At 39.5% G+C, this 139,356-nt stretch overlaps 1 protein-coding gene across 1 annotated transcript; it reads left to right on the top strand.

Moving 5' to 3' along the window:
* Positions 1-12,015: 12,015 nt before the first annotated feature.
* LOC308670446 (V-type proton ATPase subunit S1-like) lies at positions 12,016-88,172 on the top strand (the record flags this gene model as incomplete). Its single annotated transcript, XM_081331948.1, has 10 exons — positions 12,016-12,128; positions 49,865-49,994; positions 50,092-50,160; positions 55,420-55,613; positions 57,383-57,423; positions 59,483-59,568; positions 76,069-76,313; positions 77,410-77,472; positions 83,004-83,253; positions 87,804-88,172. The coding sequence occupies 10 exons, from the start codon at positions 12,016-12,018 to the stop codon at positions 88,011-88,013; spliced, it is 1,401 nt and encodes a 466-aa protein (XP_081188074.1). The 3' UTR covers positions 88,014-88,172.
* Positions 88,173-139,356: the final 51,184 nt, after the last annotated feature.

Genomic DNA, 139,356 nt, shown 5'->3' on the forward strand with positions numbered 1-139,356 from the left:
AAACCAGCTGATAGTGTTTTCCCTTAAAAGCTAAGGTTTTGTCAGATACAAACTGTCTTTAAAATTTCTCTGAGGTGTTTATATTAATGATACCAATAAAGATTCATCAGTGTCAACAATTTAGGCAGGGATAGACCATTGTTTCAAATAATGAGAGCATGTTGATCAATGTTCTCACATAATGACTCTTGATGGCAGGTGAACAATAAAACACTCTGTCGTCAGAGGGAATGTGGTAAAATTTCTTCCCACACTCTTTCCTCAAAACTCTTTTTACCTTCTCTTTTTTTTTTCTGGACAGTCAGACAGACTTGCAAACAAAGCACTGGCTCAAATAATCCATTCCCCTCTCCTAAACATATCTGGTCTATGTGAATCCAGACTCATTCTTGTAAATCATATTAAGGTAGAGGCAATTAATTTGTTTTGCAGTGTGCCAGCTTTCTGTTTAATTAAAAGAACCTGTAAACAATTATAATCAGAGGAGGTAGGCACCCTGGTGGCTGCTAAGTGATGCATCCAAACACATTGATGTCATAAGCTTTATCTTGCATTCCTTTCTTTTACGTCCATTTGGGAAATATACATAAGGCAAGTTACAACCACAACCAAACATCAGGGCAACTTAATTGTCTTCTACTGTTCTGTGATATCTACTTAATATATATCAAAACTTTAAATTGTAGAACAAGAACTTTTAACAAATGTTGGTGGCTGCCTTTGCACACTATATTTATCTGTTACTTGGGAACAATTCTTGTGTGATAAATTAAGAGGAATAAAATTCTTGACTTACAAAATACACAGTGAAAAAGTCTTTTTGTGTATGTAGTCTTCTGCTGCTATTCGGGTTATACACAAGAGACTGTATTACTTTTTAATGACATCTTCATCCAACAGACCTAAACATTTGCCATGGTAAGTCCACTAACCATTTTATAAGACCTTTTGTATAAGAAAGCAAAACAAAAATGTTTTCCATAGAAAATTAATAAAAAAATACCACAAATTAGTCATCATATTGGATTGATAAGTTTGCTATAATTGCATGTTGCATTTATCTTTTTCTAAGCACATCTTGAATTAACTAAACTTTTAAAGATTTTCCTAAGAAAAGGAATTATTATGTTTAGCCTGGAATATTTAAGAAGCATCTTTTTATTGTTTGTAAGATTTAAGAGAACATCACTATAAAGAGCACTTTAAATATAATATTTACATATCAACAATGTAAAGTTTTGAAATACAACTTATATATTGACCAGAGTGAAAGGAGAAGTATATTTTGGAAATATATGAAGTACATATTGCCAAAATATTCTTTACATGATTTACTAGATTCTCTTGGGGATGTTATCAGTTTTGTCTTTTATCATTTTTTCCCCTTTCATTTCTTTCAAGGTAAGTAAAAATGGGTATTATAATCCATTTACAGTTAAATGAACAGTCATACACAATAGCAAGTTCTCACTCTCTCATTCAGAATGAGAAGGGACTTGGAAAAACTGCTGTGTATTTGCAATGTCAAACCAACAATGTTTTCAATAGGAATATGAATGAAAGTGTTTTGTATAATACACACATACCTTTCTCAAAAGGTAATAACTCTTTTTATGGGACTTGCCAGGTGTACTATATAAATGGAGATGTTCTAATATCACCATTTGGATGCATCATTTAATCCAATGTATTGGATTTAGCATGGTGTTTAAGACTCTTGTGACTGAAAAAATGTAGAGAAACAATTTGGCAGCATTTTAATTGTCAAATATTCAGTACAGACCTGGATTCTTAAGCACAAAGACCTTAAAACAAGTGCTAATTCTGTTTTTGCATTCACTTCTTAGCATAAAATACAGTGTAGCATCTGGTTAATTAGGATTTTCATTTATCAAATATGCCTATAAAGGAAATAATTGGTTAAGTACATTATTTAGCCTTTCATTTTAGAACTATGAAAATTGGAATCTAAAAGCAGATTTAATGACAAAAGTATATTTAAAAATCTAATCTTGCCATAAAATCTGGTTTCTTAATATGCCAGCTGTATTTTATATTATGCATCTTTTTAAAAGTAAAAATATCCATAAATCATCATTTTTTACAGCAACACCTTTGTTATCCCAATTTAGAATAATTTTGTTATTGTATCTCTTGAATTTGATGTCAACAAGCATTTGCAGTCAAAATAATTTACATTAGGAATGTAAACACAGCTGGAGGATATATGTCAGTACCCAAAAAAGTATCTGGAAAATGATTTTCTTTTTCATCTAATGCACTTCAATTCTGAAAGTTGTGATTAAAGTTGCAAACTCTGGAAAAACAAAATCCTGGAAATCTTAATTCTGACACTCCATCACAGCAGACTGCCCCACCTAAACCTCAAAAAGCTAAACCGAGTCAGACCTGATTAATACTTGCAGAGCATAATACCAGTAATTTGCCAACTGAGGAGCTGAGCAAGGGGAAGGAGAAGTGTAACAAGAATGGTAAACCAATTATATATATTAGGTACATGGTCAGACTTGTGCTCTGTGTGAGCAGGAGGTTGGATTAGATGACCTCCAAGGTCCCTTCCAACTCTGTTATTGTTACTCTCCTAGTTGTTTTTTATGCAGAGGTTTCATTATCCAAACTGGGTAACATCATCAGTGCCAGTAAGGAGTGAGATTTGCTAGTCCTTACTAGCATTGATGAAGTTACCTAGTTTGGATAATAAAATGTCTGCATAAAAACAACTAGGAAAGCACCAAGGACCCCTCATTTCAACCCTGAGCTACAAATATTCTCCTATATTCTTGTAGATACCAGGAAGTGAGCTGCCCACCAGGTTTACAGGTGCTGCACCAGCCTCGGGCTCAGGGTAGGGGCGGGGGAGTGGCGGTAGTTGTGAGGAAGACCCTATATCCATGGGAGGCCACCGTGGTCCAAATAGCCGGGTGTGAGTCTCTCCTCCTGAGATGTGGCCCTAGGGCTCAGTTGGGCTTGCTGCTGGTGTACCTTTCACCTAGTCGCGTAGCAGCAGCCCTGCCTGAGCTTCTTGACATCCTCTCGGGGCTGGTGATTGAATTCCCCAAAATTATGTTCTTGGGTGACTTCAATCTACCATCTGAGTTAGCTCGGGAGTTCATGGCTTCCATGACGGCCATGGACCTGATGCAAGTAATTCAGGGCCCGACTCATGTGGGGGGGGGGTCACACGATCGATTTGGTTTTTCTATCTGGACGGTGGTTAGATGATCTGGGTGGGGGTTCTCCAATTGTTATGCCCCTATCATGGACCAATCATCATCTCCTGCGGTTGGTCTTCTGTTTTGCCACTCCCCGTCGTGGGGTTGTTGAACCAATGAGATGGTTCCACCGTAGGCGCTTAATGGACCCTGAGCAGTTCCAGGCAGCGCTTGGGTCCCCACCTGCCTCCTTTGCTCACAGCTCGGCCGATGCCCTAAGTGGAAGCCTGGGAAAAGGCAGCCACGGAGGCACTCAACCGAGTTGTACCCATGCGGCCCCTGACCCGGTGCAGATCCCAGTGGGCTCCATGGTTTTCTGCAGAGCTCCGGGAGATGAAGCGTCAGAGACGGGGCCTAGAGAGCTGTTGGAGATCCAGCCAGTCTGAATCCGACCGATCGCGACTAAGGTCCTTTACGACGGCAAGGTCTAATTACTTTGCTACCCTCATCGCGTCCGCAGATAATCGCCCGGCTGCCCTGTTTAGGGTGACCCACTCCCTCCTTAATCAGGAGGTGAGGGAGGAGCCCTTGCAGGGTCGTGCCGAGGAGTTTAGCCAACATCTGTCGGACAAAATCACTCAGATTCGGACTGGTTTGGAGTCCAACTGGGCAGAGTCTGATGATGAGGACATGGGCAGTCTTGTTGATGTTATCTGGGAGGAGTTCGATCCTGTGACTCTGGACGACGTGGACAGGATCATGGGGAAGCTGAGCTCCACCACGTGTTTATTGGACCCGTGCCCCTCCTGGCTGGTTTATGCGGCTCAGGATGGGACACGAGGCTGGCTCCAGGCAGTGATAACTGCTTCTTTGAGTGAGGGTAGTTTTCCTGCCACCTTGAAGGAGGCGGTGGTGAGACCCCTCCTCAAGAAGCCTGCCCAGCTGTATTAAATAACTTTTGTCCGGTCTCCAACCTTTGCTTTCTTGTGAAGGTTGTTGAGAGCATGGTGGCGCATCAGCTCCCTTTGTTCCTGGAGGAAGCTGATTATCTGGACCCGTACCAATCGGGTTTCAGGCCCGGGCACAGCACGGAGACAGCATTGGTCGCTCTGGTGAATGATCTCTGGCGGGCTCGAGACAGGGGTTGTTCCTCTGTCCTAGTCCTATTAGACCTCTCAGCGGCTTTTGATACCATCGACCATGGTATCTTGCTGCGGAGTCTCAGGGGGTTGGGAGTGGGAGGCACTGTTTTTCAGTGGTTCTCCTCCTACCTTCTGGGACGTTCACAGTCAGTGTTGGCAGGGGGGCAGAGGTCAACCTCGAGGCCTCTCGTTTGTGGAGTTCCTCAGGGGTCAGTCCTCTCGCCTCTCCTGTTCAACATCTATATGAAGCCTCTGGGTGAGATCATTCATGGTTTTGGAGTTGGGTATCATCAGTATGCTGATGATACCCAGCTTTTCATTTTGACCCCAAACCACCCCAGTGATGCCCTCGATGTGATGTCCCGTTGCCTGGAGGCGGTTTGGGTCTGGATGGGGAGGAACAGGCTTTGGCTCAACCCTGACAAGATTGAGTGGCTGTGCGTGCCGGCATCTTGGGAAATTCAGATTATTCCACCTCTTACTATGGGGGGTGAGTTATTACCCCCCATAGATAGGGCTCGCAACTTTGGTGTCCTCCTATATTCACAGCTCTCCTTAGAAGATCATATAGGAGCTGTGACTAGGGGGGCCTTCGCCCAGGTTCACCTAGTGCGCCAGTTGCGGCCTTATCTGGACCGGGATGCCTTGCGTACAGTCACTCATGTGCTCATGACCTCTCGTTTAGACTACTGCAATGCTTTCTACATGGGGTTGCCCTTGAGGACCACTCGGAGGCTTCAGCTGGTGCAGAATGCAGCCGCGCAAGTTGTGTTGGGGGTTTCCCGATACTCCCATATTACACCTCTGCTCCGTGAGCTGCATTGGCTTCCAGTTGCCCTCCGGGTGAGATTCAAGGTGCTGGTGATGACCTATAAAGCCCTACATGGCATGGGTCCGGAGTACCTTAGGGAGCACCTGCTGTCGGCGTCAACGTCCCTCTGTCCATTGCGCTCCCACAGAGAGGGCCTCCTCAGGGTGCCATCCGTCAGAGAATGTTGACTGGTGACCCTCAGGGGGAGGGCGTTCTCTGTGGGCACGCCAGACCTTTGGAACTGCTTACCGGTTGAGCTCCAGATGGCTCCCGACCTTCGCTCCTTTCGACGTGATCTAAAAACTTATTTATTTGAACAAGCCGGCCTGGTCTGATGGGTTTGGGGTTTTAACATTGATTTTAACTAATTTATTGCATCGGGCACAATTATTTAATGTTTTTTTAACTTTTGTATCTTGTATTTTTGATATTTATTGCCCTGTACACCGCCCTGAGTCCTTCGGGAGAAGGGCGGTATAAAAATCAAATAAATAAATAAATAAATAAATAAATAAATAAATAAATAAATAAATAAATAAATAAATAAATAAACTCAAAGGTGTCTTTAACTTTTAGTGTCATTCCCAGGTGAAAGCCCAAGTGAAAATGGGATGGCCCACTTAAAGATGGATTGCATTTCCCACTAAACAGTACATTCATTCCAAACATTATTTTACCAATTTGTTCCCTGCATAAATACAACAGATTATATTCTCACGATAGCCATATGTACATCACTGCAATTCACTGTATCGAATTCAAGCTAGAAGTCAAATTCAAGCTTCCTGAGTTAAACAGAAGCTTCAGCTGGTACAGAGTGCACCTGCACGAACACTTTTGGGGGCTTCCCGATACTCCCATATTACACCTCTCCTCCGTGAGCTGCACTGGCTTCCAGTTGCCTTCCGAGTGAAATTCAAGGTGGTAGTGATGACATACAAAGCCCTACATGGCATGGGTCCGGATTACCTATGGGAGCACCTACTGCCAGCGTCAACACCCCTCCGTCCTGTGCGCTCCCACAGAGAGGGCCTCCTCAGGGTGCCACCGGTCAGAGAATGTCGGCTGGTGGCCCCCAGGGGGAGAGCATTCTCGGTGGGTGCGCCAACCCTTTGGAACTTCTTGCCAACCGAAATCCGGATGGCCCCCGACCTTCGCACCTTCCGGCGTGACTTAAAGACCTACCTATTCCAGCAAGCCGGCCTGGCCTGATAGATTTTGGGGTTTCATTTGTTTTACTATTGCTTTACTGTATACTTACCTTGCCCTGTACACCGCCCCGAGTCCTTCGGGAGAAGGGCGGTATATAAAACAAACAAACAAACAAACAAACAAACAAACAAACAAACAAACAAATAAATAAATAGCTGAGCCGAGCCTAGGTACCAATAATGATAAATACATATGCAGTGAAGGAATTCTGCAGTTAAAAGGAAATGACTGGGAAATACAGAAGTTAAAGAACAATGAACCCATGATAGAAAAGGTAGATCACAAAAGTAATCCCTCAAAGAAATGAACCAACTACCCATTGTTCTTTTTTTTCTTTTTTCTACCCTGTACTCCCTTTTATTGGGATGTAGTCTGGGTGACTGAATTAAGCTGACAGTTTACTAGCCAGATGCCCTTCCTGGTGCCACCACAAGTTTACAGCAGATATTTTCTCTTTGTGCCCTGATAGAGAAACATATATCACTGCCTAGGATTGAGCTCTCAACTTCCCGAGTGTGAGATGAGTGTCTTCATCTCTAGGCCACCACACTGCTCTGAACCAACCCCCCCATGTTGACCCATACATAGATTCTGTCCCTCTCTTTTTTAAAAATCAAAACGTCATCTGAACAGAAGTAGATGCCACATTCACACAGAATAACTCTGCAGGAAGTAGGGACCTAGAGGGCTTTGATTCATAAGATTTGGGCAGGCATCTAGCAAGTCTGTTTGATTCCTTTTTCCTCCTCCATTTCCATAGAAGCTCTATAGTTGCAACTCTACAATCACAATAAATGTTTAATCATATATGGGAAATTTATTTATTTATTTATTTAATTTAATTTGTATACCGCCCTTCTCCCGAAGGACTCAGGGCGGTGAACAGGGCAATAAATACCAAAAATACAAAAATTAAGAACAGATTAAACCATAGTGCCCAAATACAATAAATAAATTACTTAAAAACAATAATTAAAACCCAAACCCATCAGACCAGGCCGGCTTGTTCAAACAAATAGGTTTTTAGATCACGTCGGAAGGAGCGGAGGTCGGGGGCCATCCGCAGCTCAACCGGTAAACGGTTCCACAGGTCAGGCGCACCCACAGAGAATGCCCTCCCCCTGGGGGCCACCAGTCGGCATTCTCTGACCAGTGGCACCCTGAGGAGGCCCTCTCTGTGGGAGTGCACTGGACGGAGGGAGGTTGACGCCGGCAGCAGGTGCTCCCTAAGGTACTCCGGACCCATGCCATGTAGGGCTTTGTAGGTCATTACCAGCACCTTGTATCTCACCCGGAAGGCAACTGGAAGCCAATGCAATGTATGAAGGAGAACCAAAGAGAAGAATTCAGAAGTAATTCAATAACAGTAAAAATAAGGCAAATGTAATTTTTTAAAAAAAATAATTGATTTTGGTTGGGATAGAGAATATCCAATCACCTTTACAACAATAAAGTGGATAGAGCTTGTGGTGATTTCGGTTTACAGAGGATAACCTCATATGCTTGACAATCTCTTCTGAATTGAGAAGAACACATGGAGTTTTGTCTGCTACATTTCTGAACTATACTCTCTTTATGGCCAGTAAATAGTACTTTGGGTGATTTAGCAAGAGAGAATTACAGTAGAAGAGGTAACCTGCCAGGATCTTCTGTCGTATGAAGTGGAATAGAAGAACTATGAGGACAGATTTTATTGGGATAATAGGGGTATTTTTAGCAGCCTAGAGATGTTATATGGCACTAAGTCTGTTTTATCTAATCCATCAGGCTTGTAAATGTTAATGCAGCATTTACTATCGATTTTTCTGCATTTTATTTCTCTGATTTTACTGTCCACAGTATATCTGCACACATAAAAACAGGTGTATATTTCTGGAAAATGTTTTGTGTATTTGATAAACAAGGAGCATCAATGGAGTGTGTGAAAAAGTTAAGATGATAGCCACAAGTTCATGGTTTAAGCCCCATAACCTTTTATATGTGCTACCATTTTAACCCCTTCTGCTCCCCATGATGCTCCTGTGAACACAATGCTCATCAGTTGCGAAGTTGCCACAAGCATTTTTGCTTATTTTTATTATGCTACATTGGCTGTAAATCATCCTTTTAAATAAAAATCCCCATAGCTGGGGATTATGATAGCCGAAAATTAACATGAATAGAGAAGATCATAATTGGGAAAGACTATTTAAGCAATTAATTTATGGGAAATTAACCAAGAAACAATTAAGAATCCACTAACTAATCCTTCTCTCAACTATATCAACATTTATGCCACTGTTTGCCCTAACACTTTTAGTTCCAAGTTGTTCTCTTCATTCCAGAATTCCACAGACAGTTTTGCTTCCTTATATTTTTCCATATGGAAATATTAATATATGGAGTATAATTCCCCTTGTATTACTTTCTGGAACCACTTTTTCTATTTCTCCTTTTTTGGTTTGGGTGCCTTTCTCAGAAGTTTTGACTCATATTGAAGACAGGGCCTGTGAATGGATTTATAGCTACTACAATACTCTTCCAATGCTTCCAAGCAGGGTTTTGATGCTATTTGGGAAAGTAGAAGGGAAAGTCTAGATATAAAATTATTTTGCCCCAAAAGATTGGAACTGCTTAAAGATTCATTTCTGAGAAGGATAGGAAATTCAGTATTTTTCTGACAAATTGAAAGATAAAAAGGACAAGTATAGAAAGTGGAAAGACAGGCACATAACTAAGTCAGAATATCAGCAAATAGCCCGAGCCTGCAAAGATGAAGTGAGGAAAGCTAAGGCTCAAAATGAACTAAGGCTTGCGACCAACAATAACAAAAAAAGCTTCTTTCAACATGTAAAAAACAAGATAAAAGTGAAGGAAATGATTGGTCCATTAGTGGGTGAAAGTGGAAAGAAGGTGACAAGCAACAGGGAGAAAGCAGAACTATTTAACTCAGTTTTTGCATCTGTCTTTACACAAAGGGAAAAAACAGACCAGCCTATCAAAAATAGTGCCATAAAAAACAGAACAGAAACACAAGTTAAGATAGGCAAGAAAATGATAAGTGAGCACCTGTCCAGTCTAGATGAGTTCAAATCACCAGGACCAGATGGATTACACCCCAAGGTTCTCAAGGAACTGGCAGATGTGATCTCAAAACCACTGAACTATATTTTTCAAAGATCCTGGAGCACTGGGGAACCACCAGAGGACTGGAAGAGAGCTGATATAGTTCCTATCTTCAAAAAAGGAAAAAAAATGGATCCAGGAAATTACTGACCTATCAGCCTGACCTTAATACTTGGGAAGATTCTGGAAAAGATAATCAAACAACGAATCAGCAAGCACCCAGAGGCAAACAAAGTCATTACTAAAAGCCAACATGGGTTTGTCAAAAACAGATCATGCCAGACAAATCTTATTGCATTCTTTAACCAAGTGACAAAATTAGTGGATCAGAGGAAAGCTGTGGATATAATTTACTTGGACTTCAGTAAGGCATTTGATAAAGTAGATCACAACCTTCTATTTGATAAGATAGAAAAATGTGGGTTAGACAGAATCACCATCAGATGGATTCGTAGCTGGCTGACAGGCCGTACTCAGCATGTGGTCCTCAATGGAACTGCAGCTACATGGAGGGAAGTATGTAGTGGGGTGCCCCAGGGCTCTTTTCTGGGCCCAGTGCTCTTCAACATCATCATCAATGATTTGGACGAGGGGATAGATGGGGAACTCATCAAATTTGCAGACGACACCAAGCTGGCAGGAATAGCCAACACTCCAGAAGACAGGTTTAAGATACAGGAGGATCTGGACAGACTTGAACACTGGGCCCTATCTAACAAAATGAAATTCAATGCTGAAAAAAGTAAGGTTCTACATTTAGGCAAGAAAAACCAAATGTACAGGTATAATATAGGGGGTACCTTGCTCAATAGTAGTAACTGTGAGAGGGATCTCGGAGTCCTAGTGGACAATCACTTAACTATGAGCCAGCAGTGTGCTGCAGTTGCCAAAAAAGCCAACACTCTTTACAATGGCTTCGTAAGGTCACCAAGATGTAAAAAAGATGTTGAAACTCTAGAAAGAGTACAGAGAAGAGCAACAAAGATGATTAGGGGACTGGAGACTAAAACATATAAGGAACGGCTGCTGGAATTGTGTATGTCTAGTTTAATGAAGAGAAGGACGAGGGGGGACATGATAGCAGTGTTCCAATATCTCAGGGGCTGCCACAAAGAGGAGGGACTCAAGCTATTCTCCAAAGCGCCCAAAGGCAGGACAAGAAGCAATGGATGGAAACTAATCAAGGAGAGAAGCAACCAAGAACTGAGGAGAAATTTCCTGACAGTTAGAACAATTGACAAGTGGAACAACCTGCCTCCAGAAGCTGTGAACGCTCCAACACTGGAAGGTTTTAAGAAGAGACTGGACAGCCCATTGTCTGAAATGGTATAGGGCACAGGTCTGCAACCCGCGGCTCCGGAGCCGCATGTGGCTCTTTCAGCCATCTCCTGCGGCTCCCAGTCCTCTGCCATGTGCAGTCCAAAAAAAAAAAGTGGGACTAAAAAAGTTCAGCCAATCAATTCAAATATGCAGGGTAGGTGCATATCTTGCCTTGGCTCCACTCTTCAGTCAAACCCTGTTCTGCGCATGCGCACATGTACACGCATGTGCACACATTTTTTGCAGCTCCCAGTTTTTCCTTTTGTGAGGGAACCGGTTCCGAGTGGCTTTTTCACTGGTTCAGGTTGCTGACCCCTGGTATAGGGTTTCCTGCCTGAGCAGGGGGTTAGACTAGATGACCTCTGAGGTCCCTCCCAACTACTACTACTGCTACTTCTTCTTCTTCTTCTTCTTCTTCTTCTTCTTCTTCTTCTTCTTCTTCTTCTTCTTCTTATTATTATTATTATTATTATTATTATTATTATTATTATTATTATTATTATTATTATTATTTTAAATGGAAAGTGGCTTTTTATACAGGAAAATGCGGGAACATGTTTGAAATTTTAAAAGCTACTTTCTACTGAATATCTATGATGCTGTGAATCTCCTTCTTTCTTCTTAAAATCAAAATATTACTTATTTGTGGCATTATAGGCACAATTATTGGACTTTTTAAAGAATAACCTAGTGGCACCATAATCTGATACTACCATCACTACGAACCACTGTTGCTCTAACAGTTATATATATATCCAATGCTCCATCTCTTCTGTTATTATAATATTTATTTATTTATTTATTTTAATTTTTAATTATAATATGTTGTAATGATATACAAATTGCCTATAAACACAGTATACTGGTTCCATTCATTGATGGGTATCTCCAGGAACAGCAATTGCACTGTAATATATACCGATATAATTGCACCACAAGAACAAAAAGAAGGACATCTTGTAGTATATGGGCATCAGATAATTCTCTTGCTAGGTGAACATTATTTATCTGGTCCTAAACTAGAGCTGCTACTAGAGAGAGTCTTATTTTCAAAGCTATGTCAAAGTTTGCACTGTGTTTGGGTATAGATTCTTTTTCCTGTTGTCATAAAACAGACCTACTCCAGCTATCATAAATAAAAACTGGCCAAAGCCAGAAGCTTCATAACAGATAGCAGAATAACCAGTTCCCATCACTTATTTTCCTTCTGAATCAACTTTGGTTTCCTTACCACACAAGCACTGAAAAGATCATGGCAAGATGCAGTGCTGTTTCATGGGGACAGCTACTCTATGTATTTTTTTTCCTGTGCAAAGAGACCCTATCCTTGGATCATGTTCCGATGCTGATGTGGTCAACAGATAGGTAAGAAATTATCTACTTTTTTAAAATACAGCTATTTTTTTAGAGATATATTTTGTGCAGCCGGGCTTTCAAGTTCATTTTTACTCCTTACCTGTCATCTGGAAGACAAACCTAAGCACTTTAGAGATGGTATACTTACAAGAATATATTTGGTATGAAGCTTGTCCACCTGGAGACAGTATCTGCTTTGTAGACCACTAGTTTTAGAAATCTGAGTGATGAGTGATTCTCAAGTCGTAACAGATTGACATTTCTTGCTCTGAGGGATCCATTTGTTCCTATTTAGCATCCAGCTGAGTCAACTGTATTTAATAGTCTTTGCAAGTTTTAATTCTAAATATCCTTGTTCAGTGTTTTATCTACTGGCACTAGTAGTGGCAGTGGCAGTGTATGTAAGGGTTATCTGGAAATGGAAGACAATAGCAATTAGGTATTCTTTTAAACTTGTTCTTCTTGATGCTCAGAACATAATGGAAATCTTTGCACTGTTAGTTCAGTGGACCTTCTCAACTATAAACCTAAAAGTTTCCTTGACTCTAAGGCACGGTGCTCATCTCTTTTTCTTGGCCAAGGGAGCCAGTGTTGTCCAAGGATATTTTCCATGGTAATATAGCCAGCATGGCTATATGTCTAATGTGCATGGAATACTGTTATCTTCCTACCAAAGTGGTACTTATTAATCTACTTGCATTTGCATACTTTCAAACTGTGAGGTGGGCAGGAGTTGGGGCAGTAATGGGAACTTACACTGTTGTATGGATCTCAAACCTGGGCTGTCAGCCATCCAGCTCATAAACTCAGCATCTTTAACCGCTGAGCCATCACTCCCCAAAGGCTCAGCGATTAAACTATACTCAACTATACCTCTGAGCAAATCCTGATGTGCTGTTCTGTAAACTCAGTCCTGAAATTATTTTTATTGCAGAGTAAGTGTAGGAAATTAATATGTTTTATTTATAATGCATTTTCCCCATTATAAATAAAGTCTGCAATTAAAATCTTTTCTAAAAGACATCATTATTAAATACTTTAAAGTAGGAATTATTTCAAGTCTTCTCTGTCTTCTGTTCTTATATGACAACTGCTAACCTGAATATCAACATAAACAAGTGGAACAATAACTTTTGTCATACAGAGTGACCTTGAGAATAAATCACAAATTACATAGGTCGTTCAAGTTCTAAAACAGGCCAGAAATTTACTCTGTACTGTTTTTCCTCAATTAGGTACATTGCATCTTCAAACCAGTTTATATTTGGAATATCAGATACTTATTTATAACCTAACAGCTGGAATTTTGAAAACCCAACAGCTAATACTAGTAGACTTTTGAAAAACACATGAAATGGATAGATTGAATAGGGAGGAAGAAACAGGTACCTGTAAAGTATCTTCTGCATTTAGCTTTGTTGAGAACTACTCAATAAAATATGATAGGGTTCATGGTACAATTGTGTAAGGCAAGATTACCAGCTCCCATAACACAATTGTGCAATTGTGTAAGGCAAGGTTACCAGCTGCCCATAACACAAGTTTCTATAGCACATGTTTTTTAAAGCCAAATGAAACTCATCAAATTTTGAGCTCAACAGACTGGAGACTGGGTCCCCATTTGGGACCACTAGGGTATCAAGTAGAAGTTAGATTTAATGGGATTTGATGTTGATCTATCAATTATTTTTAGGATTTCAGACTTTGCATTTTATGTGCAGTTTTCAGCTAAAAAAGAGAGAAGTTCTGCCAAAGTATGTTGAGATGCATATTTTAGGAAAGAATGATACTGTAAATGCTTGGAAGCATGTAGTACTGTATGATCAAAAAGAATATTAAAGAATGGAATACTGGAACCTATTTTGGTCACCATACTATAAAAAGATGTTGAGACTTTGAAAAAATTTCAGAGAAGAGCAACTAAAATGATCAAAGGCCTGGAGACTAAAACATGAAGAATGGCTGCAGGACTTGGGTTTGGCTAGTCTAAAGAAAAGAAGAAACAGGAGTGATGTGACAGCAGTATTCCAGTATTTGAGGGGCTGCCACAAAGAAGAAGGTGTCAAATTATTCTCCAAAGCACCAGAGGGCAAGACAAGAAAATATGGTTGGAAACTGACCAAAGAGAGAAGCAACCTGGAATTAAGGAAAAACCTCCTAACAGTGAGGACAATTAACCAGTGGAATAGTTTGCCTTCAGAAATTATGGGCACTCCATCACTGGAGGTTTTTAAGAAGAGACTGGACAGTCAGTTGTCTGAAATGCTAGAGGTTCTCCTACTTGAGCAGGAGGCTGGACTAGAAGACCTCCAAGGTCCCTTCCAGATCTATTCTATTCTACTTGAATGCATATTGTGAGAGCTTGCCCATTCAAACATATGTGTCTAAACTAAGTATGAAAACTCAAAAATGTTCTATGAATTTATAAAAAAATATTACAAATTTGTGCAGAAATGGAATAGAATTCACTTGAAAATTAACACAAGGAAAAATGAAATGAACCAGAATAATTTAATTTAATTGAATGCATTAGATTTATTATGGTTTTGGGTGTCTTAAAAAAGATCAGTAAAAACCAAAACTAGCAGGATTAAATGACTAGAGCAGCAAATAGAAAAAAAATAAAAAGGGGTCCAACCAATAAAATAAAAAAGTCAGTTTGGTGTAGTGGTTAAGACTAAGGTTAAAGAGACTGTGGCTGGGTGGCAATGGGCCAGTCACTCTCTCTCTCAGCCCAATCTACTTCAAAGGGATGTCTTTGTGGGGTAAACTAAAGGAGGAAAGAGTATTAGATATGTTTGCTGCCTTGAATTATTTAAAAAAAACTAATAACTATGAGATAAAAATTTGAAGAAATAAGTAAATCTCAGTCATATTAACCCCTTGCCTGGAATTGGAGCCACCTTCCAAAAAGTCTTAAAGGACAGAGACTGCCATCTGTATCTCTGGAGTATAGTTAATCCAGAGGTCAGGGACCCCCAGAGAGAAGGCACGTTTCTTCAGCCCCACAAGAGGGCAGAATTTAATTGAAGGGATCTGAAGCACACAAAGAATGTATCTGAATGTATCAGGTGAGGAGATTGATGTTGATATTGAGTTGCTATTCTAGGTGAACCAAATTCCATTACCGTATTTTCCGGCGTATAAGACGACTGGGCGTATAAGACGACCCCCGACTTTTGAAAAGATTTTCATGGGTTAAAAAGTCGTCTTATACGCCGGAAAATACGGTAATAAAAATTGTTATTCCAATGGAATTGTCCATAGAGAGGAAAAAAGTTAGTATGTTAGTTAGTATGGCAACTGTGATTACATGATCAAAAACCTGCCCTTTTAAAATGTGTGCTGTGCATGCCACACTTTAAATGATGCAGGTCTTCAATCAGCTGATTACAGCTGCCAAACTGATTTTTTTTTAAATCTTCAGTGCAGAAGCCTGCACTCTAGGCAATATGCTGGTTCATCTATATCAGGGGTTCCCAACCGGGGGTGCAAGGTGATATTCTAGGGGGTGCGAAAACTTGGGTTTAGAAGTTTCAAAATTGTAGTGTATATGCATAATTGATTGTTGTTATTTTGAACTTTTGTAAGTGGTGCGAGAATATATCAGAAGCTTTCTAGGGGGTGCAGGGTATAGAAAAGGTTGGGAACCGCTGATCTATATGAATCAGAAACTCCTGGGTTTATTCCTTCTACTTTCTTTCTAAACTGAGAAGACTCCACAAAATTCTACCTCGCTAGATTCAGTTTCAGTATTTTGTTTATCTTCATCACTGTTTCTCAACCTTGGCAACTAGAAGCTGTATGGACTTCAACTCCCAGAATTCCCGTCATCATGCTGGCTAGGGAATTCTGGGAGTTGAAGTTCACATTTCTGATTACCTAGTGTTACCTGTTGAGAAACATTAATCTACATTTTTTTTATCCTCGTACAGAAATTTATTATTTATTTAGCATATGGCATATAATACATACATAGCAATATATATTAACATATAGAAATGTAAGTATTTTTTTAAAAGTATGGTTCTGTCATACAATATGATTCACTGGAATACATCTCTTATTAAAGATTTAATTGTGAAGCCAAATGCTACCAAATTATTCTAAGTAGGAAAATGTCCCCTCTCTCTCTCTCTCTCTCTCTCTCTCTCTCTCTCTCTCTCTCTCTCTCTCTCTCTCTCTCTCTCTCTCTCTCTCTCTCTCTCTCTCTCTCTCTCTCTCTCTCTCTCTCTCTCTCTCTCTCTCTCTCTCTCTCTCTCTCTTTTAAACTTACCGGAAGGATAACTATAAATAGAAAAACCTGATCTTTGTCTCAAGTTTTAACATTTTACAACATACGTGTGAATTAACATCACAGACTAGCCAGTGTTCTTATTGTTTTTTTCTGGCTTTGGGGTGGTGGTGGAGGCAGTTGGGGAAACGGATCAACAATAGGGCGAATGAAGGCTTTTTTAAAAAATTGTCTGCAATAGGCAAGAAGCCAAAGGAGAGTGATAAATGTTTTATGAAGGGCACAGCAAGGGATCAAACTGCTGATCGGAAACTCAGAGGAAACAGAATGAAGAATTTCAGTCATTTGTTTGCCTTGCTGTAAAATGCTGCTAGTATTTACGGTATAAACATTGGAGGGGCATTGTTTAGTCAGCTCATTAGTTAATCATTGCAAAATGTTCTGATCATTTAAAACTGGAGCAGGAAACTAGTTGTTCTCTAGTGCACTAGTCTAGCCAAATGCTACCAATCTTTAAATTAACTATGTTGGGAAATAGCATCCTTTTATTTATTTATTTTTAAAAAAGAACAAAGCATACAGGGAGAATAAACAAGATACCAAAAGGACAAAAGACTGTAAATACAAAAGCTGCTCTTTGTGTCAGGTTTTAACATTATACAACATATTTCTGAATTAGCATGAATGATCTCACTTTTGAAAATCTGTTCCCCCCAACATTCCTGTTAAGCATAGTGGATTATCAAAGGTGATGGGAGGTCACAGGTTCATTTCTGGATGGTATTCAGGAAAAAAAACACAGAATTGCATTTTGCTCACCACTTTATTACAGAAGAACAATTATTTATTTACTGTATGTATTAAATTTATATGGCCATCCATCTCACGTAAAAGTGACTCTGGGTGGTGTACAACAGAACTATTAAAACGGTTAATAACTGTTAATAGCAGTTTATAAAAACAATGATTATTAAAAAATTAAAAACAACTTTAAAAATTACAAAAGCTAAAAAGAATAGCAGATGTTAATAACAATGGAGTTGCTTCAGTATCTTGCTGGCCCCTTGGGGCCTCCAGGACTGATGACCTAACCAGGTTTTGAAGGTCTTCAGGAAAATCAGCAGAAATATAGCCAGCCTCACCAGCGGGTAGGGAGAAGGATGTTCTATAAGGCAGGAGCCAGTGACAGACATAGTTCCAGAAGTGGGATTCAGCCAGTTCACACTGGTTCTGTAGAACCGTTACCTACTTTCTCTTGAGTTCGGCGAACCGGTTGTTAAAATGGCACTGGAAAAAAGAGGACTTTGTGTGCGCACCTGCCTCGCACTCGTCCCGCATCTGCCATGTTCTCCACAGCATGCTGCAGCTGATTTGAGGTCTAGAGAGCACAGCTGATGGGTGTGTAGCAGGCGCACACTGCTGTTTTCAGCGGCGCTTTGGTATCTGGCCAGCTGCCTCGGGTCAGCTGCAGCATGCCATGGAGAGCATGGAGGATGTGGGGTGAGTGCGAGGCAGGTGAATACATAGACTCTGCTTTTTTTTTTGGTGCCCTCCTGAGAGGCGGCATAATAATTGGTCAGCAGACATGTCACAAATGGGGATTCTCCATCCCCCAAACTGTGCCACTGCAGCTTCCCCCCCCCCCGTGTTAGCCATGGAGAGCATGGCAAATGCAGGGCGAGCATGTGGCAGGCAGGCACAAGGACTCTGTTTTCAGCACCTCTTCTCAGCCGCTTTTCCTCCTTCTTCTCCCCACTCCTCCTTCTCTCGTGCTGGCTGTTCCACCTCTGGTCTCTCCATTGCAGCACATATTGCAGCCCGGGATCCACTTTGGCAAACTTCTTTTCTTTGTGTGACAAGGTTAGCATAGAAATGCTTTGGGAAGGGAGGCCATCTGGGTGGTGGTGGGTGGGGCAAGCTCTCCAGCTCTGACGTGCTCCTCCACCACCGCGGGCAGTCCCACAAATAAAAGAGGTTTTTGGGACAAACAAAAATTTCCATCAATCAATTCCAACTTTGCGAGATCTTTTTTTTCAAGAGAAGTTTGAATTGATTGATTGAACTTTTTTTAGTCCTTTTTTTAGTTCTTTTGTTTGTGGGACTGCACACGGCGACAGAGGACTGTGTCAGAGCTGGAAAGAAGTTTAGAAAAGAAATGGTTTGTGAAGCGATGGCATCTGGGCGGTGGTGGGTGGGACAAGCTCTCCAGCTCCCCAGCAGCAGAAAAATGTGATGGAGGGTGCTCCACTTGCCACTTTGGTGGCTGTGTGGGGAGAGCTGCGAAGAGGGCTCAGAAGGGGAGTGAAAGGGAAGAGGTTGGGTGGACAAGTGAGAGGGGATCTGTCCCACACTGCCCCACTTGTTTTGCAGCCGCTTTTGGCCAAACTGCGTCATGTCTGCCAATGCTGCTGCCATGAGGCTTGGCAGATCCCCCCCAAGCAGCCATGATCCCCTTCCCCAGCCAGCCACCATCACCCAATCTATACCTCGCCTAGCCAGATGGCTGGCACAAAGTCTCACTGCTCTTCTCCTCCTTGTCCTTCCCACTCAAGCAGCCGCCAGCGTCTTGGGTGCCTCAGCTCCATCTGAGTTGAAGAAAGCAGAGGCACAGCAGCGAGATTGCTCCCAAAGAATAAGACCTGGGTGCGCTGCTCACTCATGTGCACCCACCTTATTGAGAGCAATCCCACTGCTGCGCCTCCGCTTTCTTCAACTCAGATGGAGCTGAAGCACCCAAGCTGCTGGCAGTCACTTGAGTGGAGAGGATGAGCTTTGCTGCTGCTGCTGTTGCGGGGTCGCACCTGGGCCATCCTCTGCCACTGCCTCCAAACTCCACCTTCACCACTGAGGGAAAAGCAGCAGTGGTGGAGCGCTCTGTCCTGGGGGGGGGGGGAAAGCAGCAGCAGAGCAGAGTGCTCCATCGGGGTGGGCTGGGGGGAAGCAGTGGTGGTGGAGCACTTCATGCAGGGGGGCATATACAGCAGAGAACCAGTTGTTAAATTATTTGAATCCCAGCACTGTATAGCTCCCTAGCAGATGAGACCCATAGCATAACTTTTCTCCCAGATCCAGTGGGAAGACAGGGAAAGGTAGTCTCTCAAATAACCTAGCACCATGCCATATAGGGCTTTAAATTCAGCACCTTGAATTGGAACCAGAAGCAGATTTAGAATTAATGCAGTTTGAGGAGAAGAGGATATGTCATGTGTTGTTCTAGTGGTATGTTTAACTCTCTGTGCCACCTCATTTTGTGCCAGCTGAAGCTCCCAGATATTCTCTAAAGGCAGCCCCATGTGCAGTGTGTGACTATGGCATGAGTGACCATGAGCAAAGTGCCCCTCCCCCAATCTAGGAATGGGCATAAATGACACACTATCTGAAGCTCCTAGCCACAACTGCCACCTGCTCTTCAAACAGGATTTGTTGAAGCCAGGAGAACCCCCCAAATTGTGTCCTGGGTCTGTCTGGGGCAATGCCACCCAGCACAAAAGTTGTTATTGTCCTACAACTGTTAGGCCTCCAAGCCCAAAGCTTCTGAGTCTTGCCAGGCTTCAGCTGAAACCTGTTCTGCCCATCCAGACCCTCACAGCCTCCAGGCGTCTGGTTATGATTACACTGTTACAATATACTATTACTACAATATTAAAGTTTTGATGTTAGGAAAATAAGTCTTCCTCCTAACGCTAACCTACAATTTTCTCTACTTCTTAATCCCCTGATTATTTCTAATATCTTATTCACCTTTGCAGTATGCTGCTTAATTACATTTGTTGCAGATTTCAGAATTGCAGAATCACAGGGTTGGAAGGAATCTTGGGGGTCTTCTAATACAACCCTATGCTCAAGACAAGAGACCCTATACCATCCCTGACAAATGGCTATCCAATCTTTTTCTTAAAATGCAATGTTTGAACAATGTCTCTTACTTATCCTCCAAGGTTGATAAAATGGGGACCCAGATTGTTGGGGGCAATACGGTGACTCTGTAAAACCACTTTCAGAGGTCTGTAAAGCACTATGAAGCAATATATAACTCTAAGTGCAATTGCTATTGCTATTATCTCCTCTTTCCCCCATATTTCAGGCTGGGAACACACACAAAAAAGGCCAACAAAGCAAGCTATTTAAAGCAAAATTGATGATGGACACTTAAATGCTGCTGAATTCACAGTAGCTGCTCTTATAGAGCTCTCAGCCTCTTCTTTTCTCCAACAGCCTCTTCTCCTGTCAACGTGCACCATTAATCCATTTCTGCACTATAGATTTGTTTTGTATCTGTATCAGCTGAAGGGCTCACTTGGTGGCAAACTTCAGCTCTGTCAAGAAACTGCTTATTCATTTTCTCTTACCCATGTTGTGCAAAGCTACCTCTTCTGTGTTCTTTCTTGGCCTCATCATGACCCAACTGCTCCTTGCTTCACTTAAGATTTTCTTTCTTCTTCATTCCTTCTGAGGAAAAGCCTCGTCTCAGCACCTGTCCACACCTGCCACACCAGTACCAGAACCCCTCTCTTGCCATCAAATTATTTTCCTTTGCTGTTCATCTGAGAAACAGAAAGAACAGGGATTTGGGATCCTTCCCAAAAACCTATGTAACTTAGTGAAATCAGAGGAAGGAGAAAGGGGAAAAAAACAAGGAAGGAGAAGGGAAGGAGAAGAGTTTTTCTTTCACTAATATTCATACAAAATAAACCAGAAAGTACAATATGCTTTTTCTAGAACTTTCCCTGAGGAAGTAGATGGGAATTATAGTCCCATAATAATTGGAATATCACAGGTTATACTACTCTGCACTATGAAATTTTTAAATCTATTAACAATTCAGCAGATCTAACGGCCCTTTTTCTCTCTGTGTAATAAAAAAATTACAATGCATGCTATGGCACACAATGTAAAGGTGACACTATTGATGCAGAACCAGCAGTTCCCAGACTAGAAAGAATATATTTAGTTGCCTCCCAAGGCCATTAAGAGACCAATTAATTTTTAAAAGAGCCAGATGCAAAAGCTTAAACTCAGGAGCATAGTTACACTACAGATAAAGATTCTGACTTCTTTGCACTGCAGTGGGCAATCAACAACTGTATTTAAAGCCTTCTTCCTGTTTCCAATAAAAACTAACTTACTAACCTCTGTCTGGCATATGTTTGCCAAGTCCAGCCAAAAACAAACATAAGGAAACTTGTGATTAACTGCCAGGACCGGATCTGATGTTTACGACATGTCTGTGCTCTCTAAAAATAGATCTATCAGACAGGTAGTCCTGCCTTATGAACACAGCTGGGACTGTAATTTCCATCACATAACCACATCACATAGCAATGCAATCCCAGCAACCCCCTTGATATTGTTAAGCAACTCCATTGGTCTTTAGCTGAGGACCACCCTAATTCAAGCCATTCTGGGTTTGGTACCTCCCAACCCTGAACCTTAGCCTCCAACTCCCCACACCTACCTACCTACCTATCTCCTCTCCTCTCTGCTCTTTTGTTCACTCTGCACCATGTCTTGCATGGCATAAGCAGCCCTAAATTGTATCGCTCTGGGGCTTCTTGCCACACTGCAGTTCAGGGACTTCTTAATGCGCTATGGCTCTGAGGATGCAGGAAGCCCCAGAGCTGCAGCATGAAACTGCAGCCACCCATGAAAACCTCAGTTTCCCAGCCCAGTTAAGCTGCATGGGGGGAAACCCACAGCTGTTCTGAGAAGACTCAACTATGTTAAGAAGTTCAGTAGTGTGGTACAAAGCTGCAGCCTGGAAGCTCAGCAGAAAGCTGCAGCCATCCCAGGAAGCCCAAAGCTGCCCTGTCTTTGCTGCCTTGCACTCTGGGAGCTCTGCCCCCCTGCACTCCACCACTCCAGCTGACCTTCGCCATCTTCTTGTTCCCACTGATGATGAGTTGGTAAAATCAGTGTAAGGACTTTTTAGTACAGATATAACAATGGAATTTGGCCTAGAGGAATTTGCTACGGTAGCAAAAAAGCAGGGTAAAATAGCCAAGAGTAACTGAATTGAAAGACCACATGCCAAACCGTCAGCAGCCATGAAGATAATGCTTATAAATATTTGGGCATTTTACAGTTAGAAAACTTCAATCCTGGAGAAGTTAAAATGCGATTAATAAAGAAACATGAGAAATTTCCTAAAGGCAAAATGGAATGGTGGAAATAGTATCAAAGCCATCAATATCTGAACCATGCCTGTGATACGATACACTGCTGCAATTATTAACTGGACACAAGCTGAACTGGACAGTTTGGACTGAAAAACAAAAAAACTGATGACTATTCACTCTACATTACATCCCCTTAGTGATATTGATGGTCTATACCTGCCCTGCAGAAACGGAGGCAGAGGTTGACTTCAGGTCAAACAATCAAAGAAGAAAAGCATGACTTGGCTAATTATATAAAAGACAGCCAAGAAGGGAGACTTCCGGTGGCTCCGCGGCGACGGAGGCAGCCTTCCCGGGCTGCCCGCGGCTCAGCTGTGTGATTTTTCGCCCGAAACAGCGCCGATCAGCTGTTCGGGCGAATTTGAAGCCCCCTCCTCGGGAGAAGAGGAGGGGGTGAGCCCCCAGGTAGGGGTTGAGTTCTCCGGGGCCGCCTGAGCTTGGAGCTTGGGCGGCTGAAGGATTGAACTCCCCCGCAGCCTGGGCTGCTCCCAGCTGGCTAGCGTCTCTGCTCCGGACTTCATGGAGCAGAGCCAGGCGTCTGCGACCATCCCTGCTTGAAGGAGAGACTATGAAAGGAAAAGAGCAGGCAGAGCAGTACAAGAGGGAAAGATGAAGAGATGAAGAGGATTATTTTATTTTACTCTCGAGCTTGATGGACTTTGCTTAAAACTTAAAGTGAAAGTGCGTCACAATTGTAAGTAAAAGATGGCGTCTAAACCTCCCCCTAGAACTTTTCGGAGTGCTGGAAATTCTCCGGTGCAACAACAATCATTACTGCAGGCGTTGCATTCTCCAGATGTATTGACATCGAAGGATCTTGAAAAACATACCCAGTTAATTTTGGAGTCAATGGGTGTTAAATTTGCACAGATGGAGGAGAAATTGGAGAAATTGGAGCAGAGAATGGAAGAAAGGATGGAACAGAAACTCAGAGAGATGAAGGTAGACATTTTGTCCTCAGTGCATAAAGTAGCTAAATGTGTGGAGGTGCTGGATGACAAAGTGGAAGAACTGACTCAAAAAAATGCTATATTAGAAGCAAAAGTATTGGAAATTGAAGATTTAAAAGACAAAATGGATAGCGAACTGAGTCTGGCTCAATTTTACCAGATGCAGTTTGCTGTTAGAATTAGAGGCCTAAAAGAGAATATTAAGGAAGATTTAAAGCAGCTGGTTTCTGAGGCTTTTGAGGTGGTATTGAACCATCCAGCATCTGAAATAAAACAAGGCATGGACAAAGTGTTTCGTGTGAACTCGTGGATTGCTAAACAGAGAAAGTTGCCTAGAGATGTGGTGGTTTATTTTGTAAAAAGGGAAATTAGAGATGAAGTTATACAAGCTGCCTATGATACTAAAGTTGTGATTGCTGGTCAAGAAGTTTTGGTTCTAAAAGAAATTCCTCCAAAGATTTTAAAGAGAAGGAAGGACTTTATATTTCTTGTGCAAGAGCTCAAGCAAAGAGATATAAGGTTCAGATGGGAGATCCCAGCTGGGTTGAGCTTCATGTATGAAGGCAAAAGGTACTGTTTGGGTACTGTGAAGCAAGCGCATGATTTTTACAACAATGTCTTAAAAGCAACCCCATCAACACTTTTGGAAGCTGCAGAGGGATCTGGAGAAGGAGAACATCAAGAGGATGAAGATGGACAGATAGACGAGAATGGTACAGGAGGAGATCAAGCTGCAACTCTTTTGGATGATCCTAGAGAACAGAGGGTGACGCGTGCTGCCTTAAAACGCTCAAAAAAGATAAGAAAATAGGACCAGTAGAAATCTATGGAACTTCCACAACATACTGATAGTCAAATTTGGAATTAATGGACAATTTACTACAGAGGAAGAGGAAGAAAGTTTTGTGGGTTAATGTGGGTTAATTTGTGTAAGAACTATCTATTATAGCCTATTTTGGCTAGAGAGGTTAATAGGGATAGGTGCTTGTGATGTGTAAATGAGAATATGTTTAGGAAATAGTGAATTGTGGAAGAACATAGATGGGAATGACGCTAGTTTTCTTTTATTTTAGTTCTTTATACATATTTAGTATTATTAAGGATTGGTTTACTCTATATAAGCTAGAGAGTGATGGATTTTAGAGTTTATAATTGTTAGTATATGATTGTTTATGATTGCTTTTTAGATATATACCTTGTATTTTGCTCTGGGAAGTCGGGGGGGGGGAGGGGGGGAGGAGGGGAAGTAGGGGGGGGGAGGCAGGGGAGGGAGGAGGGAGAGGGGGAGGGGGGGATAGGGGGAGGTAGGGAGGGGAGGAGGGAGGGGGGAGGGGTTTTTTTTAAAGGAAAACTGTATTTTAAAACTTTTCAATAAAAAAAAAAAGAAAGTAATTAAAATAAAAAAAAAATAAAAAAAAAATTTAAAAAAAACAAAAAAAAAGAATAAACAAAATAGAAAAAAAAATATAAAGAAAAAAAAAATAGATGAAAATAAAAAATAAAAAATAAAAAAAAAGACAGCCAAGAAGAAGCTTAACACAAGTAAAAATTGGAACTCGCTAAATGTACCGGAAACAAAAAAAAAGAAACACTGTAATAATAACACAAATAGAATGCTGGCAAGTAAAAGTGTTACATGATCAGTTTCTACAAAAGATCAAGGGAAAAGTAGAAAAAGATAATGTTATGTATGCAGGCACCTGCATAGCAACAGCCACCAGGGGGCGTTGGCCTGAACGGTTTTGGCGGGAAACCCAGTTTTGGCGGGAAACCTAGGGCCAACCCCATTGGCTGTCCGCTTACCTGGCCAGGTATTTAAGGAGGTCAGGTAACCCTCATCCCTCAGTACGCTACCCCCTTCCAATAAAGAGCTGAACACGTACTCCGGCTGACATCTCTTCCTTGCGTCGGACCCACTACACAATAGTGGCGACGAGGATGGGATTGCTGCCGACAAGGAGCTGAAGTCACTGGGGGAGCGCTCCGCGAGCTGAAGGGAAAGGCATTTTCCTTCCATTTGTCCCCCCCATGACCGCCAGCCGGCCGGACCACGCCGATCACCACATCTGCGACTCGAAACCGAACCAGCACCGCGATGGCAAGAGCCGGACAACCCCGTGAATTCGACATCCGCCACCCCGAGACATGGGCCCCTTACCTGGCTCACGCCAAACTGTACATGCGGTTCAATCAGATCTCGGAGGACGGCGTGAAGGCGGCCGCCCTACTCTGCATTGGGGGGCCAGCACTCCTGGAGATCACTGTGAACCTGTTCGCCCAGGAGGCCATCAACACCATCGTGTACCAGGACCTCGTGGCCAGGCTCAACGCCCACTTCAAGCCCCGGTGCTCCAAAGTGGCCACGTGATTGCAGTTCGAAAAGAGGGACCAGCGCCCCTAGGAGACTGGTGCCGAATTCCTCGCTGCCCTACGAGAAGCCGCCGTTGCCTGCAGGATTTCGAACTTGGAGGAGTGGCTTCGGGACCGGCTGATCTGCGGCCTACGAGACAGGCGGCTGCAAGAGTGCCTGTTCGAGAGAGAGGAGGTTTCTCTCCAGGAAGCCGAGGACGCCATCCTGGCCCACGAAGCAGCCTGCAGGGCCGTCCAAGCAGTCCAGGAGACCCGGGCCGGCAGCCAGGCGGCCGGCATCCACTGGCAGGTCGCTACAGCCGAGGATGACCAGAGCATCGACCTCCTCCAGCAAAAATCGACCCCCGACCAGCGAGCCAGACGCCCAGACAAGCCCTGGGCTCCCAGCAACACCGCCAACCCTCAGAGGTGCGCAGGGTGTGGTGGGAACCACGTGCGCATCCTCTGTAAATTCCGGTCGGCCACATGTCGGGCCTGCAAGAAAACAGGCCACATAGCCACGGTCTGTCGTAGCCACCGCCCCCGAGAAGAGATCCACGAGCTGCAACCGGAGGAGTTGCTGTTCGAAGGTACTGGGGGCCCTGACCAAAACGCAAATTGGCTATGTTGAGAGCCGGCTGGCCATTAACCACATGAGTAGCCGCTGGCCGCTCAAACCCAAAATTAGATTAACAATCCGCTTGCAAGGCATCCCTTGCAGCATGGAGCTTGACTCCGGATCAGCGGTCTCGATCATTTCGGACGAGACCCTTAACTACATAAATAGCCAGAGCAAGCAGCGGATTAAATTACGGCCTACAAATTTAACCCTGACCGATTTTCAGAATTCGCTGGTCAAGGTAAAGGGGGAGGCTACCATCTCGGTGGGGTTTAAGGGTCGCAAAGAACACCTGGAGGTTGTAATGGTAGAGTGCCGGAGAGCCAGCCTGGTCGGCCTAGACTGGTTCGAGGCCTTGGGAATCACAGTCTCCGGGATCCACAGGATCCAGGGGGACTCCGTCAAGGCCGTCTGCAAGGAGTTCGCAGACGTCTTCGACGGGACACTGGGCAGGTACACAGGGCCCCCCATATTGTTCAAGCTTAACTCGAACGTTCCCCTCGTTAGAGTCCGGCCGCGGCGAGTTCCCTTCGCGCTCAAACACAAAATAGAGCGCGAATTGGATAAGCTGGTGGCCCAGGGAATCTTAGAACCCATAGATGGGGGGGAGTGGGAAACCCCTATCATCACCCGCCTCAAATCCAATGGGGAAATAAGGATCTGCACCAACTACAAATGCTCGGTGAACCGTGCCCTAAACCCGCATGCTTACCCACGGTCAGCCACATTCTCGCTTCCCTGCAATATGGTGCCATCTTTGCAAGGCTCGATCTTGCGCAGGCATACCAGCAACTCATGGTTACTAGGGCAACAGCTGACATTCGAACCATAGTAACACACAGGGGAGCGTTCCGGGTGAACAGGCTGCAGTTTGGGGTCAGTGTCACTCCTGGTATTTTCCAGGAAGTCATGGAAAAGACACTCAGGGGCATCCCGGGAGTCTGCCCCTATTTTGATGACATCCTGATTGCAGGAGCATCAGCAGAAGAACTGGCAGGTAGGCTCAGGGAAGTACTGTCCAGGCTGCGCGCAGCTGGCCTCAAGCTCAAGAGGGAGAAATGCAGCATAGGAGTTCCCTCCACAGAGTTCTTGGGGTTCAGGGTAGATGCCAGGGGCATCCACCCCACAGAGTCCAAGGTGAGGGCAATCAAGCTAGCACCCACACCCAAGAACAAGGCAGAGCTACAGGCATTCCTGGGCCTGCTGAACTTCTACCACACATTCCTTCCACACAAGGCAGCCATTGCAGAGCCACTCCACAGGCTACTGGACAAGCAGGCAGCATGGGTCTGGACTGCCGCCCACGACAAAAGCTTCAGGGCTTTAAAAGCACTACTGTCGGATAAGTCCACAGTAACCCATTTCATCGAGACAAAGCCCATATGCATCGCATGCGATGCATCCCCTTACGGTGTGGGCACAGTACTCAGTCACCTCGAAACCAATGGGGCGCAAATTCCCATAGCATACTATTCTAGGACGCTGTCTGGAGCAGAAAGAAACTACGCCCAAATCGACAGAGAAGCCCTGGCAATCGTGGCAGGAATCAAAAAATTCCACGATTATCTGTATGGCAGGGAAATCACTGTTTACACGGATCACAAACCACTCCTAGGCCTGTTCACAACAGACAGGCAGACGCCCCAAATCCTGTCCCCCAGAATGCTCCGGTGGTCCATCTTCCTTGCAGCCTACAATTGCAAGCTGGTGCACAAGCCAGGAAAGGAGATGGGCCATGCAGACGGCCTAAGTAGGTTACCCATTGACACCCCTGAACTGGACCCAGCACCAGCAACACAGATCCTAGCCCTGCAGGAGTTACCTGAATGCCCCCTCCATGCCAAGGACATTGCCAGTAACACAGCCACAGATAACATCATGAGCAGGGTACACTCATGGGTTTGCACATGGTGGCAGGACAAGTCCCCGGGGCCGGAGTTCCAGGCCTATTTCACCAGGTGCAATGAGATCTCCACACACAAGGGTTGCCTCTTCTGGGGAAGCAGGGTCATCATTCTCACTGCAGTAAGGGGCAGGGTCTAGGACTCCTTACATGAGGGATACCCGGGGGTGGTCAGGATGAAGGCTCTGGCCAGAAGCTACCTCTGGTGGCCAGGGTTGGACAAGGACATTGAGGAACGGGTCAAGGCCTGTTACACGTGCTAGAGATCCAGGCCAGAGATGCCACACGTACCCGTGCACCAGTAGGAGGCCACACACACACCCTGGTCCCGCATCCACATTGACTATGCAGGGCCATTCCAGGGCCAACTGTTCTTAGTAGTGGTGGATAGCCACTCCAAGTGGTTAGAGGTAGTCCCTGTTCCCAACATGACCTCGGGGAGGACAATCCAGGTGCTCAGAGCTCTCTTTGCCATACACGGCCTCCCCGACGTAATTGTGTCTGATAACGGGCCTCAGTTTATCGCTAATGATTTCCAGGTGTTCTTGAAGGCGAATTGGATTAGGCACACCACCTCCGCGCCCTTCCATCCATTGACCAACGGGCAAGCTGAACGGATGGTAAGGATGACCAAAGACGCACTCCGGCGCATCATTAGCGGGGACTGGCATCACAGACTGGCAAAATTCCTACTCACCCAACACACTACACCATGCGTTGCTACAGGGAAGAGACCAGCAGAACTTCGATGGGGACGGCGTCTCATCACCAAGCTGGACCGCTTACACCCGGACCGAGTAGCAGCTGAGACGGTTAGACCCCCACCCCCACCACCACCACCACCATCATCATCATCATCATCATCATCATCATCATCATCATCATCTTCAGCCCAGCATCACCAGCACACAGGATTCTCAATGTGTGGGACCTGGTCTGGGCAAGGAACTACGGGGCAGGGCATCCATGGGTTCCGGGGACAGTGGTTGAGAAAACAGGACCCCTCTCTTACATCGTGGGGGTGGAGGGGGACAGACACATAAGGCGACACATCGACCAGCTCAGAGGAAGGGTCCCTGAGCGCACCACACACACCCAACAGGAAAGCCACACCCCAGGAGAAGGCAGCCCAACCAGAAACAACACTGAACAGGAACCAGAGGAGGAGGGCCTCCTGAACCCAGCTCTGCTCAACCCAGCACAGAGGCCTCAAGAACCAGCTGTCCAAGCCCAGGGTCAAGCCATACCCAGACGGTCCACCCGGCCCCACAGGACACCTGCCTACCTGGCGGACTATGTGTGCAAGTGACCACCACACAGTTGCATTGTTTTTTTTGTTGACACACTGTGTATATAGTTATGTAGCTAGTTGCAAGTTGTTATTGTTGTTATGTGGTTCTTCTCTAAGGGGGGAGGGGTGTTATGTATGCAGGCACCTGCATAGCAACAGCCACCAGGGGGCGTTGGCCTGAACGGTTTTGGCGGGAAACCCAGTTTCGGCGGGAAACCTAGGGCCAACCCCATTGGCTGTCCGCTTACCTGGCCAGGTATTTAAGGAGGCCAGGTAACCCTCATCCCTCAGTAAGCTACCCCCTTCCAATAAAGAGCTGAACACGTACTCCGGCTGGCGTCTCTTCCTTGCGTCGGACCCACTACACAATAGATAAAATCTGGCAATGGCATTCAACTGGAACATTAAAAAAAAGCCTTGAAGGTTTGATTTTGTCTGTACAAGAGCAAGGTATTCGAACCAATGCATTCAAGGCCAGAATTGAAAAAATCATGAATGATTCAAAGTGCAGATTGAGCAAAGAAGCAAAAGAAACAGTAGATCACATACTTAGCACGTGCAAGATTGCACAAACTGATTGTAAGCAATAACAACTGTCACCAAAATGATTCACTAGAACATCTGTAAAAAGTCTCATGTGCCAGTAATGAAAAAAATGGTGGGAATGTATAATTGAAAAAAATAGCCGAGAATGAATAGGTTAAAATAATGTGGGATTTCTGAATACAAACTGATAAAGCCTTGGCTCATAACACATAAGACTGAACTATGGTTAAAAAGAAGAAAGTGGTAACTGTTGTGATGATACTAGGGGATTGTAGAATAGAAGACAAACAATTGAAGAAGATCACAAAGTAGTAATATCTGAAAATCAAGGCTGAAAGATTATGGCCTAAGCTGGCCATGCGTGTCATACTAAAGAATCCTGGACAGCACTTAGAAAATCTGTGCATTGACAAAATTTCCATCTATCATTTAAGGCCACATTGTTTGGATCTGCACTTATACTAAGCTGAAACATTACAATAACCTGGGTTCTTTGAAAGAACCTGGTGTGTATGAAGACCAATACTACTAAAAATAACCAGCAACTGTGATTTCACTTGGTTGTACAATAATATTATATCATTATACAACAATAATAAAATATAACCTCTACATGATATGGGAACAATTTTAAGAAGGAAAACAACATGTTTAGAATATGCAGTGCTGCCCATCTGTCAGTTTATAGTGATGTCTACTTTTGAGTAAGACTGAAGGTGAAAAAATAAATTATTTTCAAAAAGAATTTATTCTCCCCTTTGACAGTGCTCTTCTACTTAATACATGCCTCATGCATATGAGATATTTAAGGAGAAAGCAAGGCTGCCTTTTTGGTATATAGAAGCAACCTAATGAACACAAACTAATTGAGTAATTGCCTCATTTACAAAAAAAAAATTGCATGAAAAAAGAGTGAAATCATAAGATGATAGTTCATATCAGCCTTAAGTTGTCACTCCCCCATCCAAATTCCATGTTCTAGTGGTGAATTGAGCTGTCACACCAAGCAAGGTGCTTCAGCAATGTTTTGACATTTTACCAATGTGATCATTTAGAATTCAACTTTAGAATTCAAATAGACAAGCACCTGCAACATAACATCCAGACATAACAATTTTCGATAAGAAAGACAAAAAAGTCTGGATAGTGGACATGGTGGTACCCAGTGCTTTTTTTCTAAAAAAAAAGTGCTGGAACTCTCATCTTGGTGGGCGCAGGAGGCGGGGGGGGGGCAGCGCTGCTGCAGTCATGGGTGCGAGGGGTGTTGGTGGCGGATTGCCCTGTGGGGCCGGAGCCGGCACGGCTGGTGCTGTGGGAGCAGCAGGGCCCACTCTATATGGCGGGGTTGCGCGGGGTGCGTGGCGGAGGTAGTGCAGGCCAGGCGATGCAGGGCGGCCACTTCAGCACGCAGGGCGAGGTGACGGTGGCACAGATCCAGCACCAGGTAGGCCACCAGCCTGGCTGACACAGGTGAGCACAAGGAAGGAGTGCACATGGACTCCACAGAACCCACCTCCCACTCCTTGTCCTCTCTTACTTACCTAGTTGAGATGGTGTAGTTGGGCAGCAGGGAGGGATGCAAAGTTCCTGCCAACTCACCTTCGCTACTGACAACTTGCTGGTGCAATGTTTGCCGGCCAGGTCTTTAGGCATGCTCAGCAATAGGCTTTTGGCTTTAGGCATGTTCAGAAAGCCAACAGGCTTTTGAAAGCCAATAGAGGGAGTAGCATAGCTTGTGCAAAAGGATTTTTGTGTGTGTGCAAAAAAGGGTGCCGCAACGCCATTCTGAGCGTTCTATGAGAAAAAAAGCCCTGCTTTTATGTTTTAATCTTATGATTTTAAAAATATTGTAAGTCGCTCCAAACCTCACCACGTGGATTGCATACAAATATTATATAATTGGTAAATAAAGGTAGAACATATGTTAAATATAAATCAAATGATGATATGCTTCCCTACAAAGTCAATTCTTGCTCAATGACAGACCAAGGAGTTAACTTGGAAAGGCAAGAGGAAAACCTAGAAGAGGTCTGTGCAACTTGTAGAAGGGAAAGGCCCACACTGATAAAATAAAAATCTTTGTGGTCTGCAAAGGAATGCTGGTGGGCTAATCAATGATTTGGTGAGTAGAGGAGCATCTACAGTGTTGGAGCTCGTGGTCATGGTAAGCCATGGAGGCACTAGGCAACATGACTTTCAGGGCAGTGCGGGTGATTTTATTATTATTTTTTTTAAATAAAAGTCTGTGCTCTGTCCAAGGGTGCTTGGTAGGCTGCATGTACAGGCCTGGTCTAGAATTTATTTTGGAGCATTCAACTATCTAGAGCAGGCATGTCAAACTCATTTTGTTTGAGGCAACTTCTTAGAAAAGAATTGCCATTAATTTGTTTTAATAAAATAATTTAAAGCAATTTTTCACTTGATTTCAAATTAAATGAATTATATTGGTTGACATTTTTTTTAGTACAATTGCCAAATGCAATAAACTGGTTTTAGCTATATGTGTGCACTAATTATTTCAACACCAATACATTTTAACAACATATTCTATTTGTACATGAATGCAAATGCAAATTATACAATTTTTGTGCAAAAATAAAATTTAAGAGCTGTTATCATTAGTTATCCTTAGATAAAAAATAATTCAATCATCCAAAACTTTGTTATACTGTATTTAATGAACAGATGCTTTGGGATTAAAAAAAAAGACTGACTACATTTGATTGTGTATCACCATGGCATTAAAACAAAATTTGAACAGTGTATGAAAAATAAAGGTTCCCTAAACGTCTGCTGGCTATTTCTATACATTTTCCTTGATAACACTCTATTGCCTTCTTTTTAGCCTTTGTTTCAACTTTCCAGCTTAAAAAAGGCAAGGCACTGGGAGCTGAAAGTTACAGAGACTGTTTAAGCAGGTTGCTAAGCAACCTGTTCACACTTGGCGCTTCTTACCCTCCCACTTTTAAATTAGCCTGTACGGATAGCATTTCCTTCGATTTGAGCTATCTGAAGGCCTGTCGCTGTGATGCATTCTGCTGCTCTGTAACCTGGCTGCCTGAGGAGAATTTGGCTCTCTGGAACAGTTTCCCTCAGCTTTTTTTTTTTGTGTGTATGTGTGTGTGCAAAGAAACGTGCTGGAATGCCGTTCTGAGCATTCTATGGGGAAAAAAAGCCCTGGATATATCAAATATTTGCCCTGGTCACCGCCCTGAGTCCTTCGGGAGAAGGGCGGTATACAAATTAAATAAATAAATAAATAAATAAATAAATAAATAAATATAATTGAAGATTGTAATTAGTTGCATGTGCACGTTCAGCAAGTGTGATGTATTTGTGCTGGTATTTCTAGGTCTCTTTCCAACCACATCCAGAAAAATTTGTAACAAACATTAGAATTCTTAAGGCCATGTTTGGTATTTCCTAGCAATCTGTTACTAGAAGGAAAAAGCAATCTCTGCTGCGTTACTGATCCCAGAGAAGAATTTGCATGTATGCAGGTATCCTTAGGGTGCCATTGTTATGGATGAGAAATATTGGTTGCAAAGTTGGCATTTCTGGATGTAATACAGATATTTTGGATTTATTTTTGTTTCTTTGCATGTTTGATATTTTTTAAAAAGGCATATGCTACTGACTACGCTTATGCATGTATGTAACATTTTTTGCTAGGATACATGACCACTGCTTTTTCAGAATGTGAAAAGTGAAAGATTGTGACTAAACAAAATTTACCACCAGAAATTATTTTAGCCTTTTTAATAAATGTTGTTATTAATGTTAAGCTCACCATGGAAAACATCATATATTGTTATGTATATACTAGGTTCATTATTTAAAGACTGAAGTGCAACATAACTAGATTCTAAATAATCTATTTTTCAAAACACACAACAGTCCAAACAGTAAAAGTAAAGTCCAAATTAAGAATATTTCTTTCTTAAGAATTGTTTAATTTAAAGTGGTTTAGTTGTAATAGATGGTTAGATTCAAAATAGTTTTCAAGAGTATGTACAAAAGATACTATTTTTTCTAGTATCAGCTAAATTAGACATACTACATTGAGAAAAATGTTTCTCATTTCTTTCCTGTTACCTTTATTGATTTCATTGCAGAGATGTTAACATAGGAAATAGATTATTTTGTTATCTAATTTTACCTTCCAAAAGACAGAAGCAGATGAAAAATGTGAGGTTCTTTCCTGTTGGCTTTTTTGAATTAGCTGTTTTAGATTCTAAAAGTTTAGTTCCTAAAGAAGTAACCCTGTAAATAATTTTAATGTCCTCCTCTAGTGCAGGCTCTTTTATGACTCAAGGACTTCAACTCCCAGAATTCCTGAGTCAGCATGGCTCAGCTTGGAAACCTCTCCCTTTCCCCTCAGCATGGCTGGCTCAGGATTTCTGGGATTTGAAGTCCTTGAGTCATAAAAAAGGGCCAAGATTGCCTAGCCCTGCAATAGGCTTTCAGAGGGAGTCTTTTTTTTTTTGCAAAAAAAAGGTGCCGGAATGCCGTTCTGAGCGTTCTATGAGAAAAAAAGCCCTGGTGGTACCTGGAGACAGCAGGAGAGAAGAGAAAGGAGAGGGTAACAAAATATAAAGATCTACAAATAGAAATAGAATGACTGTGATAAAAGAAAGCAAAGATAGTGCTAAAACTAATAAGCGCTATAATTTTGGGTATAATCCCAAAACAGTTGGAGCACCATTTGAACACCATCGGCATTGACAAAATCTCCATCAGTCAATTGCAAAAGGCAGCTTTACTCAGAACAGTTCACATCCCACAATGATATCTCTAACATCATCAAACATCAACATCTGCCTATCCCAGGTCCTTGGAAGAACTTAATAAGTGGAACAAATGCGAAAGCCAGTCTGAACATCTGGCTGTGTGACAAATCATAATCAGTTGCTCTTGGAAACGAGTTTTAAATCAAGTTCTGAACCTATCATAAAAGTAAAACATAAAAATTAAAAAGGGATACATTTTAAAATGTGATCTGTTTGTTATCATCGAAAACTTTAAATGTAATGTTGTTATTTTCTTTTCCGGGCATCTAATTAATTCTGATTCATGTTTCACATATTATTTTTAAATAATAGCAGAATATTTTAAACATTCTTAAAGATGCATCAGGGAGTATTTATTTCACAAAATGTCTGCTTTTTCACACAACATTTTTAGAGTTATTTTAGATGGTTACTTATTTTAATGTAGAGTCATTTTAGATTGTTATGCCTTTATTTATTACCCTGTTCTGTTATATCCCATTTATTTCTTTAAACAAAACCAAAACAAGTTAATATAAACTCTTTCTCATAATCTAATTGTAGAATGTGAACATTTCTAATAACCTAATATAATTCTGCCAAATAAATAATCAATTACATGCATACTGAAATGCTGTAATTATAGGCAGCACAATTAAAGTGAAATCTACAACTTTATTTCCCCAAAGTAAGTTGTTAAAGAAGGACTGGATAAACATGGGCCACACATGGCTTTTCTAAGGATTTTAAATTTAGTGGGGCTTATCCCAGATAACAAAGCTGTTATCACAATCGGGAGGCTGTGAGTTTGATCTCAGATAGCAGTGGATATTTGTCTCTTTGGGTGCAATGAGTAATTGTCTGCTGCAAACTCTGTGTAGGAAGAGCATCCATCCAGCAAATTCTCAAGCTCCGTTCAGTCACCCCCAACTCTACCCTGATGCAAAGATTTGCAGGGTCATTAAAAAAAAACCAGATAACAAAGGAGCCCCATTTCATTTACTCCGTTTGAATAGGACTGCAGAAATGATTTTTTTGCATATGTTTCCACCTCATCCTTATATTCCTTATATTCAAGGGATATTTCAAATCGTTACCCACTCTATTTCCTAAGTACATCTGACAACTTAAACACTCAAAGGGTAACCTGCAATATAACCAAGGGTGAATATCATATTTCTGATTTTGAGCGAACCATTGAACTCATTCCTCCTTCTCATATTGTTCAATCTATGTTGGATATTCATTTTAGTTCTATAGTTTAGCTGGCAGATTTTGTAACCTATTAAAACCCAAATACAGTAAGCACCAAATTAGTAAACACAGTTGTAAAAGTTGAATGCCTGAGGAGTCCAAGGGTTCTTTAGAACTAACATGTTAATGATTACTTGGGAAAGGAATTTGGGATTTCACCAGCTTGGCACACGGAAGGGAATGGACCAAATTAGACATGATGTTAAGTGGGGGAATGCAATTAATATTCTTTTTAAAAAAAATATAACATAGGCAATCTGGATGTCCCTAGACATATGGAGAGGGAGAGATGAGTCCTTCCATATCTGCCAAATAGTTCAAGAAAAATTTAAATCCATTCCCAAGCAGCTGTCTGCATTTGAAGAGATAACTCCATTGAAACGAAGTTGAAATTTAACTTGTATTATATAATTAAATAATTTTTCATGTATAGTATCAATCCTTCAGCTTATTTCAGTCCCAGATTTCTTGAAGAATTCATGAGAGTCATTTGAACTTTTATTGAATGAGGGAAGAAATAATATATTTCAAGAGAGACTGGGTGCCAGGAGCCCATTTCATAGATCAACATCTTCCTGAAGTATGATATGCCCCAGCTGTGCAGAGTTTCTAAGGCAGTGGTGGTGAACCTATGGCACACGTGCCAGAGGCGGCATTCAGAGCCCTCTCTGTTGGCATGCATGCTACTGTCGCCAGCAGCAGGTCCATCAGGCTGCCACTGCCACCCGGAGCAGGAGCCCCGCTCAGCACAAAGGAGGCAAAGCAGGCGATTAGCAAGCTCAAGTAGAGGTGGTAGAGCAGAGGTCACCAACCATTGTCAATTGGTGGATTAGAAGAAAAGGGAGGGGGAAGCATTTTACATGCGTGCATAAGCGCATGGGGCTGCAAATGGGGCATTCTGCAAATGGGGTGGGGCTAGTGCCTGCATGATACATGCAAGCCCTGTTCTTGCATGGTGTAGTGCCTTATATCTGCACCCCGCGGTGCAGTGGTGGCCATTTTTTGCCTTACAGTATGGTGGCCCATTTTTGTGCCCCCAGTTTTTGCGTGCCAGAGGCGGCACTCAGAGGTGACTCCCTGCCCCCCCTGAGGGCACCACAATGCTGATGCAGTCCTGGCACTTTGTGAAACATAAGTGGGTTTTGGGTTGCAGTTTGGACACTCGATCTCTAAAAGGTTTGCCATCACTGTTCTAAGGAATGCGATCTAGACACTCTCCTTGCCCCAGCACCAAGAGACCCTCTTAATAGTGTGTTGAAGATATATCCCACAACAGAATCTTCAGCTCCTGCTAACCTGCAGCTCAGGTAAGCTGAAACTAGTGATGTGATGAAAAAGGGATTTTTTTTTTAAATAAGAAAACACAGCACATTCTCCTGTGCAAACATTCTGATTTGCACAGAAGTGCCAAAGGAAGATCAAAACCATCATGGTTCCAGCTGAGCCAGTGTAGGACTGTCTCCTCCCATTCAGCCATGGGGTTTTATACTTCTGGGACCATTTCTGCTTTGGTTGCCAGAGAGATCAGAAACTCCTTGGCAACCAAAGTTTGCTTTGTTACTTTTAGGCTTAAGTAGGAACAGCAATCTTTAAGAAAATATTCCCAAAGTTTGCTGTTCCTACAACAGTAGCCTTTTGTTAGCTTTTCAAGGTAGTCCAACAAGAAGCACAAGCAAGAGCATCAGAACTATCTATATTATAGGGCTACATTAAACAGAATCTTGCAAGACTGAAGTATTTCTCCTCTTCTCTCTTTCCATTCTCTAGAAAACTAGGGCATGTCTTTTTTGAAATACTTCCCATCAGTGCTTTTTTTCTTTAAAAAAAGGTGCTGGAACTCTCATCTTGGCAGGCGCAGCAGGCGGGGTGGGTGGGGGGCGGTGCTGCTGCAGTCACAAGTGCGAAGGGTGTTGGCGGCGGGCTCCCCTCCCTGGGGCCAGAGCTGGCGCGGCTGGTGCTGTGGGAGCAACAGAGCCAACTCTATATGGCGGGGCTGTGCAATGTGGGCAGCGGAGGCGGTGCGGGCCAGGCGATGTTTTAATCTTATCATTTTAAAAATATATTTTTTCTATTGTAAGTTTCCCCAAACCTCGCCATGTGGATTGCATACAAATATTATATAATTGGTAAATAAAGGTAGAACATATGTTAAATACACATCAAATGATAATTTGCTTCCCTACAAAGTCAATTCTTGCTCAATGACAGACCAAGGAGTTAACTCGGAAAGGCAAGAGGAAAATCTAGAAGAGTTCTGTGCAGCTCTTCAACATCTTCATCAACGATTTGGATGAGGGGATAGATGGGGAACTCATCAAATTTGCAGACAACATCAAGCTGGCAGGAATAGCCAATACTCCAGAAGATAGGCTTAAGATACAGGAGGATCTGGACAGACTCGAACACTGGGCACTATCTAACAAAATGAAATTCAATTGTGAAAAAAGTAAGGTTCTACATTTAGGCAGGAAAAATCAAATCCACAGGTATAGTATAGGTGGTACCTTGCTCAATAGTAGTAACTGTGAGAGAGATCTCGGATTCCTAGTGGACAATCACTTAAATATGAGCCAGCAGTGTGCTGCAGCTGCCAAAAAAGCCAACACAGTGCTAGGCTGCATTAACAGAGGGATACAATCAAGATCACGTGAAGTACTAATACCACTCTACAATGCCTTGGTAAGGCCACACCTGGAATACTGCATCCAGTTTTGGTCACTACGATGTAAAAAAGATGTCAAGACTCTAGAAAGAGTACAGAGAAGAGCAACAAAGATGATTGGGGGACTGGAAGCTAAAACATATAGGGAACGGTTGCTGGCATTGGGTATGTGTAGTTTAATGAAGAGAAGGGTGAGTGGTGACATGATAGCAGTGTTCCAATATCTCAGGGGCTGCCACAAAGAAGAGGGAGCCAAGCTATTCTCCAAAGCACCTGAAAGCAGGACAAGAAGCAATGGATGGAAACTAGCGAAGGAGAGAAGCAACCTAGAACTAAGGAGAAACTTCCTGACAGTTAGAACAACTAACCAGTGGAACAACGTGCCTCCAGAAGCGGTGAATGCTCCAACACTGGAAGTTTTTAAGAAGAGACTGGCCAGCCATTTGTCTGAAATGGTATAGGGTTTCCTGCCTGAGCAGGGGGTTGGACTAGATGACCTCCAAGGTCCCTTCCAACTTCTCCTTCTTCTTCTTCTTCTTCTTCTTCTTCTTCTTCTTCTTCTTCTTCTTCTTCTTCTTCTTCTTCTTCTTCTTATTCTTATTATTATTATTATTATTATTATTATTATTATTATTATTATTATTATTATTAACTTGTAGAAAGGAAAGGCCCACACTGATAAATTAAAAATCTTTGTGGTCTGCAAAGGAATGCTGGTGGGCTAATCAATGATTTGGTGACTAGAGGAGCATCTACACTCTACAGTGTTAGAGCTTGTGGTCATGGTAAGCCATGGAGGCACTAGGCAACATGACTTTCAGGGCAGTGGTGGTGATTTTATTACTTTAAAAAAAAAGTCTGTGCTCTGTCCAAGGGTGCTTGGTAGGCTGCATGTACAGGCCTGGTCTAGAATTTATTTTGGAGCATTCAACTATCTAGAGCAGGCATGTCAAACTCATTTTGTTTGAGGCAACTTCTTAGAAAAGAATTGCCATTAATTTGTTTTAATAAAATAATTTAAAACAATTTTTCACTTGATTTCGAATTAAATGAATGAGATTTTTTTAGTACAATTGCCAAATGCAATAAACTGGTTTTAGGTATATGTTACTGGAAGGAAAAAGCAATCCCTGTTGCGTTACTGATCCCAGAGAAACATTTGCATGTATGCAGGTATCCTTAGGGTGCCATAGTTATGGGTGAGAAATATTGGTTGCAAAGTTGGCATTTCTGGATGTAATACAGATATTTTGGACTTATTTTTGTTTCTTTGCATGTTTGATATTTTTAAAAAGGCATATGCTACTGACTACGCTTATGTACATATGTAACATGATCACTGCTTGTCCAAAATTTTACTATACAGATAATACCCCCAGAAATTATTTTAGCCTTTTTAATAAATGTTGTTATTGATGTTAAGCTCACCAGGGAAAATATCATATATTGCTATGTATATACTAGGTTAATTATTTAAAGACTGAAGTGCAACATAACTAGATTCTAAATAATCTATTTTTCAAAACACACAACAGTCCAAACAGTAAAAGTAAAGTCCAAATTAAGAATATTTCATTCTTAAGAATTGTTTAGATTCAAAATAGTTTTCAAGAGTGTACAAAAGATACTATTTTTTTCTAGAATCAGCTAAATTAGACATATTACATTGAGAAAAATGTTTCTCATTTCTTTCCTGTTACCTTTGATTTCATTGCAGAGACGTTAACTTAAGAAATAGATTATTTTGTTATCTAATTTTACCTTCCAAAAGACAGAAGCAGATGAAAAATGTGAGGTTCTTTCCTGTTGTCTTTTCTGAATTAGCTGTTTTAGATTCTAAAAGTTTAGTTCCTAAAGAAGTAATCCTGTAAATAATTTTAATGTCCTCCTCTAGTCCAGGCTCTTTTATGACTCAAGGACTTCAACTCCCAGAATTCCTGAGGCAGCATGGCTCAGCTTGGAAACCTCTCCCTTTCCCCTCAGCATGGCTGGCTCAGGATTTCTGGGAGTTGAAGTCCACAAGTCATAAAAAAGAGCCAAGATTGTTAGCCCTGCAGTCTTAGGCTTAGGAAAACCAACAAGGGAGCTGGGTTGTTTGTTTGTTTGTTTGTTTGTTTTTGCAAAAAAAAAAAAAAGGTTCCGGAACACCGTTCTGAGCGTTCTATGAGAAAAAAAGCCCTGCTTCCCATACTTTACCCCCACATGCAAAATTGTCACCTAGGCTACTGATCTTCCTCCTGTCTCCCAAGGTCATTCCCATCCACAATCCTACCTCCAGTTATTGGATTTTTTCTGTTCCATTGGATGCTGAGCTTTCCTGAAGAGGAGAAGAATCTTGGGAGATCCTTCATCCTCTCTAATTCTCCCTGCACTTGTTCTTATCTTCATGTTTTACCCCATAGCAACCTCACCTGAAACATACATCTAGAATTAGGAACAAGTAGCAGGCCATTCTAAATTGTTATGGCTTTCCATTGTGACTTTATAGACAATTCCTTTTTCCATCTTCCAACTAAATAACAACTACACTCGGGGCTTTGTGTGTGCTGTTTAATGTACCTTGCAAAATACCTTTATTTTTTATTCCCCCCCCCACATATAGGTAAAGGTAAAGGTTCCCCCACACATGCATGCTAGTCATTTCCAACTCTAGGGGCCGGTGCTCATCTCCGTTTCAAAGCCGAAGAGCCAGCGCTTGTCTGAGGACGTCTCCGTGGTCATGTGGCCGGCATGACTAGACGCCAAAGGCGCACGGAACGCTGTTACCTTCCCACCGTAGTGGTCCCTATTTTTCTACTTGCATTTTTATGTGCTTTCGAACTGCTAGGTTGGCAGAAGCTGGGACGAGTAACAGGCGCTCACTCTGTTATGCGGCACTCGGGATTTGACCCGCCAAACTGCCAACCTTTGGATCAACAAGCTCAGCGTCCTAACCCACTGAGCCACCGCGTCCCTCCCCACATATACCGTAATACATAAATACATACTTGTAAGTTTGGGTGCTGCTCGCCCATTTCCCCTTTCACTGTATCCACCCTCCTTCTCTCCTCTCTCTTTCCTCTTTCTTTTTCCTTTACTCATTTCTTCCCTACTTCCCTCTTCTTCTTCTTCCTCTCCTCTCCTCTTTCCTTTACCACTCCCCTCCCATTTCTCCCCACTTCTTGTCCTCTTTTCCTCTAACCTTTCTACTTCCTTCCCCCTCCTCTATCTCTTCCCTCACTCCTCTCCTTTCTTTCCTCCCATTCCTATTCCAATACAATACAATACAATACAATTCAGGGGTAATGTCCGAGCAGCTCCTCTCCTTAGATTTTCAATATCTATATTAGGTAAGATAACATTAATTTTCTATTACATCAATATTTCTAGAAATCTGGCTTTCTCGGTATATACTTCTATAAATTTTTATATTACCTCCAGTTATGCAATACAGTGCTGCCTGGGTCTCTCTCCTTATCTCCTCCTTTTTCTTCCATCTAAATTAGTATTAGCGATCTTTTAGGCATGTTCTCTTTTTCACCCACTCATAAAATTTTCCCCAGATTTCATAATACTCTGACTCTGTCTTATCTTTAATTATCATTGTTAATCTGTTCATTTCCGCACATTCCATTATTTTCCTGATCACCTCTTCTTCTGGAGGAGCTTTCAGTGCCTTCCAGTTTTGTGCAAACACAACCCTAGCTGCATTGGTTATATGAATAATCAAATATGTGTTCTCTTTACTATATTTCTCTTGTAAAATACACAACAAGAATATTTCTGGTCTTAGTTCTATATGTTGTTTTATCATCTTTTCTATCCATGTTCTAATTATATTCCAATAGGTTTTAGCTTCTACACACGTCTACCACATATGATAGAAAGAGCCTGGTATTTGATGACATTTCCAACATTTCATAGATCTGTCCTTAAACATTTTAGCTAGTCTTTCTGGGGACATATGCCATCTGTAGAACATCTTGTACATATTTTCTTTATACGCTGTCGCCATTGTCAATTTATAATTTCTTTCCCATAATTGCTGCCATCTGTCTAATTCAATCGTATATCCAAAGCTTCTTGTCCATTTTATCATTGACTCCTTAACTTGTTCCTTTTCTAATTCCCAATATAGTAAGTAGCTATACATTTTTTAAATACATTTTTCTTCAGTTCCCGTAAGTATTTCATCTAACTCTGTTCTCTCCAAATTAAAACCATCTATTTTAGCATCTTTTTCATATCTAGATTGCATTTGCGTTCTCATGTGCCAATCCATCTTTATTCCTTGTTCCTTTAATTGTTTTTTTGTTTTCAGCTTCCCCGTGTCTGTTAGTAGGTCTTTATATCTTATAATATTTCCCATGTTAAACATTTTGGGGTGTATTAACACTTTCATAGTTGAGAGTCAATCTGGAATCTTCAAGCAATGCTTTCTCTTTATTTTCTCCCAAACCATCAATAAAGAATTCCTAATATAATGTCTCTGGAAATAGCTATGTATACTATTTCCCCCAAACCATATGAAAGCATGCCATCCCAACTGTAAGTCATGTCCCTCTAATGTCAATAATCTAGAATTCCTCAGTAAGATCCATTCTCTCATCCATGATAATGCTGCAGCCTGATAATATAATTCCCAATTAAGTAAACCAAATCCACCTCTGAGTCTTGCATCCTGTAACATTTTTAAATTAATCCTTGCTTTTTTCCCCTGCCAAATATATTTCAAAATTATTTTATTTAGTCCCTCAAAATATTTCTTTTCCAATCTTATTGGTATTGTTGAAAACAAAAACAATAATCGTGGTAGTATATTGATTTTGATTATTTCAATCCTACCCATTAATGATAATTGTACCTTTTTCCATTATCTAAACACTAGATCATCTGTGAAAGCTTGTAGCTTATATTCTTCCCTCTTAACTTTCATACCTTTTACATGCTTATTCTGTCTTATAGTTCTATTTAGTATCTCTAGTGTCAATACAAACAATAATGGAGATAGAGGACATCTCTGCCTTGTTCCCTTCATAATATTAACATTTTCAGTCATATCTCCATTAATCATTACTTTGGCTACTTGCTTATTGTAAATTACTTTAATTACATTTGTAAATTTCTCCCCAAAATCCATAATCTGTAGTTGTCTTATCATGAATTGCCAATTCACATTATCAAATGCTTTATGCGCATCCAAAAACATCAATGCCATCTGTTTTTCGGGATGTGTTTCATAGTATTCTAATGTCTTTAATATAATTTGCATATTGTCTCTAATCTGTCTTTTTGGTAGAAACCCATTTTGATCCAAATGAATACATTTGTTTAAGAACTTTTTAAGTCTTTCAGCCATGATTGATATGAATATTTTGTAGTCCACATTCAGCAAGGAAATCAGTCTATAGTTCTTTATTTTCTGTATTTCCCTTTCTTCCTTTGGTATCAGGGTAATGAGTGCTTCCGACCACGAATCTGGTATCTTAGCTTCAGAGAGAAGTTCATTATAGAGTTCCAGCATTACACTGCCTAATGGTTCCTGCAATGTTCTATATAGTTCTTCTGGTAGCCCATCTGGTCCTGGTGTTTTGCCATTTTTTTATTTTTTTATTTATTTATTTATTTATTTATTTATTTATTTATTTATTTATTTATTTATTTATTTATTTATTTATTTATTTATTTATTTATTATTCGGTTTATATACCGCCCTATTCCCAAAGGACTCAGGGTGGTTTACAAGGCAAAATTTAAAAACAATCCAATATAAAATTAAAATTAAATTAAATTAAGTCTAGCCGCAAAAATTAAATCACAATTTAAAAACATTAAACCCCTCAGTCCAGACCAGATAGCTCAAAGAGCCAGGTTTTTAGGTCCCGGCGAAATGAACGAAGGTCGGGGGCAGTCCGGAGTTCCGTTGGCAGTTGAGTCCATAGGGCAGGCGCACCCACAGAGAACGCCCTCCCCCTGTGGATCGCCCGTCGGCAATCCTTGACCAGCGGTACCCTGAGGAGGCCCTCCCTGTGGGAGCACAAAGGACGATGGGAAATTGACGCTGGCAGCAGGTGTTCCCTTAGATAATGGGCCCATGCCATTTAGGGCTTTATAGGTCATCACCAGCACCTTGAATCTCACCCGGAGGGCAACCGGAAGCCAATGCAGCTCGCGGAGAAGAGGTGTTACATTTTGTTTTTTAATTGCTTCTATTAATTCCTTCATTGTTATTTTCCCTTCTAGCAGCTTTTTTAAATTTCTCCAGTACTTTAGGTATCTCTGTTTTTTCCAAGAATTGTTCTATCCTATCATCTGAAACTGTTTGTTACTTATATAAATTCTCATAATATTCCCAAGCTATTTTTTTCTTTTCTTCATTCCGGTGTTGTAAAGTCCCCTCAGCATCTTCCAGTTGTTTAATCCATCTCTTCTCTTTTTCCTTTTTAATTTTGTATGTCAACCATCTCCCTGGTTTGTTTGCGTGTTCAAAAAGGTTTGTTTACCTGCCTTTATTATTATTGCCACTTCTTCATTTTCTATTAAGTTCATTTTATGTTTGTTCAACTCCATTAATTTTTTGATCTTTTTGTTTTGTGTATCCTTCTGTAATTCTTTCTCAAGTGTCTTATATTCTTCCTCCAGTTTTTCCCTATTTTGTCTTTTCTGTTTATTCTTTTACCCCGAATAAGTTATAGCAAATCCTCTCATGTACGCTTTTGCCATGTCCCAGACATTTTGAAGTGAGGTATCTTCTTTTTTGTTTTCCTTGAAGAAGAAAGTCATTTATTTTTCCATATATTGCTAAAAGTCTTTTTCATTCAATACGGTTTGGTTTAATGTCCATCTTGTTCTCTTTTTTTGTCCTTTCCATATAATTGTGACTGGGTTGTGGTCCGCCCATGTGTTTGTTTCTATGGTTATATTTTGTATATTTATGAATAAGTTTATTGACGTCCATATCATACCTATTCTTGACCAGGACAGGTGTCTGTTAGAGTAGAATGTATATTGCTTCTTTTCCGGATATTTTTCTCTCCAAACATCTAATATATTTAATTCATCCACCATATTATGAAAAGATTTTGGAAGTGTTCTCCTTAGAGTCTTCAGTTGTTGTTTTTTTTTTTCGTATTATAATCCAGCTCGGCCTTTACAATAGCATTGAAATCTCCAATCATACATATGCTTTCGAATTCCAATTCTATTATTTTCTGGTGTAATTTTGAATAGAAATTTTCTTGGTTTTCATTTGGGGCGTAAATCGCTACCAATAAAGGTTTTTTTACAATTCGTAATTACTTCCACCATTAAAATTTGCCCTTCTTCATCTGAATATAACAATGTAGTTTGTATTGCTTTTTGAATATATAATACCACACCTCTTTTACTCTGATCTGCAAGTGAGGTATATAATTCTCCCAATTTTGGATATTCTAGTAGATTTTTATGTTGTTTCTTAATATGAACTTTTTGTAAACAAATTATTTCCATTTTTAATTTCCCCAATTTATTTAGTGCTTTTTCTTTTTATAGCTGAATTAGTCCATTTTCGTTTATTGAAATTGCTTTTATTTCTTTTTCCATGATTATTTATTCAAAGTTTTAGTTACTTACGTTATTCTCATCTCTCTTTGCTCTTTTGCCTCTTTTGCTCTTGTCCCTTCTCTCAACACCCTTTCCTCCTGTTCTATGCTATACTTACTCTGTTGCTTCTCTGTCTCGTCTCCCTGATGTCTGATTACTCTTTCCCCTCTCCGCTTTTCTTCTTCTTGCTGCCCAAAGTATCGATCATAGAAAAGTTCTGCTTTCTCTAATGTGTCCAGTCTATGTCTCTGTTCTTGCCAATTTATCATTACTCCTTCTGGTATTAACCATCTAAAATTTATCCCTTTTTTAATTAAGCATTTCATCAAAAATTCATATTCCTTTCTCAGGTCTCTCACTCTTCTTGGGATCTGTTTTAATATCACTGTCTCTCTTCCTTTGTATTTTATTGTAGCATTTCTTAGCTTCTTTAATATATCTGCCCTTAATGCTTTTTTAGTAAATCTTATATCTACCTCTCTGGGGAGAGTATTTCTTGTTGCATATCTAGTATGTATTCTAAATATCTCATCTATATCATTAATTACCTTTTCCTTGCTTTCCTCCAATGCTTCTGCTGATATTCCCGCCATTACATCTGCTAGGTTCTCTCCCTTTTCTTCTTCAACATTTTGGAATCTTAAATAATAATCAGCTCTATCCATCTCTAAGGAGATAATCATTTTTTTCCTGATTCCTGTCTGTTGATGTAAGTCGGTTCTCAATCTCCTCTAGTCTCTTATCTGTTCAATTCTTTCTTCAGCTTGTTGCAGTCTTTGTTCATTTTTCTCCATCAGATCTTTGACCTCTTTTAAGTCCTCTTCTAGTTTGCCAATCCCTTCCTTGAAGTCTATGTGTAGAGCCAATATCATATTTTTCAATTCCACGTTAGATCTATCGTGCTGCATTATAGTGTCCAGTGTTTTCTGTGCCACCGGACTCTGTGATATTGGGGCATCTGTTGCTGGGTGAATTGTAGTCTTCTTCATTTCCTCCAGTAATTTGTAATCCAAATGTCGATGGAGTATTATAATCCGAATGTGCTCCAAAAAAAAAAGAAAAAAGAAAAAAAGTGCGAAGGATTTCAATGACAAGAAAAGGGGAGAGCAAAGGAAAAAGGGAAAAAAAGAGAAGGAAAAAGCCAAATGTCCTTATATCTGAGGAAAAAAAGAGGGAATTTTTTTAAAAAAATCCATACAGGTTACACGCTTTATTCGTTTCAAGTTCTCCGTGCCTTAATCCAAAAGAAGAGAAAATCCAAAAATATTGTCTCCAAAGTAGAAAAACAATCCACCATTCAGCAAACCGAATGACAGACTCTGTAAGCTTCTTATCAGTGAGTCCAGCAGATGACATTCAAGGTCACTTACTCTCCGTTATTTTTTATAATAGCTTCAAGAGTATTCTCAGCTGAGATACTTGATTCATTGCCTTCTTTTGCCTTCCGTTGTTTTCCGCCACTACAATTCCGGAAGAGGAGCAGCTTGAAAGTCCGCCCCCCCCACTTCTCCACGGCTTCAAAATCTTCTTATTTTGCCACCCACAATTTCCAGCATTTAAGGTCTCTCAATCATCTCACCCAGGCAATCCTCCAAACTTACTTTCCAGATCTTCCAAGTGGCCGCCCCAGCTTGTGATGGCTCGCAAAGGCCGTCTGACAGCTGCTGGTCCAGGAAGCTTCCGTCGGCTCTCCAGGAGGTCGTGATCCCTCCTGTGCTGCCAAACTGTGCTTCCCCTCTTCACCATCCCTACAGGATGGCTCTGATCTGTCTGGAACTCAGACAACCCCCCCAAACAGCAGAAAAGCGACAGTCATTTGGGAGCTCCTAAGGGATATGTTGTCCTACCACGGTACTGGCCCCCCTCCTCCACCTTGCAAAATACCTATGAATTTGTTTACAATAAAAGAAAACATTGGAGATATTTTTAAAATTTATGAGTGTAAAGATAACTTTATGTGCAGCCTACATGGAAAAGCTTTGGAGCTGCTTCAGCAATGGAAGAAATGATTATGCATTCTCTATGTTCCAGTCCATTTATCTTCTCATTAAAAGTGGCTAAAATCCTATATCAGAATCATAGAATTTTAGAATTGGAAATGATTGGAAATTGGAAAAGAGAGCCAGTTTGTTGGGGAGGTTAAAGCATCAGGCTAGAAAGGGGGAGACTATGGGTTCTACTCATGTCTTGGACATAAAGTCTGATGGATGTCCTTGGCCAGTTCCTTTTTCTCAGCCTAGGAAGGAGGCAGTGGCAAACCACTTCTGAAAAACCTTGCCAAGAAAACTGCAGGGACTTGTTCAGGCAATCATGAAAAGTCCAAGACTGACTTGAACACATTTTAGAATCCCAGATTTTTGAATTGAAAATTTTAGAAAATTGCTCAATACATGTTTTTGCTCTTGATGGATTTTTAATAGAGATATGCCAAAATCATGGAACAGTCCAATCTCATCATGATTTGTTCTAACTGTCCTGAAAGTGGTCCAACTGAAAAGTAGCCCATGCTTAGGTAGGAGCATTTCTGGATCCCTCAGGCCATAATGTCCCATAATCCTTGTAAATCCTAAGAGACAAAGATCCACCACATTTAATTGGCAACAGAACAAAATGGTAACTATGATGTATCCAAGCTAGCATTTAATATGACTACAAGAATTGTTCCAAAACTATTGCATTTGTAGTCTCTCTCTCTCTCTCTCTCTCTCTCTCTCTCTCTCTCTCTCTCTCTCTCTCTCTCTCTCTCTCTCTCTCTCTCTCTCTCTCTCTCTCTCTCTCTCTCCTAGTTATGCTATAAAAAACAAAAATCAACTTAACATGTCATTCAAACAATTTTAGCTCAACAACAATCAGCAAATTACATTTAAATTCCTTTAAAATGAAAAAGAACAGCATTCAGACATTATCATCCATAGTGAGGGCTGGGGTGGACAAGAGTATCAAATGTTGACATGGATATTGCAATGTCTTCCTGCAAAAGACACAGACTGGGTATACTTAACCTAATATCATAATGTCACCAAAGCAAGTTGACTATTGTGTTGGCATCATTATTCCCAGCTTGTCATTTTGACATCACAGTTTGTAACTGATGACTTCGAAGTACCTTATTCAGCTCAGGTTATTTTACAGTGACATTGCTCTGAGCATAAAAATGAATGTGGGCTTCATATATGCCACCTTGAACCATTGGAATAAAGGCAGCACAATATAAGAATTATTAATTAATTAGCTGAGCCCTAAAATATGAAAAGTAACAATAAAGGATTTATGTCTGAGCAGCAGACATAAATGATGGACATATGATGGGTTTTAACATAACATCTCAGGGTGGCTTAAAGATAGCCTTTTCCCTTTTCCCTAGAAAGTAGCTATGATGCAATCATTTGTTCCTATAACTTTTTTTCATAACTTAAATTTCTTTTTTAGCTCTCTCCATGGCTTGGCAAAGACTTTACATGAAGGACATATTATTTCAAGGGACAAGTTATATGTGTTACTGAAACATAGAGTCCTGGGTCCAGAGGCCACAAACATTGTCTTGTTTCTTCAAGATGCAGTGAGTATGGCTCTGCTTATGTATGTTAGATGAGCTTGTATAGAATACAACAACATGGCATCTCTCTAATAATCTCTATCACCTCTCTGTTTTTCAGCTTAGTGTGGAATACTTCACACGATACACCAACTTCTCCGGAAATGAGTCACTATTTCACAATGTTCAGGCAAGCATAACTATTCCATCTGGCATTTCCCAGCAGTTTTAAGAAATAAAACCCAAAAGGCATACTTAAAAGAAATGGCAGAAGGCTCTTTTTAATTCCAGAAACAGGCTGAAGGCTCTTTCAAACTTGATAAGGATAGATTTCTGCAATTTGTTTTGTAGTGTATGGAAGAACATTTGAAATTATTCAGAGTTTACAGTTCATTCTGCCTGTTGGTCCCAGGAATGGAAATTAGGGGTCAACCCATTCTCAGTTCCCTGGTGATTTTCTCAAAGTCCACTTAAGAATACAAATCAAAATATGACCTTACAATGCTTTCAGAAGCTATTTTCTGAAGATGGTTCTTTCAAATGTAAGAAGTCCTTTTTCCTGGTAAATTTATTCCTCCAAGTTCTTATACATATATATTGAAATTTCAGAAAGGATTTTCCATTTTGATTCTTTAAAAAGGAAGTCTGCATTTGAGAACTCTTGATTAATATTAATTACTCATAAATCTTAATCTTTCCTATTATAACATGGAGGGCCAGATAAAGATCCTAAGAATACATATATTGAATTTATCTTTTCAAAATCCCCATTTTGTTTACTGTTTGCACAAAATTTGTAAGTGCTCGGTACCTGAAACATGTAGTTACATAAGCTATTATATGGATACTCATGGAAGTTAGGAATGCCTTGTCTGATTAAGTAGGTGTATATTAAGTCCTCTGATACACAATTTTTACTTTATTAATTTGCAGTATTCATTGACATTAGCCTTATTAAGTGATAGCTTATTTTAATGGCTAATTAGGAGAAAGAGTTATGCATTATTTATTAATGTCCATTAAGCTGGAGAGTACCTGCCCACATTGATTGATGTCACTTACATAATTACATTCTTATGCCAATGAGGTAAGCAGAATTATTTACATAATACTTTCATTGTGCAAATGAAGTTAATCAAAACAGGAAAAAAGGATCAATTCAAGTATTTGAGAGGCTGCCACAAAGAAGAGGGGGTCAAATTATTCTCCAAAGCACCAGAAAGCAGGACAAGAAACAATGGTTGGAAACTGATCAAAGAGAGAAGCAACCTGAAATTAAGGAGAAAGTTCCTAACAGTGAGGACAATTAACCAGTGGAACAGCTTGCCCTCAGAAATTGTGGGTGCTCCATCACTGAAGGTTTTTAAGAAGAGACTAGACAGTCACTTGTCTGAGATGGCATAGGTTCTCCTGCTTGAGTGGGGGGCTGGACTAGAAGACTTCCAAGGTCCCTTCCAGCTCTATTCTATTCAAACCATTGAAATCCTGTAAACTGAGGTTTCACAGTTCTTATGTCAGGAGTATGGGGCAGCCTACATTTTACAAAGGAAAGAATGCAGGTTTTTTGCAATAATTAAACAGTGGCTTTAAAAACATCACTAGTGTTTTCATACATTAGATTTGTGTAGGAACATAAGTAGCTGAGGCTCAGTAGCTGTTTATGCACTATTCTTTCACTGACTTTGTTTTCCTCCCCCAAAAAATGGATATTAAAATTGAATACTGTCTATCTTCAATATTGTGCTCCATAAATCAGTCAGCAATATTTTGCCCCTTTGAATGTTCTTTTTTTAAATAAGGAGATATATCTGACCTCAGATGGATGGAAGGCTAAGTCATTCTTGAGTCAATGCCTAGCAGTGCGCTGAATTAGCTGCAATACTGCATTCTAATCACTGTGCCACCACAACTTATAAGGGAACATGAGAGAACATATGCATCTGTTGTTTGGGGATGGTTGCATACGTGTTCCTTTTATACATAAGTGAATTTTAACATTTCCCACTTGAATATGCCTTGCCTTCCCCCACTTTCCAGCAGAAAGTCAGAGTCAATCAGCAGGCAGGGTGCACACCTTCACGCAACTTGGAGTTGGGATTTGGGAGATGTTTGCATCAGCCTGTCTGCAACCACATGCAACCTCTGCCTATCTTTCAACTCCTTCACAGTGTAGCTATGTGGCAACATCTATGGGCAGTTGTGGGTAACTCTAAATCAGCCTTAAGGAGGGCCCACTGTTACCTATGTACAATGGTATCTCGGTACTAAACTGCTTGAAAACTCATCAAATTTGGTATTCAATGCATTTTGAAGCAGAAATCTTGTCCCAGCAAAGAAGAACTTACTGACGTTGGCTGCCTCATGACTCATTATTTCTTTCAGATGAAATAGAAGGTCACATGGTTTTCTCATTGGTTTTAGAATTATGGACAAGTACCGAAGTACCACTGTACTGTCACAGCACTACCCCCTAAAGAAAAGTTGTGGCAATCATTACTCACGTCTGTTGGCTGCAGAAATTTAGGGTCCTTTGCTCTTTTGTCAGATATACCAATATGAGCTGTTTCTACTCACTTTACGAAAGGAGAGGGCAAAGTCACTATGGACATGTTACTCATTCGTTTGCTATTTTTACCTAGAAGCAATAATGATAATAAAGAGTAGATTTTGCTAGTTTTTCTCTTGCCTGTGTTCCAGCTGCATGGTGAGTTAAATGGGTGAAATGAGTCATTAAAAATAAGCGACAAGCGGTAAGCCATTAAAACTTATATCTGTCTGTATAGGCCAGTTCTTGCATTTTGCTAATGCAAAAGATGTAATGTCCTGACTCTGTGCCTTATACAGTAATTGATTCCGCTCAGAAGAAAATATATATTTGGGTAACATTTTATTAATCTATTCAGTTACATAGTTTTCCCTGAACTTGAATAAAGAGATTTGTATAAAAATACATTACAGTTTAAGAATCAGATAGCAAACAGATGAAATTAAATATATTAAATATTTGAGAACAGTAGCAACACTAATTATTAACTGGTTTGTCATGAGGATGTTCCAACAGCTATTGCCTAAGAGGGAACAGATGGTTTTTTGATTTAATTTTAACAAATGATGTTAATGACTGTGTGTTCTAGAAAATGTATCTCAGATGCTTTAATTGGCTTCCCTTTGGGTAGAAGTGAGAGTCACTAATGTGGCACTGGATGTATAAGTTGGCTCAAGAATGAATAAATGTTCTTATTAGCATCAAAACATTTGTTTGCTAAATTTGATGAAACCCGTATGACCATTATGACATAGATAAGCAGGTTAATTCATATTTTCTCTGCTGAATTTCAACAAGAGATATAACACAGTTCTTGTTTTCCAAATGGTAGGAGCAAAAAAACCTGGAGTGGCTTGTCAGAGCTGAAAAACAAAACAATACAGTAAAGCAACAAATGAAAGTTAACATTAAAATCCAGCAGGGGGTTAGAATAAATCAGCATTCAACCAGTCAATTCACTTTTAAACATAAGAATCAAATTCAAGGGGGGAAAACTTTGAAAAGTGCAGTTAAAAGCCAAGATTTACTTTAAAAAGAAACATATAAGAAGAAAGGTGGAGACTGGGACTCTCCAACTGTGCCACCAGGAATGGCAACCTCCAAGATTCTTCTTCCTAGGAATGTCCACAGTTGTCCGAGAGTCATCTTGGATCATTCCTAGATGCTCCCATTTGATTGAATGAGCTGGCTGTGAAGGAACCACTTTGGCAGGAAAACCAGCTGTTCATCGGCAGGAGAGGCAAATCCCCACCAACGCTCAGTATGCCATCTGGGAGGGAACATGTGAGCCGTTCACTCAGTGTTACAGTTTGTTACAGTTTGGTCATCAATTATGAGGTGGCCATGAATTTGCTGGCAGGGCATTGGAAGCTCTCAAAAGAGTCTAAAAATAAGAATAGAATAGAATAGAATAGAATGGAATAGAATAGAATAGAATAGAATAGAATAGAATAGAATAGAATAGAATAGAATAGAATAGAATAGAATAGAATAGAATAGAATAGAATAGAAGAATGGAATGGAATGGAATGGAAAGGAATAATAATAATAATAATAATAATAATAATAATAATAATAATAATAATAATAATAATAATAATAATAATAACAACAACAGGAATGTATTAGGCTTGTTAAGGGAACATCACGTGGGTTAATTGCTGGTAGGTTGTTTAAGCAGGGAAGCTGGCTAACGGCTCCCAGCTCCTCAGACAACCCATCTCCAGTGCTGCCATTGGCTGCCTCTAGGGCGGCAATAGGTTACTTTAAACCTATTGGCTGCCACCTAGACGCCAGGGTATAAATTGCTGCATTCGCAGCCCTGTTTCTCAGTTCAGTTCCTGCAAGCAATAAACAATGATCTTTGCTGAACTCACTCGCCTTGTCCGGTTAGTGAAGCCACGAACCCACTATCTAACAACAACAACAACAATAATAATGGAATAGAATAGAATAGAGTAGAATAGAATAGAAACTTTATTTCACTTTAAATCTACACTAATCATCATACATTAAAATGAAATTCCATTACATTCAGCTCTCAAAAAATGCCATTATGTATATACCCCCCCACCCCCACATATATGACAGAGAGAAACATCACAGTCTAGTTTGAATGTATACATATACTTGGTGGGGGGAAAAGAATCCTGTGAATTTACAAGACGGATGGCATAAGTAACAAAGCTGTTACAGAATGTAGTAGTTCTGCTATAAATACTTTGAAACCTCTTTCCAGAGGAAAGCAAGAGGAAGAGACCGTGAAGTGGATATGTGGGATCTCTAACAATGCTTCGAAGCCGTATCCTGAATAACAGGAAGTGAGCTTCCTATGATCTTCTCAGCTGTCCTTGCCATTCTCTGTATGGCCCTTCTATCTGAGACACTGCTACCACCAAACCAGACAGTGATGCTGTTTGTTAAAATGCTCTCAATCGTGCCTCTGTAAAAAGTAGCCAGGACAGAAGGAGAAAGATGTGCTCTCCTCATCTGACGCAGGAATGCAAACGCTGGTTTGCATGCTTCACTAAAGATAATGTATGAAGTGACCAAGTCAGATTGTTAGTTACCTGATCTCATCTGTTACATATTACATGTCAGTGCTTTTTACCTCTTGGTAGATTGGTTGCAAAACAGCCAGTTTCATACTTGCTTATTTCCAAAACATGTAGGACGTTCTCAATATTGAATTTTTTCCTTGTTGTTTTCAGCAAGGTGTTTTCATTACTGCATTGTTTGTGTAATTGCTTGTCAAATTCTTATTGAAGATAATAGAATTTATTTTGCATAATGGAAACCATAAAAGACTGTAATCAAAGCTGATCAGAGTATAAAAAGCAATCACCCTCTTAAGGTCTTTAATTATCTACTTCATAATTAACTGTTATTTTCTATTTACTGCAGGAGCTTCTTGAGACTTCATCATCTTCATTGGTTTTGCCAGCAGTTGATTGTCATGCTGTCAGTCATTTTTCAGGCCACCTCCAGAAGACTCTGAACTGGAACTTGGTAAATGTAGACAGCCCTGACATATCAAAACTAAGAGTGAATATCTCCAAACCCAACTTATTTGAGATAAACCTACCACCAATCAGAAGGTATGAACTCTTATAAGGACTAGACATCTTGCATGCTTCCATAAAGCAGCTGAGAATTTTCTTAAATAGTGGGTCTTGTGTAAGAATAACGTCAATTGAAAAGCAGTTATGAGTTACAATAAGTAATGTATTTTCCTTAGATACAGGAAGATCCAACAGCCAAAGATTCTCCTATATTATTTTGGGATGCACACAAGTCCTTCCAAATTTTAAAAGAATACATAGATGGAGTCATGGAAGAAAACTTATAAAGTATCAGAAGAAAATATTCTGCTTCCCAATAGTGAGGAATATAATCATGGTGAAAGTAGGTTTCTTTGGTAGAGGTAGTCCCCAACTTAAAACAGTTCACTTAGTGACCATTCAAAGTTACAATGGCATTGAAAAAAGTGACGATCATTTTTCAGACTTATGACCATTGCAGCATCCCCATGGTCATATGATTTACATTCAGATGCTTGACAACTGATTCACATTTATGAAGGCTGCAGTGTTCTGGGGTTATGTGAACACCTTTTGCAATCTTCTGATAAGCAAAGTTAATGGGGAAACCAGATTCACTTAACAACTGTTTTACTAATTTAACAACTGCAGTGATTCACTTAACATACATGGCAAGAAAAGTCATAAAATGGGGCAAAAGTCACTTAACAAATTTCTCACTTAGCAACATAAATTTTGGGCTCAATTGTGGGTATAGGTTGAGGACCACTTGTATATAAAATCCTAACATATCTGGAAAGAACCAACTTGAGAAAAACAGCTCCAGATTTTATGCTTAGTCTAGAAAATCCTGAAATGGTTTATGTAGGATATATTGGACACATTGAATGGATTTATTTATCTCAAATAGAAATTTCTCTCTCATTTGGTTTCTTTTTTTTTGCCATGATCTCTCATTTTAGGCTGTTCTGTAGGTGCTGTCAACAATCTTATTAAGTAAAAATCATTCAACTGAATCCTAAGTTATTAAGACTGGCAAAAACCTGATTATCTGTCTTACTCAATAAAAACTGTTCTGCTGTCAGTTTATTTTTAAGCAGTTTTCCTTTTCTTTCTGAGAGAGCAAATTACTGCCCAAGCATTCAATTTCTTAGGGAGGAAATAATTGTAAATAAAAAACACAAACTAGACATGGCATGTTTACCTGGGTGCATTTCAACCTTAATTGTTGTTTTTGCTGTTGTTGTAGTCATTGTCGTCATCATCATCATCATCATCATCTCATTTTGAAATATTGTCTCCCAAGTGAAGGCTTAACTTACCCTTGTCCTTATTATTATTATTATTTATTAAATTTGTATACCGCCCTTCTCCCGAAGGACTCATGCTGTTATGTTATGCTGATTATTCTCCATTTTGCAGATTCAATGCAAGTCATTGGGATACATAAGCCACTATATGACTTTAAATGATACTAAAGTTGTTTTAATATTGCAGAAAGCAGGCCCAGATTCTGAGACATATTAGACATTGTGATTGTTTTTAATATCCATAACTGTCAGCACTTTTTATCCAAAATAATGTTCTTTTAGTGGATCCCCTATTTATTTCAGGATTATATAATTTGTCAAAACATTCACTGATAATGATGATTACAATACGATATCTTTGCTACAATATTTGAGTATGAAACCATATGTTTTATGTTTCCTCTTGAAAGTATATTAAATAATTTTTAAGTGAAATGTTTTTAAATGCAAAATATTTACCTATTAAATAGTTACTTTTGCAATATTTTAGTTTTCCTTTCAATATTTTTCATGCAGAAAATATGAACTTCCCACTCAAAACAAGCTCATGGAAAATGGTAGGTGATTAAATGAACTTACCTACAATGGGGAAAACCTTTGCCAAGGGATGAGATGATCAGTAAATATAAAAGGAAAAAGTGCTGTTGTTATGCTAGATAAGGATATTTTTGTTCATTTATTTTCATTTACATATTTGAATTATACCAGCATAACTGCTCTATGGAAGACTCAAGATAACTAATAAAATGTAGGAACAATAGCATAATATAAAAGGTAGAATTACAAATCAAAACCAACAATGTATACTCCAAAGGTATCCATTATGGGACTTCGGCTTGTATATAAACTAATATCCCTACAAGTTACACTGCTTTATTTGAGAGCTTTGCCCAATCCTTTGGGCATGAAATAAATCATCAGGCTTACTAAAGATGATAGCCCTTCTTTCCAAGAACAAGTGTGAAGAACACTAGTTTAGTGGAGTGGGCAACCTTATAGTGACTACAGGTAGCTTGAAGTTACAGTGGCATTGAAAAGCATGACTTACAATTCATTCTTGCAGTTACAACCATCACAATACCTCCACAGTCACATGACCAAAGTGCTGGTGCTTGGCAACCAGCATGTATTTACGATACTTGCAGCATCCCAGTGTCATGGGATTGCCATTTGCAGCCTTCTCAGCTGACTTCCAACAAGTAAAATCAATGGGGAAAGTCAGATTTGCTTAACCATTGCATGATTCATGTAACTGCAATGATTCGCTTAACTACCATTGCAAAAAAGGTTGCAAAATAGGCCATGTAAAAACTTTTTTGCTTAGTAACACAAATTCTGATCCCAAAAATGGTTGTAAGTCGAGGACTACCTGTAATAGATATGGTTGACATTTAAGAAGATCCTGAAGACTCTAACAATCAGGGAAAAGTTTTTGTTTCTGTTTTCCTGGATTTTAGATTTTGGAAGATATTTTAAGCCTATTTGGGGCATATTCAACAATGTTCAACAATGTATTACCTAACTCAAAATGGCAGAAAATGACAGTGCTAATTTTCAGTTGTTTTGATCACAGTGAACTCTGGAATTAGAAAGATGTAACGGTAGGTTTCGTAGACTTGTCTACAATACAGTTTTATGTGTATAAGGCATACATCTGTGGTATTGTGATGGAATGTGCACCTGCAGCAGCAAAGGAGGAGAATTTTGCCAACTCAGAACGTTCCCAGAGGAAGACCTGGGTCAAGAGTCTGCACAGTCCTAAGCTGGAGAACTTGAGGGGAGGAAGAGGCTCAGAGTAACCATTCCCTAGAATCTCTCAAGATATATATAGTAGCTTAGTTATAGCTTTAATGTGGCAAGATTCTATTAGATGTAAGCAGATAAAGTATTGGACTTGATTGGATCTCGCTGTCTCATATGGGGGCCTGAGCCTGGCATGTATATACAGATAGTCCTTGACTATCCGCAATTATTGGAAATTATGATGGACGTTCCTGAAGTTCCAATGGACACCGCTACCACTGCTTCATGGACATGTGACTGCATTTCAGCTGCTTAGTAACTGATTTGCATTGATGGCTGTTTGCAGTGTTCCATGGTCATTTGACCACATTTTATGGTGGTTTTGCCAAATATCAGTGCTTCCTTTTTTTTGGCAAAACTTGCCCCTAGTGATCCATTGGTTGACTTAACTACTGCAGTGTTTGCTTAACAACTGTGGTGATTGCTTTATGACCATCACATAAAAACATTGTAAAATTGAGTCAGTCATGGGGGTGACCAGAGTTATGATCATCATGACTTACAACAATGATGGGCAGGCTCCATTACAACCTTAACTTGAGGACTACTTGTAATTTCCAACAATTTTCTTTGAAGCTCTTGAATCATTTCCATAATACTTAAATCTCTAAATCTTTTGAATTTCTTGCATCTGATGATATGCAAAAAGCTTTAGGGCAACTCAATGTTCCTCTCCTGTATTGCTAAATTTCAATTTAACTATGTAAAAATGAACTTCCAGAGATTAATAATAAGGGGTACATATTTCATTATATTCCAAAGTATGAATTTAATAGCATTAATAAACTATTATAACATTATTCTGTTTTACAGATGAAATAATTGGAAGGTTTATCAGATCTTTGCAGCAACAAGGAATTCCATTTTTAGCCATTTATACAGCAAAACAACCATCACAGGTCAGTACTTCCCCAAAACCTGAAATATAAAATGTCATGCTGCAATTTAATTCCTTTGCCTACCAGTGATGTACAAAATGAACTGGTGATAGATATCCAATCACAATTGTGCCAAAATAGCTGCAATTTAGCCCACTGACTCCTGTGGAAGGGGAATTTAAAAACCCAAGATGGCAGTCATGATCATGTGATCAAAAGTGCTCCCCTTTTATACATTGTCAATTGTGTGACAAATGTAAAAAAGGGACAGAGACCTCAAATCCTGAAGAAATTTCTGATTACTTTAAAAATATGAAAACTGGGTGACACAATGAAGTCACTATATATCACTAATGGGGACATGTTTCTGCGAATTACTTTTTGCTGTAATGTATTTGTTTTTCACATTCCACAAGAGAACTGTGATTAAAATGGTATTGATTTAAAACAAAGGTTTAAAGCTTCAGCATTTTATTGCTTAAAACTATTGCCCCTGTTGTTAACAACCTGAAACTTGATGAACTCTATAAATGTGCCAGATTTCAAATAAATCTGATTAAATTGGCAAGAGGTACAGCAAGTTCCAATTAGAGCATATAATATACTTCTGTCCAATAAAAACTATTAAAGTGTTTTATTAGGGGTTACTGTTAATGAAATCCTGAATTGTGCTTCTGTAGTTATTATTTCTCCCTGATTAAAGCTTGCAGCAATTTTATTCTAAGAGTAAAATATTGTTCTCCAAAGGTGCTATCAAGAGGCCTTTATGCATAACATCTTCTGTTACAGTTTAGGAATGTGTCCTAATGAATACTGTGTTAATGATAGCATAAATGAATGTTAGTTTGTGATAACATGTGCAGTTGTGCCTCTTCTTTTTAGTTCACCACCATTTGTAGTGAAAAGCAGAACAATATTGGTAATGAATCAAATGTGCACAGAGGGGGTGAGGCAAAGACAAGTGATGAAATATCCATTGTGACATTGTGACACAAACCTATATCATTTATATGTTTAAATGCTACTTATACAAGTAGAAAAATCCAGTGATTCCATTGCAATATAATAATGCACATTTTGGCATCAATATATGTAGGAAGAGATGCCTAAGGGGAGGTTGTTTGCCTTGTGGATCACAGAACCCCAAGTGGATGTTAGTAGATGATTCCTGCCTAAGAACAACTTGTGCGGACAAAGCTTTGGGCACCAGAACAAGTCTGCTCTTTCAAACATAGGAATACTGTCTATTTTGTCTCTTTAATTGATTATTAATGCTGGGATGAAAGGATTGGTTTTGAGCTAAATGGTTAGACTTGGGGCCCAGAGTTTACATCTCTCTTTTCTCTCAATTTCAGACAGAAATTTGTCTGTTAGTTATTCCCCAGTTGTAGAGATTAAAAAACAAAATAAAACAAAAAATGATAGAAAGAAAACATAGAAACATTTGTGTGTGAGTGTGTGTGTGTGTGTGTGCTCTCAAGTCAATTTTTGACTCCTGGAAATTGCCTTGCAGTTTTCTTGGAAATACTGTTCAGAAGTGGTTTGCCATTGTTTTCTTCCTAGGACTGAGGAAGAGTGCTAGTCCAAGGTCACCCAGCTGGCTTTGTTCCTAAGATGAAACTAGAACTTCCAGTCTCCCAGTTTCTAGATTGATGCCTTAACCACTTTATCCTTCTTCATTTATGGGTCAATTGCTCAAATGAATGCTTGTTGTTTAATATAGGAAGTTCATTTTGATTTCTGTTGTGGAATTATTCCTTAAATATATCATATAGGGGCTGAAAAAAGCTAGGTAATCATTATATGTTGGATACAGAGATAAACAACTGTATTTCTTTGATGCCACCTATTTGTTGCCATTGATTCCTATTGATTATTTTGAATCATATAATTTAAATGGAAGTGGCATTTTATTAAATGCCCATACAGCTATGTAGCAGTATACCTGACTCACTTACATACAGGCTACCTTCTATTAGAAGCTCATCAAACTGTAAAGAAACGAGAAGAAACTGACTTACACTAGAGCAGGTACCACATTGCCTTTGTTCACAGGGTCAATCAAATGGTGATGTTTCTCATTTCCTATCACATCAACCACTCTTTAGGATTTTCTGATACGTTTGTCTTTGTTTTTTGCCCAAAATGAACCACACTTGCTCAAGATACAACTACCTAGTCCTTCATTGTATCTACCTGAAGGCTGAGAGAAGCAAATTTGTACCTGTTCATTTTGCAGCAGTACCAGAAAGTTCACTGTTGTCTTTGCTCATCAATTCAATTTCCCACTTTAATTGCTAATCATCCCTTCCTTTAAACATTAACATCTACATTTTCCCCTTGCAAAGCTTAGCTAGGTTTGGAACCTTTTGAAAGAGTGATACTCTTACTTTCTCAGTATATTGCTGATGGAATACTTTTATCCTGTTCATTGTGCTGAAAATCAGCATGCCTGATCAGGCATGAATTATGGGTAAAAGAACCACTGCCAGTTCACTGAAAATACAGAGGAACAGCCAGTGGGGAGCATCCCAAATCTTTGTGGAAGCTGGCAGACCAATATTCTCTGTTATTATTACTTACACTTAATTTTTGTCCTTCCATCAGAAATTTTTCTGTCCTTGTTTCACACAAACATTGCACAAAACCACAGGACAGCAGGAAAAAACAAAAACGGAACATCTGGACTAATCTCATTTCTGCATCAGCTTGTAAGTTCTAGCTCTGAGTCTGAGAAAGAACTTCAGGTTAACCATATTTTCCAAGGGCAAAAGATAGGATGGAGGGGGCCACTCCCAATAACTAACTTTCAGTATAAGGCATGGGAAAACAGCCTTTCTTCCAATGTAGAAATGTTTCCAGGTTCCTATTGGATATGCCAATAAACTGGCTAAGTGTGTTCTATAGGAGTTGTCCACAGGTATGGTTTAAAGAAAGTAAAAATGGTAGACACAATGGTGTGGATGAAGCTCTGCCTAATTTTTATGTGCATCTTACATATAATAAACATTTTAAAAATGGGGGGGGGGATTCAATCACACCATTCTAGCCATCATCTAGACATTTTCAACCATATGTGATTTTGGCTAATGTGACTGATAAAAAAACTTTGCACTTTTACAATTGTATTGCTATTCAAAAAGTTGATCTGCTGATCGACAAAAAAATAGTGAAGTTACCAAAACAGGCATTTTTGATACCCTTCACTATCTTGTTTAATCTATCCTACCAATGACTTAGCAACCAACTCAACAAGAAGATTCCTTCTAATAGTGTAGCTAATTTTAGGACTTCCAAAAGACAGTGGAGAAGTACAAATTAAACATCTTTTTTGCCAAAAGTACTCCATCTTCCTCATCTGTATTATGGTTGGAAATATCTAGGACAAATGGAGATGGCCAGAAGTAAAGATAGCAGCCAACACAACTGACAGGATGACAAGAGATGGGGGTGGGGTCTATCTATTAAAACGTTAATCTTCTGTCTTTGTGAAATGTAAGCCAACATAATGTTGAATTAACTCTGGTCTTAAACTAGTAGATCATTTATTGTTGATTTTTAAGAATCACTACTGAATATTGTTAGTTCGATCCTGAGATAGTGAAAAGGCTTAAGATAGAAGAAAAAAGAGAATTAACGTTTTTAATGGAGTTTTGTAAAATGGACTAATCTTCACAATTTGCTTTAACAAGATATAGAAACTGACAGGAGAAAAGTAATAAGATGAGCTAGGGGGTCTTTTTAGTGACAGGTTACCTGGCTGCTTTCAAATCAAGATAGATAGGTTTTAATGTCCTTCAATAGCTGTACGGAAGATGGACTGCATCTAATTTGTTTAAATACTGGGAAGAGGATTGTTAATTTATCTAAAAGTATAATATGGCCCTTTCCAAATGCTGACAGTAATTAACTAGGGCAACCTTTCCCAATCCTGTGCTTTCATAAGATGCATTCACAATGCATCTGGAAGGCAGGAAGTAAAAGAAAACCATGATGAATTATGAAATCTTCAAAGTCACTGAGCTATATCTTTTGCATTGGAGCATAATAATTGTGTACATTTCAAAAGGATTGAAGTTCATATGGGACCTGCATTACAGCTGAGATTGATCTGGCCTGTAAAGTAATTGTCGCAATTGATCCAGGTGATTAAAAAGCCTGGCCTGAAGCAGACAGCCTGATTAGTATACAGAGGAAGGATTTTAAACAGATATATTAAAGAAAAGGCAGGGAAGATGATTTTCCTCTATGGATTCTGTTGTGCGATTCAGGCTTCTGTGATCAATAGCCCCTTGGTATAGTTATTGAAATTTGAGCTATGTCATTTCACAATTAGTGTAGACTTTTAAAAGCAGACTGGTAGTTCCCTTAGTCCTCCTCTCTGTTTGGCAGATCTTAAGTCTTCCTGTAAGTACAGTATTGTTTACATAGTTTGGAATATGATACATATTTACAGTTGCTTGAGGGGTTTTTAATAATTATTCTGGTGCCCTTGAAGAGAAGCTTCATTTCCCTGAAGTTATTATATGACTTACATTAAATGGCTGGAGGCATAGATACAGTATCTGTGATATTCATGGTTATAAAGTGATTACAAATGCATCATGATGTCATTGATTAAATGACGTGATTATGTGATTGCTGTCTGATGCAAAAAATGTAAGTTGCATTATTGTATGTCAAGACCTAAGTATAGTCATCTGCACCTGCTACCCATTATACCACCTGCCACCAGTGGCTGGAGAACGTCTTTATGTTGTGGAACTGTTTTTCAAAATATAAAGCTTCCTGTCTCACTAGACCAGGGGTGTCAAACTGCCAGCCTGCGGGCCGGATGCATCATGCCGAAACTGCATCCACCCCATTGCTGGCAATGAAAAAAAAGTCATGATATGTCGCGACACATCACGTGATGTTGCGAGTTTGACATCCCTGCACTAGACTATTTTTACATTATTTGAGTAAAACAAATCAGTGGAACAACCCGCCCCCAGGAGCTGTGAATGTTCCAACGCTAGAAGTTTTTAAGAAGAGATTGGAGAGCCATTTGTCTGAAATGGTATAGGGTTTCCTGCCTGAGCAGGGGGTTGGACTAGATGACCTCCAAGGTCCCTTCCAACTTTATTGTTATTGTTGTTATTGTTATTGTTATTGTTATTGTTATTATTATTATTATTATTATTATTATTATTATTAAAAATTAAATAGTATGCAGCCTTCTGCAAAGTGCAAACTCATAGCAGTACTTGAACTTCTAAGACAGGGGTAGGCAACCTTGGTTCTTTTATGACTCATGGACTTCAACTCCCAGAATTCCTTTTTTTAAAAACAGGTTTTATTAATTTTCTAATTTTACATCCAAATATTTTTGAAGCAATGTGGTGGTTGGGTGATCAAAAGTTAACAATAACAAATAACAAAATCTTTTGTAATCAGCTCAGGTTACATCAACAAGAGTTCCCTCTCCAGTTCCCTTAATTATGATAATATAATCAAATCCATACATTTCTAATTATGACACAATCAATTAGAACAATTTTCAATATATTTTCACTTATACATATCCATGTCCTGTTTTAAATTTTACCTACCGTAATTGCAATACAGTGTTCCAAAATAGCCTAAAGTATCTAGAAAACTTAATTTTCGGGTAACCCACATTTCCCCTATTTGATTATATAATAATTATCTTGTCTAAAATACAAACATTGTTCATTTCAGTGCATTCTTATTTTATACAAATATATTCTATTCATCATCTTAATAGTTCATCAATTATTGAAAACAAATCTTTTGTTATATCATTCCAAATTCTATGATATAATTCAAGGTTGTGTTCAAATAGCTACTTTTCCTTTCCCTTAGAAATCTAAAATCTAAATCTAAAATCAATTTATATCTTTTATTTTATTTATTTTATTTATTTTAATTCCATTTATATCCCGCCCTTCTCCGAAGACTCAGGGCGGCTTACAAGCTTAGCAGTAGCCTTCATTCTATGTATATGCCTGCTTATTAGGGCTTTCACACACACCCCAAGCGGCATTATTACAAAGTCAGCTTATTGCCCCCAACAATCTGGGTCCTCATTTTACCTACCTCGGAAGGATGGAAGGCTGAGTCAACCTTGAGCCTGGTGGGATGCGAACCTGCACTAATTTTGAAGACTTCCCTTGGTCCATTTAAAGAAAACGTTAAGCTCTGTCATTAGAAATCCCAGCAAGTAGGAAAAAAAACACCCCATTTTTAAAAATCTAACTCTAGCCTTCTTTTTGTGCCAAACAGGCTTCCATATCAGTGCCTTTAAATTCTCAAATGCGTCTCCCTTTCTTCTTACACATATTGTTTGAGTCCAGGGAAACCATCTAATTGTCAGTTTTTCAAAAGAATTATCCCCTTTATAATCATTAAATTGTTGCTTAAATAAATCAATTCTCAATGTTTGGTGTAGTATAGTTGTCATTAGTTCAATCTGATCTTCTTCTTCTTCCAGTTCCATCTGGCTCAGGTAAGAGGTCATGTCTGGTGTTTTAGTTATTGTTTGGTTGGCTAGATTCTCAATGTACTGTATTTGAAAGCCTCTGGCGTCCTCCATCTTAGTGTTGCTTTCTTCAGCTTCTGTTGTTTTTTTTAATTGTAGATAGGATAGTAGGTTCCCGTAAAAATAAGGATTTTTTTAATAGCCCAAGAGTTCCAAAACTACAAATAAGATTGCTTAATTATTCAGTTAATAATTTCCTTTTTTTAAGGCTTTAAGATTTTAATTCCCTAAGTAAGTAGTCGCCGTTCTTTCAAGAGGGGGGAAGACAAGTTTCAGGAAAGTCCCACAGGAAAATAGTTGGGGGAGTAAGAAAGGTAATATCTCACCCAGATCCTCCAGATTGCTTTGTTGTGCTTGATGGTGCTTTTGGCTTTCGGCAGAGAACGGCTTAATGATCGGCCATATTAATGGGCGATCTCTTCTTCTTCAGGCCAGAGGAGCTGCTCTGGATCAAACAGAGGGCTTCCGCCCTTCCGCAATTACAGGGAGGGTCTCCTCATGGTGATTGCCCCTCCAGGGCAACTTTTGAATCTTTTCAGGGTCCTCCAAGGAAGAAAGATTGGATGGCGGGGAGAAGGTTCTTCTCACATGTCCGCTGGCGCTGCGCATGCAAACCAGAAGCCAACTCCCAGAATTCCTGAGCCAGCCAGGAATTCTGGGAGTTGAAGTCCACGAGTCATAAAAGAGCCAAGGTTGCCTACCCTTGTTCTAAGAGAACCACTGGATTTCACAAGAAAACAAGGAAGGGAAGATGTGTTTTACTCTACTCTGAAATAACACCCTAATTAATTGGGAAATACCAGTACATATTTTCATAAACTGAAATAATCAAGGGCACCTGCTCAGTCCATCACATTTGTCAAAATGATGCAAGGAAGCACAGGCCTTTTCCAAGTGCATGCAGTGTCATGGGGCACATCCTAAAAGAGGTAGAGGTTTCATCACATGATTCACGATGATCACATGAACACATGACATGATCCATTTTTGGCTTCTGTCCTGTGGACACCATTGATAAAAACTTATCTGTTTATTTAAACAAAGAGTTAGGAAGGCCTAAGAAAATACAACACAATGCAGAGACAATTATTTCTCCAATCTTTTTCAAGGGAGAGGGTCAGGATCTTAGCTGGAGCACCACAAGTATTGAAATCTACAAAGCCAATTTTATACAACTTAGGGAAGTTACATTTGTCAGCCCTACAATATAGACCAGACTATAAGACCAATGATAAATAGCTCAGGACTACATTTACCGCAACAGCTACAATAATAGTCTTGTAAATCTGAATGTGCTTCCCCCCTCCCTCCATTTCATTTCATGGGAGGGGCTTGTCTGAGATGTTTTCTCATGTTACTTCCTTGGCCTGGGCTCAGGCCCCTGTTATCTGATCTTTGTCTTGGTACAAGCTCTTCCTACCCCATTCAAGAACATTCCATATTTCCACTGCATATTTTAGCTTACATTGGCGATGCAAGCAAAATTTCCCTTGTTAATCATTAGGTCTGTGCAACCTTATAATCTCAAAAACAAAAAGGTCATTTGTAGCCCTCAAAGATACTCATGTAATTACCTGTCTGCAAGTCCTTGGTTCTCTCACACCTTTCCTTTTTGTTTCCTTCTCTGAGCACTGATTTGCATTTTAAAAAAAACTAAATGGTAGCATGTAGCTGTAAAAATGCACTTAATTATTTGCTAGCTAGATCAGCTAGATTCCTCCTTATAATGCAAAGAACACTTTAGAATCATTACAGCTGAACTGTTTCGAGGTACTTGAAGCTAAATATATGTCACTATTAAGAAGGTTAACAGTGTCTTGGCAAGACACAAGATGAAAGGAAGAGTGGAAGTTACTAGCTTGTTATTATTATCTATAGGTTAATAAAGTATGATATCTAAAACAATTATTTCTGCCTTAAAACTTTTTTCCCAACAGAGAAGTTGTCATTTCTTTAACTTTAGAATAAATTCATTTTCTTTAAGTGACATTTGTCCTGTACTTTTATAAATTAGCGTAAACAGATAGTTCATAGAAAACATGAAGGCTTCTGGAGCTAGGTTGAAAAACTCTAGATGACTTTAGATGGCAGCAGGAAAAAATAGAAACCTCCCTGTTGTCATCTAGTAATCACCTAAGAGTTAACAGTGTAGTATGGTAGTTAAATGCACCAGGTTAGAAAGCAGGAGACTATGAGTTTTAGTCCTACCTTAGGCATGAAGCTATCTCTACAATTTGGCCAATCACTCTCTCTCTCAACCAAAATGAGAAGGAAAGACAAACCACCTCCAAAATGTTGCAAAACAACAACAACAAAAATAACTGTATAGAATTCTCCAGACTGTTGCCAGGAATCAAGACTGATTCAAAAGCTACATATAATTTGAATTTGTGCATCTCTGCCAACTTGGAAAACCTAGTTTGTGCTCATTACCTGGAATGTATCATTTTTCTCTCCAAATTTCCAGAGCTGATGCCATTCATATTGTGACAGTTCTCCCAGAATTTTTGTTTGGACATTTGGCAAAAATGACTAAATGATTGTTCAAGTCAGCTGCACTAAAAGAAAGGTGACTTTCTTTAGCAAAAATTTGCAAACTAATGCAGAAATGGGATGAATTGCATTCAAGTTAAAGAAAAATAAGGATTTTAAAGGACTTTGAAATGGCCTATTCCTCTGTAATCCCAGCTTGGAACTTCCTAACAATCATGCTATTTTGTCATGCTATTGAAAAGAAGGGAGTCAAACCTGCCCATTTTTCAGGATCAGCTTCTAATGCAACTTTTAATAACGCAAGGAGCAGTTTATTCATTGTAATGGATAGGCAACACCTTCCTGTGATCATCTTCCAAAACAAATTTGCATTCATATCTTTCGGTGGCTGCTTTTGTTTTGCAGCTTTAGATGGTGCCCATTTAGTGTATGTGTAAGTCACAATTCCAGCCAGCAAAGCCTTCTAATGGCTTATAGCCTGCTGTGATCAAAGTCACTCATGAATGTGAGTGAGTGCATTTTCAAGAAGTGCTACTTTTCTTAAAAGTTTCATTTCATCTCTGTGAAAAGCCAAAGCAGCCATACCAATTTCAACATGTTGAGGTAAATCCTGTTTTGAAAATACAGCACCTGCTGTGTGCCTGCAAATGCAGCCTCTCTTACCTCCATTTACTCTAGTCTTCTTGTGAATAGTAACTAATCTGACACTCTGCAGCATCCACCTGGTTGCCTGATCTGCGTTTATTTCTGAGATTTCATTTCCTTGGACTAAAGTTCCTCTCCTTTATGCCTAAATGCCAGGCCCTACACACTGTGATACTGTTCGCATTCCTTTTTGTAAAAATATGTATATTTACTTCCAACTGAATCTTCTACAGAATCTGCTTGTAGAATGAATTTTTAACCACAGGTGGGTTTTTGAAGCTAGATATTGATCTTCAATTATTTATTTTCTATATGTTGACTTTTTGATATAGAAGTATGGTGTATTGATTTTAAGAGGACAAAAGGCTACTTTTCTGGAAGCATAGATAAGCATTAACATTTCTATCCCTTGTTCAAGACATAAATATTGAAGGACATACTACATGTTCATTCAGTGCTATTCTATGCCTAACTTGACCAAGTCCTTAAGAATTCAGCTGGACTTTATTTTACTATATAGGCATGCAGCTGAAGAATGCCTATGATTTTACTGATTTAAATTTTCAAGCAATTGGAATTTATAGTGTTCCTTGCGTGCTATGAGCATTCTTGAGGGTGAGAATCTAACCTGAGCAATGATTAGTGAGGCAGGTTGTATAATTATAACAGAAAAGATATTTATTTATAAATAATATAAGAATAAACAAAGCCTAGCAGCTAAAAAAATCCAAGAATATGTGCTCCTGTAGGTCTCCTATTTGTGCACTGACTAGAAGACCTCCAAGATCCCTTCCAAGTCATTCTGTATTCTATTCTGTATGAAAAGTAGAAAGACTTGACCTCAGATTATCATCTCTTAAATGAAGAGTCAGCAGAGCAATAAAAAAAAAAACGGACAGAGTTGAAGTCCTTAACTTTCTATTTAATCATTACTGCTTCCTCCTGGTCAGTAGGTAATGAGGTATGGAAGAATCAATGGCATTAGACTTGTTACCTTCCAACCACAGACATCTTAATTTCCACATCAATCTTTGCAAGTTGTTTCCTCTCAATTTTTACTAAATAAGTATTAAGAACTAATGCTTAACTCTGTTTTAATGAATTGCTTGATGGAAATACCCCTCCAACAGACCTGAAAGAAATACTTTGTTATCATTGTAAAAATATTTAATACTATTTTTTTAGTCCAGAGCACTTTTCTGAAAGTTCAAAACAATTCCACATTTTCGTCCTATGATACAGATATTCCATTGCTGTATGTGTCATTATATTCCTGTGAAATTTTAAACTATACTCAGAAATTGTATGCAGAGTATACTGGGATTGTTATCCATATTTTATGGATCCAAGTAAGAGAAACTTTTCTTTATGTGCTGAGGCTGGATTTATTAAATGCTTGTGGGCCAAATAGTCCCTGAGCCTGAAAAGATACATCCTTTGATGGATTAAAGAAGTTGTAACTTTGGCCCTTATTCCATTTGCTTCTTGCAGTTTCTGATGTATCAATAACTGCATTTTGCAATTTGAGCATCTCTCACATTGACACCAACCTTCCCTAAGCTAGTGCACTTCCATCTTCCTCAGTTACCATAGTAATTGTCTCATAGTTTTAGTTCTAGAATGCACTTAAGTTGGGTAAAGCATCAGAAATGAATGAACGTAAATGTGTTGCATGCATTTAAAAAGCTAAAAGAATTTCCTTTGTGCTGTTGATAATTAATATTATCTAAATAGGAAAAGTAGTCACTGTATTACAGCTACATTTTTAATTCAGAAAAAAAATCATAAACAAATTTTCCATCCTTTCATAAGATTGCAGGCTGTAATATCTTTTTCATGCCCGTGCAGAATAATAATTCTCAAAAGTAATACTGGAAGTGTATATGACTATGTTGGTTTTTGGGCAGATCTGCAAATAAATCTTATTTTTTTAAAAGGTGTTTTCCTGTCTTTCCTCAAGACTTCCATGGTTAATCAAAATCAGGACCGTAGATTATGAATTAAACTTCTTCCAGATATGATTTAAATCATTCCCACAGTTGATATATCCCACATCCCACAATATTTCTCCCTGCATTTGCTCACAGTCCTATCTGATTCCATTAATTCCACATATTTATAGTGGCTCCCAATAACACTTTTTGATAATCCTGCTGTCATCAAAAGCCAGCATAACAATGACCCAATTTATGAAAATCATGCTTCTCTTTTCGTTGGTGAAAACATAAAAGTTGTAGTCCAAAGCCCATAATTATGCACACATTCAGTTCACTTCAATGGGGCTTGAGCCTTTTCTATTCAGGATTTCTATCAACATTTCTCATTAATCAAAGGTTTGCTTGAGAAGCTGAGAAATCAAACAGCACAGAAAGAAGATTAAGGTTTGATTACTTTACACCATGCTTTGGTCTTCACTGTTTGCTTCATTTTTGTAAACTGAAAATTGCTGTTCATAAACACGGGATTAAAGATGATGAGAACTAATCAGTACTACTTAAGTGTTGATTTAGGAATGTCTAACTTTGTGAAATAATGTTCTCCATATAGGAAACCTCCAGGCTTTGAGAACCAATACCATCATGGTCAAAGCATCTTATCATACATGTCCTGGGAAAGAGCTGCTAATGACCTTGTAGGAGAAACATAGCAGGCTTTGTTTCCTAACTTCCAGTAATTTTGAAGTAGGTTCCCATTGGAGACAATTACTGGATGTTTCTTGAAGTAGTTGAAAGTCAAATATTGAATAACAATTCTAATAAAACTGAATCAGAGAGCCAACCCAAGTACAGGAAAATTCAGTTCCTGGTTACGACATAGAAGTACATCATTTGGTTTTCTTGGCAACCTGGAAATGGTATGTGCCACAACCTTATTCCTGGAAGATTTTTCAGTTTCTCATCTAGCCTGCAGCTCTAGGATTTCCTCATGCATTGATAAATCCAGTCCAACTTCCTCTCCTCTCCTCTCCTCTCCTCTCCTCTCCTCTCCTCTCCTCTCCTCTCCTCTCCTCTCCTCTCCTCTCCTCTCTTTGTTATCAGCTAAAGTACAGGTATTCTTCGACTCACAACCAGGATTTTTTTTGTTAAGTGTGAAATTTATTAAGTGAATTTTGCTCCTTTTTATGATCTTGCTTGCCACAGTTGTTAAATGAATCATTACAGTTATGAAATCAGTGACAGGATTTGGTTTCCCCATTGATTTTGCTGGTCAGAGGGTTGCAAAAGGCTATCACAGTATCCCAGAGCACTGCAACCATCATAAATATGATATCACATTATTATTATTATTATTTATTATATTTTTATACCGCCCTTCTCCCGAAGGACTCAGAGCGGTGTACAGGGCAATAAATACAAAAACAAGATACAAAAGTTAAAAGCGATTAAATAAATGCCCAAAGTTAAAACAATAATTAAGATGTATTTAAAACCCCAACCCTAACCCATCAGACCAGGTCAGACTGCTCAAATAGATGCGTTTTTAGATCACGCCGGAAGGAGCGAAGGACGGGGGCCATCCGGAGCTCAACCGGCAAGCGGTTCCATAGGTCTGGCGCGCCCACAGAGAACGCTCTTCCCCTGGGGGCCACCAATCGACATTCTTTGATCGGAGGCACCCTGAGGAGGCCCTCTCTGTGGGAGTGCACTGGACGGAGGGAAGTTGACGCCGGCCGCAAGTGTTGCCGTAGGTAATCCGGACCCATGCCATGTAGGGCTTTGTAAGTCATCACTAACACCTTGAACCTCACCCGGAGGGCATGACCATGTCTATGCTGCAATGGTCTTAAGTGTGAAAAATGTTCATAAGTCACTTTTTCCAGCGCCATTGTAACTTTGAATGGTCACTAAACAAAGTGCTCTAGGTTGAGAACTACCTATAGTCACTGCCACTAGAAGTAGAAGAATGGCAATTTCTAAAGATCTTCAAGCAAAGGAGTAAAAGTAATACTGGGGGTGTGGAACAGGGCTAGAAACATGTCCTTGCTTCCCCGCCATGCAATTTTGATCAGGCAATGAACTCCCCCTGTTAAAAAAAAAGGCTTTCCCAAAAAGAGAGGGAAGGGAGCATTACTTCAGAATTACCTGCTATATGTGGTTTGACTGGTTCAGGGAGTACCTTAAATATTCAATAGTATACAGGCTGTATTCACATATAGCAGGGGTGTCAAACTCAATTTCATTGAGGGCCGCATCAGCATTGTGGTTACCCTTGAGGGGCCGGGTGGGTGTGGCCAGGGTGGGCGTGGCCTACTGGTTGGGCGTGGCTGGAGTGTGTGTCACCTACTGGGTGGGCATGGCCAGCTCTACATTGTTTGCGTCAATGGTGTCTATGGGGGCCTGGGCAGGAGTGGGACAAATCTGAGGGTCTCTGGCAGAAGGAGATGGGACTGGGGCAAGTGCCGAGGAATGGTCCACTGGAGGAGCCTCACTGTTCCTCTCAGGCCATGCGGGGGGGGGAGGGGGGGGAGGGGGGGGATGATGATGCGGAGGTCAAATGCCCAGCCTAGCCCTCAAGCACCTGCAGCACTAAGCCCACCCCCACTTCCCCAAGGGGGTGCCCAGCTGCTGTGCTTGCTCTCCTTAGCCAGGTTGCTCATGATGGGTATGAGGGCAACGTCAAGAGGGAGGCCCACTTCCTCTCCATGTGAGGAGACCTGGCTTTGTTTCCAAAGCTTCCTTAGCAATAGGATGGGAGACCACCCAGGTTAGGCCAGGAGGAGGGGGCAAGGGGATGGTGAAAGGGGAGCAGGGAAGGACTAAGGCAGGACTTCCCTCAGACCCTCCCTCTCCTTCCTTCCTTCCTTCCTTCCTTCCTTCCTTCCTTCCTTCCTTCCTTCCTTCCTTCCTTCCTTCGAACAGAGCGATGGGAAAATATTTGAGATGAGGGAGGGAGAAAAACAGGAAAGAAACGCAGCTGGGGAAGTGTTATCCTTCATGAGGAATGCAGAAATGTACCAGCACATGACCCTCTTCTTACAGCGCCGAGAGGCTGAGCTGGGTTGCATAAATCTAAAGAGAAGCACAATGCTGCCCAGCGCCTAGCCTGCCCGAAGTAGGCAGGGCCATGTGCTGGCCACTTCCAGGCGATGGTGCTTTTCTTCATTCCTCACAAAGGATGATACCTCTCTAGCGTGCACCCAGGTGGCGGGGCCGATGCGGCAGGGGCCGGTCCCTCACTGTTTCCAGATGGCCTTGTGGAGCTAAGACTGAATGTATTTCAGTATAGATGACCACCAGAAAATTTTACATTGGCTCCTGGCTGGCCTGGGCCAGAGCCAAGGCAGCGGGGGCCATTCCCTCACTGTTTCCAGGATGGCTTCGTGGGCCACATGAAACCACTTCACGGGCCGGATCTGGCCCCCGGGCCTTGTGTTTGACATGTCTGACATATAGTGATGTGTCCAAATATTTTAAATGAGCCACGAAGGTCTAGTTCATAATTCACTGTTAATCACTGGTCTTACTTATCATTCTAAATTAACACCCATCTTCTATAGTGGCTAATTATGATATATACTGCCAGCCACGGAACTGTAGCTTTAGGCAGGAAGCAGAGAAAAAATGAAGCAGAACGTTGAGTGCTAGAGCAAGGTATTATAACCTTAAGCTGCAAAGACTGAACTCAATTTCTATTCTAGCACTGTTTTGCTGGAATTAGCTTTCCAAAATTGTATGAAGTCTTGTGGTGATGTCCACGCCATATTATTGGTTGGTTGGTTGATTGGATTGTGTCAGCAAAGAATTAATGATATTTTGTTAAATTATATGAAGATGAAAAGAACTTCCTGAGTGAGGGGAGCTAAACAATTGTCTTTTAGTTCTTGGTGCATCCATACAAGAATTAATTTTCTAAGAGCAACATAGATCAATAACATAACTGAAGATGCTGCGCTACTGGATGCCTGTAATGGTGAATATACCGCTCTCTCTTATAAAAAGCCACAGTGGTGCAGTAGTTAGACTTCAATATTGCAGGCTAACTCTGTTCACTGCCAGGAGTTTGATTCTGACTGGCTCAGCCTTCCATCCTTCTGAGGTTGATAAAATGAGAACCCAGATTGTTGGGGTTTATACGCTGATTCTGTAAACACTTAGAAAGGATTGTAAAGCACTATGAAATGATATATAAATCTAAGTGCTATGGCTATGGCTACTGCTCTCTTTAGGTCTCTGTTACTATTATCCAGTACAGTTTTCATTTCCCATACAAAGATCTTGAGCAATTTAAAGTTTGTTTCCTTTCTCTCTATTTCCCTTTCCTTGTGATGCTTTGCAATATTCTGATCATTCAATAATACTGTGAAATAGAAAAAACTAATCCAGCTCGATGCAGTGTTGATGTCGGTTCACCTAAGCCACATTCTTCTGTTTCTAGCTTGGTTAGAGGAAGGTATGCCAATTGTGGTGATTTTCCCCAACATCTGTGACAGCCCATTAACTCAAACTTTTGTTTTCTGTAAAAGCCAAAGATAAAAGTCTTCCAAAGAAGCTAATGTTCAGAATCAAAATGCAGGCACATATTTTTGCTGCGATTGCAGGAGAAAGACTTCTCAGGAGTGCCCCTAGCCTAGTGTGCAGGGAGACCCTCCTGGCATCTGGGCATCCAGGAGGCAGGGGAATAAATGACTTCATATGCATCATAATTGGTGTTATTTCCATGATAATGTCATAACTCATTCTGATTAATAGGGAGCCTCAGCAAGCAACATTCACTAATGTGCTTGTCCATTCTCAACCTTTCTGGATTGTTGTTATAAATAATGAGGCTAACGATGGCATTTGATCTCCAGGTTATGTTTTCTGCTGAAATAAACCATATGTTTCATATGTTTTCTCTTCCAGGTACTTGTGAGACATGATATAATGCACCATAATAAGCGACAATTAATGTCTGTTGAAAGTGAAGAAATTGACTTATATCGCCCCCTGAATGTTACCAATGGGACCAACACCACGTGCATCCTTTTTTATGCAACTAATTTCACTCTTACAGTCAACACCACCATTCACATGAATCTAATGAATTCGACATTTCTGTTTCATGGTGTGAACACTAGTTCATCTGTTTGTTCAGACACCAATGCAACGTGAGCAGGATTAAAATATTATTTCAGCACCGATCCTCTTTAATAGTAAATTAAGCAAGCAGGTTATCACTCTTTTAATCACAGATAGCATAGCCAAAATACAAAAATCCATAAGAGTTCAGATTAAGATTGACTGTATTAACAAGGTAATTATGAAATGGTGCAGTTCCTTTTTGTGCTTTTTACATTTTAAAACAAATTTTCTTACAATCCCAGGCTTTGATCATTTTTACATTCACTTTATTTTGTAAATTACTAGGGATACAATCCTATAGACATTTAACTGAAGGCATTTTCTACAGCAGCATCTCTACAGTTGTAGTCAAGAGGGAACAGTTGACAAAAGTTGTACACCCAATCTAAAATTCTTTTTACACGTGCATCATGATGACACATGCATGCTTGAAGAAGCTGGGCAGTACTTCTTTCAACATTTTGGTGAACCCTGGAAGCTTCTGCACCTATGCATGTTTTCTGCTGAACTATTACATCTGGAAAATAATTTTGAGCAGACATGCACAAGCTGATGGACCAACACTCTTTTTTATAGAACTACAAACTCAGCTAATCTGCTGTTAGTGAAGGCCTGATGACTAGAAAATGCCTAACTGTGGGAAACACTTTTTTAAACTTATATACAAGTTAAAATACAAACCATATGACTAGGTCTTCTTTTATATTCCTTTCTTTCATTTCGAAAACAGTTATGTATGATACTTTTCCATGTATACTCCATTCTGTCATGCTGTAATTTTTATTCTTTATTCTCATTCTATGAGACAATTCTTTAATTGTACGAGCTCATTCCAGGAAGCCTTTGGCATACTTGTAGTCAAATGAATTCTTAAGTATCATTGTAGAATCTAGTTCAATTGATAACTTTTCCACTTTTGTTTGCCAAGCAAAGAAGAGATTCTCCTATTTGGAGGCTTCTATGTATTATTTCCCTATATTTACTATCAGTATATAGTACGGTATATATTCACTATATATGCTATTACTAAAATACATCCCTCTGTAGTGTTTCCCTATATTTACTGGCTCATTATACGGTATTTGAAAATAAACTGTTAACATTTCTTTTTTTTCCTATTAGGTTGTCATTAAAATACACCAACTTTGAGAATGAAAAGATTGGAATCAAGTTCCTGGAAATAAGGTAGTTTGGAAGGATGTTGTAAAACAAGAGAATCACATTGCAAATAAGGTTCATTATTTTTTTCATAGATAGATAGATAGATAGATAGATAGATAGATAGATAGATAGATAGATAGATAGATATAGAGATAGAGATAGATATATAGATATATAGATATATAGATTAATAGATATATAGATATATCTATATATATCTATATCTATATATCTATATATCTATATCTATCTATCTATCTATCTATCTATCTATCTATCTATCTATCTATCTATCTATCTATCTATCTATACTATATATACACATATACATATACATATACATATACATATACATATATGTGGTAGACTCCAAATTACTGTGAAATGTATTCCTTAAGCCTGCAGGGTTTGGGGTTTTTCAATATGGATTTTTCCCCCTCTGCGCTGAAGGTAACAGCAGACTACTTTGGAAAGCAAAATGATTTTCTGGAATGTTTAGGGAACATGGAATGATAGGTCACCAGTTCAAGAAGAAAAAAAGTCCTGAAGTTTTGCTAGGTCAGCAGTAGGCTTCTTTCACCTGTGTTAGACGAGCAATTTTGTTTCTCAGTCCAGGCCGTTAGCTTCTATCTGCTTTCAGATTTTGTCATTTAAATCTACTGACTTGCTTCTCCATCCTACAGCTCTACATGCCTCATTTACTCTTTTCATATTATTTCTCATTATGTAGTGATGTATTATTAGATGTGTCTTTACTGATATGTATGGCTACATTATTTCATCTTAGATTGTTCCTATTTATAATGTTGTTGTTGTTGTTGTTAGCTGCGAAGTCATGTCTGACCCATTGCGACCCCATGGACAACGTTCCTCCAGGCCTTCCTGTCCTATACCATCTTCTGGAGTCCATTTAAGCTCACGCCTACTGCTTCAGTGACTCCATCCAGCCACCTCATTCTCTGTCGTCCCCTTCTTCTATTGCCCTCAATCTTTCCCAGCATTAGGCTCTTCTCCAGTGAGTCCTTCCTTTTCATTAGGTGGCCAAAGTATTTGAGTTTTAGCTTCAGGATCTGGCCTTCTAAAGAGCAGTCAGGGTTGATCTCCTCTAGGACTGACCGGTTTGATCGCCTTGTAGTCCAAGGGACTCGCAGGAGTCTTCTCCAGCACCATAGTTCAAAGGCCTCAATTCTTTGGCACTCAGCCTTTCTTATGGTCCAACTTTCACTGCCATACATTGCAACTGGGAAGACCATAGCCTTGACTATACACACTTTTGTTGACAGGGTTATGTCTCTGCTTTTTAGTGTGCTGTCTAGATTTGCCATGGCTTTCCTCCCAAGGAGCAAGCGTCTTTTAATTTCTTGGCTACAGTCCCCATCTTGGAGCACAGGAAAATAAAATCTGTCACTACCTCCATTTCTTCCCCATCTATTTGCCAGGAATTGAGAGGGCCAGATGCCATGATCTTGGTTTTCTTAATGTTAAGTTTCAACCCAACTTTTGCACTCTCCTTCTTCACCTGCAACATGAGGCTCTTTAATTCTTCTTCACTTTCTGCCATTAGAATGGTATCATCTGCATATCTTAGGTTGTTGATATTTCTTCCGACAATCTTAATTCCAACTTTTGATTCATCTAGCCCTGCCTTTCTCATGATGTGCTCTGCATATAAGTTAAATAGGCAGGACGACAGTATATAGCCTTGCCGGACTCCTTTCCCAATTTTGAACCAATCAGTGGTTCCGTGTCCAGTTCTCACTGTTGCTTCTTGGCCCACATATAGGTTTCTCAAGAGACAAATAAGATGGTCTGGTACGCCCATCTCTTTAAGAGCTTGCCACAGTTTGTTGTGATCCACACAATCAAAGGCTTTAGCATAGTCAATGAAGCAAAAGTAGATGTTTTTCTGGAACTCTCTAGCTTTCTCCATGATCCAGCGTATGTTGGCAATTTCTCTGCCTCTTCGAAATCCTGCCTGTACTTCTGGTAGTTGTCGATCCACATACTGCTGAAGTCTAGCTTGTAGACTTGCTTTCCTGCATTTCTTTTTCTTTGGGATGGTTTCAGCTGCTACCTTTTGTACAATGTTGCGAACCTCTGTCCAGAGTTCTTCAGGCACTGTCTATCAGATCTAATTCCTTAAATCTATTTGTCACCTCTACTGTATATTCAACAGGGATATGATTTAATTCATACCTGAGTGGCCTAGTGCTTTTCCCTACTTTCTTCAGTTTAAGCCTAAACTTTGCAATGAGAAGCTCATGGTCTGAGCCACAGTCAGCTCCTGGTCTTGTTTTTACTGACTGTATAGAGCTTCTCCATCTTTGGCTGCAGAGCATATAGTCAATCTGATTTCTGTGTTGACCGTCTGGTGATGTCCATGTGTAGAGCCGTCTCTTGGGTTGTTGGAAAAGAGTGTTTGCTATGACCATCGTATTCTCTTGACAAAATTCTATCAGCCTGTGCCCTGCTTCATTTTGTACTCCAAGGCCAAACTTGCCTTTTATTCCGGTTATCTTTTGGCTTCCTGCTTTAGCATTCCAATCCTCCATGATGATAAGGACATCATTTTTTGGAGTTAGTTCTATAAGGTGCTGTAGGGCTTCATAGAACCGGTCAATTTCATCCTCTTCAGCACTGGTGGTTGGGGCATAGACTTGGATTACTGTGATATTGAATGGTTTGCCTTGGATTCGAACTGAGATCATTCTGTCATTTTGAGGATTGTATCCCAGTATTGCTTTTCCTACTCTTTTATTGACTATGAAGGCTACTCCATTTCTTCTAAGGGATTCTGGCCCGCAGTAGTATACCTGATGGTCATCTGAATTAAATTCACCCATTCCTGTCCATTTTAATTTGCTGATACCTAAGATGTCGATGCTCAGTCTTGTCATCTCTTGTTTGACCACATCCAGCTTTCCTTGATTCATGGATCTTACATTCCAGGTTCCTATGGAGAAAAAATCTTTACAGCATCGGACTTTCCTTTCACCACCAGACACATCCACAGCTGAGCGTCCTTTCGGCTTTGGCCCAGTCGCTTCATTCTTTCTGGTGCTACTAGTACTAGCCCTCTGCTCTTCCCCAGTAGCATATTGGACACCTTCCAACCTGAGGGGCTCATCTTCCAGCGTCATATCGTTTTGCCTTTTGGTACTGTCCATAGGGTTTTCATGGCAAAGATACTGGAGTGGGTTGCCATTTTCATCTCCAGTGGATCACATTTTGTCAGAACTCTCTGCTATGACCTTTCCGTCTTGGGTGGCCCTGCACGGCATAGCTCATAGCTTCATTGAATTATGCAAGCCCTTTCGCCACGACAAGGCAGTAATCCATGAAGGGCATCTATCATGTAGGTTCTCATTTATCTACCTGTTGATTGCTGGTCAACCAAGTCAAATAGCCAAGCAGAAACAAGTGTACAAATTACAGCAACCCAGACAAAACCCAGACAAAACCCAACAAATCCTTCTCCTTTGTATCGGAAAAATTCCTGAAGTTACCTGGTTTGGTAAAGTAGAAGTTGCAAGAAGAAAAACAAGTTCACTGAATATCAATATCTCAACAGTTTAGAGTCAAAGTGACACGAACACACAAAGTTTAACTACTAAGTGAGAATATGCAGAATAGTAGTGCAGCTAGGATCTAGGACCAGATTTTATTTATTCATTTTTTTAAAATGATCCTTCTGAGGAATGAATTACTTTACCTGAAATTGGCCATGCACATTCTGGATCTTCAATTCTGCCTAAACTAATGGCTTAACAAATCAATTGTACAGCACTGTAGGGAAAATACAGTTTTCTATTAAGGTCAAACTGGAATGACTGGAAAGCAATTTGTAACAAATAATAAAGACTATTTGGGAATGAATAACTAGAATAACACAGACAATGAATTTAAATTAAAAAACGTAAATCTTTTGCGACATGGTTCAGAGTACTATTATTAACAGGACAGCCAAGAGACCACAACACTTGGCAATGTTAAAATGCAGCAGTGAAATTTTCCACTAGAACAGCCCCTGGCAGACTAGCTAATGAAACACTTGCAAAAAATATAGAATTCAAGAAGTCTGATTTTTTTTAAAAAAGCATATGGAAATGTTAAGTTATAATAAAAATTCTGAGCTGCAAGCAGTCCACACTACAACATTAATATTGATGGTAACTCCATGTTTACCTTCAGCTATTCCGGAAATCCTCCTAATTAGCCACACTTATACAAGCCAATCTCTTCCATATTTAAATTATTTCTTAAATTATTATATGGGCTTCCAACTCCAACAGACAAATATTCCTAAAGCTCAGAAGAAGGTAAATGTTGCAACAGTTGAGCTGTAAAATGTAATTCATACTTCTACAAATATAAGCAGCACACACTACTTTAGACATTCACTCTAATGCTATTTCTCTAAATAGCAATAACTTTCAGGATTTCAGGTTAGGAAATAGATTTGCTATATCTAAGCAGGAAAAAAAATCAATGCTCTGAAGAACTGCCATCTAGTAATCAACTAAATTTGGTAGCCTTAGACTCAACTGGAGACTTCTTTCATCTGTCTTCTTCATTTCTGAACTGGAAATGCTGGGGAGTAACACCTGAATCTTGTCTTTTTCTCTTATCCCAATCACTGATGAAAACAAAGGTAAAAGCTGAGGCTGAGGTTGAACTGGCTATTATAGTGAACATAAGCTAGGATGACAAAAACAAAAAAACAAAAAATGAGAAAACTAAAATCAGTGCTAACATCTTGGTATTAGTGGACAGATTACAATAGCCTAGCAATGTCCTTTATTAATCTCCAAGGTACCCTGAAGTCTATAAAAGAAGCTAATTTCCCACATGTTTTTGTGATCCAATTCTTGATGTAAAGAAACATATTTGGAGATATCCTGCTGCCACACTCACATGTACATATTTTTGTCTTTCAAGGAATGTAGCAATGTTCATCTAGACGTCCCTTTTTCTAGGTAATAAAAGCCTCTTCTTCCTACCCCCCCCAAAAGAAAATAAGCATACCTCTTTTAGAGATTGCTCTCACCTCATTCAGAAAATTAGCCAAATCCAAATTTCTATAATTTTTTATGTGAGTATATTTTTAAAAGACAAAAAATCCTTAGAATCTGTTTGTCACTGTCAAACAGAAGCAGTGGTGCTATTGGACACTTTGAGACCTAGTGCTTCTTCCTTTTCTCATCCACATGGTTTTCTAGGGAGTAAGCACTTTTTCTTAGACAAACATTAAAAAGTAAAACAAAACAATGAAATATCAACTGGCTGTTGGACATACAGTTTAAATAATAAGACTAAAAGCTGATCTAGTTATTTCTCTCATCACATACCACTTTCTCTCTGTGTGTATGTTTGTATTATTTGATACCTTCTTTGAATATATGGCCCTACCTTTTATCCTTGTCCACCAGAGCAGAATGTTTCTATCTTTAAATGTTTCAGGTGTATCCATATCTAATCTTACTTTGCTGATGCCTTTGATTCTTCTTCTATGATGATCTCAGAATGATTCGTTGCCATGTTTTGTTCCTCTCTAGATTCTTGATGACCAACATCTTCTATACTAGCTCTTCAAAGAATTGGTTCACTTTAGATTTTGTTCATATTCTGCAAGATGACAGGGATGCTAAAGATGAACCTGCTAAATTTAATGTCTCTACTATCTATGGTCCAGCGGAGTACTCATTTCATTGCCCCTTGGTGGGGACGGACAGCCACTACGATGTAACACTAATTCCAGACAATGATAAAGCTAAAAAATGGAAAGTTGATATTTCTGATTTCCAAGTGAGTACATATCATTATTTAAGGTACAATACCAAGAGCTCTAACTTGGGGTTTGAAGGACTGAAACTTAATACCATCTATACAATTTCTTCAGGCTTAAGTGAAAGTTTTAAAAAACGAAATAATGTTCAATACCTTGCTCATGTTTGGTCTATGGTGGCTTATACAGTAAGGCAAGGATGAGAATTTGTTTCATATCCAAGGCTGCAAATCTCAAGGAAATTGGAGAAGTAAGAGACACAAAGAATGCAGGGCTTAGTATTTTGAAGGAGGATTGTCATGGTTCCGATAGATGAATCCCATTAAAGAACTTCAAGGCAAGAATTCTTCCTTAAAGAACATTTTATTCAGGAAACAAAGTATCAGCACTACATAGTTGAATCCAAAACTAAATTCCCTTCCCCCAGATGCAAAGTAACAAGTTGCAATTTCCACCCTCTGGAAGCAGTCATAAATCATATTCTCCAATTAGCCTGAAGCATGGGCTCCCTCTCCAGCTCCTCAGTCTGCCAAAACATTATCAGTTTGTGTCCTTGAGTTCCCATGGAGTTGCATTATTATTGTGGCTAGCTGAGCTCAAGCATTCACCCCATCCCCTCTTCAACACCTGATCCCTAAACAGCAGAAAAAAGCACGCTGAAAGGTGGTTGGGACTCTCCTTTCTCACCAGGCTCATGCTCCATCAGTGGGGCTAGGGCTTCTCTTGGGCACCAATTTGCATTGATCCCACTGGTCATTGTGTTCACTTGCATGCAAGGAGTGGGAGAGTTGTTCCCTACTTCCAGCCCCTCGAACCTCTCCACTAATGTCCCTACTAATTGGCTGCAGACTGCAGACAGGTACTTCCATTCCCCAGAATCCTCAGTGGCTGCCAATCTCTTGGTTCCCTGGGGGTCCAGGGAGCATGATTCTTGAGAGGCTCCTGCCTGTAAGTCAGCCTCAGATGCCTTCGAAGAGCTCTTCTTTGGCAGGGTTGCTTCAAGATGCTTGGAGTCTCCACTGGGCAGGGTCCAATTCCCACCCCTGGAAGCAGCCATAATTCACATTCTCCAATTAGCCTGAAGTGCAGGTTCCCTCTCCAGCTCCTCAGCCCATCAAAACATTATCAGTCTGTATCCTTGAGTTCCCACAGAGTTGCATTATCATGCATTCACCCCATCCCCCCTTCTGCATCTGATTTCTCAACAGCAGAAAAAGCATGCTGAAAGCAGAATAAAAATGGCTGCAATTTCTCTTAGTTGTCAGAGCAGGAACATCCATTGTCACAGCATTAACCTCTATATTTGGAGATATATTGTCATGGCCTGGTTGATAAGGAGGATGGAGAGGCAAAGGCACCTGGAGACAATAATCTTGGTTGGGATTTTTCCAGTAGTGGTGGAACTAATTAGTCCTCTTTGATTGAGATAGTCCCAGCAAATTCCCAGGGATCCTTGCCTGCATCTATTGATATCCTCTCAGATTTGGTCCAGCCAAACCAGAGATCAGAACTCCATAGAGTGGAGAGACTTGCCAAGAAGTAAGCCAACAGAAGACTCAATGCTGAAGAACTTCCACAATTATGTATTGTGTGGAATTTCAAGTTGGCTTATTGATTGTCCTCAGTCCCTGAGAGAAAATGCTGAGAGCAACTTTCTGTCTTTACCTTGCTATGAACTCTGGATTCCACTTCACTTAGCCTCTTGCCTTTTCCTTTGGATTTGTCCCTTTTTCATTGGATTCCTGGTCTTGACCTTGCCAAGCCTGATGTAGGAATTAAATTAAGATCAGGTGGGGAGGGGAATTCAACTGAACAGAAAGTGCTTAAGTCTTAATGGTCACATGTGAGGCAAATTTCAAATATCTTTATCAAGTAAAAATTGGAATGTGTTAAAAACCCTTTAGGATCCTTGACACCTGCTTATAGTAGCCATTTTGGAAAAAAGAAACATGAGCAGCCAAAACAAGGTAGAGATTGTTAAACTCATATGCATCAAAACATTTTAGCTATTTCATAAGGTTTCAGCAACCAAATTACATGAAAGCATTTCAAAAATCATGATTTAGCTTCAGAATAATAGAGACAGACTATGACGAATATTAGACCTGGAAACTCTGACTAAAGATTTTGATTGAAAGATATAAAAAAAGAAAGTACCGTAGGTTTTTTTTCCAAGTTTGCCCATCAATAAACTGCAGGGAGTTTTATCTTTACCTTCTTGTTAGAATCTATCTCAAAGTGATGGCAAAGCTTGAGAAAAAAGGTAGCTGAGGACAGACATCAAATAAGGTATGGTTAAAGTCAGAGAGAAATGTTAAGGTAATGAAGCTTCCACAGAGTAAGATTCAAAACAAACCAGAGAGTTTTTGTTGTTGTTGTTGTTGTTGTTGTTGTTGTTGTTGTTGTTGTTGTTGTTGTTGCAATTGTTGGCAAGATTAATAGTGCAGCAATATCTGTAAATGTAGCCAATTCAGTTCTCTTTGGATAAAGTGCTTACTAACATCAAAGCCTTTAATATGTTCCATGCACTTTTAACTCCAAGCACAGCATCTAGTATATTTTATTTAATTCCCATTCACTGGTCTGTGTGAACTAAAAGGATACAGATGAGCTTTCCTTTTTTTCATTGAAATCATATTCTTTCTCTAGTGAAAGATTGTTTTCCTCTTCCTTTGGGGTGTGTCTGTGTGTGTGTGTGTGTGTGTGTGTGTGTGTGAGAGAGAGAGAGAGAGAGAGAGACAGAGAGACAGAGAGACAGAGAGACAGAGAGAGATTGGTTAGCAGAAGCTAAGCAATGGTTTCCAGCTTACATTTCCTCCATGCCTAAATACATACATAGACTCCTTCTCCAAAACTGGTTGGTTCTGATGCAGCAGCAGGAACAAAACATGCCACATCATGGCAATAAGATTGTTGAGCCAAAATAAGAATCCTATCTTATTTCTGTATGAATGAAAACAGAATCAAGAATTGTGATGGGAACGATTAATGACATTTCAATCCATAGGTCCAAACTGCCTTCCTCAAATATACACAGATACTAAGCAGCACAGGTGATAAAATAAAATCCTATGGGACACAACAAAACAATAACCTGCATGTTGAATAATAGCCTCTCTAGCACTTATTTCTGGACACATCCCAGTAGGAAGAGCTGAAGCTACTACAAAATTGTGCCATCAAGGGCCAACTCTAGCAGGTATCCTAAAATATATCAGTGATATCAAAAGCTCAAAGAGACCAGAGAATTATTAGGATTACTCCCCCCCATCTAGTTCTAGTGTTGGACAATCACTCAAAAATTATCAATTATTATCAAGGGGAAAGTCCCACCTGCTGACTTCATCAGGCAAGAGTGGTAAGGATTAAGCAAAGGAATTCTCATTTCTCTACATAACTGTCCACATCCTTAAGTTCTACAAGATAAAAACAATCCACATGAATTGAATGAGGAATTGCCAAGATCACCTTCTTGTCTATCTGAAATCCACATTGTGGCAATTTTGATCGGTCTTTTTCCAAATAACAATGTAAATTGTCCAAAGTGAGCCTTTGAATATCCCATTTTCTCTGCATACCACTTTCAAGGAGAGCATACACATAATCTAGAAAAGCATTAATGGCTTATGCTGTGAGAATGCAACAGAAACATCAAAGTAAGCCTTCTTTGCTTCATTTATTTTCCCAGAGTTGGAATTCAGTCACTGATTTCATTTCTATCAAATAAGCATTATGATTATGCTTTTCAGCTTGTATATCATGATGTAGACAAGCAAAATTAGGACTACCATTCATTTACTCAGTTCTCATTAAAATGTATTCATGGTTAAAAAAAAGTGATCAGAGCCTCCTTCACACATACTGTACACACCCATACACAATCACTGCCTAAATGACCTGTACTAAAGCAACCTTCCCTTGAGCTAGAAACTATGTGCATTTATAACCCAATCTCAAAAATTCCATTTCTGGGAAACATGACTGACTTCAGATGCATCTGCACGATACTGATTATCTGGACATGTTTCAATTAGTTATATTACATCTTGACTAATGAAAAGTGTTTTATGTTGGGAATTGCTATGACTTATGTTCTTGCACCAGAGATCCAGTCATTTAATGGCAGCATGCCATCATTATGGGGTTATCGTAGGTTGTTAACCAGTGCAAGATACAAGGAAGGACAGAGCTGTGCTGGTTACATATTTACTAAATACAATTAAATGTGTTGGTGCTGAAAAGCCTAAAGAACTTAGAGTCCAAGAGAGGGGTTCTCTCCCCTGCTATGAGTCTGGTTGTAAATAAAGATTTGTAGAAATGGCCCTTTTCATAATTTCCTAATATCAAAGACTCTTACATGTGGAAGAAAGCTGTTCAGGTTGCATTTGGAAGGACAGCAAAAACACCATCTTCTAAGTACTAATTCATTTTAATCTTTCACTTTTAAAAACTTCCAGTTCTGTATTTCAATTTGTATTTTTTCAGTTGCTTTGAGATCTCCATTAAATAGAAGTGCAACATGTTGAACCCAATATTTGGATGGCTCTTTTTTTTCTTTTTCTTTTTGCAGATCCAAGCTTTCAATATTGAAAACAACATGTTTTCCTATGCGAGTGACTGCACATCATTTTTTACACCTGGAATTTGGATGGGTCTGGTCACCTCCCTAATCTTATTATTGATCCTTACTTCTGGAATCCACATGATCATGAATCTTACCACCAACAGTAGATTTGATGATCCAAAAGGTCCAGCTCTTTCAGTCCCTCAAACAGAGTAACTATGAAATTGTAGTTTGGAAGATTGCAGCTTTATGCAAAGAATTAAAAATATGAATTGCTTTGAAAAAGTGGGGTTTTTAATATAGGAGACTGTACAGTAATACTTCTGCCAGCCTTTATTCTCCCCTTAATAATTACCTAAATAAAAATTCTGAGGCAAATATGACATTATTCACAGTTGTTACCAATTATTAAAGAAATCAATCTCTAGTTTCAGCTTTATAAATGAAATCTTAAAAACCTATTATGCAGGTATTTAAGAAATTATTTAAGTAAGATCATTAAGAAAATGTACATTGAGATTAAAAATTTATCCTAAACACATTTTAGCAGAAAAGTAGGATATGTATTTAAAAATATACTTTCTTATATCTTCTTAAATATAACATTCATGCCTAATGTTGTGATCAGAGGAAATGCTATTAATTTCTTTTTTAAAAAAAATACTGGGTTTCTGTTATGCAAATGTATTTCTAATTGCAGATTCTAGGGTTATTTTTTCTAATCATCTTATTGGAGTGTTTTGCAGCCCAAATAATCGAATCAATTTGAGGCATAGTCATACCAAAACTGCACATTTAGTATTGCTGGGGAAAAAATGAGGATAATTGAGCAACTGTCATTTAACAATTTTTTTTTCATTTCCTATTTTTTATTCAGATGTAAGGCTAATATGAATGGGGTTTAAAATGATGACTACTAGATGGCAGTTGAAAGAAAACTTCCCTTATTGCCATCTATTGATTGACCAGATTTTGCAGGCCAGATATATTAGTTCTTTTCAGAAAGGTACAGGATCATATTTTTCAACATGCTCAAGCTTTTAGGCTTGCATTTCAATTTTACTTTAATTTTTCATCCATTCTTTTTCTTATTCCTTCAAGAAATAGCCAAAAGAGAATGTCACAATAATTTAAAAGAATGTTATAATGTTAAGATAAACTCAAAAGAGCAGGATATTTGGAGTGGGAAGCAAAAAAAATCAAAACGTTACTGTTTCAGAATTTTGTTCAGGATTCCAGAAAAACGTCATTAATGAATGGTCAGAATAAGGACATTAATAAAGGACAGTAGTGACTTCTAGTCCCACTTTAGGCATGAAAGCTGGTTGGATGACTTTGGTAAGTTATCGTGTGTCAGCCTAACTCATCTCACAGGGTTGTTGTTGTGGGGGAAAATGGAAGAAAAGTGTTAATATGTTTACTACCATGGGTTATTTATAAAAATAATAAAAGGGAGATTTAAAAAAATCTAAAAAAATAAGCTTAATGAATGAAAGCTGCAGTAAGAGCAGTCAACCAATGGAGTAGATTGCTTCATAAAATGATGCATTCCCCTTCACTGGAGGTTAGATGACCATCTCTCCAAAATGTTTTAGCAGTGAGCAATGAGTTGACCAAGATGACATTTAAAGTCCTTCCCAACACTTGTTTTATGCACCTCTTACTAATAAGCAGGCAATTTCAGCTTGAAAGATGCTTAGACATACCAGGCCATGTCCTAGTTTCACTGAACAATTCACACAATTTCTTCATATACATGAAGATATACATGAATAGCCTGTTCTGTACCAGCCTGCTACCGGCCCTGCAGAAAAGGCAGGGACAACCCCTTTACAAACGGCAAGAGGCTGGAATTACGCCTGCCAAATTTATAGCTACAAAAACAAACAAGACACGAACCAAGAAACAGGAGCTTTAAGAAACACGAACTATCCAAGCGGTTGCCTTCAGCAAACCAGCCCTCCCCACACATTCCCCTTATATAGAGTTCAGGGCGTGGCTTCTCTCTGCCTCCTTCCGAGAAGCCCCATTGCCTTCCTCTGTTTACTCCTAATTGACTGCCTCCTGCGTCGGGCATCCTTGAACAGGGCCAGCTGTGGGTCATCTTCATCCACGCTGTCAGGCTCACACAGCTGGGTCTCCGTGGTGACCAAGTGGGAGGGGCCTGGCTGAGGGCTCTCATCAGCAAGATCTTCAACCCCCTCAGCAAGGTCTTCAACACCCCCCTCCTCCTCCTCTGAGTCGTCCGACCCAACTGCCAAACCCACAGGCTGACCCTGAATCACAACATAGCCTTGTGTTCTTTACTTAAGGTAAAGGTAAAGGTAAAGGTTCCCCCGCACATGCATGCTAGTTGTTTCCAACTCTAGGGGCTGGTGCTCATCTCTGTTTCAAAGCCGAAGAGTCAGCGCTTGTCCGAGACGTCTCCGTGGTCATGTGGCCGGCATGACTAGACACCGAAGGCGCACGGAATGCTGTTACCTTCCCACCGTAGTGGTCCCTATATTTTTACTTGCATTTTTACGTGCTTTCGAACTGCTAGGTTGGCAGAAGCTGGGATGAATAACAGGCGCTCACTCTGTTATGCGGCACTCGGGATTTGACCCACCAAACTGCCAACCTTCTGATCGACAAGCTCAGCATCCTAACCCACTGAGCCACCATGTCCCTTTGTTCTTTACTTATCCACTGTCAATTAATATTCCATGCCATATATTAATTTACAATTAAAGGTCCATTGGATTACTTTATTAGTTAGGCATACTGACACATTTTCGCAGCCAACATCCTATTTTATTTTACAGAAAAATTATAATCTACTTTGACACTGTGGTAACTATTTACTTCCTGGGTAGAAGCCCTTCAAGCAATGTTTTGAAGCAGAGCAATATGTTCGTAATTTTTACAGAGTAAACTGAAAGGGACACAGGAGATAGCATATCTCAGAAATTAACGTGGCAGCCTCTGGCTCTGCTAATAAGACACTGGCAATTTCTTCCCAATAAGAGAACAAAATTGAAAGTTGTCATAAAGAGACCATCCTCTCAGAGTGTTAATGGTACAAATCAATGACATAACCTAATACATAACTATTGTGACCATCTGACCACAAGAGTCAACATAAAGTCAACATAAGGAGCTGTCTATCATTCTGCCTGCTTTTTGTCTTTGTTAGCCCTTCAAGTTAGAAGCACAAACTATGAGTACTAACACTATTGTAAGGTTACAGCAACAGAATCTTGCAAGTCTGAAAAAAAATCTTACTTTTATTTTCCAGAAAACTACAAAGGGTCCTTTCTGAGACACTGCATACCCCTTTTCCTTCTGTGGGCTGAGACACCTTTTATGTGATTGTTGCCTAGTCTGCGGCTCTTCTTTCTGACTCCCAAGATCATTCCACATTCCATTACAATCTTATACTTACCCGAAGTCACATTCCTTTTGCCATTCTTCCCACCAGGGCTTTTTTTGTCATAGGATGCTCAAAACGGAGTTCCGGCACCTTTTTTGGATGGAACCTTGTAGGATAGGCAAGGCGGGTTGTATGACATGTGTGAGTTCCGGCACCTTTTTCTTTTACAAAAAAAGCACTGCTTCCCACACACCATGAGCACATGCCCTTAGATGTTCTTCCTAGCAAGATGTAGTTACTAGACAGTAGCTTTACATATACCTATCATTCATTCACTGTAAATAAGTGTTCTTAAACTCTTATTATAAAACCTACTTTACAAATCATTGTTCAGGACAATTCCAATTTTTGGGAACTCCCACATAGAATGCTTAACCTCCAACAGTTATGAGAAGAAACAATCACATTGGGCTATGCATAATCAACACTAGGACATGTTGGTGTCTCAGGTTTTCAAAGAGGATCCCAGGTGTCAATATCCCACTTATCTATGATAAACCCTTCTTTGTTGTCATTTGTAGGTTTCCCTAAAACAGGAATTCTAGGTGAAACTTTCTCTAAGGTAATTGTATTAGAGGATGAACTAAAAGTAGGGCAAATTTGGTCTGGTGCCTAAGGCACCAGGCTAGAAACCAGGAAACTCTGAGTTCTAGTCCTGCCTTAGGCATGAAAACTGGCTGGCTGACCTTAGGCCAGTCACTAACTCTCAGCCCAACTTTTTCTGGTGGAAAAAATAGGAGGAGCAAGGAATTATGTCACCATTCTGAATTATTTATAAAAATTACATTAAAATATCTTAAAAATAGAGAATAACCAAACAGAAGAAGGAATGGTAAGATGGCTCCAAGCAGAGGTCAGATATTTCAGTGGAAACCCACATAACCAAGAGCTATCTCAACCTATAGGAAAGCAAGCAAACAAGCAAACAATTTTAATATCAGAATGAAGTGAATGAATGAAGTGAAGTCTACCCTTGGCTTCCTCTTCCTGAAGCTTAAACTCAGTTCATTCCTTCTGTGGTGAAGTAACAATAAATATTTTCTTGTAATTTGTCTATTATCCCTAGCTCCCCTTCTATGGGATAATGTCAGCCTTGGAGAGGACTCCAAGGGGCAGCAGGGATAGGTAAGACTACTGGATTATATGGGTCAAACAATACAAGTTTGCTTACAAAGCAGAATCCACAGACATCTGAAAAAAATACTGAGAAAAAAGAAAATCCTTACTCAGCAACCAGGGTCAAAATAGCTTTTGATCAACATACATTGCACACTTGCTGTTACAGGAGGTAATATATAACAAAAGATATTCAGAATAACTAACAGTTGAATGTAAATGAGACAAAGGGTAAAGCATTGTTGCATTTTACTAGAATTTTGGAAGTACTGACACCAACATAGGTAAGCAGAAAGTTACTGAATAAGTAGTATGATTATTATATAATAGTATAATCTAGTAATGCTTAATAATAAGAGATTTGGGTATTTAGGACCAATTACCAGTTCATTAAAAATGCTGCCATGAGAAATATAATCAATGTTGTCTCTGTTTTTCATCTTCTATTCCCTAAGAATCCTTGAAGAGTTTGAGGGAGTAGATAAGCATTATTGACAATCTTATCTTGTTATTGGATCCTGGACTGTATGTCATGTCATTATGTTTTAGTTTGGAGAAAATGTATAGGCATCATTGACTTGTGCATGTAATATAATGGCTTAGCATACTAATTTAATAAAGTTTGTCTTGTTTTATTTGTTTTATTTCTGATTATGCCATTGTATACAGAGATCATACATAGCTGAAGCACAATGTTTATGGTATGATAGCTTAAACAATTGTAGCTGTTGAGCTTGGTAATGTGAAGAAGATACTGTAGGTTATCCTTCCCTAAATATCTGGCTCATAGTTCCAGAAATAGACTGAGTGAAACTATGTTTAAGCAGGGATGGGCAGGTTCACTTCTGCATATTTCACCTGGCCTGTTAATTACGTCTCTCCCATGTAAGTCTTTCCTGCCAGACCAACTTGGACAGGGCAAAATAAAAAGAAGATGGAAAAATATGGCCTACTCATTAAAGATCTAGCTCATTTCTTTGTAAGTTTCAAAGTGGGAAGCAAATGAGCCTTAAGACTTATACAACTTTTTTGAAAAAATACAAGAAACTGTCTGAACAAAAAGCAGGCATTCCAGCATTTCGCAAGATTTTCTCTTCCCTAGACAGAAGCCACAGAAAAATCAATAGGGAAATGTTCAGCTAGCATCGAAGGAAGCACATAAGAAATGGCCAATTAAGGGATTTGGCTAGCTAGGAAACCAGGTAACCTTCCTAGAGTTTACGAGCTGTGGACAAATTATTTGTCATTTCTTTCTCTCTCTTTTTTGGTTACAATATGCATCTGTAACATCATTAAAGAATTGAATAAAGACTTCATTGAATTAGTCATTTGACCATATCAAAAGTATAAAACTAATACAACTATACAAGTAGATCTAAAGAAAACAATCTCTACAGAAATAGAGCACAACAATGATGAAAACTGTAAACTTGAATGTATTTGGGTCAATATAAAAGGGGAAAACATGACATTGCCATAGGTGTATACTATAGGCCGCCCAACCAAGCAGAGGAAATAGATGAACTTTTTGCTAGTCAGCTAACTAAGGTATGTAGGAAGCGCATCACAATAGTAATGGGGGACTTTAATTACCCTGATATCAACTGGGAGACAAATTCTGCACCAAGTGGAAGATCTAACAGATTCCTGACAAACCTAGCAGACACCTTTCTCTCCCAAAAAGTTGAGCAGGGAACTAGGGGATTAGCCATATTGGATTTAATTCTCACTAACAGAGATGAAATGATAGAAAGTGTCAAAGCCACAGGAACCTTGGGGGGAAGTGATCATGCAATATTGGAATTCAACATTATGGAAGCACAAGCAATAGAACACAGCCAAACTAGAGTCTTGGACTTTAAAAGAGCTAATTTCAATAAACTTAGAGAGACCTTGGGAAGAATTCCATGGATGAGAATCCTAAAGGGGAAAACAACTCAAGAAGCTTGGGAAATTTTGAAAAGTGAGATAATAAAGGCCCAGTCTAGAACAATACCAACAAAGAAGAAAAATAACAGCTTTCAAAAGAAACCAGCATGGCTGCATAAAGAACTCTGATAAACTGAAAGATAAAAAGGACAAGTATAAGAAGTGGAAAGAGGGGCACATAACTAAGGCAGAATATCAGCAAACAGCCCGTGCCTGCAAAGATGAAGTGAGGGAAGCTAAGGCTCAAAATGAACTAAGGCTTGCGACCAAAGTCAAAAATAAAAAAAAGCTTCTTTCAACATATAAGAAACAAGAAAAAAGTTAAGAAAATGATTGGTCCATAGTGGGGGAAAGTGGCAAGAAGGTGACAAGCAACAGGGAGAAAGCAGAACTATTTAAGTCATTTTTTGCATCTGTCTTTACACAAAGGGAAAAAAACAGTCCAACCTACCAAAACCAGTGCCATAAAAAACAGAACAGAAACGCAAGTTAAGATAGGCAAGAAAATGGTAAGTGAGCACCTGTCCAGCCTAGACGAGTTCAAATCACCAGGACCAGATGGATTACACCCCAAGGTTCTCAAGGAACTGGCAGACGTGATCTCAGAACCACTGAACTATATTTTTCAAAGATCCTGGAGCACTGGGGAACTACCAGAGGACTGGAAGAGAGCTGATGTAGTTCCCATTTTCAAAAAAGGGAAAAAAATAGATCCAGGAAACTACAGACCTATCAGCCTGACCTCAATACCTGGGAAGATTCTGGAAAAGATAATCAAACAACAAATCAGCGAACACCTTGATGCAAACAAAGTTATCACTAAAAGCCAACATGGGTTTGTCAAAAACAGATCATGCCAGACAAACCTTATTGCATTCTTTGACCAAGTGACAAAACTAGTGGACCAGAGGAATGCTGTAGATATAATTTACTTGGACTTCAGTAAGGCATTTGATAAAGTAGATCACAACCTACTACTTGATAAGATAGAAAAATGTGGGTTAGATAGCATCACCACCAGATGGATTCGTAGCTGGCTGACAGGCTGTACTCAACATGTGGTCCTCAATGGAACTGCATCTACATGGAGGGAAGTGTGTAGTGGGGTGCCCCAGGGCTCTGTTCTGGGCCCAGTGCTCTTCAACATCTTCATCAATGATTTGTATGAGGGGATAGATGGGGAACTCATCAAATTTGCAGATGACACCAAGCTGGCAGGAATAGCCAATACTCCAGAAGATAGGCTTAAGATACAGGAGGATCTGGACAGACTCGAACACTGGGCACTATCTAACAAAATGAAACTCAACTGTGAAAAAAGTAAGGTTCTACATTTAGGCAGGAAAAATCAAATGCACAGGTATAGTATAGGTGGTACCTTCCTCGATAGTAGTAACTGTGAGAGAGATCTCAGAGTCCTAGTGGACAATTACTTAAATATGAGCCAGCAGTGTGCTGCAGCTGCCAAAAAAGCCAACATAGTGCTAGTCTGCATTAACAGGGGATAGAATCAAGATCACGTGAAGTACTAATACCACTTTACAATGCCTTGGTAAGGGCACACCTGGAATACTGCATCCAGTTTTGGTCACCACAATGTAAAAAAGATGTCGAGACTCTAGAAAGAGTACAGAGAAGAGCAACAAAGATGATTGGGGGACTGGAGGCTAAAACATATAGGGAACGGTTGCTGGAATTGGGTATGTGTAGTTTAATGAAGAGAAGGGTGAGGGGTGACATGATAGCAGTGTTCCAATATCTCAGGGGCTGCCACAAAGAAGAGGGAGCCAAGTTATTCTCCAAAGCACCTGAAAGCAGGACAAGAAGCAATGGATGGAAACTAGTCAAGGAGAGAAGCAACCTAGAACTAAGGAGAAACTTCCTGACAGTTAGAACAACTAACCAGTGGAACAACCTGCCTCCAGAAGTGGTGAATGCTCCAACACTGGAAGTTTTTAAGAAGAGACTGGACAGCCATTTGTCTGAAATGGTATAGGGTTTCCTGCCTGAGCAGGGGGTTGGACTAGATGACCTCCAAGGTCCCTTCCAACTTATTGTTATTGTTATTGTTATTGTTATTAGGACATGTTCAGAGTAAGTTGTCACTCCTCCAGTGATCTAAATCCTTTTGGAAATGGCCTCTGAAAAGTGCAGTCTTCCTAGTGATATGCGGGTTTGTTCCATGAAAAAGATAAGAGTTTTTCTCCAGTGCTCCCTTTCCTAGTTTTTAAATAAGAATCTAAATAAACAGCTCTTTTTTTTGCAGAGTACAGTTTGCAGTCAAAAAGAATAGTTCAATGCCTTCAATGTCTGGTGCTCCACAAATAACACTGTCTCCTTTCAAATGGAACTTCATGAAACTTCCTATAGAGTCTAGTTGTTTGAAATTAGCTCTAGAAAAAATTCTTGAGATTTTGAACCATATAAATTGTTAAAATATTTTTTTTCTGACTGGGAGCCCAATCTTGAGCCAGCCACTTCAAAGTCTTAACATACGTAACTGCTGCAATGTCATCTTGGGCAGACTCTTTGTCTAAAGGATTTTTTTTTTGGCCTTTAGATCTGATTGGACTGGGAATTGGATGGAGAATCCATATTGTGAGATGACATTTGAAAGTTGGGGCAGCCCATTAACGAATAAATAGATTTACGATGTTAATTCCATTTCCATTATTAGTTAATATGTAGCATAAAATATTCTCTTTGTAACATTGTTCACCGTCTCTTTGTTCCTTCATTTTATTCCAGAGTTCTATCTATCAGATTATCCCAAAAAGACTTTGCCAACTGTAAACAGTATCATCCCTCACCTACACTTTTTTGACAGACAAGCAGTAAATGAGAAGGAAAAGACTCTTCGGGGATGGGGATTTTTAAAGGCACCCTCTTCCTTTCCATCAGCAGGTGGCACTCAAATAACATTCTTCTGGTCTAACTGATTCATTGGAATCTCCTTCCCCTGACCTTTGAGATACATTTTGAGCAAAGAAAAGGTGTAATAAAAAGGGGCACCTGGAAAATTAAAGAACAAGTATTGACCTCTCCGTCTGTTTTAAGGAATAATCTCAACGAAGCATATGGTTTCGTCCCCAGTCTGAATAGGGAGGCAGTAAAACCATTGCTGAAATAACTTAGCCATGAAATTTTCCTCTTTCATCTTCTATACAAGAAATGGAGATAGATGCCTTTACTTATTTGCAGGATTAAATATTCAGAACTCAACTTGCACTTGGATACCCCAAAATATGGTAGTAGCCCCATGCACAATTTGAGCTAATCTGAGCAATCAGTTGAATAAAACTCTTTGATCCTTGGATTTTAGGATGAGACGGAATCCAGACCCTTTTAGAATAAATATCAATAGAATCCATGGAACACATTAAATCTCCCATCGCAATCAATGATATATAAAAAGTTTACTTAGCATTATTTTTACTGCATTCAATGAGCTAATTCCCAAATAAGCACATATAAAGATATATTTTTTCAAAGTGACTTTTAATTCTATGTCTGTGTGTGTCCTCATAACTGGTAATATACAACATCAAAAAATCCACTGTGGCTTCATGTATCTCCTTCTGTACCGAGTTTGGTTATGTCTCTCAATGCCTCTTCTAACATTCTTAAATTGTAAATGTTTAATATTATAGAAGAATGAAAGAGCACTATCAATTTATTCTGTGATCACCTGTTGTATAACATAAATACAGAAAAAATGTTTTTGATCAAGAAAACCTGGGACATGCAAGCTGTATAAATAAAATGGAAAAGCTACTGTGAACAATAAAAAGAAATCTTAGGAACTCAAGAATGCCAGGAGATAAATAAATTTCAGGAAACAAATAAGGGGAAAAATTGCAACCATAGAAAAAGCTTAAAATTGTTGAAAACTGAAAGCATCGTTCTATGAAAAATCATTGCATTACTTAAGAAAAACAAACACAAACCCTAAAATGTAATTGAATCTCTAGGTTTTTAATACAATGGGAAACAAAGTCAGAGAAATATAGATTAAGCAGAGCTGAATCTTTAACTCCTGGAACCTGATGTTTTTCTTTTTTTAATATTATTTATTGTTTTATTATAAAAATAAAAGAGAAAACAGAAAAAGCAACCAACCAAAATGAAACAAAAGTATACATTCAACACTAGCAACAAAAAAGAAAAAAATATTTATTATCTCAAACACTTAAAGAAGACTTTTGCATTATTTTTTTATTATGTTTAACATAATGTAAAATAATGTAACATAATCTAGGAGGAGGAGGAATAATTATTGTGTGAATGTGTGCTACTTGCCGCCTCAGTACTCTTTAAGGTGTGGGTAGGGTTTACTTAATTTTTTAAAAAACAGATTGTTTAGTTTCTATATCTTACAAAGTTTGGTATAAAAGCAACGGACTTTATATGATGCAGTAGATTCCAGCTGTGCCTCCCAGATGTCTATTACAAAGCATATTTATTTATTTATTTATTTATTTATTTATTTATTTATTTATTTATTTATTTATTTATTTATTTATTTATTTATTTATTTATTCAATTTATATACCGCCCTTCTCCCGTAGGACTCAGGGCGGTTCACAAGGTTTTTTAAAAACAATACAACAATTACAAAACTTAAAATCAATTAAAAAATTATATAGACCTTGCAATAAAACCCCAGTTAAAATACAGTTAAAATCCCAATTAATATGCTCAGACCAGGCCAGAGAGCTCAAAGAGCCAGTTCTTCAGGTCCCGGCAGAATGAGCGAAGGTTAGGGGCAGTCCTAAGCTCTACAGGCAGCTGATTCCAAAGGGCAGGCGCACCCACAGAGAAGGCCCTCCCCCTGGGTATTGTCCGCCGGCAATCTTTTACCGGCGGTACCCTGAGAAGACCCTCCCTGTGGGAGCGCACAGGACGAAGGGAGCTTGATGCCGGCAGCAGGTGTTCCCTCAGATATCCCGGACCCAAGCCATTTAGGGCTTTATAGGTCATCTTGATTAGGACATGTTGTACTAAGACTGAACTCAGAAATGGAAAGGTCAATAAATTTATGATATCAAAAGTAAAGAAATAAAGTTTGTACTTCAGCCCTTATTATCACTATTCACCTTTTGTCAAGACACAGTTACGTCCAGTGTTTCTTGGGTATGATAAGATAATAGGGAATGGGAAGAAAGGAAAATGCTCAGACCGTGATGATACAACTGGGCAATTCTGCCATTGAACACTAGATTTTCCAGAGACTATATTATCTATTCCATGTAGAATGCCACTAGCATTTCCTGTTCTTGCCTGGTTCTTCTCAACTTACAAAATGCTAAAACGTTTTGAAATACATTTACGAATATCTTACATAATTGGTCAATACTACTAGAACCAATGTCTGAACAATTATTGTTTTAAATCTTATACTTATCCTATAAAAAAATAAACGCATAAAGTAGTTTATAAGTAAATAAATAAGTAAGTAAATAAATAAGGAGTGGAAGGCATTAGACATTAAGAGGATTGTGAAAGATTCAAAACAGCTGAAGTAACTTAAGAGATAAGTACTATTAAACTAAAGTAGAAGAAGGGTCACCATTTAAATACTAAAGAGTAATAGATGTAATGCCTTGAATAACAGTAACCAAAGAACCAATGAGTGTCCAACAGGATATGAGAAAAAAGAAGGAATTATTGGTAGAAGATGAAACGGAGGGAAAGGTTTCAAATAGTTTTCATTGTAATAGTGAAGTACTACAATAGTTTCTTTCTTTAACCTGATTTCCTGAATATGTGACATTTATTTGTGACTAGATACACCACAGGTGTCAAACTCGCCATGTCATGTGACGTGTTGTGATGTATCGTGAATCTTTTTGCATTGCTGACAATGGGCTGGGCGCTGCTTTGGTATGATGAAACCATCCCACGGACTGGCAGTTTGACACCCGTGAGATACACAGTGATCATATGTCTACATATGATGACATATGTAGGTTAAAGGAAATGATTTATTGGGATTTATTTCAGAAAAAACATTCACTTAGATTCATCTAAAAAATGGCCATTATTTTACATAGATAACTTAGCTACATGGGAGCCATCATAGAGATCATACAATCCAATGAAATGAACCTAAGTTAGTCTGGCCATTATAGAGTTGGAGTTTCAACAGCTCTTACTAGCATTTAATCTATTTCAGATGGTTCAGGAAGTGAGAGAACTAGATAAAGGCAGCAATTGGTTGCTGAACAATGCAATGGAAAGTGCTGGCTCCAGCTGAGGAAAAAAAAGCTCCATGTTAGACAACGGGTCTTGGTTAATGCTGGTCTGCACTGACATGTTGGAATTATTGAGGCTTTGTTCAGAAAGACCAGAGTGTCTAAGTAACTTTATCACTGAGGGACCTTTATGATCAAATTACTCCTTAAGATCTTAACAAAACATTCAAATTTGTTTTCAAACCTAGACCAAACAGTATGGTTTACAATGGCCAGACTACATTGAGAAGTATTTGTTATGAAATTTGAAGCAAGGGTTGAAGAGTTCCTCGTTTGGAGAACTGGGGATTTTGAAGCAGGAAAGAAGAGAGATCTTAATAAGGGGTGGTTTCCTCTTACCTCTTTCGTCATTGCCACGCCTCTCAATATACACATCTAGGAGTATCTCTTCTTTTAATTTCTCTTCCTACGTGATGGATCATTACCTTAAAGACTGACGAAACTGGAATACCTGTCCTTTGATCTACTATTAGCTGAAGCTGTTCCCATAATAAATTCGGCTCCCATCTGGGTTTTCCTGCTCATTTGCTGGGAGATCTGATTGAACACTGTTTTCTGACCTATTGTAAATTGGACCTACTCTTTTCCAGTTGCTGGTATGTTCTTGAACATTTTTTTTTCTCCCAAGTAGCTTTAACAATCTGGTTTTCAATAACTTTCTTGGTCTTAGTCTTTTATTAGTTTTATAAGATAGTTGGGTTTTCTTTATATACTTTCTACAAAATAATTGTAATTGGCAACATGGGAAGCAAGAAAAGTGCTGGCTTCAGCTAATATAAGGACAGTGCATCTGTTTAATATAAATGTATTCAATATCTTCTGTGAAATCTCTCTGGGAAGTATAAACTTTTATCAGTACCCTTTCAGCCTGAGCATGAAGAATATGCTTATTCTAGAGAAAGGATGACCTTTCCCTTGATTTCTTTAAAAAAATTTCATCTAATTCTGGAGAAAAGTAATCTGAGTGGAGTAAGAACAAAGTAGGTTTGTGAGTGATAGTGAAATTTTGTCTTATATCCTTAATACTTCCTAAAGAGGAAATGGCTGCATTTCATGTTTGGTATTTCTAATTTGGAAAGCTGGGTGGATACTATTTACAAAGGGCATTTTCTTCTTTGGTATTGCTTTTGAAATCCCACAGAATATTCTCAATCATGGATCAAAGAAATACCATGGCATCTGATAGACAAGTGAAGATTGCAACTTACAATCTCTTTAGGCTAAGTTCAAAGTTAGTTCAAATGGAGGCATCACGATTTATATTTTTCCTCATGTGGTTCCTCTTGTTTGATGAAATTATCATGGCACAGTTTACTTTGGAATAATCTCATTAATTTCTGGGTAACAGTTGTGTTGGCAAACCATAAAATTACATTCTCTGCTGCCACATTCTGATGACCACCAGTTATATTGCAACTTTCTTTAGAAGGCTGAACTGCTCAAGGGAGCACAGCCTTTCCTCAAGAAATCTGTTTCTTAATATTCCACTTCTTTTTATAAGAGAAGGCACTAGTGCTAAACAATGTTTCATAAGAATGTGTTGATCTAATGGAAACAGCAGATACAGGAACATATTCTCCTTTAAAAGAAAAATGTGAGGTATGATATAAAAGAAGATATACACAGATATAAGGGGGTCAATGAAGACAGAAAACAGTAGTTTTCTGATGGCCTATTGGTTAAAGTTTTGTTGGCATTATATGACATCAACATTTGTATAGATGAGTATCTGTAAATATCCAAAGTTTCTCATCTTCTCCTATTGTGGCTTTTCTATCCATCCAAGCTATCTTCACCATAATAGTATCTCTCCTCCGCTCTGTGCAAGACAGTTAGCTTTGTAAAATTGTCCCCATCTGACATCTGGCACACGGCACATAAAACAATAATTGGGGGAAGATTACTAGTAGACCAACAAAGATTTTCCTCGATGGTGATGTATAAGGTGGCACCACTTCTTTTCACTAAGTTTTTTAGTGTTTTCTGATTGAACTAGGACATACATAAGCTAGTTTTTTAGGGACGCGGTGGCTCAGTGGGTTAGGACGCTGAGCTTGTCCATCAGAAGGTCGGTAGTTTGGTGGGTTGAATCCTGAGTGCCGCGTAGCAGAGTGAGCACCTGTTACTCGTCCCAACTTCTGCCAACCTAGCAGTTCTAAAGCATGTAAAAATGCAAGTAGAAAAATAGGGACCACTACAGTGGGAAGATAACAGCGTTCCGTGCACCTTTGGCATCTAGTCATGCCGCCCAGATAACCACGGAGACGTCCTCGGACTAGCACGCATGTGAAGGGGAAACTTTACCTTTAAGCTAGTTTTTATTGCTCTAAATCAGAAAAAGTATATTTGTAGAAGATCACTCGTGGTATACCATTGACATTTATTCATTTATTCATTTTTTTCTCTTAAATTACACTATACTTTTCTTTTGGATAACTCAAGACAGCAGATGTCAAGGAGGATCAAAAGATCCTATGATCCTTTAAACCAGAAAGGACAGCTCTTTGTCAATAATCATTGATAAATAAGCAACTCATCTTTAGCATAGGAAGGTGTGTTTTTTTCTGCTAAGGAGAATGAGGAGAGTATTTTCTCCTCTTTTAATATATGTTGTGAAAATGACCTGTCTGATGTGCTTCAGGTCTTACATGAATATGGATCCTCTGTTAATAAAAGGAGCTTAATTTTTTTAGGCTTCAATGCAAGCCTGAAACCATGGTGCTGCTGGTGCTGCCACTTGAATGCATTAAAATTAAATGCTGTTCTTCTAACTAAATTCTACAGAAATTAACCTTTTAATTTACATTACTACCTACATCACTTTCCAAAATCTGTTTTGAGGGCTTTTGGGGGAAAAAGTGTTAATTTATGCCCTATTAGATGAATTTTTTTTAAAAAAGATCAAGCTGTCTGCTGTTAAAAAATATTACATATTTTCTTTATTCTCCTCTTGGGATTTCAGGGACACTTTGTAAATAATTATCATGCTCCTTTAAAGAGGGGGGAAAGGGTCCAATTATGGAAAATATTCATTAAAATCTCAATCGCAAAATATCAAAAGGCCACAACAGTGCTTAGTTCTGTTTTCTTGAAGTTAAGATTATCTGTCAAAATCCAAGTGAGTTATAATCACAGGTGATGTCTGTAACATCCTAAGATGATAGATGATTCAGAAAAATAATTTGGTTTTCAGTTACATGAATACTATTGCTATAAGTAGATTGCAGAAGTGGAGATGATGTTGATCTGTCATATTCAGCAACAAATATCACCAAAGGAGCTTGAAATAATCCATCAGAGCAGGGGTGTCAATCTTTTGGTTGCATCATATGGAGGCTGCATCCACCCCAGCTCTGGCAATGCAAAAAAAGTTGTGATATGTCGCGACAAGTCATGTGACATGGCAAGTTTGACACCCGTGCATCAGAGCAAATTTATAATGTGAAAAGTCATATCAGTTAAAGCTATATTATTATTCCAGGCAGAGGAATCTTGCCCTAAGCTGAATTTAATTATTTTAAAAAAATGTCAGAAAATATTATATATTAAGTGACACATTAAATCATATCTAATGACAAACTTTTCTTAAGTGAGACTTTCTATCCCAGAAGACTAAAGAGAGGTACAATGCAAAACAAATTATTATTTCAGGAGGTGTAAGCTGATTTATCTCAGGCTTTAACAGTATTTATAATCTATGTGTAGATTATAGTTTTTATTAGTCCCATCCAGCATAGCAGTCATGATAAATGCAAATTATGGAAATTCAAACCCAACTGGTCCCTGTCAATTATCTTGGTGTGAGGAAACTTTATTGCCTCCATCATATCTTCCTTTGATAGAAACACAAGACTTCTCCAATAGTCCTTTTTCTGTCACTTAATTAGCAAAGGCCCAGGCTTGATTCAGATCTACTGAATTATGATGTCACTGCTTTTTCTCATGCTGGTGCCAGAAACAAGTTAGATGGATTCCTCAAGAGAAGAGAAAAAACAGGGATAGGAGTATGATCAGCAGGAGAATGCACAGAAGCAAGGTCCACAAGGCACAAGTAACTAGTGTACAGGAGATGATTGTAGAAGGTTTCAAACTTACCTGTGGTTCCACAAATTTTCTTAGGGGATCAAATTATTTTCCAGAGCACCAAAAATCAAGATGAGAAATCACTTAAGGCTTTCAAAAAGAGACTGGACATTTATCTGAAATGGTATAAGGCCTCCTACTTGAGCAGGGGTTAGCATTGGAAAACCTCCAAGGTCCCTTCCAACTCTGTTATTCTATGTTCTATGTTCTACTAAAAAAATCTATTTTCAAAATCATATTTTACTAGTCAAAACATACTTGCAAACTAAAACATTTAATGCCTTATTTTCTACAAAGGGCAGAGGATTTATGAAGTTATCACGTGACAAAGGAAGCACCATCTGCACAATTTAATTTAGATTGGAATATTAGCGCGTTAAATCTAGAAAATGTCCACACACACAAAAATTGATCACAAAGGCCAATGAAGTGAAAAAAATAAATTAGAGAAGGGGGGCTGAGTATCTAATAAGAAGAAAAGCAAGTGACAATTCTTATTTTATCTCAGACTATGGCAGGGATTTTCTTTTGCCATAGAATGCCCAGAATGGAGTTCCGGCACCTTTTTTGGATGGAACCTTGTAGGGTAGGCAAGGTGGGTTGTATGGCGTGTGTGAGTTCCGGCACTTTTCTTTTTTTTTTTTTACAAAAGAAAGCACTGGACTATGGTATCTGGAACTCACTGGTTGTGTGTTTATAACTCTCTCCTAATTATGCGACGTGAACTCTTAACTAAATATAAATTGAGAAGGAAATAAAAGGGGAGCTCATGCTGAATACTCTTCAGCTGCCTAAATTTAATTTTAATTTTTAATTTTTATTTTTTTTTAATTTTAATTCCATTTATATCCCGCCCTTCTCCGAAGACTCAGGGCGGCTTACAAGCTTAGCAGTAGCCATCATTCTATGTATATGCCTGCTTATTGGGCTTTCATACACCCCCCAAGCGGCATTATTACAAAGTCAGCTTAATTGCCCCCAACAATCTGGGTCCTCCTTAGCCAAATTGATTGGCTAAACCCCTGCTTATGGATAGGAAGGCATAAAAAGATTTGATATACCTGTAATATTTGATAGGGATTAGTGCACAAATACTTAATGGTTTACTTGATGAAGTGGATACTGTACTAAATATGAGGACATTTTGCAACAATTTTATCAGTTTTAAATTGTGCAATTTATTAAAAGAGTGTTTATCTTAGTGAATGATTTTTTAAAAGAAATAGTGTTCATTAAAAAACCTGCAGAAAAATGTCTTTGACAGTGCTCTTCTTAAAAAAAAAACCCTCTCAAGTGTGAGCAGAAACTGTTTGGCTCAATTAAAACACACATAAGAGATTTTTGAGTACTTAGCAAATAACAATCTGAAAAAGAAAAGACATATATTATACCTTTGACAATTTCCTTGTAACACCCATTGAGCTTAGACACAATGATGTAATATTTGAGAGAAATGTAACCTATTTGGCAGGATTGTCCAGACAGGAGAAGACTTCTCCCACACTTTCTTTGGCTTTAGTTATATTATCTTGTTCAGCTGGATTTCTCTCAGTTGGGCTTGAGACAGAAGGTGTACTGGAGTGAAGCAAAAATAAATACACAAGCAGAGAAAATGATAAAATAGAGTAAGACATTCTCTCTGGTGCTGGCACGCTGATAGGTGTGTAAATGAGGATCTGAGAATATCTGCATAACTGATTTTTGCATTCTGACAATGAATCTAATATAAGGGGATCTGTAACTTGAGTTCACAGGCCCAAGTTAATCAAGACAGGAAAATTTAACAAGATAGAGCAAATAACCAAGGCCCAAGGTAAAAATCAAATATAATTCCAAATGGCATTCACAAATCGAAGATTCAGCAGCAACTTCTCTGCACATGAAAATACTTATTTTAAGGGATACTTAAATGACGTGTCTGCCTAGTTAGACCAATAGAAAGGCATTGATTCTAGCCTTACAAAAGTTTGAGAATAATCAAGTAATCTGTCTTTCTAGCATACCCTTCCTTACCTGTAGTTAATGACAGTCTAAGGGAACCTGGAAAGTATAAGTGCCAGGGTAATTGAATATTTATTACTGTACTCAGTGTGAATATTCAGTGTTTATTATTTGACTATTTTCTTCTCTGCCCAAGACAAGTTTTTAACTAATAGTTGTTTTTTCACTAAAAATATATCAAGAGCTAACAAAATAATCCTGACAAATACAATATATAAAGCTAGAAACCAAACTGTTGTAGATTACTTTAACTAATAATTAAAAGGAAAAGGTGTTGCTCTTCATTAGGGGTGTCAAACTCGCAACGTCATGTGACGTATTGTGACGTATGGCAATTTTTTTGCCATTGCAAGGGGGTGGGCAAGGGGGTGGGCTGAGCGCGCTTTCGCTATGATGTATCCAGCCCGGGGGCTGACAGTTTGACAACCCTGCTGTACATTCTACAAAAATTGCAAAATAAATTGAAATGCAAAATAATTGATGACATACAATTATGTGCTCCAGATATGGAGTATTGAAAAAAAAAAGAAACAAGTTTTTCCATTGGAGAACTAAAACTCTGAAGCCCTTCAGAAAAACCAAAACTGACGAGTTACCGCAAAACTTCAGCTTTGAACACACAAAAGATTGCAAATATTAAACTGCCCCCTTCTATTTATACCAAAGAGGATTATTCTTTTGAAATGAAATCTACCCTTCCTCCAAGAAAAGGAAGAGTAGAAGACATTGTTTCAGTTTCTAAACTGCCAAACATATATTTTAAAAATGTGTCAATCATTCATTGAACCAATGCCAGATAGTTTGAAAATCAAAACTTCCACACTGCAGTCATTAAGATAAAGTTGAAATAGACTTGGAGCAAGGATGGATTTGGAAATAAAGGGTTGCTCAAATTACCTCTACAATGAATACAATAATCAGCTGTATTATTATATTCCACCGAAGATACTACCTAGCCTAGTAACGAAATGTTCGGAAACCAACCTGGAGAACAAACCTCATCCTACACCTGAGCTACAGATATTCACCACTATTGCAAACAATCAGTAATTAATACAACTGTCTCTTGTCCATAGAACATTGTTCAACTTCTCCCACAAACCTGTCCTGGGAACAGAATCAAAGGCAGAAAGGCTGTTACCAGATGTTAGGATATTGCACAGTTAGGTGGCTCAGTACAGTATTCTAGTGTGGCTCTATCCTCCCTAAAGGTCACCTATAATCTAGCATCTGGTAAGCCCTTCTCCAAATTATAGATTCCTACTCAACTAGCTAGCAATTATTGAAAACAAGCTAATAGACCTATAATTGACGGAGCTGACTTCCTCACCTTAGATATAGGTAATAGCAGCTTGAAATTAAGTCATAGGTAAATAGCTTGTTCTATTAATTTTTATTTAAAATTTGAGGCTGCCAGAATAAATATCTATAGCAACCCACATACTTTTAGTTCCTGCAGAATTATATCATCATGCCCAGGAGCTTTCTTAGGATTCAGCAAAATGGATTAAGTTCCTATCTCAGAATGAGCTATTGGAAAGTCGGAAAGTCAGGTATGTTTAAATTCAAGAGTCCTGTAGATAGCAATAGCTTATTCTATTTTTCAGTGAAATCGATTTTCCATTAGAGCAATGTTTCTCAACCTTGAAAATTTTTAAGATATGTGGGCTTCAACTCCCAGATTTCCCCAACCAGCATGCTACCTGGAGACTTCTGGGAGTTGAAGTCCACATATTTTAAACTTGCCAAGGTTGAGAAATGCTGCATTAGAGAATAGAGGGAAATCCACTGAATATCAGAATGATTTAATGACATTGCTCAAAGAGGAGGAAATCAAATATCTCTGCAGGTCCTGCAAGACAAGACTCTTCCTTCCTTCCACCCTTAATCATTATAGATTTAAATATTTTATTTTGATAGTAATGCTGGTGGGGTAGACTAGATCATGGTGATTATAAACTAGTATTTTGGGCCTTGCGGAATCTTTAATCAAGCCAGGTTTGAGAAGATTTGTTTTTTAAGTAAATTCTTCCATCTGCATTCCAAACATCCTGCAATACAGCTATGAAATATGCATTGGCATATCTATGTAGAGCAGATCTAATATTGTTAGCTTCTGCTGCTGCTGCCTTGAGAATTAGAATCTGGGGAGAAACAAACAAAAATATATGTTTGGTCTGCATAGCTTCGGACTGCTGTATTTTATTATATCTAAAATAGGAGGATTCTGAGGGTTAGGAGACAGTAAGAATCAGCTAAATAGGCTGAGTATGAAAGACAAATTATCTCTTTCTGTTTAAAAGTTTAGTGAAAAGTTGCCAATTGCAAAACAAAACAGGAAACAATAAAGTGTGCAGAGGCTAGAATGTAGCTGACTACACAGGAACCCTCACTTGAAATAAATTTGTATTTTTGAATTTTTCAGATAACCAAAATAAGGATTTAGTGTGAACAATAAAACAGTGGAATGGCTTATCTTCAGAAGCTGTGGGTGCTCCATCACTAAAGGCTTTTAAAAAGAGACTGGACAGTCATTTGTCTGAAATGGTATGGGTAGGCAACCTTGGCTCTTTTATGACTCGTGGACTTCGACTCGCAGAATTCCTGAGCCAGCATGGCTGGCTCAGGAATTCTGTGAGTTGAAGTCCACGAGTCATAAAAGAGCCAAGGTTGCCTACCCCTGGCTGGGTCTCCTGTTTGAACAGGGGGTTGGACTAGAAGACCTCTAAGGTCTTTCCAAGTTTGTTATTCTGTTAAATTCTGTTAAGAAATCTATTAGTAAGCAGTAAATTGAGGCAATCCATCATCCAAAACAGGCCAATATTGGGAAAAACAATAATGTTGAGATTTTTAGAAGCCCTAACTCAATTGAGAAAAACAAGCAAAACAAGCCCAGCAAGACTTTTAGTAGGGCAATATTGGAAGAAGGAAGAACTGCCGACTATAGAAGAATGGACTTTAAAAGTTTCCAACCTGGCGGAAATGGCAAAGATTTCAGCGTACTTGAAAGACCATTCGCAACAGAGATATATTGTGGAATGGAAAAAATGGATTGATTATATTCAGAATAAATATGGGACTAAAAAGTTTCATTTAGCATTTGAATAAGTATTGATGTGATATTTATATTGCTTGTAGTTATTTTATAAGAGTTAAAGTGCGATAGATTTAATAGCTTATTGTTGTTTGCATAAGGTAGATTATGATTGTTTGTATTTTTATACCCTGTATTTAGCTCTGGGAAGTCGGGGAGGGGGGAGGGGGAAGGGAGGGAGGTGTTGGGGAGGGTTGGGGAGAGGGGAGGGGGTTGGGAGGGGTTTTGTTTGGTTAAAAAATGTATTGTAAAACTTTTCAATAAAAAAAGAGAAAAACAAGCAAGCAAAGGAAAAAACGAAACCCCTCATATTCATGGGTAAACAAAACATCAGAAAAAAAGTTCACAATCACGGCCTATTCACAATGATGGCTGGCTGGGGAATTCTGGGAGTTGAAGTTCACAAGTCTTAAAGTTGCCAAGGTTAAACACCCCTGTTTTACTGCATCCTAATATTTTCTTATCAAATGAGGGGGAACATAAACTTAGCAGCCAAAGACTATCCATCTCTATTTAGTTAAACTCTTCATGTCCCCATAACAATGGAAGACATATGATAATGGCCTGAAGGGCAGGAAAAATTAAAATTTAACTTTATCAACAGTGAAAATATGGATGGAATTACTCCCAGGAAGTTTCTGGAACAGCACTTGTGCTGAAGCAAAATAATATCCTGGCTATCTAGGAGCTGAGTCACTTCTGCCTCAAGTAACTGGAAAATGATGAAATGTTAACTTATTTTTAAAAAAGAAAAAAAGAAAAGCACACAAAAAAAGAATAGGCAAAGAAAAAGAGTAATATATTAGAAAAATGTCTCTGCCAGATTTTGAATCACCAATCTTTTATTTATAAAGCAAATTCCATAGCCATTATTATATTAGTGTATTCATGGTAAACAAAAAGCTCTGAAAAACAGTAGCAATCAACAGGTTAGTAAGGAAGGAATTTTTATTTTAAAGTTGGTTTGTTGTTTCTTCATGTACCATATCTGCATTTTGATGCTTAAGCCTGTTACATATAAATTCAATTTAGAATGTGTGTGTTTGTGTGCATGTAAATGTTTATGCACAACTTTATGTGTCCAGGAAGACCTACTACCCATAAGAAGGAAAGTGATTGGCAGGTGCTTTCCTGGAAGAGAAAAATGAGAGGGCAGAGAACAAGGGAACTGTCCAATAGGAGGATATGGAACCAGCTATAGAGTCAAGCCAAGGCAGAAGTAGCTTAAAGATGAAATACAGATATGCCTTTGGTTGGTTTCATATATTGTGCCAATGGTTAAATTATACTTTAACCTGCTTTATTGAACAAGCTGTAGTTTGTTCATAAATTAGTGCTAAGCCATGGATCATGATGTATAAAAAAATATGAGATCAGATTCATACAAATGTGTAGCTGAAACCATGAAAATTACATTGGGATTTAGCATTTTGTATGAATTAATCTGTTTAATGTAGTTTGATATAGTGCTTAAGACATCTGGTTAGAAATGGGAGATGGTGAGTTCTAGTTCTACCTTAGGCATGAAGTTAGCTGATTGACTTTGGGACAGTTATTTTCCCACAGCCCTAGGAAGCAAGCAATGGTGAACCATTTATGAAATCTTGCCAAGAAAAGTGTAGAGACTTGTCCAGGCAGTCGCCGGGAGTCAAAATATGACAAATTTTGTAACAAAAAGTTACAAAAATGTATAATTATTACATATAGAATGCACTACTTTTTAAATGATGAAATTTGAATTAGAAGTTCAAAACTATGAAATGGGTGAAATCTACAACAGATGTTTGGTCCTGTGTAGTTTATTCAAAAGTGAATTATAATTGACTTCACTAGCTATTTCTAGATAATTAAATAGAGCACAATTTAAATATAGCATCCAGTGCATGGAAGCTGACCTCACAAAAGTTGGCTAGTGGCTAGTGTTTGTATTATGAGGAAATACCAAGAAAATGAAAGCCATCTATTCTTTTTTTTTGCTGCCAAGATCCAAGAAATTACATGGATTCAAACTCCATTTGTCTGTACTAATTATTTAATTGCAGTCTTATTTTGTTGATGTTAGATTTTTTTATAAAGAGTGCAAACTAAAAGTTTAATTAAACCTTAAAGCCTTAACCCTTAAAAATGCCTCCAAGTTGGATAACAATTCTTCTGATACATTTCCTGCTCCTTTTTCAACACTAATAACTCAAATCTATTACTGTGAGAACTTAAGGACAGATAGCCTGAGGACATCTGATGAAAAGCAAGGCTGAGGAATCAATATATAATTTATAAAGAAACTCATCCATACTTAACCCTCCTCTTAGCAGTGTACAAAATGCATAATCTTTCTCCTAAAGTTTCTAGCAGAAAGTAGCAATATCCTTAATGTTTGAAAAATCTAGATACTACATACTTAATTGCTTTCAATTGTTCCATTCTGCAAAAGTGTGGAGGTTTGTGAATGGTTCCTTTTATTTTCATCTCAAAATTTCTTTTGTATTAAAACTGAGGTCTTGCAGAGGGCTATAGAAGGACAAGTCCCATGCTTCCTAACTCACAGGGCCCCTCATCAGTGACCACACTAGCTTTGGTTTCTGTAAATATGAGAGGCCATTATTAAATATGGAGGCCATTATTTCATCATCTGTAGTTTAAAGTGTTCTGAGTTATAAAAATAAATCCAGTTATAATTTCCAAGTGGAGTGAACAATTTGGTAAATATGTAAGATTGTGCAGAGTCCTGACTAAACACGCAAAATAATAAAGTCCACTGAATAAGACTGTAATTGAACAGCAAATCTGGGAAAATTGCTGAGGAGAAAGGCCCTGAATATAACTTTATTTCTGGGACAAAATCAAGGAATCAAGTTTCAATGAAAGCTTTCTGGATTTTTTAAAATTTAAATATTCCTAAAAAATCTGAAACTGATTGGTTTAGAACAGGTTTACAAATAAACTGAGGTATTTGTTAAGATTAGCCCAGACATGATTTTCTTAATTCCTTAGCAAGGAGCATAAAGGGCTTGTACATCATTTCCCCACTAGGAAACTTTCCCCCTCCAGAAAGTCAACAGGGGAAGCTGGCAGAGAAAGTTGCAAACTGCTCCCACATGCCACAGAGCTACCATTCCCTCCTGGAGGGCAGCTCTTTGAGAGCAAAAAGGGTGTTGTTGGGATGGAACCTCAGCTCTGAGTCAATCCTCCCTCAGGAGGTTCTTTGAGAGCAAACAGACTGCCTGCCAAAAGGAGGGGAACACCTCTGGCAGGCTGCAGAAACAGAAGTTGGATCCTGAAGAACTGAGGTCAATTCCTGCAGCCCTTTGGAGGAATTCCCTTAGAGAGGAGTTGAACTCAGCAAGCAGTTCTTTCACTCTATCTGCTTAATGACCCGGGAGATGCTGAATGACTGCAACCCAAAATGCTGGGATTGTGGTTGTTGAACAAACCAGTCATAGGGATGTCTCACTTAACAACCGCTTCAATCAAAGACTGAAATTCTTGTCCAAATTATGGTTATAAATTAAGGACTGATTTCATTTTAATAGGTGTGGAGTTTTGCAGGGTTTTCCGAGGGTTTTGTGTGATTTTATTTTAATAGGTGTATTTTATAAACCACAGTGGTTTGTAAAGCATGGCTTATGGTCAGGCAAAAACACCAAAAATACCCTCTCAAGCCCAAGAAAAGCAACCCCTAACCCGATCCATATGTTTGAAATGGCCCTACACGTCCACACTGCACTGCTATCTAGTCCAGCTTTCAACCCTTATTCTCCAACCTAATAAATTCAGCTTCTTACTAAGGAAAGTTTGGCTGCCCAATTGTGATCTGTTCAGTTAAACAAACCATGAGTTAAGCCTAGCATGTGATCCAGATCAGTAAAAATCTCCACCTAGTTTCTACATGTATTGAGGAATGGTTTAGTACACTGTAATTCTGGCAAAAATCTAAAAAGTATTGTCATTAGGACATGCTTGCTGTTAAGTTGTCCATGACATGTTTGAACATAATCTGACTTGCCCTTTTCTTTAAGCCTTAAGGACACTCATTGCTAATAAAACAGCTTCTTTTTTGAATTTATGAGAAGTTGAAACTAATTTTTTTAAGTAGATATGTATCATATACATTCAGATAAGTAAAGTGAAATATTGTTTAAAATACTACAGCAATAGCAATAAGATTATAAGAAAAAGTATTGCTCAAAGTAAAAAAATTACCTTGGTAAGATGGGTGGCAAACAAACAAACAAATAATTGCACCCATGGGCTGATCTTTTTTTTTTAATCTAAAATGATTAGTCGTTGAAGATATTTCAGATTGTTAACTGCTTAATTACGATTTCTCTAAATTGTATTATTCTCCTAAGTCTTTCTTTCTGCCTTCATTACATTTTACATTTACTTGCTAAAAGTATCTGCTTTTAAAAATCTTAAGTGATTTTTTATAATTTACTTCTTTGTCAGCATTCATGTCTGTTTTAAATCAAACAGCTTTCTGGAACCATATCTTTCCTATAAAAAAGTCTCAGAAGAAACACTAAGCTTTCTGTCTGAAGGAATTATTTTTTCCTCTATTTTGATTGACAAAAAATGGCAGAATTTGGAGATGAAACAGGTTTGTTCTTCTCACATATGGTGCCTGACAGTCTAGCATGGCCATTGGCAATTTGCAATTGGGCTGGGAATTAGAATAGTTGAAACCTATCTCAAGCAGAGGGTGACTGATTTGGAAAGGGACCTCTAGAACAGAACATGTAATACTAAATCTGGTCCCTTGACTGAAAGAACCCATAATGTAGGTAGTCTGCACTTAACAACCACAATTGGGATAGGCAAGTCCATTGCTAAGCAATGTGATCATTAAGCAGGACATCACATGATTGTGACAGGCTTACAGCTTCACTTCTGCCATGGTTGTTAAGTGAGACATCATGTGACTATGACTTGCAATTTTATTGCTGGCTTCTCCATTAACTCTGTTTGTCGTAATCTGGCTGTAAAACATACAAATGGCGAATGCATGATCACAGGACAATATGACAGTCGCAAATTCCTGCTGGTTACAAAGTGCTGTAGTCTAATGGGGGCAGGAATGCTGAAACAATTGTAAGTGCAAGGACAGATTGTAACATTACTTTTTCAGTGTCAACATAACTTCAAATAGACATTAAACTGGGCAGTCATTAAGTGAGGACTACTTATTACCCTTCCTAGAGTTAGTCAATCATTTTTTGCCTGAGGCTTGATAGAAACCTTTATATCACAGTTACTTTCAACTATTTAGTCACTTTCTCTTTCTTTCTTTCTTTCTTTCTTTCTTTCTTTCTTTCTTTCTTTCTTACCACAAATTACTGCTTTTGCTTCAGTCTTTGCCATCTGTTAATAAACTGATGTCTCCAATTGTTGGGGGAAAAAAAGCATGATAACCAAATAGGCCTAAAGACCGGTACGTAGGTAACTTATTATGCAAACTCATGACATAACATCTATAAAAGCAGGAAAATGGAATTTTACCCAGCTTCTGCTACTTGCATCTGGTTTAACCAGGCATTTCAAGTCTCAGTATTCACTAATGTAGAAATGAATGTAAGAAACAGTTTTACAGTTCTTTATTCACTTATATGAGAACAAGCCCCATGCTGAACACAGAAATATTTATTTTAAGTAGATCTGTAAATATAGATCTGTGCTTCTATCTGATTTATGCCAATCCATTTTCCAGTTTCTCTTTAGCAAACAAAAACAAAATTATATCATGTTTAGAGGTGACATATATCCTACTTATACTGTGTTATTTTTTTAAAAAAAAGTTAGTTTGCCCTCTAAAGACATAAAGTTATTTAAGTTCCTACTTATTGGATCAGTAAATAAAGTGAATCACCCTGCCCATGGTAGGACACTCTGTACCATTCCAAACAAATAGCTGTTCAGTCCCCTCTTGAAAACTTCCAGTGAAAATCATCTGCCTACATTATTATATTCTCCACAAATCTAAGACAACCTTTCCACTATAAAGGTAAACCAAGGGGATAAAAACTAGTCTTCTATTCAAGTCACTATAGTAGTTTAGAAATATCCCCTGTTAGTTTAGCACAATCCTGAATGTATTTGCTGAATGCATGTGTCTTCCACCAAGTGGTAAGGAAGCCCTCCTATAAAATTTGCAACCAGAAGACCCTGTGTGTATTCAGATTAGGGCTATAGACATGGGCTGCAAAATTCCAAATAACCACTAGATAGCAGCAAGAGGTAGTTAAAACTAATTCTTTGTTGCTGTTAGTGACCATCTGATTTTTATTTTACTTTTTTGGCAAACCAGAAATGGAAGGCCTAATTTAGGGGAATGTGCACCGAGCTTTTATTTCAATAATATAAGGGGATTTGGAGCATGGAAAGCCATGCTTCTCCATCCATAAGATCTACTTTTGGAATGGCTACTCCTACTCCCAAGAGAAACTCTAACTCTCCGAAACTCATAATTAACCTGACTGCAAATGAATAATGTGATAATAATTAACTTCAATAATTAACTTCTTTGAAGAAAGATTACTGAAATCATGAAGGGAGTAGTCAGCATGGGCATCTAGCCAAAGTAATCAGTTATGCAATCTGTAAGGTTGATGATAATAGCTTAATACATTTGTATTTCCAAATACTGATTATATATTGCCGTCATGACATGCGTGTTCATTTACTACTAACATTTGCCTGATCATTGTCAGTGGACAGAATACTGAGCTCTGGAGATCATTGATCTTCCTCACCAAGTTGGCTGCTACCTTCCCAATTGTCTAGTACTTGAAGAGAATATAGCTTGGTATCTGAGTGAAACCAATAACATAACATAACATAACATAACATAACATAACATAACATAACATAACATAACATAACATAGCATAGCATAGCATAGCATAGCATAGCATAGCATAGCATAGCATAGCATAGCATAGCATAGCATAGCATAGCATAGCATTGCATTGCATAGCATAGCATAGCATAGCATAACATAACATAACATAACATAACATAACATAACATAACATAACATAACATAACATAACATAACATAACATAACATAACATAACATAACATAACATAACATAACATAACATAACATAACATAACATAACATAACATAACAGAGTTGGAAGGGACCTTGGAGGCCTTCTAGTTCAACCCCCTGCTCAGGCAGGAAACCCTATACCATTTCAGACAAATGGTTGTCCAATCTCTTCTTAAAAACTTCCAGTGTTGGAGCATTCACAACTTACGGAGGCAGGCTGTTCCACTGGTTAATTGTTCTAACCATCAGAAAATTTCTTCTCAGTTCTAGGTTGCTTCTCTCCTTGATTAGTTTCCGTCCGTTGCTTCTTGTCCTGTCCTCAGGTGGGATGAAGGACTGGAAACTATTCTATCAAACATACACGTTCAAGCAAGTACAGTTTCCCGAACCTGGTCCTGATTAAAGATATACTGCATTCTTTCCTGTCTATCTCCCCTTTTGCCCCATTCTACATCTGAATCGACCAATATGTGAGTTGTTTGTCCTTTTAAATTTGTTTGATCACAAATGATGAGAGAAAGAGTGGAATTCTGATGAAAATGGGTAAGAAATCTTTCACTCTGCAAACACTGTGCAAAAGTAAGATATGATGGAATGCAGTCTTTATTCCCAGGAGGAAGGAGCTGTTTTCCAGAGCAGTAAGAAGCAACTCAGTTCACATAGTTTGTAAGACAGAAAGAGGGTGGAGACAGCTCCTCCCTAATGGTTTCCAGAATATATGTTTAATGTAGGGAATAATCTGCTTCCGTTTGGCAAGATTCTGTCTATAGGTGTGTAACAATAAATAAACAACCTGGAAGAATCATACCATCTCCTTTTTGGTTTTTGGAACCTGATATAAACTTAAATTAGACCGGGGTCCCCAATTTTTTCAACTCATTAATCCCTTTATGAAGTTTCAGATTGGTAATCAATTCCCTTTTTATACAGAAATAATAAATACCACTTTAACTAATAGTACTATGAATAACAAATTAAAATAATAAAGGATAGTCCCATTGATGCTTGGAGGTTAATACTCACCACTTTGGAGAATCCTGGATTAGACTATAAAAGGACTGTTGATATAGAAACTAATGGATTCTTTTAAATTATTGGTGTAGGTTTCTGTAAATGATATCACATTTAACAAATATGCCATGACTAAAACAGAAGTGAAAGAAAATTCATGCTGTAAGCTTATTTATAGTAGTGGCAAGAGTGAACATTTGTGTCCTTGCATTGTCTCTGTGCTGGACAACAAATTGCAAAACAACTGCAAGATAAACAGACATGAAAAAAATGACAAAACTGGAAAAAATAATAATAGATCATTGAATGTTACTATCAATATTGACTACCAAAACAGGGGATTTCAAAAGTAAATGTTACAAATTTGGAAACAGAAATTCTCAGATTCAACCTTTACCATAAAATGTTAATGAATTAGAATTCATAACGGATTTTGGAAAGCAAGATTTTCTCTGACACTGAGTTGGAAGTAATTGAGCAGAAAGCAATTAATAATTTCTGCTCTCTGAACAAGCAAAAATTATAGATAATTTTAAATGGAATTGCAGAAATGTAGAAGAAAGTAATTTGGATCTACAAGAACAGCTGACAGGTTGGGAAATAGAAACTTTACAGTTAACTAATCAGCAAATAGAACTGAGTGAGAAAACAAAAAAAATCAAATGAAAGCAGCAGAAAGAATACAATTACTACAACTAAAATACATACAAACAAAAGGCTTGGGTTGACTTCTGCATATCAATATGGCACTCCAAGCAATTCCAAAAAGAATCTATTAAAGAAAAAAAAACAATTAATATACACCACTGTTCATGAAACAACAGAATAAGGAATATAAGGAAGCCAAAGGCATTTATTAAGGGAACATCAGAGTGAAAAATTCATTTGAAGCCAAAAGTTTTTAAAAAGGACCTATTTCAGCAATCTGAAGAGCATAAAGCAAGCCTCTGTCAAAAATGAAAAGCATGAGCTTAACCTTATAAAATTTTATTTTTATTTTATTTATTTTATTTTAATCCCATTTATATCCCGCCCTTCTCCGAAGACTCAGGGCGGCTTACAATTTAAGCACAAACCAATGTGCTTAGCAATAGCCTTCATTCTATGTATATGCCTGCTTATTAGGGCTTCCCCCCCCCCAAGCGGCATTATTATCTATTCCATCTATGCTACCAATCCATTGTAGAAATCTCAGAATATGTGAATTAATAAGTTGTGGTAATACCACAGAAAATTCAATGATACAAAAAAAAAATCAAGCAAAACATCATGGAATTAACCAACATTTGTTCTGTTAATATTTAGGAGATGATCATAAAATATTCAAAGGACCTTCAAATCCTGATAAAGAAAAATGAGACGAATATTAGAGCATTTCAAGGGAAAACACAAGAAAAAAAGCACAATCATTCACAAAGGGGAGGGGGGGATAACGAAAGAAAATGGGAGATGTGATAAACACAGAAATGCGGGTCAGAAAGATTGAGAAATAACTCAGAAAAAGATTATCTACATGGCTTGTGGGTTAAACATCTGAGAAGCCTACACTGCAGACTATCAACATACTTGAATGGCCTTTTGCAAACAACAATGAACAGTAGATGGCATTTGGAAGAAGAGTTGTAGTAGAGAAAACCACGGAAGAGGAACTGACACCTGAAAACTAAAGGTTTATAACTTGCCTGGCTATAACATTCAAACTATTTACTAGAATCACAGCAAATCTATGGTCTGCTCCTTTGAACCCAAGTACAATTTTCTTCAAGGACGCAGTGGCTCAGTGGGTTAGGACGCTGAGCTTGTCGATCAGAAGGTCGGCAGTTTGGTGGGTCGAATCCCGAGTGCCATGTAACAGAGTGAGTGCCTGTTACTCGTCCCAGCTTCTGCCAACCTAGCAGTTCGAAAGTACGTAAAAATGCAAGTAGAAAAATAGGGACCACTATGGTGGGAGGGTAACAGCGTTCCGTGCACCTTTGGCATCTAGTCATGCCAGCCACATGACCACGGAGATGTCCTCGGACAAGTGCTGGCTCTTCGGCTTTGAAATGGAGATGAGCACCAGCCCCTAGAGTTGGAAATGACTAGCATGCATGTGCGGGGGAACCTTTACCTACCTTTACCTTACAATTTTCTTAGTGGACCAAAAAGAGATTTGCAAAGACTCATGTGGCATGAAAGGCTAGCTACTGATTCACAAAAGTATCCTTAAAAAGAAAGAAAAACAACCCTTTATTTATTTATTTAGCGTATGGCTGGTCAACCCTTTATTTTGGATAGTCTATAAAAAGGTGTTTGACTCACTCCGTATGTCTCTAGCTCCTTGGTTTTGAAAACATCTGGAAATTTTTAGAATAAGCAGAATATTAGAAGATTCCTGGAAATGTTAATTTCTTCATAGAAAACAAACATTATGGTAAAAGAGGGAGACTTAGTAAAAATAAAAATAAAACAATGTATATCTCAAAGAAACTCATATGGGCAATGATTGTGTATACCAAGGTACAAAACACAGTCCCAAAATGAACTATTTCTTTACATGGATTACGTAAAACTACACAGTAAATCAAAAGCTGGCAGGGAATCTCTGTTGGACATTCTCCATATACTTAGTGAAGACATAGGAATGAAATTCAGACTGGATAAATGTCCTAGTTTGTCATTTGAAAGTTGCATGAGTATAAAAGAAGATGACCTACACCTAATTAATGGAAATGCTGTGAGACACCTGGCATCTGAAGTACAATGCAAAAGCTTAGAATTAATGGAAGTTTCTGATTATTGATCAATCAAGTTATAATGGCTACTAGATAAATGTATATGAAGCTGTCCTAAAAATTAAAATCTAAACTAAATGTTGGAAATATTGTTAAGTCAATAAATACTTGGGCAGTAATTAGATCTACTACAATATGACTGGCTGGATCCAGGCAGACTTGGAAAACTTGATTAGAAAGCAAGAAAATGAATGACCATACATCACATCCTTCACATATTATATATATTTGGAAATGCTACCAACAGAGGACAATGGGAAATAAAATTTGTCTGAACAGTCTGAATGATTATTTCACAAAAAATATGCAAGCTATACTTATGGAAGTTTAGATAAAAAAAGTCTCAAGAAGAAAGCAAAAACCAATCTGAATTCAAGAAAGACATAATTAAAATCGGGGGGGGGGGGTTTTGTCATAGAACGCCCAGAATGGAGTTCCAGCACCTTTTTTGGATGGAACCTTGTAGGGTAGGCAAGGTGGGTTGTATGACATGTGTGAGTTCCGGCACCTTTTTTTTTTTTTTACAAAAAAACACTGATTAAAATTCAAGATTTGCTGGAAAAGCAAACCAATCCATGGCCAGCATACTATATGCTTGATAGTGAAGGAAAAGCAGATCAAAATCTGACATGGTTGTAACTGAAATCTGGAATATTTTAAAAAGAAATGGAGAGAACAATAACAGCAGCTCAAAAACAAAACTCAAAGAAATATAATCCAATCTTTTTTTAAAAAATCCCACTTTTATTATTTTCATAAATAATTCAGGGCAGAAAACATATCTAATGCTTCTCTTTTCCACAACAACCCTGAGAAGTAAGTTGGGTTGAGAGTTACCCACCTGGCTTTCATGCATATAAACAACACCATGGTGTGGTTTCAAAAACCATCCATTGGAATTTATGTAAAAAAAATAGGTTTTCTCTTTGCAAGGCAGTCGGATCATATGCTTAAGTTTGGCAAAATGATGTCATCAAAATGTTGAGTAATTTATTCAGAGAAATTAGAAATCTCTGCTTATCTGTTGATTATTGGCAAGGAGGTTTTGTGGTCCAGGTACTCCAAAAGAAATCACATACAGTATAAACACAACATACAATGTAAGGACTGTAACAGCCACTATGTAGGAAAAGCAGTCAGAAGACTAGCAGAGCAGTTTCATGAGTACCAACTAGCAGTCAGAATATATGATGAAAATTCTTTTATTTCACAACACATGGACAGACTTAACCATATTTAACCATGTGAGCATCACTGACCAAGCCAAGTCCAAAAATGCTAGAGAATTCCTGGAAGCCTAGCACTCAAGTCAAATCAGCTATCAACATCTACATACCATTCAAAAGAGACAATCAAAAAGCTAAAAGACCACAACATTCCTTGCCATCAACCATCGCCCAAATGACACCAAGACCAAGATTAATACCTGTATCAAGGAACCACCATCTCAAACAATCAAATGGTTAACAATGACTTAATTAACCGCAAGAACACTCCAATACTGACAGAGCGAGCTACCCTATATAAACAGACAGCAAATCCCATTCCCTTCTAGCACTGATGATGTTATCTAGTCAGGTAATGAAACATCTGCAAATAACCAATCAAGCTTAGAGAGCACCACGGACCCCATATTAATAGATTTATTGATAGGTTGAAACATATTTATTTATTTATTTATTTATTTATTTAATACATTGTTTGCTTGTTTATTAAATGTATTGGCCACCCAGGGTTTTTTCCCCACGATTAAAGACTTTATCTGAGTGAATATCATGAGCAAATATGTTGAAACAGCATCTCCTATGCTGAAGGTTGACCTCTGCTCCATTATTAGTAGCTATTATTCACTCTTATCATGATGCAAATGAACTGTGGTGAATTTACCAAGCAAGTCTGTAACATTTCACTGTGAGAAAATGTAGTAAATATAATTTTGGGGCAGAATTAAGCACTTTTGAAGAGTGGTTTGTCAGGTGTGAAATAATGCTACTACTATTGCTGAGGCAAATAGTCACAAAATGGTTTGAAGTTGAGCATAGATGGTGTTAATTAGTAGAAAAATATTTAATATACAGTTTTTTTTAATTACATCATTCTGGATGTGTTAATCTACTTTGTTGGCAGTGAATTATCTATATGCAAGCCATGTAATTATTATACTGCATCAAGCAAACTCCAGGCATCCTTATCATATATACAGAGGCACTTTTATTTGCAAAGAATAAGTGGTTCCTTTCTGTACTTCTAGTTTTCCCTAAAGTATGTCACCCTTTCCATGATGACAGAATAGTTTTTTCCTTTGATTTTTAAAAACTACTTATTATTCTTTTTTCTAGAAAAAAGGCAAAGAGGCTAAAAAAGGAGACTAAAAATAAGTGATATATAAATATAATATCTATAAGTGGACAGAGGAATTATCAAGATTGTATAATTGGTGCTCAATATATTGTTGATTAGAAATTAGTCACAAATTCTAATTTTACTATATTTCTTTATTTTAAGAAACAATTGCTAAGAATCTTGCTTAACATTTCCCCACCATATGCTATATTTTTATATTCCATCAGCACAAATTATAATCTTATAACAAAGAGTCCTCTCTGTGTCTCAGAGAAGGAAGACATAATGAAAAGGAATCCATTCATTTTCCTTTACATTTTGACAGCCCAAATGAATACTGTTAAATCCAAATTAGGTGGAGAGACTTGTTATGTAATAAATTGCTGAGTTCATTCACTGAGACAGCTACTAAAATAACTCTATTGAGAAGGGAGGAGAAAAAGCATGGATATCTTTATCTCAGGTCTCAAAAGATATAAGGAAGATATTTTTCTTTCATTGCCAATTTATTTTGGCAATAACTTAAATTGATAGAGACAGAGTATTAGATTTTTCATATCATCAGAGTAACAGGAATCTAATTTTAGAAATCATCCCATAATCTTGTAAGGAATGGGTTTATTTAATGTGAATGTTTATGTGTTATTTCTAGTAGCCAAAAAATACTTGTGATAATTTTTACAAACTATTTTGAAGTTTGGCTGTGTTCAAGCTATTGTCCCAGACTACCTTTACAGTACATCTGAATTCTAAACCACAACTTGATCCTGCTTGGGACCCCTAAACTGCCAAATTCAGATAGATCCCCAAGAGGACAAGTTTCATCTCATCTCTCTGAATAGAAGGAGAGAAAAGGAAAGGTAATATCCAGGTTTTTAAAACTTACTACAAATCATACTCATAATAACAAACCGAGCTTTCTCTTTAAGTCAGGATCCAGAATCCTGGATGAAATTGTAGGAAAGTTCCACTGTAATAGCAGGATGCTCTCTGACCTAATGGCTATAATAAGGTCTTGATATGAAAGCCTGAAGCAACTCATGCATTAATTAGAAGACAACACAAGAAGACAACATAACAAAACAAAGAACCCATTGAACCCTTGAGAGTGAGTGCCAGGAAAAGAATGATGAGCCAACAAAAGAACTGACAAACTCTTAAAATGAATAGTCATGGTACCTGTCTGGGCCTTTGCAGCCAAGCTGCTACTGCTTTGTGATAGCAATACATCGGTGCACCCCTTTCCAACAATGGCTATTGGCTATTTCTGGGAGTTTCAGTGAGCAATTTATCTTACCAGGATATTGATGATGATAACTTTATTGTCACTTTGAATGTACACCAATTGGCATACATCAAAATGAAATTTCGTTGCATACAGCTCTCAAAGGGTCACCACCTCCGATATATACTCCTTGTTCGGGGCCCGCTCAAATTTCACATTGTCCATTTTAGTCTCTAGGGAGTGAACGATGGCAAACAGGACAGATGGAAATGGGGCTCCATGTGGATTAGCCCTCAAATTCGCTTGTATTCTGACAACCTCGCCTTCTTTCCTTTTTCTGATCCTGACTCTTCCACCCTTTCCTTAAAGAGGCCTTGCTTCTTTTTGCCCCTGGAGCACGCTGCTGCCGCCGCCACCAACTCCTCCAAAAGCCTCTCTCTCTTCCTCTGGGCCTGCCGACAGCCTCATCCAGTTCCTTCGCTCCATAAGCTCCAGGTCTTCTCCTCCTCTGCCTCCTCTGGAAACAGCCCTGATTTGCAGTAGAATCCATCACTGGGCCAGCAGTCAGATCTTGCTGCTTAGTTCCACCATGTTGCTCAAACACGTTAAAATCTTCCTGATCATGTGGCCTATAGCCCTTACTATCCCTCCCAAAACTATTCACCTTCAAGAGCCAATGCAGCCGCAGCCATTCCAGGCGCCGCCATCTTAGAACATATTATTAGCTGACTAGAAATCCCACAGTTGAGATGCTATTGCCAAGAAGTTATATGTGATCATGTGGCTAGAATCTGTAGAATGAGCCAAATACTTTGGTTAGGAGGCCTAAGCTGCCAAATTCAGACATATCCCCAAGAGGATAAACTTTTAATCCCATCACCAAAAGAAGTTGATTCTATAAAGGGTTCATGAGCTTTCAGAGATTGCTTATCTGTAAAAGTGTAACTCCAAACAAAAAGATATTCAGAAAAATAAAATACAGCTTGACATGAAGATTCAGTGACATCTAAGTGGATAGTTATTTGTGTATTATGCAATGCTTGGATTTATCCTTAAAAGTTAACCGGATTAAGCTATTAATTTTATCAACCTTTGACCTGTCTTGAACATTATAAAGTACTGCAGTGCAAGCAAATAGTTACCCTGGTTGAAATAGCAATTAATAGGATTAATTAACTCCCCCCCCTTCCCGTTGTGGTATGTACTGCTGTACTTTTTCTTCCCCAAGTATAGAGAACATGATAAGTTCATCAATATGAGAGGAAATTACATCAGCTGACATGGTTGGCAAAGAGCAATCAGCATCAGGGTCAGTGAGGCTGCACATTTACAGCACAATTAAAACAATCTAGATTAACTGGCGGGATGATCCAAAGTTTGATGTCTGAAACAAAGCTGATTCTGCAAGGTATGATTGCCAGGTGAAGTGTGTCTGACTCATAAGAAGAAAATAGCTTGGAAAGTTGAGGAAACCACCTTAATAAACTGACATTGTGCACATTGACTGAATTTACTTAAATTAAGGCCAGAAGTGAATAAACTTTAAATGAATAGACCAACACTGAAATATTTCCTACTTTTTTTTAATCTGTGAATCTTACCTAGAATACAGTATAAATTCTCTTAACCTCCCCTAAATAAAAGTATTTTTTGGAGGTATGGATGAGTAGTCAAGGCAAGAACAACCCCATGAGGGCTCAAAAAAGTTAAGAAACAAATGGGATGTGAACCCAATTTTCATAGCTTCAAGCCTTTCCCTGCAGAACAACGTTATTGTTCTCATACTATCTCAACACAGATTAGATATTACTTTATATACTGGGAATTATGGCAACTGAAATTCAATAACTCTGGAAGTGTTGTGTTTGTGAAGGGTTCCCGGTATAGAAAAGAGGACAGCAGACTTCAACTCAATCAGCTGTTTATTGCCTCACAGGAACAACAAGCAAGTGTGAACCCCCCTTATATAGAGACGCCGGCGAGTCTCTATCCAATCCCAGTCCTAGGATATTTCCCACCGTTTCGGTTTCCTCCAATCTGCACAGACTGCGTGCGCAGCTGTCAGATTCAGCTGTCAACTGTAGCCGCATCTGGAGCTATCATCAGAAACCGCGTGTACGTCTGTCAGCTGTCAAAAGAGCTGTCACTTGCGTTTCTTACATTGAACAGTGTTTAAACTTACATATATTACATCCCTTCCCCCCCACAAGTAAACAGTTAATTATTTACATGGTGTTGTGTTCAGACGTTCATTTGGCCTGACCCTTGGGTTTCAGCCAAACGTAGTGCCATAGGTATGCCGGTGGTAGTCTTGCTCTGCTGGAGCAACGTAGGGGTTGGTCCATAGTCCTTTCCCTGGGAAGGGGAATAGTCGTTGTGGGCTCTGGGTTGTCTGGAGGAAAGGGTTTGGTCATACCTGGCAGGGAGGAATCCAGGTCGTTAACGTTTCTGCGGTTCTTGCTGCGGCAGACGGTATGGATGTGGCCGGTCCTTCCGCATTCATGGCATCTGGCATTCCTGAATTTGCAGGATGCCCGAGGGTGAGGTGCTTCACAGTTTGCACATCTTTGTCCAGAGTTTGTTGTGCGGGGAGTTTGTGGTTTGTTAGGGCCTCCTCTGTCATTCCGTTGTGTCTGAGACTTCGTATATTGCTGTTGGAGTGTGTTGATTTCATTGTCGGGCCCCGTGATTTCCTCCTCACTGTCAGCTTGAGGGCATTGAAGGACTGACACATTGGCCCCATTGGTGGGGAAGTCTTGATGTTCATCACGTGTGGCTTCGTAAGCCCGGATTTCGCTCACTACCTCAGTGAGGCTCAAGGTTGGCTTGCCGACTATTTTCCTCTGGAGTCGCTTGTCCAAGAGTCTGAGGACAATCTGGTCCTGGATCCTATCTTCTAGGTCCGGGAAATGGCACCAGCGTGCGGTGTGTCGAACGGCCGCAATGAAGTCGATTGCCACTTCGTCGGACCTCTGGGTTCACTGGGCGAATCGGAGCCGCCAGTAGAGCTCCGATCGGGCAGGTACAAAATGCTTGTTTAGCATTTCCGTCAGCTCTGCGTATGGAACGGCACTAACTGGGTCCGGATTGCAGAGGCCAGCCATGACATCATATACAGCTGTGCCGCTGAGGCAAAGAAGAGCCACAGCTTTCATGCGGTCTTCAGTTATTCTGTTGAACAAGAGGTAGCCTTCGACTTGACCCAGGTGCGACTCCCATCGCTCTGGGTATTTGAGGTCGAACTCCTTGATTTGTCCAGCCACTGCCATGCTGTCTCGGTAATTACTGCTTCACAGTTATTATGGGAATTAGTTTCCCCCAGTGACTTTGCTCAGTGACTAGTCAGCTCGTGACTTCGCTCTTATTTTCCATGAAGCAGTACCACCTTCGTCGCCAGTTGTTGTGTTTGCGGCGGGTTCCCGGTATAGAAAAGAGGACAGCAGGCTTCAACTCAATCAGCTGTTTATTGCCTCACAGGAACAACAAGCGTGAACCCCCCTTATATAGAGACGCCGGCGAGTCTCTATCCAATCCCAGTCCTAGGATATTTCCCGCTGTTTCGGTTTCCTCCAATCCGCGCGGACCACGTGCGCAGCTGTCAGATTCAGCTGTCAACTGTAGCCGCATGTGGAGCCGTTATCGGAAACCGTGTGTATGGCTGTCAGCTGTCAAAAGAGCTGCCACTTGCGTTTCTTAAACTTACATATATTACAGGAGGGTATCAGATTGGGGAAACTTATATATTATATTGAAAATTATGGTTATTTTGAACAACTAAATGGTTTTATTGGCCTGGTAGAAAAGTCTAACACCATGCTGTCAGTGTTTTGCAATTTAGCTGATAAAGAATTCCACCAAGAAATGCTGACAACTTACGCTAAATTGCATAATCTGAATGATTTTTCAGTAGCACAGATATGACGCACAATAGTGCCAGAAAGTTGGAAAGACACCAATGTAATATTTGTACCCAAAGTGGATAAGATTTAAAGAAGACTTAAGGAACTATAGGCCTATATCATTATTGATACAAGTTGTTCTCAATTGCGAAGGCAAATATACGTGTCCCACAATAATGATGGGAAATCAAATTTGGATCGGTCACCAGGACCAGAGATTTTCTCAAGCAATGTAGCTGATAGACTGCATATAATTTTGCAAGAATTTATTAAGGAGGATGAGCGTGGCTTTTTTTTACCTAAAAGATAGTTAAAGGGTAATGTTAGAAATATTTTCAAATATTTGGAAAACATAATGAAAAACAATCTACACTGATTTTCTTGGATGCAGAGAAGGCCTTTGGAAATTTGAATTGAGCTTCTTTGCTCATTTGAAAGATACAAATTTTGGAGAGAACTACAGATAATCCTCGGCATAGTATCACAATTGTTAATGGAGATTTAACAAAACCTTGTATTGCAAAAAGAAAAAGAAAACAGGGTTGTCTACGCTCTTCCCACTTGTTTATTTTGGTTCTTGAAGTACCAGAGAATTAAGTAAAGATGAGAGGATTGTAAGTGTAAAGAGTAAAAGAAGAACTTTATTAGTTAAGGGCTTTTGCAGATGGCATGGTGTTGGTTCTAGAAGAAATTTTAAAGGGAACTGAAATATCAAGGAGCCAGTTAAAAGAATTTGGTGCATTAGCAGGTTTCAAAATGAGTAAACAGAAGAGGAAGATATTAAGAAAAAATGTGAAAATAACAGATCAAACAGAACTGATGAATAAAATTGGTTTCAAAATTGAAAAAAGTGAAACGTCTGGATTTCACTATAAAACATATGAATTGTACTGTATGTTATTTCAAAATATTTTATTTAATTAATCAAATTTATATCCCTCCCATGTCCCCAGTAGGTCAACTCTGGACAGCTCAATAACTATATTGAGACATGGAATGAAATAAAAAAAGATGTATTAAGTTTAAGTTTATTGAATTTATATACCGCCCTTTTCCCATAGGACTCAGGGCGGTTTACAAGGTATTTAAAAATGTCAATACAATACAAAAGATAAAAACAATTAAAAATAATTAAATTTGATCCCTGAAAAATATAAAACCCTAATTAAAAACTCTCAGCCTGGGCTAGAAAGCTCAAAGAGCCAGGTCTTCAGGTCCCGGCAGAATGAACGAAGGTCGGGGGCAGTCCTAAGCTCCACGGGCAGCTGGTTCCAAAGGGCAGGTGAACCCACTGAGAAGGCTCTCCCCCTGGGTGTTATCCGCCGGCAGTCTTTTACCAGCGGCACCCTGAGAAGGCTCTCCCTGTGGGAGCGCACAGGATGAAGGGAATTTGATGCTGGCAGCAGGTGTTCCCTCAAATATCCCGGACCCAAGCCATTTAGGGCTTTATAGGTCATCACCAGCACCTTGAATCTCACCCGGAGGGTAACCGGAAGCCAATGCAGCTCGCAGAGTAGAGGTGTTACATGGGAGTATCGGGAAACCCCCATCACAACTCGTGTGACCGCATTCTGCACCAGCTGAAGCCTTCGAGTGGTCCTCAAGGGCATCCCCATGTAGAGAGCGTTGCAGTAGTCTAACTGGGAGGTTACGAGCGCATGGGTGACTGTGCGTAGGGCATCTCGGTCCAGATAGGGTCGCAACTGGCGCACCAGGAGAACCTGGGCAAAAGCCCCTCTGGTCACGGCTCCTATGTGATCTTCAAAATTGAGCCGTGAATGCAGGAGGACACCCAAGTTGCGAGCCCTATCAACGGGGGGTAACACCTCACCCCCCCATCGTTAACGATGGAATAAATTGGTTAACCTGAGATGCCGGTATGCACAGCCACTCAGTCTTGGCGGGATTGAGACGAAGCCTGTTTCTCCCCATCCAGACCCAGACCGCCTCCAGACAACGGGACATCACGGTGAGGGCATCACTGGGTTGGTTCGGGGTAGAGAAAAAAAGTTGGGTAAAAAAAAGAGGGAGACATTACAATTGTCATTGCCGAGGAGCATTTCTGTGATAAAAATGAATGCCTTGCCTAGAATGTTATTTTAGTTTCAGACAATATGATGTATAAACTTTTATTGAAATTTAAAACAGAAGAATAAGTGGGCTAAAAGTTTTGTCTATAATACACATAGGGAACAGTGAGAAAATATGCGGCTAAAAATATTAAAATTCATATTATGTTATAATCTTAAAGAGCATGTTTATAAAATGATGTATATTGATATACATTATCAAAGAAATTGTCTAGCATCTATAAGTTCACTTCAAATTTATGTTAGAAATGTGAAAAAGAAGAAGGGATATTTTATCACGTTTGTTGCACATGTAAAAAAGCTAGAAAATTTTGGAATCAAATACCTAAATTTAGGGATTTTAAAGATTAATGTACAATTGTTTTTGTTTGGGAATTCTATGGCAAACAGTTTGAAAAGAATGATGGAACTTTGTCTTTGTACATAACTACAGCAAGATTATTATACACACAAAGAAGGAAAGATTTGACATTAAGATTTTTTAAATATTTTGATGGGTAGACAGGATAGATTATAGAAAGAGGACAATTATATTGTAACTGTAGAGTAAGAAGTAATTTTATAACTGTACTTATAGCTATCATATTTTTGTAATCCTGGAAACTAGAACTAATAAGTTAAACCAGCTATCTGCTACCAGAACTGATTTATCTTAGCAAAATAATGCTTGCTTACATTTGCTATTCAGATTTAATTTGAATTTAATAGCCCTAACATATATCTTGCTTTGTAACTAACAACTTTATCATTTACAAGGGGAGCTACAGAAAGATTTCAAAGCATACCACATTCTTTAGGCACATAAACAAATTGGCTGCATGTATTACATTTTCAATTCAACTTGGTGGCTACTGAATATCTTTGAACAGGAAGAATCTTATGTGCTCTTATCTACTCCTTTGCATATTGCACTGTGCTGTTTTGATTGTGAAAGCCATTTTAATTTCAGAGCGGTACAAGTATAACAAACAAGCAACTACGTAAGTAATTTGCCTCCATGTGATTTGGGTACATAAAATATAATTTAGGCTTAGCTCCAGGTGTGAAACAGACATGATGGTTTAATTAATGCACTCTAGATAAAAGAAATAACATATTTCCTAATATGTGAAAGCTGACAATACATCTTACATTCCTCCCTCCTATGTAACAATCAGTATTAACCCTGTACACGGGGGATTGACCCCAATCTGTTCTTTTATAGCTATTGGATTTTCTGAGCCTATCGGACATTTTCTTAATGTCCTATACAGAGGTTTCATAATTAATATCACCTACCACCCATCATTTCACATCATTCTATATTCTGATACTTTATGTCAGAAGTGGGTTAATGAAGTAACATGATCCCATCCAAAAGGTGGGTGACAGCATTGTATTAAATACCCATAGGGATTGATTTAATCTACTGATCTATAAAGCTATTTGTTTACTTTTGGCTTTACCTAAGGGATAAACAGGGACGCGGTGGCTCAGTGGGTTAGGACACTGAGCTTGTCGATCAGAAGGTCGGCAGTTTGGCGGGTCGAATCCTGAGTGCCGCATAACAGAGTGAGCGCCTGTTACTCGTCCCAGCTTCTGCCAACCTAGCAGTTCGAAAGCACGTAAAAATGCAAGTAGAAAAATAGGGACCACTATGGTGGGAAGGTAACGGCGTTCCGTGCGCCTTTGGCATCTAGTCATGCCGGCCACATGACCATGGAGACGTTCTCGGACAAGTGCTGGCTCTTCGGCTTTGAAACGGAGATGAGCACCGGCCCCTAGAGTTGGAAACGACTAGCACGCAGATGCGGGGGAACCTTTACCTTTAAGGGATAAACTCCACTATTGTGGTGGTAGGCCCATATGCTACCTGTACAGGTAGTCCTCTACTTATAACAGTTCATTTACTGATCATTCAAAGTTACAATGGCCCTGGATTTATGACCATTTTTCACATGATTGTTGCAACATTCCCATGGTCAGGTAATCAAAATTTGAATGCTTGGCAACTAGTTCATATTTTGCAATCTTCTGACAAGCAAAGTCACTGAGGAAGGCAGATTCACTTCACAACCAAATTACTAACTACTGCAACGATTCACTTAGCAACTGTGGCAAGAAAAGTCATAAAATGGAGGCAAAACTCACTTAAATGTATCATTTAGCAACATAAATTTTGGGCTCAATTGTGGTCATAAGTTGAGGACTTCCTGTAGTTCATGATAAAATCGCTCAGATTCGGGCTGGTCTGGACTCTGACTGGGCAGTATTTGATGAGGGGGAAGCGATGGGTTTGGCCGATAATATTTGGGAGGAGTTTGATCCTGTGACTCCAGATGAAGTGGACAGGATCATGGGGAGATTAAGTGCCGCCACGTGTTTGTTGGACCCGTGCCCCTCCTGGCTGGTTTATGCAGCTTGGGAGGTGACATGAGGCTGGCTCCTGGCAGTTATTAATGCTTCCTTGAGTGAGGGGTGCTTCCCTGCCGCCTTGAAGGAGGCGGTGGTGAGGCCCATCCTCAAGAAACCTGCCTTGGATCCAGCTATTTTAAATAACTTTCATCCTGTCTCCAACCTTCACTTTCTTGCGAAGGTTGTTAAGAGCATGGTGGCACAGCAGCTCCCTTTGGTCCTGGAGGAAACTGAGTATCTGGATCCGTACCAATCAGGTTTCAGGCCCAGGTATAGCATGGAGACGGCATTGGTCACGCTGGTGGATGATCTCTGGCGGGCCCAGGATAGGGGTTATTCCTCTGTCCTGGTCCTATTAGATCTCTCAGCAGCTTTTGATACCATCAACCATGGTATCTTGCTGCGACATCTTGGGGGGCTGGGAGTGGGAGGCACCGTTTTATGGTGGTTCTCCTCCTACCTCTCGGGTCATTCACAGATGGTGTTGGCAGGCGGGCAAATGTCAACCCCGAGGTGAGATCATCCATGGTTTCGGGGTGAGGTATCATCAATGTGCTGATGATACCCAGCTTTTCATCTCCACCCTGAACTGACCCAGTGATACCCTCGACATGATGTCCTGTTGCCTGGAAGCGGTACGAATCTGGATGGGGAAGAACAGGCTCCAGCTCAACCCAGCCAAGACTGAGTGGCTCTACGTACCTACATCTCATTTAGTCCAATAGGTTCCGTCTTTGGTTATGGGAGGAGAGGTGTTACCTCCTGTTGATAGGGTGCGCAACTTAGGTGTCCTCCTGGATACACGACTCAGTTTTGAAGATCATATAGAAGTTGTGGCCAGGGGGGCATTTGTGTTGTGATTCAGGGTCAGCCTGTGGGTTCGGCAGTTGGGTCGGATGACTCAGAGGAGGAGGAGGGGGGCGTTGAAGACCTTGCTGAGGGGCCGGTAGCAGGCTGGTACAGAACAGTTTGCCTTCAGCCTCCCACCCCTTACTAATATTATGGAGGAGCTACGTGCTGAGAATGCCCAGCTCACCCAGCAACTCACTTTGCTGGCAGCTCAGGTGGCTCAACTGCAAGCTCAGGTTCATGCCCCACCCCCACCATCACCCCCACCCAGGAGAAAATGCCACGTTGCAATGCCGGATAAATTTACTGGCAATCCAGAACTGTTTCCTGCTTTCCTGGGACAATGCCAGCTCTTTATCAGCGTGAGAGCAGCTGATTTCCCCACTGACCGGGATAAGGTGGGGTTTGTGTTAAGCCTTCTTTCGGGTGATGCAGCTCGTTGGGGCACGCCTCTGCTGGCTCAACCTAGCCCATTGTTGGACAACTTTGTGGGGTTTTGTCATCATATGCGACTGATGTATGAGGACCCTATTAAGACGCAGACTGCTACTCGACGCCTGAAAGCTCTGAGGCAGGGTCAACAGGGCTATATCAGCGATTTTCGGCTGCTTAGCCAGAATTCCGCCTGGAATGAGGCTGCACTTGTGGATGCCTTCCAGGATGGATTGTTGGAGGAGATGTTGGATGAGCTGGCCCGTGTGGATATTCCCTCAGACCTGAATGGGCTGATCCATCTCTGCCTGTGGATCGATGCTCGGTTGCAGCAGCGAACGAGTCGCCGTGCCACCCCACAGACCCCTGCAGCCCCTGTTGTGCGTGAGCCCCCAGTTCAAAGGGAGGAGCCAATGGAGCTGGGTGCCGCCAGGCTCGTCTATCGGTGACTGAAATGAACAGACGACAATCGGGGGGGTTGTGTTTTTACTGTGGGGACCCTGGGCATTTGGCTGCTTTTTGCCCAAAGAAGCGACAGCGGGCATCAGTGACCGAGTTTGCCCCGAAAAAGTCCCCTACTTTTCTGTCGGGAAACACCCTGAGCCCGATCTAGACGGTGTGATAGATTGGGCATCCCACAACAACACTGAGCGACGTCTTTCCGATGCTGCCTGTGGACCTCCACGGCATCTGATTTTGGAGGCACGTCTGATCCTTCCTGGCAAGCCAGAGGGGATTCCAGTGCATGCCTTAATTGACTCTGGGGCCACCACAAATTTTATGGACTCAGCATTTGTGGCCAAATGGGCTGTTCCCCAGTGCCCGGTGGATCCGCCCATGTTAGTGGAGACTATCGATGGTCGAGTGCTCCTGTCTGGGCCAATTACGGCCGCCACGCAACCATTATGTATGGCCATCAGTTCCCATGTGGAGGCCATCCAGTTTTATATCACCTCAGATCTGCATTTCCCCGTGGTCTTGGGACTGGCGTCGCTCCGGGCGCATGACCCACAGATCTATTGGTCACAGAAATTGGTCACCTTCCCAAGCTTGCAGTGCGTGGACCACTCCCGCCATATCTGTGCCAGCCAGGTGGAGGGTTCCCCAGGGGTTTCCTTGCCTCCCGAACTGTCCGACTTTGCTGATGTGTTCAGCGAGACAGAGGCGGATCAATTACCCCCGCACAGGCCCTATGACTGCCCCATTGATTTAGTCCCTGATGTGCCTCTCCCAGTGGGGTGTTTGTACTCCATGTCAGACCCCGAGTTGGCTGCATTGCGGGACTTTCCGGAGAAGAATTTGGCTCGCGGTTTCATCCGGCCCTCGTCCTCGCAAGTGTCTGCACCCGTGCTCTTCGTCAAAAAGAAGTCGGGCGAATTGTGGCTTTGCTGCGATTATAGTAAACTCAACGCCATCACGGTGCACAATTGTTACCCGCTGCCCCTCATCCCCGAACTCTTGGACGGACTCCGGGAGGCTAAGATCTTCACGAAACTGGACCTGCGTGGAGCTTACAACCTCGTCAGAGTTTGGCCGTGTGATGAGTGGAAGACGGCGTTTGGTACTCGCTATGGACATTTTGAGTACACGGTGATGCCGTTTGGCCTGACCAACGCCCCCGCTGTGTTTCAGCATTTCATGAATGACATTTTCCGGGATTTGTTGGATCAGTTTGTCGTGATCTACTTGGATGACATCCTGATCTACTCCCCTTCGCGTGAGGTGCAGCATCAGCATCTCCATCAGGTCCTGCAGCGACTTCGAGAACATCGGCTGTTTGCCAAGTTGGAGAAGTGCCAGTTCTACCGGGTGACCATCGATTTCCTGGGTCACCGCATTTCTCCTGAGGGCATCGCCCTGGAGCCGAGTAAGGTTGAGTCTTTGCAGAGTTGGCAACCCCCGTGTCGCGTGAAGGATGTTCAGCGACTTCTTGGGTTCGCCAACTATTACCGAACTTTCATCCCCTGTCGTGGCTTACCGTCAGCCCGCTTCTGGCAGGAGTTGATGCATGCGTTGGATATCAAGATTTGCCTCTCGTCCGCGCATCATCTTCAAACTGACGGGGGAACCGAGAAGGTCATTGGTATCCTGGAACAATATCTGCGCTGCTATGTCAATCTGCAGCAAAACAATTGGGTGGACTATCTGGCCATAGCTGAGTTTGCATTTAACAATTCGCAGCACACCTCCACACAGATGACACCGTTCTTGGCCAATGTGGGATATCATCCCCGGTTTTTTCCCCTTTCTCCCGTGGACTCACCGGAGCCGGCAGCGAACGACTTCATGGCAGAGTTACAGGCGATCCATCGATTGGTGCGACGTCAGTTAGAGAAGGCCAAGGCCGATTACAAAAGGTTTGCTGATCGGTCAAGACGGGATACGCCTCCACTATCGGTGGGAGATCGGGTCTGGTTGTCCACCAGGAACCTACCGTCAACACGGCCGGTGAGAAAGTTAGATCACCGATATTTAGGACCGTTCCCAGTCCAGGCTGTCATCAATCCGGTCGCCTATCGCTTAACTCTGCCACGTTCCCTGCGCGTGACCGAGTCTTTCATCGGTCTCTGTTGGTCCCCGAGCAACCGGCCTGTCCACTCCGCCGAGCGGAACCTCCCCCATCAGGACCTCGTGATGGAGGCAGCACTCCCGAGTACGAGGTCGCCAGTATCAGGGATTCCCGTTGGCTGAAAGGTCGTTTCCAGTACCTGATTGAATGGAAAGGTTACGGACCAGAGGACTTCACCTGGGAAGACGCGACTGCCGTTCATGCCCCTGCGTTGGTGACCACTTTTCACGAACAATTTCCATCCCAACCACATCCGGATCGGCAGACCCAGGGGAAGGGCCCTGCGGTGCGGGCTAGTGTTGTGATTCAGGGTCAGCCTGTGGGTTCAGCAGTTGGGTTGGATGACTCAGAGGAGGAGGAGGGGGGCGTTGAAGACCTTGCTGAGGGGGTTGAAGATCTTGCTGATGAGCCCTCAGCCAGGCCCCTCCCACTTGGTCACCACGGAGACCCAGCTGTGTGAGCCTGACAGCGTGGATGAAGATGACCCACAGCTGGCCCTGTTCAAGGACGCCCGACGCAGGAGGCAGTCAATTAGGAGTAAACAGAGGAAGGCAATGGGGCTTCTTGGAAGGAGGCAGAGAGAAGCCATGCCCTGAACTCTATATAAGGGGAATGTGTGGGTAGGGCTGGTTTGCTGAAGGCAACCGCTTGGATAGTTCGTGTTTCTTAAAGCTCCTGTTTCTTGGTTCGTGTCTTGTTTGTTTTTGTAGCTATAAATTTGGTAGGCGTAATTCCAGCCTCTTGCCGTTTGTAAAGGGGTTGTCCCTGCCTTTTCTGCAGGGCCGGTAGCAGGCTGGTACAGAACAATTTGCCCAGGTTTGCCTGGTGCACCAGTTGCGCCCCTATCTGGACCGAGATGCTCTACGGATGGTCACTCATGCACTCGTTACCTCTCGTATAGATTACTGCAATGCTCTCTACATGGGGCTGCCCTTGAAGACCACCTGGAGGTCCAGCTGGTGCAGAATGCGGCCACGCGTGTTGTGATGGGAGCATCCCGATACTCCCATATTACACCCCTCCTGCGTGAGCTACATTGGTTACCGGTTGTCCTCCGGGTGAGATTTAAGGTGCTGGTTCTTACCTATAAAGCCCTACATGGCTTAGGCCCAGGATATTTGCAGGACCGTCTGCTGCCAGGAATGACCTCCCATCGCCCGGTGCGCTCAAACAGGGAGGGCCTCCTCAGGGTGCTGTTGGCTAGTCAATGTCGGCTGGCGACCCCCAGGGGGAGGGCCTTCTCTGTGGGAGTGCTGGCCCTGTGGAATCAACTTCCCCTTGAGCTCCGGATGGCCTCGGATCTCCGGTCCTTTCGTCGCAGCCTTAAAACATTTCTCTTCCATCAGGCTGACCCAGACTGACGATAGGGATTTTTAAATAGAATATTTTTAATATTTTATCATTTTATCATTGGGGCTTGTTAGTTTAATCTTTTTTAACATTTGTATTATTGTGTTTTATTGTTGTTAGCTGCCCTGAGTCCTTCAGGAGATAGGGTGGCATATAAGTCCCAAAAATAAATAAAATAAATAAATAAATGACAGCAGTGTTCCAATATTTGAGAGGCTGCCACAAAGAAGAGGCTGTCATCCTATTCTACAAAACACCTGAATGCAAGACAAGAAGCAATGGATGGAAACTAATCAAGGAGAGAAACAACTAGAAATAAGAAGAAATTTCCTGACATAACAATCAATCAGTGGAACAACCTGCCTCCAGAAGTTGTGGGTACTCCATTACTAGAGGTTTTTAAAAAGAGGTTGGACAGCCATTTATTTGAAATGGTATAGGGCAGGGGTAGGCAACCTTGGCTCTTTTATGACTCATGGACTTCAACTCCCAGAATTCCTGAGTCAGAATTCTGGGAGTTGAAGTCCATGAGTCATAAAAGAGCCGAGGTTGCCTACCCCTGGTATAGGGTCTCCTAATTGAGTAGGGGCTTGGACTAGAAGACCTCCAAGATCCCATCTAACTTGGTTATTCTCTTCTGTTTTGTTTTGTTCTGTTTGCCCTGTTCTGTTCATCCAAATAATTCAGGGAGCCAGAATACTGCCTATTACAGTATTTTGCTTTTCTGTATTTTAACAAATTAGCTTTGACATATTTTCTGCATGTATTGTTTTTTTTAAAAAAATCTTTTTATTGCAATGATTTTCCTTAAAGCTTTTGAAAAATATTTTCCTGCAAACTGTTTTTGGTACCCTGGAAGAATGGTTTAGAAATATAATAAATATATAAATTTCCTGTAGGATAGTTTTTTGCTATTTTGTAAAGGATAGGACCATCAGATCTGGCATATAAAAGTCCAGATAATTACATAATTTCAGCAGAGGTACAGAAAATTTAAACTACATTTAAAAGTCATCTGGATTTTTAAAAACTTTAAAAAATTAAAAATTAATAATTGTAAAGTAAGGGTATCAAACCTCTGTTAGGTTTAATTTTACTACATATTTACCATCACCCCCCCCTCCCAGCAAGTAAAAATATAAAGGCCAAAATTCTGGGTCAATTACTACAGTGATTTTCATGGTGTCACTTTGTCCTGCTATATATTTAAAGTGCAGCTGTCAACTGCCAAAAAAGAGGCATTCCTCCTCACTTTATTGCTTTCGTGAACCAGGCAATTAAGATTTACTAAGTACAAATGTGGTTCAGTAAACAATCACTTAAATCCTATAAATCATCATAATTTGTTTCCTTACAGCTTAATATAAGCCTTAAACATCTATGGAGACTAACATCTCTACATTTGCTCTACATAATTCACAAGTGACATCTGGCCCAGAGTCCTTGCAAAGCATTTAGAAACTTGGCTTTAGGTAATTTGGCCACACTCTTCTCCTAAACCCTTTTTTCCTTACAAATTCCATAAATTGCCATGGAACTCATCCAAAAACCATACACTTAAATTGTCTCTCAGTTCAGGATCATCAATCCATATATATGGAACAAATTCTAAGCATTTATTTTTGTGTTTACCACTGTTTTAATCTCAGTTTATGATGTTAACCAGTTATTTTGGCTAACTTCAT

The sequence above is a fragment of the Vipera berus genome, assembly GCF_964194415.1.
Source record: "Vipera berus genome assembly, chromosome: 6".
Classification (NCBI taxonomy): domain Eukaryota; kingdom Metazoa; phylum Chordata; class Lepidosauria; order Squamata; family Viperidae; genus Vipera; species Vipera berus.